Source organism: Petromyzon marinus, unplaced genomic scaffold (assembly GCF_048934315.1).
Source record: "Petromyzon marinus isolate PM22_M1 ecotype Great Lakes invasive population unplaced genomic scaffold, UKy_Petmar_22M1.pri1.0 PM_Scaffold_14, whole genome shotgun sequence".
NCBI classification, from domain to species: domain Eukaryota; kingdom Metazoa; phylum Chordata; class Hyperoartia; order Petromyzontiformes; family Petromyzontidae; genus Petromyzon; species Petromyzon marinus.
The window spans coordinates 55,682-181,627 of record NW_027423102.1 but is presented as its reverse complement, the minus strand read 5'-3'; the positions used below and the strand labels follow the sequence as shown (position 1 = coordinate 181,627).

The 125,946-nt window shown below is 47.5% G+C and overlaps 1 protein-coding gene across 1 annotated transcript; it reads right to left on the bottom strand.

Annotated features, from left to right (window-relative positions):
• Positions 1-22,862: 22,862 nt before the first annotated feature.
• Positions 22,863-123,754, bottom strand: LOC142922697 (dual specificity tyrosine-phosphorylation-regulated kinase 2-like). Its single transcript, XM_076063518.1, has 12 exons — positions 123,438-123,754; positions 122,618-122,657; positions 119,605-119,704; positions 118,152-118,312; positions 117,142-117,278; positions 112,685-112,831; positions 112,072-112,210; positions 30,249-30,330; positions 29,721-29,893; positions 28,352-28,412; positions 27,644-27,761; positions 22,863-23,274 (listed from the first exon to the last, which is right to left on the bottom strand). The coding sequence occupies exons 2-12, from the start codon at positions 122,621-122,623 to the stop codon at positions 23,034-23,036; spliced, it is 1,365 nt and encodes a 454-aa protein (XP_075919633.1). The 5' UTR covers positions 122,624-122,657; positions 123,438-123,754; the 3' UTR covers positions 22,863-23,033.
• Between the last annotated feature and the right edge of the window lie 2,192 nt (positions 123,755-125,946).

Genomic DNA, 125,946 nt, shown 5'->3' with positions numbered 1-125,946 from the left:
CGCCATAAGGCGACTTGTGAGCAGTCGACGCCGAACTACTTTCTTGAGCTGCGCGGTTGAGCGAGACGAGACGGTAACGCGGCGGCGTCCCCTCAAGTTGTTTGTAACCCAATTCTGACTGCGCTTGGACATTCATTACGGGGGAAATAGTTTTCGCTTAGCGCGGCACTTTTCAGGAACGCATCTACTGCGTTAAACGAGGACCCGTCGTACAGGTGCTGTGCACACTGTACTGGGAATCAAAATCTGTTTTGACCCTGGAGAAATCCGAAGCGCTATCAAGCTCTCACTCACAGGTGTCCAGTAAAAGGCGGTGGGGGGGTCACCAAGTGACACGCAGCTTGACCGTGGAGTAGACCGCGAGGACGCCAACGTCGCCTAGGCAACGCCGCCCCCCCGCCCCTCTGGCTCTGCCTGCCTCGCTCTGTGCACGTGAGGTGCCAACCACGTGACGCGGGCCACTGCGCGCGTTGCGTCACCGCTCACCGTGGGGGGCCCCTCCGCTACGTCCACATCGTACAGTCGCACATTCATTACTAGTTACTCTTAATCATGTTTATGGTCATCGTCATTAAAGGTGAGTTTAATAATAATACCACTACTACACAATGTGTGCATTAATATATACGGCATGAATAAAATGCACCTGTAAATATCCTAAGTAAGTTTGACCTGACATTATTGCACAACAATTGCCCAGCCACCGTGGGATGTTTATCCTCCAATGTGTATCTGGCTCTGACCTGACTTATATAAAAGTGCAGCTCTGCAATTGCTTGGTCACACCACCGCTGGTGAAAAGACTTTCATGAGAGCGAACTCTTTACGAGTATTTGGTCTACTTTTCCATATAACAATAGGTTTTACCCTTTCTGGCAATACAACAGGTGTCAAGATGTTAAAACACCAAACAGAATCCTCATTCAAGGAATCCTGTCTGCATTAACCACACGTACTTGTGGTGAACATGCAAACATGCTCTGATAATATATGCATTGTCTTTGAAACTGATTAGTCCACACCAGGAAGGTCCCATATTCTACTTTTCCACGTTGACCAGATGTGTTGGAAGAGCCGGCTGAAAGCCACACTTTGCTGCATCACACGTGACTTGCCGATCAGCTAACTGTGGTGTACCCATTTAGCGACCTATGGTCTGTGAGTTCAGTTTACTAACCATTAACAGCATGGCAGCTTTCTAATTGGCTTGTGTGACAATTAACCCATGTCATTATCTCTTGCACAGCCTGAAATAAGTTTTGGCGTCAGGGATGGAAATTATGACTCACCCACCTGCACCTGCCTTGTGCTCCCAGACACCTAAGGACCTTACTACCGCTGTGAGAAATTGACGGGCGTAGACTGCTGCATGGCGATGATGTATTCACGTCGTTCCTGCTGTTTTCCTCTTTTGCTAGGTGATGCAATTGGTGTGCCAACACCTCCAGATGCAGTTCCTGAAGGACGTGGGCATTCGGGACATGTTCGTTTTGCCTGTGATGAATGAGTTTGTCCAAACACACAGGGAAGTCAGCTTGTTCATCGAGGTGCGTTTCCCATGTTTATTTCACTCGATTGGTCGTCTGTTTGCAAGGTCATGCTCTGCCCAGAGGTCACCCACTGAGATTTTTTTTTACCGTAACATTACCGTCACTTGGGTTTGGTGATCGATTCAACAGGGCAAAAATATTTGTAAGAAGCGTAAACATGGCAACGTGATCATTGTCAGACCACGGAGGACCTTCAGAATGCCGAGTATGATCTTTAAATTGATCCTGGATGTCATTCCTGACTTACAGTACCCCGGGGTTTACAAATTGAGTTGTACCTGTGGTGATTGCTATATCGGGGAGACAAAGCGACATGTCTCTGACCGAATTCGCGAGCACAAATGAGATTTGAAACACGGCAGAACGAATTCTTCTGCTGTGGCTGATCATTGTCACAACGCTATGGGTGATCATGAGATTGTCTTCTCCGATACCAAGGTTCTCTGTAAACCTATAGGTTATCACCAGAGATGTGTTCACCAAGCCATTCAGATATACAAATACAGGCATACCTTCAACCGAGAGGATAGTTTCAAATTAAGCAACCACTGGAAGGACGTTTTAAATCATACCAACCGTCAACTAATTTCTAACAGCAATTTCAAGTAGTGGTATACCAAGCATATTCCTTCCGAACTTTCTATTTCCCTTTTTTCTACTTCCCCCTGACAGCACATTCTTGCCGATCTTTAATTTTTCTATTTTTTTTCCGTTTCTATTGCACATACACAGTGACCCATCCCCCGCACCCTCTACACAACAAAAGACGGATTAACTCAGCCCCGCACCCCACCAAGGTCCCCCTACATGGCTCCTCCCACCCGCCCCCCCTTAACCTGCATTTAAGCTTTTCTATTTCCACGGTTTTCTACTCCGCACCTTACAGCACATTCTTGCCGATCTTTAATTTTTTTCTATTTTTCCGTTTCTATTGCACATACACAGTGACCCTCCCCCCACACCCTCTACACAACAAAAGACGGATTAAGTCAGCCCCTCACCCCACCAAGGTCCCCCTACATGGCTCCTCCCCCCCCCCCTCCCATAACCTGTATTTAAGCCAGAGGTTTCCAGAGCCTCGCCACTTGGTGCAGCGATTTTTTGCTGTGACTGTTTCCACCTGAAGACGGAAGCTTGTGTTGCCTTCGAAACGTCGTGTTTTAATTTATTCTTTTATTTAATTTTAATTTATTTTTTACCTACGTGACTTAACCGAATAAAACCAAAGATTATAAAATAAAACCCCAATTCAGGACCCTACTGTGACTCAGTGTGGATTTCTTGGAGTAAGTCTTTTATTATAAAGAATTACAGGGGCTGTTTGATGACACGACTAGGGAGCTGGCTTGCACTGCGGGGAACTTAATATTCAATTTGGATTCTGCAACCCTCAATGACCTTTTTAAGTTCCATTTGTGCATGTAAAACTCGCACAAACAACCATACCCAGAAACCCATAGACTCCAACGGAGACCCATGCATTCCTACAGACACTCAGACTCACACAGCAACCCCATAGACTCACACAGAGTCCTTTTGACATGCACAGAGACCAATAGACTCACACAGAGATCCATACACTCAAGAGACCGAAAAACTCACACAGAAATCCATAGATTCGCACAGAGGTCAATAGAATTTTAATCTGAATATTTATTTATACTGGATGAATCTGATGAGCTATAACGATCTGTTTTCACAGACGTCCAATCGGGCGGGTCAGAACATAACAAAAATACAATACAAAAACACGACAGGGAAGGTAAACAAATTGTTTAAATATATACAAATTAAACTGAACTGTTTTTATCTTACCATAGACTAAAATAAACCTGTTGGACTCGCACAGAGACCTTAACCACTAAACCTCGAACAAATAAAACCCTCTAAAACCTCTAAACCCCGTAACTATCTAAATCCCTAACCATTTAAACCCATAACCATCTAAACCGCTAACCCTCTCAAACCCTTTACCCTTAAAACCCTAACCCACCAAAAACCCCTCACTCTCCAAACTTCTTAGTCTTTTAACCCTAACCTTCGAAGCCATTAAAAATCAAACCCTCAACCCTCTGAATCCCTAACCCTCTAAACCTTGAAACTCTAGGCTTCTAAAACCCTACATCCCTAATATTCTAAATACCAACCAATCTAAACCAAAACCCTGTAATGAACTAACCCTCTAGACCCCTAACCCTCTGAACTCACAACCTTCTAAATCCTCAACTTCTAAAACCCTAACCCTCAAAACCCTAACGTTCTAAAACCCTAAATCCCTAATCTAATCCCAACACATTTAAACCCCAACCCTCTAAAGAACTAACCCTCTAGATGCCTAACCCTTAAAACACCTATACCCCTAAAATGCTAACCCTCTAAACACATAACCCACTAAACCCCTAACCCTCTAAACCCATAAAAAAAATTTTGGGGTTAGATTGTGTAACTATAAATGTGTCGTTAAACCAGCCACCACCTGACACAGCCAATTAGGAAAATTTGTCACATCAACAAAAAGTGCCATTTAGTGTTGGAGACTAACCCAATATTAGTTGTGAAAGTCTAGGTGTTAAACCCTCAACTCTCAAACCACTAAACCCCTAACACTCTAAATCCCTAACCCTCTAAACACCAAATTCTCTAAAGGACTTTACCCTGAAGACTCCAACCGTCTAAACACCTCACCCTTTAGAACCCTAACCCATAAACCCCAAAAACTCTTAGCTGTCTAAACCCTTAACCTTCTAAACCAGACATGGGAAAAGCACGCCCCCCGGGCCGTATACGGCCCGTTGGGCTTTTTAATCCGGCCCGCCGAACTTGTACAAATATTATTATTACTAAATTAAATTTTACCTTTCTCCTGTAATGCCCCCATTTCCCCATTAGATGGCGGACTTTGACCGGGAGTTACGACATGTTTTTGTATGTTCATGTTCGTACAATTTGTTAAATTGCCTTGCAAATAAATGCTTTGCTACCTGTTAAAGGCCAAATCCTTTCATGTTATTATTTTTACATGCCATTTATATTAGTTCACACAAACACTCCATCCATCTGTTCCTGGCCCGGCCCCTCTGTCAAATTTTAGAACCCATTGTGGCCCGCGAGTCAAAAAATTTGCCCACCCCTGTTCTAAACCCTTAAACCCCAAATTGTCTAAACCCATAAACCTGTAAAACCATAACCCTTTAAACCCCTCACCTTATAAACCTCTAATCCCCGAAACACCGAAACCTCTAAACCCATAACCTTCTCAAACTCGTAACCTTGTAAACCAAAACACCGAGCAATCAAAACCCATAAACCCCCTAAACCTCTAAACACCGACAGTAACTCTAAACCCTTAACCCTCTAAACCCATAACCTAAACTCTACCAAATAAAGACCTCAACCCCTTCACCCTTAAAACCCTCTCCGTCTAAACTCCTCACCGTTTGAAATCCTAACCCAAATACCTTGAAAACCCCAACCCTCTAAACCCCTCACCCTCTAATCCCCTAACCCTCTACACCCTTAACCCACTAAAACCCTAACCCTCAAAACCCCTAATACGCTCAAACCCTAAACATCATAACCCTTAAAACCCCCCAAACCTCTAAACTGCTTACCCCCTAAAAACCCCAAAACCTCTAAACCCCTAAGCCCATAACCTTATAAACTCCTAACCCTCTAAACCACTAACCCTTTAACAATCAAACCCCATAAACCCTCTAAACACCTAATTATCTAAACCGAGAACCCTTTAAAACCATAACCTTCTAAACTGTAACCCTCTAAAACTCAACCCTCAAAACCTCTTTACCCTTAAAACCATAACGGTCTAAACCCATCACGCTCTAAAATCCTAACCCATAAACCCCCAAACCTCTAACCCACTGAACCCCTAACCTAAACCCTTAAACACAAAATCTTTAAACCCAAAACCCTCTAAATTACTAACCCTCTTAACCCCTCTACCCTTAAAACCATATTTTTTTGAACCCCTAAACCCCTAACTCTTTAAAACCCTATACCCCTAATAGCCTAATCCTCTAAACACCTAACCCTTTAAACCCCTTTACCCTTAAAACCCTAACCCTCTAAACCCCTAACTCTAGAATCCCCTAAACCCCTAACACTCTCAACCCCTAAACCCTATAACCCTCGAAATACCTAAACATATAAACCCCTTATCCCCAAAATACCCCAAAACCTCTAAACCCATAACTTTATAAACCCCTAACCCTCTAAACCCCTAGCCCTTTGTGTAGTGTGTGGTGGGTGTCACGGGGTTGGTGGGTGCAGGGTGTGTGTGGTGGGTGGTGGGTATCACAGGGGGGTGTATGTGTGGAGTGTGCATGTGGTGGGTGTGGTGATAGTGGTCGTGGTTCACAACGATCCATGACCACCACCTCTACTGTGTGGTGGACCGGCCACCACACAGCAGCGCGCGTCGGAGGAGTGAACGGATGGTTCTCCCTATGCGGGCCAGGCCCCCTCGCTTCCTCTTCTCCTCCTGCATCACCATCGCCTGATCCTCTTTCCTTGTCATCTCCTTCTCCACCACCATCTCCTGCACCACCATCTCCTCCTCCTGCTCCTTCTTCATCTCCACCTCCTCTGTCTCCCCCTCCATCTCCTCTTCGTCCTGCACCACCAGCTCCTCCACCAAGGTCTCCTCCTCCTGCACCACCAGCTCCTCCACCAGGGTCTCCTCCTCCACCTGCACCACCAGCTCCTCCACCAGGGTCTCCTCCTGCACCACCAGCTCCTCCACCAGAGTCTCCTCCTGCACCACCAGCTCCTCCACCAGGGTCTCCTCCCCCTCCTGCACCACCAGCTCCTCCACCAGGGTCTCCTCCTGCACCACCAGCTCCTCCACCAGGGTGTCCTCCTCCTGCACCACCAGCTCCTCCACAAGGGTCTCCTCCTCCTGCACCACCAGCTCCTCCACCAGGGTCTCCTCCTGCACCACCAGCTCCTCCACCAGTGTCTCCTCCTGCACCACCAGCTCCTCCACCAGGGTCTCCTCTTCCACCACAAACGTCAGCTTCCATTTAGAGGCCAGGGCAAGCGCGGAGGATGGGGCAGGGCCGGCTCCGCTCTATAAAGAGATGCGCACGACACCGTTCCAACTTCCTGCTACAGCAGAGATCACAGCCCCCCCCCCCCCCCACCATCGTCCGCGTACGGACTGTGTGCAGAGATAGATTAACTAGGCTAATAACGATGGTGCAATAATGCAGCATACCTTTGCCCATCGTGGGTCTGGTTACAGAATGGGCATTAGTCTTGCGATATCACAAAGGATGAAGGGCTACATGGTAAAGATATGGCTGCCTCATTATTTGTCCTCACCCAGGAACCAATTATAAAAATACATCCGTATATAACCGAATGTATACGTGGGGTTTGAACTGTACATGTGTTCGTTTGCAGGCAGCAGGGCTGGAACTCAGTCAAAGAGGGACCTGGGTTTGATTCCCATACTTGGGCCACGTTCTCCGTGTGGAATGTGGAGTGTGTTCTACACCCCCCCCCCCCCCGTTTTGTCCTGCATTGGTTTCCAAAATCAGAATACATTATTTAGACTGGATGAAGAGGAATCCGATAAGCTATGAAGCTCTTCTTTCACAGATATGCAGTCGAGGCACAGGGTCAGCAAGTTACAACAAACAAGAGGAGTGCAACGTGTAAAAATGTAAGCAAGTCACAAAAAATTGAGCACATAAGCACAAAGTACATAAAATCCTGCCAGATTTTCAACACTAAATGTAAACTTGGGCAAGGCAGCAAAACATCAACAAAAACAGCCCCAGACCCCTCCAAGACAACACACAGTCCCTCAATAAAATTGTACATTAAAATGTAACTTTCATTCCTTTGGGTTTGGCATTTTCCTCCACGTAACTGAACCCTGACACACGCCACGCAACCAGTGTTGGATGGACATCCTCGCCAGTGTTAGAAATTGAACCTCCAAATCACTCAATTGGGATCACATAGCAGCAGTAGCAAAAGCAAATTTGTTCTGTACTGCAAACAACTTGGCAGGACTCTACTGAAAAAGAGTCTTGAGACTGAGTGAGGCTCATGCTGGCTAAATAAGGGTAGTAGTAATAAATATAAATACATTAACGGGAGCAGAGCCGTCCCCCGGGTACGGTGTACTGAGGAAACCGCCCCAGGCACCGTGCTTTTGGCGGCCCTGTGCTTCGATGTCACGGTGTCAGACATCAAATGTCTTTTTAACACGTAGGCTTTCGCACCAGATTGGCTCACAAATGATGACATCACATTCACATTTATCACTAAGACCGAAACAGGAGTATTTCTCCACAATTCTGGCCGTCACCTTATGAGGCTGGTTGCAATCCCCGGCAAAATGTCGTACTCGAATAGTAAATGTGGTGGGTTTACTTTCCAACACTGGTGTGCTGATCTAGTAACTAATTGGCACATTTTGTTTACATGATACACCTTACTAATTGGCTGTGTTGGGTGGTGGTGAGTTTAACAACACATGTATATCTATGCGATCTAACCGAAAAAACCCCTGTATTGTTGGTAATACTTCCGATTTAATTGTGACTTGCCCCGGGCCCCACACCTCCCTATGGACTGCCTTGAACATTGGACAAGCAACTCATGGCTTACCGTCACTCAGCAGCTCCAAAACACTGTACACTGCCAGGAGCAGCAATGGTGGTGGCGGTGGCGTTGCTGGTGGTGCTGGTGGCCACGGTCCGGAGCCAGCTGTGACCCAGCGCCTGCGCTGGCGTCATACGACAATCCGGATCCCATCTGTTGAGAGACGCACCGGGGTCACACGTGGCTCACATGCTGAGAGAGGCGTGGTGAGAGGATTGACGTTCCTTCCCTTCTCCCACGAGATCCAGGATCGCACGGCATCAGCGGTAGTCTTGGTAGCAGCGGCAATCCTTCAATACGCGGTACTCTAATAATGCCCTGAGCCTCGCACTGCCGAGGAGCATCTTTAACGGACCTCCAAAGAGGGCGATCTTAACACCGGTGGTACTGGTTATCGGCAGGTTAACTCAGCTCCACATCTTCCTGGTGATCGGTGGAGGGCGATCGTTGATCACCTTGGTGGGAGAAATCCTCATGGGGAGGGGGGAGGGGGTGGGGGATGATTCTTACCGCAGGCAGGAGCTGACAAAGTCAACAAACTCCGGGTCGTGGCTTTTGAGTGCCCCGTGAAGTGACAAGCTCCCTGGCACCCTTCTCTTGACTGGGGAGAACATCATGCCCAAACGATCTGCAGGAGACATGCACAGCAGGAGAGACACACAGTCACCAACCACCACTTTGCCCACCTACCCACTTGCCCACGCGCCCATTTACACACCCACTCACCCAAGGAATTGAAAATACAAAGAGGCCCCCCCGCATGGCCACCCCCCCAAAATACTACAACAGCTCCAGGCCACACCCTAACACTGAATCCGTCCAGTTGCTCGCCCCACCCTTCAACTAACCAAAGTAGTGCATTCCGTCAGGAGCTGCATACATAATGCATCTTGGAGGCAACCCAAGGATCTGCACATGGTTGAGATAAAGGCAAAAGTCACCCGTGTAGCCGCAGCAGACTGTAGGGGCAAGTGCTTTTAGTAGTGAGTAGAAACAGCAGCAGCAACAGTAGCGGCACCTGTTGAGGGCCAGGACTGTGGTACACACAGAGAGGGGATAGTTGGCCATATTGAAGCAGGTGCACACGGCACCAGGTACTCATTTGAGGCTGATTTGTACTAGGGGATGCCCAGTACCGGTTCAGATAATCCTCACTGATGTTGGCCGTGAATTGGAATCAAACTCGCATTACCGGGTTTGTAGCTGAGCACGCTAACCGCTACACCACTCCTCCCCCCACACGTTCAAGACACACACGTGTACACGCATAAAACATACGATGGCTGCCATTCGCCAGATCACCAAGTAGCCAATCGCCCCCCCTCTCCTGGCTCCCCCCCCCCATAGCCTACAACTTCAAGAAAGGAGGGGGGAATCACGAGCGGGTGAACGTCCAGTTGGAAATACCTCCATGCAGCACGGGAGGTGGTCATCGCGGCTGTCCGAATGGAATAATTTCCTGCCGGTCGCCAACTCCGCCACTGTGCAGCCCAGTGCCCACATGTCCACTGCACACGTTAATCTGTAGCCCAGCAATACCTCCGGAGAGAGGTATGGCAGGGTCCCACCCACATGCAGAGCTGCACAACAACAACGAATATATAAGTACGTGTGTGTGTATACTCACTGTGTCATGAACAGCATCGTTATCACACACTGTCACATGTACAGACACTAAGAGACTTGCACACACACACACACACTGGAACACAGACACACCCACACGCAGAAACTCACACCCACACGCAGAAACTCACACCCAGGTGAGGTTACTCACGTTGCCTTTTCACAAAAAAGCTGGTGCCAAAGTCCGTGACCCTGATGGTGCCAGTCACGGTATCCTTGAGTAGAACATTTTCCTAAAGGAAGAAAGGCAGAAGTAATTCACACTCGGAGGTTACGCCGATAGCATTCAGCCAGCAGTGGATCAATCACGTACCACGGTGCAAACAAAACAGGGGAACTAGGTGAGGCGTAGCGCCGTCATCAACCTTGAGTCAAGTGCAACATTCGCTGTTTTCTGACAGCTGCCACTGGGGGTGCCCCTTTCAAATGCGTCAAGATGAGCGATGTTAGTCGAGGCTCATCACATTTAAAGCTCTCTGAAGCACCATCTAAGTAAAAGGGTGCGGCTCTATAGACAACTTATCCTAGTTGCTCACAGCTGCCCGATAACGAGTTACGGACCAAAAAACACACTCGAGGGCGCACGGATTTCGTGACGCTTTCCACCGCACGTTTGTCTTGGGAAGTTTTCCATTCACAGCATGGAAGCTGACAACGGGCAGCTGTCAGTTCAAACGCGTGTTTGGCACGTTTTGAAAATCATTCTTTTCGGCTCCGGTTTGTGTTTCCCAAAGTTTGGGGCAACGCTGTCATCTACATTGCTGGTTTTATCTGTGGTGAGTCCCGCAATAGCGACACGACTCTACACAACAGTTTAATTCATACCAGATCATCACCAGAGGTAAGGTGACCCTGCTTCCTTCCAGATAGACGGACAGAGCTAACACATCGACCCTGTGACCAACGTGGTTAGTTTTCTCTATGGACCGAGTCCCCAATAATGACACAACTCCGGAACAAAGTCACGCTGATTGCTGTGTCCACTCACTGGCTTGATGTCTGCATGGATGATGCTCCTGGCCTTGGTGTGGCAAAGGAACTTGAGGATGCCCCTGGTGTAAGTTTTCACCATCCCCATGTGCAATTTCCGGAACCCCGCTTCCGTAATCACATCATAGAGGCTCTCCCTGTGAAAGAGGCAGCAGCAGCAACAACAATGACAACAACGAAGCAGCGTCAGTGTCATACCCTGCAATACTGCGTGGATTCTGATAACGACAATATTAATATGATATTTGCACATTCACGACTAATATGATTCATAGCTCAGTGTGGGTTTAGGTCATCGGTTTGTTGATAAACCAAATCAGTTAGCACATCTGTCCACTTGCTTTCATTGGCTCTGTTTCCGGGTGGTGGAATTATCCATTAGGAGATACAAACTCCACGCAGAAAGGCGTCCGAGTTGAGAATCGAACTCAGGGATTTTCACCGAGGGGCACAAGCATCACCACTGCGCTGATCGAGTGGAGGCGTGGCTATATAAAAGTGGGCGGGGCTGATTGAGAAAAGAGGAGTGGCCTCGTGCACCCGGGACACATGACAGCTCCACAGTATCACAATGCGTGGGTGGCACAGGAATCCCAAAAGTAACATCTAGCCCCGGTGGTGTGACGTTATCACCCTCCCCTGGTGTGGAAGAGATCGGGGCTTTGATCCCGACCGTGACGCATGTATATTTTGAGTTTGCATGTTCTACCCCTGGTCACGTGGCTTTTTCTCCGGGTTCTCTGGTTTTTCCCTCCACATTTAGAAACATATGTTTAGAGTATTTGGCTGCTATACATTTCCACATCAGCCACTTTTTTTAGCTATCATTTGTAGCCAGGCCGCTTGTGAAAAATAACTGATAGGGCAGTGGGCTTTACCTGTTAAATAAAAGTTTTAGTTTAGCTAATGAAGTTAACCACGCTATGGGTGGGAGGGGGGGGCGGTGGGAACACATGGTACGTACTTCAACAGCTCCAGGACAATGCAGTGGTGTCCTCTGAAGTCAAAATGATTCAGGACTTTGACAACGTTGTAGTCCTCATCACTGCCCTCGCCCTGAAGTTCCAGAGCCATCTGGAGCTCCATTCTCTGAAATTTATCATCCTTGGAGCTGTGCAGAGAAAATCCACAAATTAATCATGACTTAGACTTGCTAAAGGAATGACCAGAAACAAATTCTATTCCGAATTAAATAAATAAATATACGTCCCCCAAGTGTAATGGCATTGTGAGTTCCGGTACCGCGCTCATGGAAGGTTCCAGAAAGGATCGGGAAGAGGATCAAATAAGCAAGGGATAGAAGGGGGTTTGGGGTGTTGCCTGAACGTAGTGATTCCCTAATGTGTGAATTGAGCCGACTCCGAGCATGGCCCCAGCCACACTCAGGATTCCCAGAAGCTGAGCCAAGCCACGGCTGAGCCACTCATGTATCTTTAACAGCAGCTGAGCGGCTCAAGCCTGAGCCAAACCACGGCTGAGCGAGAGCTGAGCCTGAGTTTTAGAGACTGAGCCACAGCTGAGTCGTGACTAAATGTGGCTCTCACAGAGCAAGGCATTATAACGTGGGATATCATGGGACCTCCTTTGCCAGTACCAAAATATCAGAATAGATTTTCCCTTTTTTTCTGGCAACAAAACAGGTGTTAAGATGTTAAAACACCAAACTGAAACCTTTTACAAGGAATCATGTCTGCATTAACCATAATACTTGTGGTCAGAATGCAAACAAAAAACATACTCTGATAATATATGCATTGTCTTTGAAACTGATTGGTCCACACCAGAGACAGCTTTCTTTTGAGCCTCGTCTCAAAAACGATGTTAGACCAGAGTACGCCAAAAGGTGTACAGCACAAAGACAAGCGTTATCAGAGTAATGAGAGCTCAGGGTGAACGGCTACATCATGGACCTTCTTTGGGAGTATATTTTGGTACTGGCAAAGGAGGTCCCATGAAGTAGCTGCTATAACGCAGAACGCACCCGTTATAACATGTAACACGCCCGTTATGACATGGGACAACCCCATTACAGCGTGGAACACGCCTTTTATAGCGTGGAACGTGCCCATGATAATGTGGAAGGCTCCCGTTATAACACGGACCGCACCCATTATAATCCGGAATGCTTCTGTTCTAATGCAGGAAGGCGCCCATTATAACGTGGAATGTGCCCGCTATAAAATTGCAAGGCTGAGCGGTATGACACAGTAGGTGGAATGCGGAATGATCACGTGACGTGACAGCATGCCCTCCGTTATTGATCTCTTTACATCACTGTGTGCGTGTATTATATCTTGCAAAACTTTATCGTTACATTATATATGGGGATATTATGTTTGCTTAATGTGCTTTCCCTTAATGCGGCACTTTTCAGGAATGCATCTACCGGGTTAAATGAAGACTTAATGTAATGTAAGAGTGAACTGATCCAGAACAGGGGGAGAACATACAAACTCCACACAGGAGGACACCCGAGTCAGGAGTCGAACCGGGGACCCTCTACGTGAGGCACGAGTTGTCACCACCTCATCACACGGCCGCCCACAGCACTGGACATAACAACAACGTCGTCCTTGTGACGACACCACTCTGAATTCTTACCTCAATGGTGATCTCAAGATCTTCACTGCCACCAGGGTGTTCATCTTTTGGTCAAGGCACCGGATCACCTGGCTTTGAGCTCCATCCCCAATCTTCTTCAGCACCTCATAGCGGTAGTGGAGGTGCTCATGGTGGACCTGCACAAAATTACACAAATTTAGACTGACTATATTTTGAAAATCACAACATGTGAGCATTATTTTACGAAATAATTGCTTTTATTAAGCGTTTGGTTTTCTTAAATCTGTAATTGTGGAATGCTCTGATGTCTGCTGGCCGAGTCACCCTAAAAAAAGCTCTTTAGCTCAATGGGCTTAACTTGGGAAATACACTTCTGATTGTGAAGTGTGTGGGAGAGTGCACGTGTGCTTTCTCTGGTTGGTTGGTGCTTAAATTGCAATGACAAGAAGCCACGAACCCCGCGACTGCTGCGCCCTGTGACCGCCCCCACGGCGGGGGCTTTGTGGCGAGTCTCACCGGAATGTAATGATGTTCGTGGTCGTCGTATCCATCGTTGTTGTGTCCCCGGGATCTGTTGCGGAGCGCAAAGTACCATACTTCCTGTATGGCGACAAGCTCCAACTTCTCCCGGTGGGTCATTTGTGGGCCAAAGAGAGCCAGGATTGCTGCAGGCAAGAGAATAACAACAGCTGTCGGTGATCTTTCATTTAAGCAGCACAGCCTCAAAAAGTCTCAAGATTCCTTTTCAGGAGGTTCCTGCAGATGCTTTACAGAGAATGGGGGCGACGCTGCTGTCATTACGTCTGCTGTGTGATCCCAATTTGAGGAATTTGCAGGGGATTTGGATGTTTTGGCCAATACCAGTTATGTCCGTATGTTAAACCGTGCTTCGGCAGCCCTGCTAATCAGAAGTGAGGGGGAAAGGCAACAAACTAACAAGTTCGCAAAAATTATTGATTTAAAAGTGCATCGCTCCAGTGGTTGCCTAATGTCGGAAGAGCATTCCAGATGACTGCAGAAGCACATCTGAAAGCGTGCCATGCAGTGACCATCTTTGTTCGATGTCCAGCTATATGCAGCTCTGAGGACATCTTAGGTTGCTTGGGTTTGAAAACGGGGTTAACGAATTAGATAAATATAACACAGATATGCCAAGAAGGATTTTATGAAATAAGAATAGCTTTTACCCTTTCTGGCACAAAAACAGGTGTTAATATGTTCAAACACCAAATAGATACCTTTTGCAAGGCATCAAGTCTGCATTTACCACACGTACTTGTGGAAAAATATGCAAACAAACATGCTCCGATAATATATGGGCATTGTCTTTGAAACTGACTGGCCCGCACCAGAGACAGCCTTCTTTATGACCTTGTCTCGTCGGTGTTAGACCAGAGAACGGCAAAATTCGAACGGTACATCACCCATGCAACATGGCCACCATGAAGTCCCCCATGCATCATGGTCACTGTGACGTCCCCCTTGAAACATGACCGTCGTGATGTCCCACCATTCAGCGTGGCCATCTTGACGTCACTCATTTCTATTCTTACCTTGTGGCGATTTGCTGCGGATGGAGCCGGTGCGCGCTGAGGACAGCGCACTCCACGTGGTGCAAGACTCGCCGTTACTCCGAGCCTCTCCAGCTCGGCTGATCTACACACACAAAGACAAACGTCCACCACATGGGCTTGATTAAGATGTTGGAGCAAGTGCAGTGGGCGAGCACTGAGCCAGCATCTCTGACATCCTGGGCTCCACATTCAGGAGGGTCCTGCCGAGATGTTGCCAGTTCTCAGCGTTGGGATATTTGGCCAATATCAGTTGCCATGCTTGGATTTACAATGAAAGACGTGTGGATTTCGAGGTCACACGCAGGTCAATGGCATCGTTCAAACTGTTAAGAGGAGTGAGTGGGACTCGGGCCGGACGAGCCATGGCTAGGAGGGACAACAATGGCTCACGGTCAAGAATAATAACGGAGCGACAACCAAGGAACAGAACACATCAGAGAGGAGAGCCGCTAGAGAGATGGTGCGACGAAATCGGCGCTTGGCAGATTATTCCATCACAGGATGTGAGGGGTAGTAGGGTCTCAGGGAGAGAGGCGTTCATCCATCAGTGGATAGATAACAGCGCTGTAGATGCTCACGCGTAGACGGGCACGTACACCAACAGGATCTCGGAGAGACACTCTGATAGACGCGCACACACTTAGGCGGGCAAGGAGAAGCACACCCAGGTATACAGGTGACAGGTAGGCACACGCAGAGGGGAGAACACACGTCCACCCATACTTCACCACACGAGTCGAGGAGCCACATGTACCTCCATAGTAGCAACTTGCAGACGAGGGTGCTCAGAGCTCACGGTGTCTCTCGCGCGGTCCGGGTCTCTGCGTGGAGAGCGGCAGACAGAGGCAAGGGACACGCAGAGTTGAAGGGGCATGACACACCCACGTCTAAACCCACGTCACGTCACAATGCGGACTCTCATCAACACGGACTCACATCCTCACCAGTCACACAATACGAAAAATACAAAAAACAACAACTGCCATTCGCCACTAAGTAGCGGTGATGTGACCACGGCGCCTGTGCCAGGTGCACTTTGAGACCACGTGAAGTGCCGAAGGCTCACTGACAGGCGGTCACAGGTCAGACCCAGGTGCCATGAGTTGTCTGACTGAGATGACTGTGCCAACTTGCTGCATTTTAGATGCCCGGCTCAAAGGTTGTTGTCGTGAGCGTTGCTCCTCTGTTCGGACACCACTACTAACACTACTCCTAACACCACCAACACCACCACTACAAACACCACCACTACGAACACCACTACTACGAACACCACTACTACGAACACCACTACTAACACCACAATTAACACCACGAACAAAGACAAAGATCCCCCGTATAGCCTTAACAGACTGTTGGGGCAAGTGCTGTCCGCGAGCACCTATGAAGGCCGGCACGGCACACGAGAGGGTGGGTAGCCAACACCACGCCCGGCCGCCTTTGTCTCCCCAGTGGCAATGTTTGCACCTCCCACCAGGTACTCATTTAAGGCTGAGTCGATCTAGGGTGAGGCCCAGGACCAGTTCAGATAATCGTCACCAATGTTGGCTGTGAGCGGGAATCAAACCCAGGTCGCCAGGTTCTTAGAGCAGCGCGCTAACCGCTACACTACCCCACTAACACCATAACTAACACCACTACTAACACCACCACCAATAATACCACCAACACTAACACTACCACTAAGACCACCACGAACACCACTACCAGCACCAATAATACCACCATCACTAACACCACCACGACTAACACCAGCAACAAAAATTCCACCATCACTAACACCAACAACAACAATCGCCATTCGCCACTAAGTGGCGGTGATGTCACCACGACGCTTGTGCCAGGCCATGTGCACCTTGAGGCCAAGTGAAGTGTCGAACGCCCGCCCGCTGGCAGGAGGTCACGGGGCAGACCCAGGTGCCACAGGTCGACTGACTGAGATGACTGGCTGATGCACCACCTGTGCCCCTTACTGTGCCAACTTGCTGTGCTTTAGCCATCCGGCACTCTGCTCGTTGTTGGGAGCGTCGTTCCTGCGCTCTCCGTTGTTGTGGGAGGGCGACTGCCTCCAACTGCCCAGTAGCGTCCTTCACGAGCCTCTTCCACAGAGGCCGATCTTGACACAGCTGGTACCAGTTATCGGCAAGTCCACTCAGCTCCACATCCTGCTGTACCACATCATTCCATCTCTTCTCTAGCCCGTGCTGCGTCCGTTCAGCCCCCTCGATCCGGCCAAATAAAATCTGCTTGGGCATGCGGTGATTGGGCATGCAGGCTGCATGGCCCAGCCAACGCAGCCTTGACTGCCGGAGGAGCTCACTGATGGGGCTTTGTCCAGATCTTTCGAGGATTTGTGAGCTCCTCACACAATCCAGCCTTGTTAAACCCAGGATTGATCGGAGGCAGGCCAGCCTCAACGTTTCTAACCGGCAAAGATGTTCCATTAGGGGGGTCCACGTTTCACAAGCGTAGAGAAGGGAGGGAATGACTGTGGCTGAGAAGACCCGAAGCTTCGTGTGGAGCGACAGACCAGGTAGCTTCCACACAGCGTTACCCAACTGCTGAAAAGATAATGCCGCTCGACTGATTCGGAGTGAGACCTCTGCTGTTAAACCGGAGACGGTCATGAGCACACTGCCCAGGTATGGGAAACTTTCCACTCTCTCCACAACTGCCCCATCACCGATTGGGAGTTGTGGGGGTGGAGTGCTCGATGGTACAAAATACCCAGGCAGGTGCTTCGTTTTGGTGGGGCTGATGGTAAGGCCCCACCTCTTAGTGGCACACTCCAGTTTTAGCAGCAGCGCCTCCAACTCCTCCTCTGAGTGAGCCGCAATTATCACGTCATCGGCATACATAACGTGGTTGACCAATAGGGAGCCATCCCTTGACGGCATCCGGGCATTGATCAGCCTCCCACTGTATCTGTACCAGATGGAAATTCCTCCGGTACAGCTACTGAAGGCCTCACGAACTACGTGGTCGAAATAGATGTTAAATAATGTTGGAGCCAGAGGACATCCCTGTCGCACCCCAAGGTGAACAGGGAATGGCTCCGACTCCCGGCAATGTAGTTTTACCCGGGTCCGCTCACCATAATGAAGGTCCTTAAAGATCGTGAGCAGCGGGTCAGGGACTCCGAAAGCACGAAGAAGCCAGAGAGCAGGCCTACTTATGGTGTCATAGGCCTTTACCAGGTCAATAAAGCAGAGATGTAGGTCTTGTTGGAATTCCCTACACCTCTGCTTTAGCAAACGGACAGAAAATATGGCATCTGTGCAGGACCACCCTTTCCTGAAACCACATTGGGGCTCCGCAAGCCTCTCCTCAGCATGCCTGGTAAGGCAGTGTTGAATAATCCTTGCCAGGACCTTTCCCGGCACACTGAGGAGTGAGATGCCCCTGTAGTTGTTACAGTCTGTGCGGTCTCCCTTCTTAAAGATGGGGACCACCATGGCATCTGATCACCTCACTTACACCACCATCACTAATACCACCAACACCACCATCACTAACACCAGTAACACCACCACTATCACCACTACTAACAACCACAATCACTAACACCACCCGCAGACTCACAACGGACACGCACAGACTCGCAACGGACACCCACAGACTCACAACGGACACCCGCAGACTCACAACAGACACCCGCAGACTCAGAACGGACACCCACAGACTCGCAACGGACACCCACAGACTCACAATGAACACCCACAGACTCACAACGGACACCCGCAGACTCACAATGAACACCCACAGATTCACAACGGACACCCGCAGACTCACAATGGACACCCACAGACTCACAACAGACACCCACAGACTCGCAACGGACACCAACAGACTCACAAGGAACACCCACAGACTTACAACGGACACCCGCAGACTCACAATGGACATCCACAGACTCACAACGGACACCCGCAGACTCACAACGGACACCCACAGACTCACAATGGACACCCACAGACTCACAACAGACACCCGCAGACTCACAACAGACACCCGCAGACTCAGAACGGACACCCACAGACTCACAACAGACACCCGCAGACTCGCAACGGACACCCACAGACTCGCAACAGACACCCACAGACTCACAACAGACACCCGCAGACTCAAAACAGACACCCACAGACACACAACGGACACAAGCAGACTCACAACGGACGCCGGAAGACTCACAACGGACACCCACAGACTCGCAACAGACACCCGCAGACTCAGAACGGACACCCACAGACTCACAACGGACACAAGCAGACTCACAACGGACGCCGGTAGACTCACAACATACGCCCACAGACTCACAAAGAGACCCATTAACGTGGAAAGGGACCAATCTATTTGGAAAGGGACCAAGGGAAGGCGCCCAACCGCCATCTTGCATAGGGAAGGCACCTAACCGCCATCTTACGTGGGGAAGGCGTCCAATCGCCATCCCACCCTACCTGCCCATTATAAATCCACCCCACCTGTCCATTATGAACCCACTCTACGTGCCCATTATAAACCCACTCTACCTGCCCATTATAAACCCACCCTACCTGTCCATTATAAACCCACTCTACCTGCGCATTATTAACCCACTCTACCTGCCCATTATAAACCCACCCTACCTGTCCATTATAAACCCACCCTACCTGTCCATTATAAACCCATCCTACCTGACCATTAAATACCCACCCTACCTGCCCATTATAAACCCACCCTACCTGCCAATTATAAACCCACCCTACCTGCCCATTGTAAACCCACCCTACCTGTTCATTATAAACCCACCCTACCTGCCCATTATAAACCCACCCTACCTATCCATTATGAACCCACCCTACCTGCCCATTATAAACCCACCCTACCTGCCCATTATAAACCCACCCTACCTGTCCATTATAACCCACCCTACCTGTCCATTATAAACCCACCCTACCTGCCCATTATAAACCCCAGTGACACGGCCAAGATGAACCCACCCTACCTGCCCATTATAAACCCACCCTACCTGTCCATTATAAACCCACCCTACCTGCCCATTATAAACCCACCCTACCTGTCCATTATAAACCCCAGTGACACGGCCAAGATGAACCCACCCTACCTGCCCATTATAAACCCCAGTGACACGGCCAAGATGAACCCAGACCCCACACGTCACTGACAATCGACGGCACCAGACCCCACAAAATCAACGTCCGCAAGGTCATCTCACGTCCCGGTGACTTTATGCACAATAACAACCCTCTTAGAAGAACACAACATTCTTACAATAATTATAATATTTACAATAATAACATTCAAAACTACGATATTATGTACAGAGCTATATATGATTAAATTATAACATTTTTTCTTAAACAAACTTCACGTGGCAGGGCCTAGACAGGCTTCTCGCCCAGTGCCTGCACCAGGCCTCCCTTCCCCCTCCCCATGTCCTGGAAACCGTGTGGCGAGGTCACTCCCTCCCTCATCCTCCTCCTTTGAGGACTGCCACCGGATGAAAACCAGCATGGGCTGGAGTCCCGGGGTAAGCAGGCCCTGGGTAGGCTACTGGGCTGAGTGTGTGGTGAGTGAGTGGTGGGCTGAGTGTGTGGTGAGTGCAGTCAGAGTGGCTGTGTCCAGTCCATGTCTGGGTTTCCACTCTTTCGTCTTCTGCCACAGCTGTTTCCCCACGGGAGTGTGTGGGGTGAGTGTGTGTGTGTGGTGAGTGTGTGTGGTGAGTGTGTGTGTGTGTGGTGAGTGTGTGTGTGGGGTGAGTGTGTGTGTGGGGTGAGTGTGTGTGGGGTGAGTGTGTGTGTGTGTGGGGTGAGTGTGTGTGTGTGTGGGGTGAGTGTGTGTGTGTGGGCTGGGTGTGTGTGGCTGGGTGTGTGTGGTGAGTGTGGTGTTACGGGGTGAGTGGGTGGTGCGTGCGGTGGTGGTGCTGCTCGTGGTGGTGGATGGCACCGACTCCACCACCACCACCACGCCGCTACTCTGCCGTGGGCCGTCCACCACACAGCAGCAGGCGGCCGAAGAGCGACCGGAGTGAGCGGAGCGCCCTGCCCAGTTGGGCCAAGCCCCCTCGCTTCCTCTTCTTCTTCTCCTCCTCCTCCTCCTTCTTCTGCTGTTGCCGCATCTCCACCTCCTCCATCTTCTCCATCTTCTCCTTGTTCTCTTCTGTCTCCTCCTCCAACTCCTTCGTCTCGACCTCTTGCACCACGGCCACCACCACCACCTCCTTCTCCTCCTCCTTCTCCTCATCCGTCTCCTCCTCCACCTCCTCCACCTCCTTCTCCTCCATCTTCTCGTCCTTCTCCTCCTTCTCCTCCTCCGTCTTCTCCTCCTCCTCCATCTTGTCCTCGTTCACTTCCATCTTCACCACCTTCGTCTCGACCTCTTGCACCACCACGACCACCACCTTCTCCACCTCCTCCTCTGTCTCCTCATCACCCCCCTCCTCCTCACATTTGTTCTCCTGCTCCTCATTCTCATCCTTTTCCTCATCCCCCGTTTCCTCCTCTATCTCCTCATCCATCTCATCCTCATCCAACTCCTCCTCCTCCATCGCCTCCTCCGCCTCCTCGTCCTCCTCCATCTCCTCCTCATCCTCCGTCTCCTCCTCCTCGTCCTCCTCCTCATCCTCCTCATCCTCATCCTCCTCATCCTCATCTTCCTCATCCTCCTCCTCATCCTCCTCATCCTCCTCCTCATCCTCCTCATCCTCATCCTCCTCATCCTCATCCTCCTCCTCGTCCTCGTCCTCCTCCATCTCCTCCTCATCCTCCTCCTTCTCCTCCTCCTCCTGCTCCTCCTCCTCCCCCTCCTCATCGGAGGAGGAGGATGATGATGATGATGGGAGCCTCTTCTCCGGCTGAGCTCTGTGGAGAGAGAGGCAGCAACACCACAGCACCACCACGTCAGCATCGCGCGACTACGGCCAGAGGTCACAGTCGGTCCCCACCCCCAGGAGTGGACTTGCCCATCACGAGTTTCTACAGACTCATAGACACCCACAGAGATTCACAGAGACCCATACTCATAGAGACCCATACTCATAGAGACCCATGCTCATAGAGACCCATACTCATAAACACCCACAGAGATTCACAGAGACCCATACTCATAGAGACCCACAGAGACTCACAGAGACCCATACTCATAGAGACCCATACTCATAGAGACCCGCAGAGACTCACAGAGACCCATACTCATAGAAACCCACAGAGACTCACAGAGGCCCATACTCATAGAGACCCATACCCATAGAGACCCACAGAGACTCATAGAGACCTATACTCATAGAGATCAGCAGAGACCCATACACACAGAGACCCATACTCATAGAGACCCACAGAGACTCACAGAGACCCATACTCATAGAGACCAGCAGAGACCCATACACACAGAGACCCATACACATAGAGACCCATACTCATAGAGACCCACAGAGACTCACAGAGACCCATACTCATAGAGACCCATACCCATAGAGACCCACAGAGACTCACAGAGACCCATACTCATAGAGACCCACAGAGACTCACAGAGACCCATACTCATAGAGACCCACAGAGACTCACAGAGACCCATACTCATAGAGACCAGCAGAGACCCACAGAGACCCATACTCATAGAGACCCATACTCATAGAGACCCACCGAGACTCACAGAGACCCATACTCATAGAGACCCACCGAGACTCACAGAGACCCATACTCATAGAGACCCACAGAGACTCACAGCGACCCATACTCATAGAGACCAGCAGAGACCCATACTCATAGAGACTCACAGAGACTCACAGAGACTCATACTCATAGAGACCAGCAGAGACCCATACACACAGAGACCCATACTCATAGAGACCCACAGAGACTCACAGAGACCCATACTCATGGAGACCCATACTCATAGAGACCCACAGAGACTCACAGAGACCCATACTCATAGAGACCCACAGAAACTCACAGAGACCCATACTCACAGAGACCCATACTCTTAGAGACCCATACACATACAGAGACACACAGAGACCCATACACACAGAGACCCATACACACAGAGACTCATAGAGACTCATAGAGACCCACAGAGACCCATACACACAGAGAGAGCCTCACCGTGGCTTCACAGCTCTGGGGAGGGCCCGGCTGGTGGTGGGGAGGGCCCGGCTGGTGGTGGGGAGGGCCCGGCTGGTGGTGGGGAGGGCATGGCTGGTGGTGGGGAGGGCCCGGCTGGTGGTGGGGAGGGCCCGGCTGGTGGTGGGGAGGTCGTCGCTGGGGCTGGCGGTGTCGTCGCTCTGGAGCCAGCCGTGAGCCAGCGCCTGCTCCGGTGTCATGCGGAGTTCCGGATCCCAGCTAGGGTGAGGGGGGGCACGGAGGGGGGTGAGGGGGGGCACGGAGGGGGTTAGGGGGGGCACGGAGGGGGGGGGGAAGGACAAGAAGGGGGGTGAGGCGGGGTGAGGATATGACGTTCGCTAGACGTACGTCACGTTCCGATCTGATCGTGTCTGTACGTGTGTGTCTGTACGTGTGTGTGTGTACGTGTGTGTGTGTACGTGTGTGTCTGTACGTGTGTGTGTGTGTACGTGTGTGTGTGTACGTGTGTGTCTGTACGTGTGTGTGTACGTGTGTGTGTGTACGTGTGTGTGTACGTGTGTATCTGTACGTGTGTGTGTACGTGTGTGTAGGTCCGTCCGGCAAAACAACCCCCTACCTCCTCGTGGTGCCGGACGGGCAACTCTGCCGTGGACAGTGCTGTGGGGGGAGGTCCAATTTCGATTGGCTCCTCCCCTCATGGCATCTGTGTCCACCACAGGGTCTAAACGGGAGCTCTGGACGGGTGCGAGGGGCTGGTAACCCCTCCACCTTCAATTAATTACCACTAAACCGCGAATTAAGTATATAGCTAATAAGCTTGTGCCGGAGGCCCCGGGGGGCCAGGCGTCTATGACGTCTCCTGGCCAAACCCCAATTGGCGGAGCCAGGAGATTGAATATCTACCCTCGGGGCTCCTCCAGAAACAACGAAAAACCACTACGGGTGGCAACGTGGAATGTTCGAACGCTCACTGCGGAGGAGAGGCTGCCACTCCTCTGTCGGGAGCTGGACCGGTACCGCCTGGATCTCTGTGGCATTCAGGAGGTCCGGTGGACCGGTTCTGGCTCCTGCCACCATGATGGGTGGACAGTCCTCTACTCGGGGCAGCAGACTGCCAAACAACAGGATGTGGCTCTTCTGTTGAACAAAAGAACGAAGGGGGCGTGGGAGCGTGGCGGTGAGGTGTGGGAAGCTGTAAGCCCCAGGCTACTTTGGGCTCGCCTTCCCATCAACCGGAGGCGAGGAATGGTGGTCGTGGTTACTTATGCCCCCACCGAAGATGAACATCCGTGAAAGGATGCAGGCAAAGCCAATGAGTCAGATGCCTTCTATGACCTCCTGTCACAGGTGCTGGCTAAAGTGGCCCCTCGGGATAGAGTCATCATGTTGGGTGACTTCAATGGCCGAGTTGGTCATGATGCTGGCACCTGGTCTGGAGTGATTGAAGGGCATGGGCCAGATCAGCTCAATAACAACGGTAGGAGGCTGCTAGATTTTTGTGCAGCCCATGGGCTTGTAATTACCAACACGCTGTTCTGGCATCGGCGCATCCACACAACATCATGGATGCATGCCGGGTCCAAGCAAGAACATCTGCTGGACTACATAGTTACGGACCAGCGGATGCGAGCCCATGTCCTTGACACCAGGATCTACCGTGGAGCTGATCTGCCCTCTGACCATTGACTAGTCATATGTAAGATGCGCCTGCCATTCTTCCACTCCGGTGGTGGGTGTACACCCAGGACCCCATGCCAACCTAAAGTGGCCTGGTCTCAGTTATCTGATGAAAGTTGCAAGCGAGAATTTAATCATCGCTTGCGGCTGGGATTGGCATCGTCCCCGACTCCTCCTGATGTCGAGGGGAAATGGGCGAGGTTTAGGACTGTGACTCATGCAGCTGCAATGGCTGCTTTGGGTACGCGGTCCAGACCTCCCCAGAGACCCTGGCTGACAGAGAAGGTGTTCAGGATGGTTGAGAAAAAACGACAGGCCCACTGTCATCGGCTACAGAATCCCACGTCAGAGAATGAGGAGGCTTACCGCAGCCTTCGCTCGGAGGTTCGGAGAGCCGTGAGGCGCTGCAAGGATGGGTGGTGGTCGCGGGTTGCTGAGGAGATGGAGTCTGTCTCCGTGGCCCGTGATCACAAATCTCTATTTAACTCCATCAAAAAAGTAACCTGCAGCGCCACACCTATTACCATCATTAGGGGGAAAAACGGTGATCTAATCTCCAACCCCCAGGAATAGGTTTGCAGATTTGCTGGGCATTTCTGTGAGGTCCTGGGGGAGGGAAAATCCCTCAGCCAGGAAAACATCGTGGCACAAAGTGAGGATGACCCTGCTGAGGCTGCGGTGCCTCAAATATTGGAAGAAGTCACCCCCTGTGAGTGGCTGGCTGAGGTGCCATCTGTTGAGGAAGTACTGAAGGCGATCCGGAGTCTGAGACCAGGAAAGGCAGCGGGCAGAGATGATCTCCCATGCGAAATGCTGAGGGAGGGTGGCGTTTGTGCACAGACTGCCCTATATGACATCATAACAACAGTCTGGACCACTGGACGGGTTCCGCAGGATTGGAAGGATGCCCTGGTAGTCCCCCTTTTTAAGAAGGGGGACCGCACAGACTGTAACAACTACAGGGGCATCTCACTCCTCAGTGTGCCGGGAAAGGTCCTGGCAAGGATTATTCAGCATCGCCTTGCCAGGCACGCTGAGGAGAGGCTTGCGGAGCCCCAATGTGGTTTCAGGAAAGGGCGGTCCTGCACAGATGCCATATTTTCTGTCCGTCTGCTACAGCAGAGGTGTAGGGAATTCCAACAAGACCTACATCTCTGCTTTATTGACCTGGTCAAGGCCTATGATACCATCAGTAGGCCTGGGCTCTGGGTTGTTCTTCGTGCTTTTGGAGTACCTGACGCTCTGCTCACGATCATTAAGGACCTTCATGATGGTGAGCGGGCCCGGGTAAAACTACGTGGCCGGGAGTCAGAGCCATTACCTGTACACCTTGGGGTGCGACAGGGATGTCCTCTGGCTCCCACATTATTTAACATCTATTTTGACCACATAGTTCGTGAAGCCTTCAATAGCTGTACCGGGGGAATCTCTATATGGTACAGATATAATGGGAGGCTGATCGATGCCCGGGTGCGGTCAAGGGATGGCTCCGTATTGCTCAACCACGTTATGTATGCTGATGATTGGGTAATAGCTGCTCATTCAGAGGAGGAGTTGGAGACGCTGCTGCTGAGACTGGAGCGTACCACTAAGAGGTGGGGCCTTACCATCAGCCCCACCCAAACTAAGCACCTGCCTGGGTATTGTACCATCGGACACTCCACCCCCACAACTCCCAATCGGTGATGGGGCAGTTGTGGAGCGAGTGGAGAGTTTCCCATACCTGGGCAGTGTGCTTATGACCGGCTCCAGTTTAACAGCAGAGGTCTCACTCCGAATCAGTCGAGCGGCAATATCTTTTAATTGGTTGCGTAACGCTGTGTGGAAGCTACCTGGTCTCTCGCTCCGCACTAAGCTTCAGGTCTTCTCGGCCACCGTCATTCCCTCCCTTCTCTACGCTTGCGAAACGTGGACCCCCCTAATTGAACATCTTTGCCGGTTAGAAACATTTAGGCTGGCCTGCCTACGATCCATCTTGGGTTTAACCAGACTGGATTGTGTGAGGAGCTCACAAATCCTTGAAAGATCTGGGCAAGGTCCCATCGGTGAGCTCCTCCGGCGGGCAAGGCTGCGATGGCTGGGTCATGTAGCCCGCATGCCCAGCCACCGCATGCTGAAACAGCTTTTGTTCAGCCGGATTGAGGGGGCTAAACGGGCACGGCACGGGCTAGAGAAGAGATGGAGTGACGTGGTACAGGAGGACGTGGAGCTGAGTGGACTTGCTGATGACTGGTACCAGCGGTGTCAAGATCGGCCTCTGTGCAGGAGGCTCGTGAAGGACGCTACTGGGCAGTTGGAGGCAGTCGCCCTCCAACAACAACAGAGGGCGGAGGAGCGACGCTCACAACAACGAGCGGAGCGCCGGGTGGCTAAAGCACAGCAGGTTGGCACAGTAGGGGGCACAGGTGGTGCATCAGCCAGTCATCTCAGTCAGTCGACCTGTGGCACCTGGGTCTGCCCCGTGACCTCCTGCCAGCGGGCGGGTGTTCGACACTTCACGTGGCCTCAAGGTGCACATGGCCTGGCACAAGCGTCGTGGTGACATCACTGCCACTTAGTGGCGTGTGAGTGTGTGTACGTGTGTGTACGTGTTCGATTCCCGCTCACAGCCAACACCAGTGACTGCGATTATCTGAACAACCGGTCCTGGTCCTCCCCTCGGTCGACTCAGCCTCAAAAGAGTACCTGGTGCGGTGTGTAAACATCTCCAACCCTGAGACAAAGGCGGCCGGGCGTGGTGCTGGCCACCCACCCCCTCTGTGTGTGCCACAGCACCGGCCTTCATAGATGCTGCTACTCGCTACTACTAACAGCACTTGCCCCTACAGTCTGCTAGAGGCTACACGGGGGATTTTGTCTGTGTGTAGGTGCTGCTACTCGCTACTACTAACAGCACTTGCCCCTACAGCCTGCTAGAGGCTACATGGGGGATCTTTGTCTTTGTTCTTACTGTAGGCAGTTTCTGATAAAGTTCACGAGCTGAGCTCCACATCCCCACAGCACGAAATGCAGGGGAATGCTTCCCGGGTGACGCTTCGTGGCCGGGCAGAGAGGATGGCCGAATCGGTCTGCAGGAGAGCGAGAGAGACAGAGAGAGACACAGATAGACAGAGATAGAGAGATAGAGAGAGATGGATAGAGAGACAGGGAGAGAGACAGAGAGAGACAGAGAGATAGAGAGAGAGGCAGAGAGAGACAGAGACACAGAGAGAGACACATAAAGAGATAAAGAGAGAGACAGGGAGAGAGAGACAGACACACGCACAGTGTCACTAACCACCACGTCAACAACATATCAACTCACCCACCCACACCGACTCCCACCCACCCACTTACTCACCTAACTACCTATCCACTCAACCCACCTACCACCCGACCTATCCACCAACTCACCCACCCACCTACCCACCCACCAACCTATCGACCCACCTATCCATACTTGGGTTGCTTATCAACCCCAACCCAGGTCGTAATTGAGTGGGCCCAAACCCCAACCACCACCTCCTCCCTACCGCTCCCCCCAGGCCCCCCCCACCACCACACCACCACCATCGCCACCACCACATCAACAACACACCACACCACGACACCACCACCACTGAACCACCACCAACACAGCACCACCACCACACCACCACCACACCACCCTTCTACTCACCAAAGAAGTGCTCTTTGTTGCGAGATCTCTCCACCATTTCTTTTGGAGGCATGCCCAGGATCTGCACAACCATTTCAAGACAGCGACAAAGAGAGACACGCTTGTTACACGCATTTTACACGCATGTTACACGCGTGTTACACGCATGTTACACGCGTGTTACACAGAGAGACCCATAGAGATTCAGAGACATATAGAAACATAGGGACTCCTAGAGACCCATACATAGATGCATAGAGACCGACAGAGATTCAGAGACTCACATAGAACCATAGGGACTCACAGAAACCCATACAGAGACCCATAGAGACCCATAGACTTACATAGAACAATAGGGACTCACAGAGACCCATACATAGACCCATAGAGACCCATATACTTATATAGAACAATAAGGACTCACAGAGACCCATACAGAGACCCATAGAGACCCATATACTTACATAGAACAATAGGGACTCACAGAGACCCATACAGAGACCCATAGAGACCCATAGACTTACAAAGAACAAAAGGAACTCACAGAGACCCATACAGAGCACCTTGGAGATCTAGAGACTCATATAGAAGGACAGTGACCTACACAGGGACCCAAGCTACAGCTAAACTATTTTTCTTTAACCAGGTAAGGCGCCCACAGAGCTACGTAGCTATTTCTCATCGGCCGTATGGCAGAAAAAGATCTCTATGTGACATTGTCACATTGAGCATTATGGGTGCGTAGGTGGGTAGATAGGTGGGTAGGTTGGTAGGTGGGTGGGTGAGTGGGTAGGTGGGTAGATAGGTTGGTAGGTGGGTGGGTGTGTCGGTAGGTAGGTGGGTTGGTAGGTGGGTGGGTGAGTGGGTCGGTCGGTGGGTTTGGCGAGTCGGTGGGTCACTGGCTGGGTGACTGGCTGGGTAACTGCGTATTTGTCTGGGTGTCTGGCTGGGTGATTGGCTGGGTGACTTACTGGGTGACTGACTGGGTGACTGGTCAGGTGGCTGGCCGGGTGGCTGTGTGTCGGGCTGGGTGACTGGCTGGGTGACTGGCTGGGTGACTGGCTGGGTCACTGGCTGCGTGTCTGGCTGGGTGACTGGCTGGGTAACTGGTCAGGTGACTGGCTGGGTAACTGGCCAGGTGACTGGCTGGGTGACTAGCTGGGTGTCTAGCTGGGTGTCTGACTGGGTGACTGGCTGCGTGACTGGCTGGGTGTCTGACTGGGTGACTGGCTGGGTGTCTGACTGGGTGGCTGGCTGGGTGTCTGGCTGTGTGGCTGGCTGGGTGTCTGGCTGGGTGACTGGCTGGGTGGATGTCTGCGGGGCCGGTCTGGGCCAAGTCTCCCGCTTGAGGTGTCCCCCCCCCTTTCCCCCAAGGAGGCTCCCCGGTCACCTCGATGCAGCATGCCAGGTGGTCGTCGCGGCCGAAGGAGAGGAAGAGGTCCCTGCCGGTGGCCATCTTGGCGACGGTGCAGCCCAGGGACCACGTGTCCGCGGCGCAGGTGACCGGGTAGCCCAGCAGCACCTCGGGCGCCACGTAGACGAGGGTGCCTCCCACGTGCGAGGCTGTGCGGACGACGGCAAGCGACAGCGGCGGTGATGGTGAATGTGGACTGGGTACGTGCGCGTGTGTGGGGGGCGGTGGTGGGTGGGTGGGTGGGAGGAGAAACCCGCACACAGACACCCACACACCCACACACACACACCCACTCACACACCCACACACCCATAACCACACACCCACACACCCACACACCCACACCCACACACCCACACACCCACACACACACACACACAGACACCCACTACACACACCCACACACCCACACACACAGACACCCACACACACACCCACACACACACCCACACACCCACACACACCCACACACACAAGTGCAGGTGTATGAGGGTCACCACTCACGTGGACGGTCCACAAAGAAGCTGAAGCCAAAGTCGGTGACTCTGGCAACGCGGCTCGCGATGTTTTTCACCAGAATGTTGCCCTGGATGGGGAGCGAGCGGCAGGGAGAGAGAGGATTCACACTCAGCGGGGTCAAGGCGTCGAACACTCTCTAGGACTGTACGTCTATGTACGGTAACTACCTCTACTTATGAACGTTCAGCTTGCGAACTATCAGAGATACGAACCAAACCCAGTCCGTACGCTCCAGTTGCTGCTGTTCAGAACCGAGAGTTCATAAGTTCGATAGATGGCGGTCGTGGCATCTACATCTGCAGAACGTGAAGAACCAGTGGTAATCTACATCTGCTGAATGTGAAGAACCAGTGGCATCTACATCTGCAGAACGTGAATAACCAGTGGCATCTACATCTGCAGAACGTGAAGAACCAGTGGCATCTACATCTACAGAACGTGAAGAACCAGTGGAATCTGCATCTACAGAACGTGAAGGACCAGTGGCATCTACATCTACAGAACGTGAAGAACCAGTGGCATCTACATCTGCAGAACGTGAAGAACCAGTGGAATCTACATCTGCAGACCGTGAAGAACCAGTGGCATCTACATCTGTAGAACGTGAAGAACCAGTGGCATCTACATCTGTAGAACGTGAAGAACCAGTGGCATCTACATCTGTAGAACGTGAAGAACCAGTGGCATCTACATCTACAGAACGTGAAGAACCAGTGGCATCTGCGTCTACAGAACGTGAAGGACCAGTGGCATCTACATTTACAGAACGTGAAAAACCAATGGCGTCTAAATCTGCAGAACATGAAGAACCAGTGGCATCTATATCTGTAGAACGTGAAGAACCAGTGGCATCTGTGTCTACAGAACGTGAAGAACCAATGGCGTCTACATCTACAGAACGTGAAGAACCAGTGGCATCTTCTTCTACAGAACGTGAAGGACCAGTGGCATCTACATCTGCAGAACGTGAAGAACCAGTGGCATCTACATCTGTAGAACGTGACGAACCAGTGGCATCTACATCTGCAGAACGTGAAGAACCAGTGGCATCTACATCTACATCTACAGAACGTGGAGAACCAGTGGCATCTACATCTACAGAACGTGAAGAACCAGTGACATCTACATCTAAAGAACGTGAAGAACCAGTGGCATCTACGTCTACAGAATGTGAAGGACCAGTGGCATCTACAGAACGCGAAAAACCAGTGACATCTATATCTCCAGAACGTGAAGAACCAGTGGCATCTACATCTGTAGAACTTGACGAACCAGTGACATCAACATCTACAGAACGTGAAGAACCAGTGGCATATTCGTCTAAAGAATGTGAAGGACCAGTGGCATCTACATCTACAGAACGTGAAGAACCAGTGGCATCTACATCTACAGAAAGTGAAGAACCAGTGGCATCTACGTCTACAGAACGTGAAGGACCAGTGGCATCTGCGTCTACAGAATGTGAAGAACCAGTGGCATCTGCGTCTACAGAATGTGACGAACCAGTGGCTTCTACATCTACAGAATGTGAAGAAGCAGTGGCATCTACATCTGTAGAACGTGATGAACCAGTGGCATCTACATCTACAGAACGTGAAGAACCAGTGGCATCTTCATCTACATAACGTGAAGAACCAATGGCATATACATCTGCAGAACGTGAAGAACCAGTGGCATCTACATCTACAGAACGTAAAGAACCAGTGGCATCTTCGTCTACAGAACATGAAGGACCAGTGGCATCTACATCTGCAGAACGTGAAGAACCAGTGGCATCTACATCTTTAGAACGTGACGAACCAGTGGCATCTACATCTAGAGAACGTGAAGAACCAGTGGCATCTACATCTACAGAACGTGAAGAACTAGTGGCATCTACATATGCAGAACGTAAAGAACCAGAGGCATCTACATCTGTATAACGTGACGAACCAGTGGCATCTACATCTGCAAAACGTGAAGAACCAGTGGTATCTACATCTACAGAACGTGAAGGACCAGTGGCATCTACATCTACAGAGCGTGAAGAACCAGTGGCGTCTACATCTACAGAACGTGAAGAACCAGTGACATCTACATTTAAAGAACGTGAAGAACAAGTGGCATCTACGTCTACAGAATGTGAAGGACTAGTAGCATCTACATCTACAGAACGCGAAAAACCAGTGACATCTATATCTCCAGAACGTGAAGAACCAGTGGCATCTACATCTGTAGAACTTGACGAACCAGTGACATCTACATCTGAAGAACGTGAAGAACCAGTGGCATCTACATCTACAGAATGTGAAGGACCAGTGGCATCTACTTCTACAGAACGCAAAAAACCAGTGACATCTATATCTCTAGAAACGTGAAGAACCAGTGGCATCTACATCTGTAGAACTTGACGAACCAGTGACATCTACATCTACAGAACGTGAAGAACCAGTGGCATATTCGTCTACAGAATGTGAAGGATCAGTGGCATCTACGTCTACAGAACGTGAAAAACCAGTTGCATCTGCGTCTACAGAATGTGAAGAACCAGTGGCATCTGCGTCTACAGAATGTGAAGAACCAGTGGAATCTGCGTCTACAGAATGTAACGAACCAGTGGCATCTACATCTACAGAACGTAAAGAACCAGTGGCATCTTCGTCTACAGAACGTGAAGGACCAGTGGCATCTATATCTGCAGAACGTGAAGAACCAGTGGCATCTACATCTTTAGAACGTGACGAACCAGTGGCATCTACATCTGCAAAACGTGAAGAACCAGTGGTATCTACATCTACAGAACATGAAGGACCAGTGGTATCTACATCTACATAACGTCAAGAACCAGTGGCGTCTACATCTACAAAATGTGAAGAACCAGTGACATCTACATTTAAAGAACGTGAAGAACCAGTGGCATCTACGTCTACAGAATGTGAAGGACCAGTGGCATCTACATCTACAGAACGCGAAAAACCAGTGACATCTAAATCTCCAGAACGTGAAGAACCAGTGGCATCTACATCTGTAGAACTTGACGAACGAGTGACATCTACATCTGCAGAACGTGAAGAACCAATGGCATATTCCTCTACAGAATGTGAAGGACCAGTGGCATCTACATCTACAGAACGTGAAGAACCAGTGGCATCTACATCTACAGAAAGTGAAGAACCAGTGGCATCTACATCTACAGAAAGTGAAGAACCAGTGGCATCTACGTCTACAGAACGTGAAGGACCAGTGGCAACTGCGTCTACAGAATGTGAAGAACCAGTGGCATCTGCGTCTACAGAATGAAACGAACCAGTGGCTTCTACCTCTACAGAATGTGAAGAAGCAGTGGCATCTAAATCTACAGAACGTGAAGAACCAGTGGCATCTACATCTGTAGAACGTGAAGAACCAGTGGCATCTACGTCTACAGAATGTGAAGGACCAGTGACATCTACATCTAAAGAACGTGAAGAACCAGTGGCATCTACGTCTACAGAATGTGAAGGACCAGTGGCATCTACAGAACGCGAAAAACCAGTGACATCTATATCTCCAGAACCTGAAGAACCAGTGGCATCTACATCTGTAGAACTTGACGAACCAGTGACATCAACATCTACAGAACGTGAAGAACCAGTGGCATATTCGTCTAAAGAATGTGAAGGACCAGTGGCATCTACATCTACAGAACGTGAAGAACCAGTGGCATCTACATCTACAGAAAGTGAAGAACCAGTGTCATCTACGTCTACAGAACGTGAAGGACCAGTGGCATCTGCGTCTACAGAATGTGAAGAACCAGTGGCATCTGCGTCTACAGAATGTGACGAACCAGTGGCTTCTACATCTACAGAATGTGAAGAAGCAGTGGCATCTACATCTGTAGAACGTGATGAACCAGTGGCATCTACATCTACAGAACGTGAAGAACCAGTGGCATCTTCATCTACATAACGTGAAGAACCAATGGCATATACATCTGCAGAACGTGAAGAACCAGTGGCATCTACATCTACAGAACGTAAAGAACCAGTGGCATCTTCGTCTACAGAACATGAAGGACCAGTGGCATCTACATCTGCAGAACGTGAAGAACCAGTGGCATCTACATCTTTAGAACGTGACGAACCAGTGGCATCTACATCTAGAGAACGTGAAGAACCAGTGGCATCTACATCTACAGAACGTGAAGAACTAGTGGCATCTACATATGCAGAACGTAAAGAACCAGAGGCATCTACATCTGTATAACGTGACGAACCAGTGGCATCTACATCTGCAAAACGTGAAGAACCAGTGGTATCTACATCTACAGAACGTGAAGGACCAGTGGCATCTACATCTACAGAGCGTGAAGAACCAGTGGCGTCTACATCTACAGAACGTGAAGAACCAGTGACATCTACATTTAAAGAACGTGAAGAACAAGTGGCATCTACGTCTACAGAATGTGAAGGACTAGTAGCATCTACATCTACAGAACGCGAAAAACCAGTGACATCTATATCTCCAGAACGTGAAGAACCAGTGGCATCTACATCTGTAGAACTTGACGAACCAGTGACATCTACATCTGAAGAACGTGAAGAACCAGTGGCATCTACATCTACAGAATGTGAAGGACCAGTGGCATCTACTTCTACAGAACGCAAAAAACCAGTGACATCTATATCTCTAGAAACGTGAAGAACCAGTGGCATCTACATCTGTAGAACTTGACGAACCAGTGACATCTACATCTACAGAACGTGAAGAACCAGTGGCATATTCGTCTACAGAATGTGAAGGATCAGTGGCATCTACGTCTACAGAACGTGAAAAACCAGTTGCATCTGCGTCTACAGAATGTGAAGAACCAGTGGCATCTGCGTCTACAGAATGTGAAGAACCAGTGGAATCTGCGTCTACAGAATGTAACGAACCAGTGGCATCTACATCTACAGAACGTAAAGAACCAGTGGCATCTTCGTCTACAGAACGTGAAGGACCAGTGGCATCTATATCTGCAGAACGTGAAGAACCAGTGGCATCTACATCTTTAGAACGTGACGAACCAGTGGCATCTACATCTGCAAAACGTGAAGAACCAGTGGTATCTACATCTACAGAACATGAAGGACCAGTGGTATCTACATCTACATAACGTCAAGAACCAGTGGCGTCTACATCTACAAAATGTGAAGAACCAGTGACATCTACATTTAAAGAACGTGAAGAACCAGTGGCATCTACGTCTACAGAATGTGAAGGACCAGTGGCATCTACATCTACAGAACGCGAAAAACCAGTGACATCTAAATCTCCAGAACGTGAAGAACCAGTGGCATCTACATCTGTAGAACTTGACGAACCAGTGACATCTACATCTGCAGAACGTGAAGAACCAATGGCATATTCCTCTACAGAATGTGAAGGACCAGTGGCATCTACATCTACAGAACGTGAAGAACCAGTGGCATCTACATCTACAGAAAGTGAAGAACCAGTGGCATCTACATCTACAGAAAGTGAAGAACCAGTGGCATCTACGTCTACAGAACGTGAAGGACCAGTGGCATCTGCGTCTACAGAATGTGAAGAACCAGTGGCATCTGCGTCTACAGAATGTAACGAACCAGTGGCTTCTACCTCTACAGAATGTGAAGAAGCAGTGGCATCTAAATCTACAGAACGTGAAGAACCAGTGGCATCTACATCTGTAGAAAGTGATGAACTAGTGGCATCTACATCTACAGAACGTGAAGAACCAGTGGCATCTTCATCTACATAACGTGAAAAACCAGTGGCATATACATCTGCAGAATGTGAAGAACCAGTGTCATCTACATCTACAGTACGTGAAGAACCAGTGGCATCTTCGTCTACAGAACGTGAAGAACCAGTGGCATCTACATCTGTAGAACTTGACGAACCAGTGACATCTACATCTAAAGAACGTGAAGAACCAGTGGCATCTACATCTACAGAATGTGAAGGACCAGTGGCATCTACTTCTACAGAACGCAAAAAACCAGTGACATCTATATCTCTAGAAACGTGAAGAACCAGTGGCATCTACATCTGTAGAACTTGACGAACCAGTGACATCTACATCTACAGAACGTGAAGAACCAGTGGCATATTCGTCTACAGAATGTGAAGGATCAGTGGCATCTACGTCTACAGAACGTGAAAAACCAGTTGCATCTGCGTCTACAGAATGTGAAGAACCAGTGGCATCTGCGTCTACAGAATGTGAAGAACCAGTGGAATCTGCGTCTACAGAATGTAACGAACCAGTGGCATCTACATCTACAGAACGTAAAGAACCAGTGGCATCTTCGTCTACAGAACGTGAAAGACCAGTGGCATCTATATCTGCAGAACGTGAAGAACCAGTGGCATCTACATCTGTAGAACGTGAAGAACCAGTGGCATCTACATCTACAGAACGTGAAGAACCAGTGGCATCTGCGTCTACAGAACGTGAAGGACCAGTGGCATCTACATTTACAGAACGTGAAAAACCAATGGCGTCTAAATCTGCAGAACATGAAGAACCAGTGGCATCTATATCTGTAGAACGTGAAGAACCAGTGGCATCTGTGTCTACAGAACGTGAAGAACCAATGGCGTCTACATCTACAGAACGTGAAGAACCAGTGGCATCTTCTTCTACAGAACGTGAAGGACCAGTGGCATCTACATCTGCAGAACGTGAAGAACCAGTGGCATCTACATCTGTAGAACGTGACGAACCAGTGGCATCTACATCTGCAGAACGTGAAGAACCAGTGGCATCTACATCTACATCTACAGAACGTGGAGAACCAGTGGCATCTACATCTACAGAACGTGAAGAACCAGTGACATCTACATCTAAAGAACGTGAAGAACCAGTGGCATCTACGTCTACAGAATGTGAAGGACCAGTGGCATCTACAGAACGCGAAAAACCAGTGACATCTATATCTCCAGAACGTGAAGAACCAGTGGCATCTACATCTGTAGAACTTGACGAACCAGTGACATCAACATCTACAGAACGTGAAGAACCAGTGGCATATTCGTCTAAAGAATGTGAAGGACCAGTGGCATCTGCGTCTACAGAATGTGAAGAACCAGTGGCATCTGCGTCTACAGAATGTGACGAACCAGTGGCTTCTACATCTACAGAATGTGAAGAAGCAGTGGCATCTACATCTGTAGAACGTGATGAACCAGTGGCATCTACATCTACAGAACGTGAAGAACCAGTGGCATCTTCATCTACATAACGTGAAGAACCAATGGCATACACATCTGCAGAACGTGAAGAACCAGTGGCATCTACATCTACAGAACGTAAAGAACCAGTGGCATCTTCGTCTACAGAACATGAAGGACCAGTGGCATCTACATCTGCAGAACGTGAAGAACCAGTGGCATCTACATCTTTAGAACGTGACGAACCAGTGGCATCTACATCTAGAGAACGTGAAGAACCAGTGGCATCTACATCTACAGAACGTGAAGAACTAGTGGCATCTACATATGCAGAACGTAAAGAACCAGAGGCATCTACATCTGTATAACGTGACGAACCAGTGGCATCTACATCTGCAAAACGTGAAGAACCAGTGGTATCTACATCTACAGAACGTGAAGGACCAGTGGCATCTACATCTACAGAGCGTGAAGAACCAGTGGCGTCTACATCTACAGAACGTGAAGAACCAGTGACATCTACATTTAAAGAACGTGAAGAACAAGTGGCATCTACGTCTACAGAATGTGAAGGACTAGTAGCATCTACATCTACAGAACGCGAAAAACCAGTGACATCTATATCTCCAGAACGTGAAGAACCAGTGGCATCTACATCTGTAGAACTTGACGAACCAGTGACATCTACATCTAAAGAACGTGAAGAACCAGTGGCATCTACATCTACAGAATGTGAAGGACCAGTGGCATCTACTTCTACAGAACGCAAAAAACCAGTGACATCTATATCTCTAGAAACGTTAAGAACCAGTGGCATCTACATCTGTAGAACTTGACGAACCAGTGACATCTACATCTACAGAACGTGAAGAACCAGTGGCATATTCGTCTACAGAATGTGAAGGATCAGTGGCATCTACGTCTACAGAACGTGAAAAACCAGTTGCATCTGCGTCTACAGAATGTGAAGAACCAGTGGCATCTGCGTCTACAGAATGTGAAGAACCAGTGGAATCTGCGTCTACAGAATGTAACGAACCAGTGGCATCTACATCTACAGAACGTAAAGAACCAGTTGCATCTTCGTCTACAGAACGTGAAGGACCAGTGGCATCTATATCTGCAGAACGTGAAGAACCAGTGGCATCTACATCTTTAGAACGTGACGAACCAGTGGCATCTACATCTGCAAAACGTGAAGAACCAGTGGTATCTACATCTACAGAACATGAAGGACCAGTGGTATCTACATCTACATAACGTCAAGAACCAGTGGCGTCTACATCTACAAAATGTGAAGAACCAGTGGCATCTACATTTAAAGAACGTGAAGAACCAGTGGCATCTACGTCTACAGAATGTGAAGGACCAGTGGCATCTACATCTACAGAACGCGAAAAACCAGTGACATCTAAATCTCCAGAACGTGAAGAACCAGTGGCATCTACATCTGTAGAACGTGAAGAACCAATGGCATATTCCTCTACAGAATGTGAAGGACCAGTGGCATCTACATCTACAGAACGTGAAGAACCAGTGGCATCTACATCTACAGAAAGTGAAGAACCAGTGGCATCTACATCTACAGAAAGTGAAGAACCAGTGGCATCTACGTCTAAAGAACGTGAAGGACCAGTGGCATCTGCGTCTACAGAATGTGAAGAACCAGTGGCATCTGCGTCTACAGAATGTAACGAACCAGTGGCTTCTACCTCTACAGAATGTGAAGAAGCAGTGGCATCTAAATCTACAGAACGTGAAGAACCAGTGGCATCTACATCTGTAGAACGTGATGAACTAGTGGCATCTACATCTACAGAACGTGAAGAACCAGTGGCATCTTCATCTACATAACGTGAAAAACCAGTGGCATATACATCTGCAGAATGTGAAGAACCAGTGTCATCTACATCTACAGTACGTGAAGAACCAGTGGCATCTTCGTCTACAGAACGTGAAGGACCAGTGGCATCTACATCTGCAGAACGTGAAGAACCAGTGGCATCTACAGAACGTGAAGAACCAGTGGCATCTACTTCTGCAGAACGTGAAGAACCAGTGACATCTACATCTACAGAACGTGAAGAACCAGTGGAATCTGCATCTACAGAACGTGAAGGACCAGTGGCATCTACATCTACAGAACGTGAAGAACCAGTGGCATCTACATCTGCAGAACGTGAAGAACCAGTGGCATCTACATCTGCAGACCGTGAAGAACCAGTGGCATCTACATCTGTAGAACATAAAGAACCAGTGGCATCTACATCTGTAGAACGTGAAGAACCAGTGGCATCTACATCTACAACACGTGAAGAACTAGTGGCATCTGCGTCTACAGAACGTGAAGGACCAGTTGCATCTATATCTGTAGAACGTGAAGAACCAGTGGCATCTGTGTCTACAGAACGTGAAGGACCAGTGGCATCTACATCTGCAGAACGTGAAGAACCAGTGGCATCTACATCTGTAGAACGTGACGAACCGTTGGCATCTACATCTGCAGAACGTGAAGAACCAGTGGCATCTACATCTACATCTACAGAACGTGGAGAACCAGCGGCATCTACATCTGCAGAACGTGAAGAACCAGTGGCATCTACGTCTACAGAATGTGAAGGACCAGTGGCATCTACTTCTACAGAACGCGAAAAACCAGTGACATCTATATCTCCAGAACGTGAAGAACCAGTGGCATTTACATCTGTAGAACTTGACGAACCAGTAACATCTACATCTACAGAACGTGAAGAAGCAGTGGCATATTCGTCTACAGAATGTGAAGGACCAGTGGCATCTACAGCTACAGAACGTGAAGAACCAGTGGCATCTACATCTACAGAAAGTGAAGAACCAGTGTCATCTACATCTGCAGAACGTGAAGAACCAATGGCATATTCGTCTACAGAATGTGAAGGACCAGTGGCATCTACATCTACAGAACGTGAAGAACCAGTGGCATCTACATCTACAGAAAGTGAAGAACCAGTGGCATCTACATCTACAGAAAGTGAAGAACCAGTGGCATCTACGTCTACAGAACGTGAAGGACCAGTGGCATCTGCGTCTACAGAATGTGAAGAAGCAGTGGCATCTAAATCTACAGAAAGTGAAGAACCAGTGGCATCTACATCTGTAGAACGTGATGAACCAGTGGCATCTACATCTACAGAACGTGAAGAACCAGTGGCATCTTCATCTACATAACGTGAAGAACCAGTGGCATATACATCTGCAGAACATGAAGAACCAGTGGCATCTTCGTCTACAGAACGTGAAGGAACAGTGGCATCTACATCTGCAGAACGTGAATAACCAGTGGCATCTACATCTACAGAACGTGAAGAACCAGTGGCATCTACTTCTGCAGAACGTGAAAAACCAGTGACATCTACATCTACAGAACGTGAAAAACCAGTGGAATCTGCATCGACAGAACGTGAAGGACCAGTGGCATCTACATTTACAGAACGTGAAAAACCAATGGCGTCTACATCTGCAGAACATGAAGAACCAGTGGCATATATATCTGTAGAACGTGAAGAACCAGTGGCATCTGTGTCTACAGAACGTGAAGGACCAGTGGCATCTACATCTGCAGAACGTTAAGAACCAGTGGCATCTACATCTGTAGAACGTGACGAACCGTTGGCATCTACATCTGCAGAACGTGAAGAACCAGTGGCATCTACATCTACAGAACGTTGAGAACCAGTGGCATCTACATCTGCAGAACGTGAAGAACCAGTGGCATATTCGTCTACAGAATGTGAAGGATCAGTGGCATCTACAGCTACAGAACGTGAAGAACCAGTGGCATCTACATCTACAGAAAGTGAAGAACCAGTGGCATCTACATCTGCAGAACGTGAAGAATCAATGGCATATTCGTCTACAGAATGTGAAGGACCAGTGGCATCTACATCTACAGAACGTGAAGAACCAGTGGCATCTACATCTACAGAAAGTGAAGAACCAGTGGCATCTACATCTAAAGAAAGTGTAGAACCAGTGGCATCTACGTCTACAGAACGTGAATGACCAGTGGCATCTGCGTCTACAGAATGTGAAGAACCAGTGGCATCTGCGTCTACAGAATGTAACGAACCAGTGGCTTCTACATCTACAGAATGTGAAGAACCAGTGGCGTCTACATCTACAGAACGTGAAGAACCAGTGATATCTACATCTGCAGACCGTGAAGAACCAGTGGCATCTACATCTGTAGAACGTGAAGAACCAGTGACATCTACATCTACAGAACGTGAAGAACCAGTGATATCTACATCTAAAGAACGTGAAGAACCAGTGGCATCTACGTCTACAGAATGTGAAGGACCAGTGGCATCTACTTCTACAGAAGACGAAAAACCAGTGACATCTATATCTCCAGAACGTGAAGAACCAGTGGCATCAACATCTGTAGAACTTGACGAACCAGTGACATCTACATCTACAGAACGTGAAGAACCAGTGGCATATTCGTCTACAGAATGTGAAGGATCAGTGGCATCTACAGCTACAGAAAGTGAAGAACCAGTGGCATCTACATCTGCAGAACGTGAAGAACCAATGGCATATTCCTCTACAGAATGTGAAGAACCAATGGCATATTCGTCTACAGAATGTGAAGGACCAGTGGCATCTACATCTACAGAACGTGAAGAACCAGTGGCATCTACATCTACAGAAAGTGAAGAACCAGTGGCATCTACATCTAAAGAAAGTGAAGAACCAGTGGCATCTACGTCTACAGAACGTGAAGGACCAGTGGCATCTGCGTCTACAGCATGTGAAGAAGCAGTGGCATCTAAATCTTTAGAACGTGACGAACCAGTGGCATCTACATCTAGAGAACGTGAAGAACCAGTGGCATCTGCGTCTACAGAATGTGAAGAACCAGTGGAATCTGCGTCTACAGAATGTAACGAACCAGTGGCATCTACATCTACAGAACGTAAAGAACCAGTGGCATCTTCGTCTACAGAACGTGAAAGACCAGTGGCATCTATATCTGCAGAACGTGAAGAACCAGTGGCATCTACATCTGTAGAACGTGAAGAACCAGTGGCATCTACATCTACAGAACGTGAAGAACCAGTGGCATCTGCGTCTACAGAACGTGAAGGACCAGTGGCATCTACATTTACAGAACGTGAAAAACCAATGGCGTCTAAATCTGCAGAACATGAAGAACCAGTGGCATCTATATCTGTAGAACGTGAAGAACCAGTGGCATCTGTGTCTACAGAACGTGAAGAACCAATGGCGTCTACATCTACAGAACGTGAAGAACCAGTGGCATCTTCTTCTACAGAACGTGAAGGACCAGTGGCATCTACATCTGCAGAACGTGAAGAACCAGTGGCATCTACATCTGTAGAACGTGACGAACCAGTGGCATCTACATCTGCAGAACGTGAAGAACCAGTGGCATCTACATCTACATCTACAGAACGTGGAGAACCAGTGGCATCTACATCTACAGAACGTGAAGAACCAGTGACATCTACATCTAAAGAACGTGAAGAACCAGTGGCATCTACGTCTACAGAATGTGAAGGACCAGTGGCATCTACAGAACGCGAAAAACCAGTGACATCTATATCTCCAGAACGTGAAGAACCAGTGGCATCTACATCTGTAGAACTTGACGAACCAGTGACATCAACATCTACAGAACGTGAAGAACCAGTGGCATATTCGTCTAAAGAATGTGAAGGACCAGTGGCATCTACATCTACAGAACGTGAAGAACCAGTGGCATCTACATCTACAGAAAGTGAAGAACCAGTGGCATCTACGTCTACAGAACGTGAAGGACCAGTGGCATCTGCGTCTACAGAATGTGAAGAACCAGTGGCATCTGCGTCTACAGAATGTGACGAACCAGTGGCTTCTACATCTACAGAATGTGAAGAAGCAGTGGCATCTACATCTGTAGAACGTGATGAACCAGTGGCATCTACATCTACAGAACGTGAAGAACCAGTGGCATCTTCATCTACATAACGTGAAGAACCAATGGCATACACATCTGCAGAACGTGAAGAACCAGTGGCATCTACATCTACAGAACGTAAAGAACCAGTGGCATCTTCGTCTACAGAACATGAAGGACCAGTGGCATCTACATCTGCAGAACGTGAAGAACCAGTGGCATCTACATCTTTAGAACGTGACGAACCAGTGGCATCTACATCTAGAGAACGTGAAGAACCAGTGGCATCTACATCTACAGAACGTGAAGAACTAGTGGCATCTACATATGCAGAACGTAAAGAACCAGAGGCATCTACATCTGTATAACGTGACGAACCAGTGGCATCTACATCTGCAAAACGTGAAGAACCAGTGGTATCTACATCTACAGAACGTGAAGGACCAGTGGCATCTACATCTACAGAGCGTGAAGAACCAGTGGCGTCTACATCTACAGAACGTGAAGAACCAGTGACATCTACATTTAAAGAACGTGAAGAACAAGTGGCATCTACGTCTACAGAATGTGAAGGACTAGTAGCATCTACATCTACAGAACGCGAAAAACCAGTGACATCTATATCTCCAGAACGTGAAGAACCAGTGGCATCTACATCTGTAGAACTTGACGAACCAGTGACATCTACATCTAAAGAACGTGAAGAACCAGTGGCATCTACATCTACAGAATGTGAAGGACCAGTGGCATCTACTTCTACAGAACGCAAAAAACCAGTGACATCTATATCTCTAGAAACGTTAAGAACCAGTGGCATCTACATCTGTAGAACTTGACGAACCAGTGACATCTACATCTACAGAACGTGAAGAACCAGTGGCATATTCGTCTACAGAATGTGAAGGATCAGTGGCATCTACGTCTACAGAACGTGAAAAACCAGTTGCATCTGCGTCTACAGAATGTGAAGAACCAGTGGCATCTGCGTCTACAGAATGTGAAGAACCAGTGGAATCTGCGTCTACAGAATGTAACGAACCAGTGGCATCTACATCTACAGAACGTAAAGAACCAGTGGCATCTTCGTCTACAGAACGTGAAGGACCAGTGGCATCTATATCTGCAGAACGTGAAGAACCAGTGGCATCTACATCTTTAGAACGTGACGAACCAGTGGCATCTACATCTACAAAACGTGAAGAACCAGTGGTATCTACATCTACAGAACATGAAGGACCAGTGGTATCTACATCTACATAACGTCAAGAACCAGTGGCGTCTACATCTACAAAATGTGAAGAACCAGTGACATCTACATTTAAAGAACGTGAAGAACCAGTGGCATCTACGTCTACAGAATGTGAAGGACCAGTGGCATCTACATCTACAGAACGCGAAAAACCAGTGACATCTAAATCTCCAGAACGTGAAGAACCAGTGGCATCTACATCTGTAGAACTTGACGAACCAGTGACATCTACATCTGCAGAACGTGAAGAACCAATGGCATATTCCTCTACAGAATGTGAAGGACCAGTGGCATCTACATCTACAGAACGTGAAGAACCAGTGGCATCTACATCTACAGAAAGTGAAGAACCAGTGGCATCTACATCTACAGAAAGTGAAGAACCAGTGGCATCTACGTCTAAAGAACGTGAAGGACCAGTGGCATCTGCGTCTACAGAATGTGAAGAACCAGTGGCATCTGCGTCTACAGAATGTAACGAACCAGTGGCTTCTACCTCTACAGAATGTGAAGAAGCAGTGGCATCTAAATCTACAGAACGTGAAGAACCAGTGGCATCTACATCTGTAGAACGTGATGAACTAGTGGCATCTACATCTACAGAACGTGAAGAACCAGTGGCATCTTCATCTACATAACGTGAAAAACCAGTGGCATATACATCTGCAGAATGTGAAGAACCAGTGTCATCTACATCTACAGTACGTGAAGAACCAGTGGCATCTTCGTCTACAGAACGTGAAGGACCAGTGGCATCTATATCTGCAGAACGTGAAGAACCAGTGGCATCTACAGAACGTGAAGAACCAGTGGCATCTACTTCTGCAGAACGTGAAGAACCAGTGACATCTACATCTACAGAACGTGAAGAACCAGTGGAATCTGCATCTACAGAACGTGAAGGACCAGTGGCATCTACATCTACAGAACGTGAAGAACCAGTGGCATCTACATCTGCAGAACGTGAAGAACCAGTGGCATCTACATCTGCAGACCGTGAAGAACCAGTGGCATCTACATCTGTAGAACATAAAGAACCAGTGGCATCTACATCTGTAGAACGTGAAGAACCAGTGGCATGTACATCTACAACACGTGAAGAACTAGTGGCATCTGCGTCTACAGAACGTGAAGGACCAGTGGCATCTATATCTGTAGAACGTGAAGAACCAGTGGCATCTGTGTCTACAGAACGTGAAGGACCAGTGGCATCTACATCTGCAGAACGTGAAGAACCAGTGGCATCTACATCTGCAGAACGTGAAGAACCAGTGGCATCTACATCTACATCTACAGAACGTGGAGAACCAGCGGCATCTACATCTGCAGAACGTGAAGAACCAGTGGCATCTACGTCTACAGAATGTGAAGGACCAGTGGCATCTACTTCTACAGAACGCGAAAAACCAGTGACATCTATATCTCCAGAACGTGAAGAACCAGTGGCATTTACATCTGTAGAACTTGACGAACCAGTAACATCTACATCTACAGAACGTGAAGAAGCAGTGGCATATTCGTCTACAGAATGTGAAGGACCAGTGGCATCTACAGCTACAGAACGTGAAGAACCAGTGGCATCTACATCTACAGAAAGTGAAGAACCAGTGTCATCTACATCTGCAGAACGTGAAGAACCAATGGCATATTCGTCTACAGAATGTGAAGGACCAGTGGCATCTACATCTACAGAACGTGAAGAACCAGTGGCATCTACATCTACAGAAAGTGAAGAACCAGTGGCATCTACATCTACAGAAAGTGAAGAACCAGTGGCATCTACGTCTACAGAACGTGAAGGACCAGTGGCATCTGCGTCTACAGAATGTGAAGAAGCAGTGGCATCTAAATCTACAGAAAGTGAAGAACCAGTGGCATCTACATCTGTAGAACGTGATGAACCAGTGGCATCTACATCTACAGAACGTGAAGAACCAGTGGCATCTTCATCTACATAACGTGAAGAACCAGTGGCATATACATCTGCAGAACATGAAGAACCAGTGGCATCTTCGTCTACAGAACGTGAAGGAACAGTGGCATCTACATCTGCAGAACGTGAATAACCAGTGGCATCTACATCTACAGAACGTGAAGAACCAGTGGCATCTACTTCTGCAGAACGTGAAGAACCAGTGACATCTACATCTACAGAACGTGAAAAACCAGTGGAATCTGCATCGACAGAACGTGAAGGACCAGTGGCATCTACATTTACAGAACGTGAAAAACCAATGGCGTCTACATCTGCAGAACATGAAGAACCAGTGGCATCTACATCTGTAGAACTTGACGAACCAGTGACATCTACATCTACAGAACGTGAAGAACCAGTGGCATATTCGTCTACAGAATGTGAAGGATCAGTGGCATCTACGTCTACAGAACGTGAAAAACCAGTTGCATCTGCGTCTACAGAATGTGAAGAACCAGTGGCATCTGCGTCTACAGAATGTGAAGAACCAGTGGAATCTGCGTCTACAGAATGTAACGAACCAGTGGCATCTACATCTACAGAACGTAAAGAACCAGTGGCATCTTCGTCTACAGAACGTGAAGGACCAGTGGCATCTATATCTGCAGAACGTGAAGAACCAGTGGCATCTACATCTTTAGAACGTGACGAACCAGTGGCATCTACATCTACAAAACGTGAAGAACCAGTGGTATCTACATCTACAGAACATGAAGGACCAGTGGTATCTACATCTACATAACGTCAAGAACCAGTGGCGTCTACATCTACAAAATGTGAAGAACCAGTGACATCTACATTTAAAGAACGTGAAGAACCAGTGGCATCTACGTCTACAGAATGTGAAGGACCAGTGGCATCTACATCTACAGAACGCGAAAAACCAGTGACATCTAAATCTCCAGAACGTGAAGAACCAGTGGCATCTACATCTGTAGAACTTGACGAACCAGTGACATCTACATCTGCAGAACGTGAAGAACCAATGGCATATTCCTCTACAGAATGTGAAGGACCAGTGGCATCTACATCTACAGAACGTGAAGAACCAGTGGCATCTACATCTACAGAAAGTGAAGAACCAGTGGCATCTACATCTACAGAAAGTGAAGAACCAGTGGCATCTACGTCTAAAGAACGTGAAGGACCAGTGGCATCTGCGTCTACAGAATGTGAAGAACCAGTGGCATCTGCGTCTACAGAATGTAACGAACCAGTGGCTTCTACCTCTACAGAATGTGAAGAAGCAGTGGCATCTAAATCTACAGAACGTGAAGAACCAGTGGCATCTACATCTGTAGAACGTGATGAACTAGTGGCATCTACATCTACAGAACGTGAAGAACCAGTGGCATCTTCATCTACATAACGTGAAAAACCAGTGGCATATACATCTGCAGAATGTGAAGAACCAGTGTCATCTACATCTACAGTACGTGAAGAACCAGTGGCATCTTTGTCTACAGAACGTGAAGGACCAGTGGCATCTACATCTGCAGAACGTGAAGAACCAGTGGCATCTACAGAACGTGAAGAACCAGTGGCATCTACTTCTGCAGAACGTGAAGAACCAGTGACATCTACATCTACAGAACGTGAAGAACCAGTGGAATCTGCATCTACAGAACGTGAAGGACCAGTGGCATCTACATCTACAGAACGTGAAGAACCAGTGGCATCTACATCTGCAGAACGTGAAGAACCAGTGGCATCTACATCTGCAGACCGTGAAGAACCAGTGGCATCTACATCTGTAGAACATAAAGAACCAGTGGCATCTACATCTGTAGAACGTGAAGAACCAGTGGCATCTACATCTACAACACGTGAAGAACTAGTGGCATCTGCGTCTACAGAACGTGAAGGACCAGTGGCATCTATATCTGTAGAACGTGAAGAACCAGTGGCATCTGTGTCTACAGAACGAGAAGGACCAGTGGCATCTACATCTGCAGAACGTGAAGAACCAGTGGCATCTACATCTGCAGAACGTGAAGAACCAGTGGCATCTACATCTACATCTACAGAACGTGGAGAACCAGCGGCATCTACATCTGCAGAACGTGAAGAACCAGTGGCATCTACGTCTACAGAATGTGAAGGACCAGTGGCATCTACTTCTACAGAACGCGAAAAACCAGTGACATCTATATCTCCAGAACGTGAAGAACCAGTGGCATTTACATCTGTAGAACTTGACGAACCAGTAACATCTACATCTACAGAACGTGAAGAAGCAGTGGCATATTCGTCTACAGAATGTGAAGGACCAGTGGCATCTACAGCTACAGAACGTGAAGAACCAGTGGCATCTACATCTACAGAAAGTGAAGAACCAGTGTCATCTACATCTGCAGAACGTGAAGAACCAATGGCATATTCGTCTACAGAATGTGAAGGACCAGTGGCATCTACATCTACAGAACGTGAAGAACCAGTGGCATCTACATCTACAGAAAGTGAAGAACCAGTGGCATCTACATCTACAGAAAGTGAAGAACCAGTGGCATCTACGTCTGCAGAACGTGAAGGACCAGTGGCATCTGCGTCTACAGAATGTGAAGAAGCAGTGGCATCTAAATCTACAGAAAGTGAAGAACCAGTGGCATCTACATCTGTAGAACGTGATGAACCAGTGGCATCTACATCTACAGAACGTGAAGAACCAGTGGCATCTTCATCTACATAACGTGAAGAACCAGTGGCATATACATCTGCAGAACATGAAGAACCAGTGGCATCTTCGTCTACAGAACGTGAAGGAACAGTGGCATCTACATCTGCAGAACGTGAATAACCAGTGGCATCTACATCTACAGAACGTGAAGAACCAGTGGCATCTACTTCTGCAGAACGTGAAGAACCAGTGACATCTACATCTACAGAACGTGAAAAACCAGTGGAATCTGCATCGACAGAACGTGAAGGACCAGTGGCATCTACATTTACAGAACGTGAAAAACCAATGGCGTCTACATCTGCAGAACATGAAGAACCAGTGGCATATATATCTGTAGAACGTGAAGAACCAGTGGCATCTGTGTCTACAGAACGTGAAGGACCAGTGGCATCTACATCTGCAGAACGTTAAGAACCAGTGGCATCTACATCTGTAGAACGTGACGAACCGTTGGCATGTACATCTGCAGAACGTGAAGAACCAGTGGCATCTACATCTACAGAACGTTGAGAACCAGTGGCATCTACATCTGCAGAACGTGAAGAACCAGTGGCATATTCGTCTACAGAATGTGAAGGATCAGTGGCATCTACAGCTACAGAACGTGAAGAACCAGTGGCATCTACATCTACAGAAAGTGAAGAACCAGTGGCATCTACATCTGCAGAACGTGAAGAATCAATGGCATATTCGTCTACAGAATGTGAAGGACCAGTGGCATCTACATCTACAGAACGTGAAGAACCAGTGGCATCTACATCTACAGAAAGTGAAGAACCAGTGGCATCTACATCTAAAGAAAGTGTAGAACCAGTGGCATCTACGTCTACAGAACGTGAATGACCAGTGGCATCTGCGTCTACATAATGTGAAGAACCAGTGGCATCTGCGTCTACAGAATGTAACGAACCAGTGGCTTCTACATCTACAGAATGTGAAGAACCAGTGGCGTCTACATCTACAGAACGTGAAGAACCAGTGATATCTACATCTGCAGACCGTGAAGATCCAGTGGCATCTACATCTGTAGAACGTGAAGAACCAGTGGCATCTACATCTACAGAACGTGAAGAACCAGTGATATCTACATCTAAAGAACGTGAAGAACCAGTGGCATCTACGTCTACAGAATGTGAAGGACCAGTGGCATCTACTTCTACAGAAGACGAAAAACCAGTGACATCTATATCTCCAGAACGTGAATAACCAGTGGCATCAACATCTGTAGAACTTGACGAACCAGTGACATCTACATCTACAGAACGTGAAGAACCAGTGGCATATTCGTCTACAGAATGTGAAGGATCAGTGGCATCTACAGCTACAGAAAGTGAAGAACCAGTGGCATCTACATCTGCAGAACGTGAAGAACCAATGGCATATTCGTCTACAGAATGTGAAGAACCAATGGCATATTCGTCTACAGAATGTGAAGGACCAGTGGCATCTACATCTACAGAAAGTGAAGAACCAGTGGCATCTACATCTAAAGAAAGTGAAGAACCAGTGGCATCTACGTCTACAGAACGTGAAGGACCAGTGGCATCTGCGTCTACAGAATGTGAAGAAGCAGTGGCATCTAAATCTACACAAAGTGAAGAACCAGTAGCATCTACATCTGTAGAACGTGATGAACCAGTGGCATCTACATCTACAGAACGTGAAGAACCAGTGGCATCTTCATCTACATAACGTGAAGAACCAGTGGCATATACATCTGCAGAACGTGAAGACCCAGTGGCATTTACATCTACAGAACATGAAGAACCAGTGGCATCTTCGTCTACAGAACGTGAAGGAACAGTGGCATCTACATCTGCACAACGTGAAGAACCAGTGACATCTACATCTACAGAACGTGAAGAGCCAGTGGCATCTACTTCTGCAGAACGTGAAGAACCAGTGACATCTACATCTACAGAACGTGAAAAACCAGTGGAATCTGCATCGACAGAACGTGACGGACCAGTGGCATATATATCTGTAGAACGTGAAGAACCAGTGGCATCTGTGTCTACAGAACGTGAAGGACCAGTGGCATCTACATCTGCAGAACGTTAAGAACCAGTGGCATCTACATCTGTAGAACGTGACGAACTGTTGGCATCTACATCTGCAGAACGTGAAGAACCAGTGGCATCTACATCTACAGAACGTGGAGAACCAGTGGCATCTACATCTGCAGAACGTGAAGAACCAGTGGCATCTACATCTACGGAACGTGAGGGACCAGTGGCATCTACATCTACAGAACGTGAAGAACCAGTGGCATCTACGTCTACAGAATGTGAAGGACCAGTGGCATCTACTTCTACAGAACGCGAAAAACCAGTGACATCTATATCTCCAGAACGTGAAGAACCAGTGGCATCTACATCTGTAGAACTTGACGAACCAGTGACATCTACATCTACAGAACGTGAAGAACCAGTGGCATATTCGTCTACAGAATGTGAAGGACCAGTGGCATCTACATCTACAGAACGTGAAGAACCAGTGGCATCTACAGCTACAGAAAGTGAACAACCAGTGGCATCTACGTCTACAGAACGTGAAGGATTAGTGGCATCTGCGTCTACAGAATGTGACGAACCAGTGGCTTCTACATCTACAGAATGTGAAGAAGCAGTGGCATTTAAATCTACAGAACGTGAAGAACCATTGGCATCTACATCTGCAGAACGTAATGAACCAGTGGCATCTACATCTACAGAACGTGAAGAACCAGTGGCATCTTCATCTACATAACGTGAAGAACCAGTGGCATATACATCTACAGAAAGTGAAGAACCAATGGCATCTACATCTGCAGAACGTGAAGAATCAATGGCATATTCGTCTACAGAATGTGAAGGACCAGTGGCATCTACATCTACAGAACGTGAAGAACCAGTGGCATCTACATCTACAGAAAGTGAAGAACCAGTGGCATCTACATCTAAAGAAAGTGAAGAACCAGTGGCATCTACGTCTACAGAACGTGAATGACCAGTGGCATCTGCGTCTACAGAATGTGAAGAACCAGTGGCATCTGCGTCTACAGAATGTAACGAACCAGTGGCTTCTACATCTACAGAATGTGAAGAACCAGTGGCGTCTACATCTACAGAACGGGAAGAACCAGTGACATCTACATCTGCAGACCGTGAAGAACCAGTGGCATCTACATCTGTAGAACGTGAAGAACCAGTGGCATCTACATCTACAGAACGTGAAGAACCAGTGACATCTACATCTAAAGAACGTGAAGAACCAGTGGCATCTACGTCTACAGAATGTGAAGGACCAGTGCAATCTACTTCTACAGAACGCGAAAAACCAGTGACATCTATATCTCCAGAACGTGAAGAACCAGTGGCATCAACATCTGTAGAACTTGACGAACCAGTGACATCTACATCTACAGAACGTGAAGAACCAGTGGCATATTCGTCTACAGAATGTGAAGGATCAGTGGGATCTACAGCTACAGAACGTGAAGAACCAGTGGCATCTACATCTACAGAAAGTGAAGAACCAGTGGCATCTACATCTACAGAAAGTGAAGAACCAGTGGCATCTACATCTAAAGAAAGTGAAGGACTAGTGGCATCTGCGTCTACAGAAGGTGACGAACCAGTGGCTTCTACATCTACAGAATGTGAAGAAGCAGTGGCATTTAAATCTACAGAACATGAAGAACCAGTGGCATCTACATCTGTAGAACGTGATGAGCCAGTGGCATCTACATCTACAGAACGTGAAGAACCAGTGGCATCTTCATCTACATAACGTGAAGAACCAGTGGCATATACATCTGCAGAACGTGAAAAACCAGTGGCATCTACATCTACAGAACGTAAAGAACCAGTGGCATCTTCGTCTACAGAACGTGAATAACCAGTGGCATCTACATCTACAGAACGTGAAGAACCAGTGACATCTACATCTAAAGAACGTGAAGAACCAGTGGCATCTACATCTGTAAAACGTGACGAACCAGTGGCATCTACATCTGCAAAACGTGAAGAACCAGTGGCATCTACAGAACGTGAAGAACCAGTGGCATCTACATCTGCAGAACGTGAAGAACCAGTGGCATCTACATCTGTAGAACGTGACGAACCAGTGGCATCTACATCTACAGAACGTGAATAACCAGTGGCATCTACATCTACAGAACGTGAAGAACCAGTGGCATCTACATCTGCAAAACGTGAAGAACCAGTAGCATCTACATCTACAGAACGTGAAGAACCAGTGGCATATTCGTCTACAGAATGTGAAGTACCAGTGGCATCTACATCTACAGAACGTGAAGAACCAGTGGCATCTACATCTACAGAAAGTGAAGAACCAGTGGCATCTACATCTAAAGAAAGTGAAGAACCAGTGGCATCTACGTCTACAGAACGTGAAGGACCAGTGGCATCTGCGTCTACAGAATGTGAAGAAGCAGTGGCATCTAAATCTACAGAAAGTGAAGAACCAGTGGCATCTACATCTGTAGAACGTGATGAACCAGTGGCATCTACATCTACAGAACGTGAAGAACCAGTGGCATCTTTATCTACATAACGTGAAGAACCAGTGGCATATACATCTGCAGAACGTGAAGACCCAGTGGCATTTACATCTCAGAACATGAAGAACCAGTGGCATCTTCGTCTACAGAACGTGAAGGAACAGTGGCATCTACATCTGCAGAACGTGAAAAACCAGTGGCATCTACATCTACAGAACGTGAAGAACCAGTGGCATCTACTTCTGCAGAACGTGAAGAACCAGTGACATCTACATCTACAGAACGTGAAAAACCAGTGGAATCTGCATCGACAGAACGTGACGGACCAGTGGCATCTACATTTACAGAACGTGAAAAACCAATGGCGTCTACATCTGCAGAACATGAAGAACCAGTGGCATATATATCTGTAGAACGTGAAAAACCAGTGGCATCTGTGTCTACAGAAGGTGAAGGACCAGTGGCATCTACATCTGCAGAACGTTAAGAACCAGTGGCATCTACATCTGTAGAACGTGACGAACCGTTGGCATCTACATCTGCAGAACGTGAAGAACCAGTGGCATCTACATCTACAGAAAGTGGAGAACCAGTGGCATCTACATCTGCAGAACGTGAAGAACCAGTGGCATCTACATCTACGGAAAGTGAGGGACCAGTGGCATCTACATCTACAGAACGTGAAGATCCAGTGGCGTCTACATCTACAGAACGTGAAGAACCAGTGACATCTATATCTAAAGAACGTGAAGAACCAGTGGCATCTACGTCTACAGAATGTGAAGGACCAGTGGCATCTACTTCTACAGAACGCGAAAAACCAGTGACATCTATATCTCCAGAACGTGAAGAACCAGTGGCATCTACATCTGTAGAACTTGACGAACCAGTGACATCTACATCTACAGAACGTGAAGAACCAGTGGCATATTCGTCTACAGAATGTGAAGGACCAGTGGCATCTACATCTACAGAACGTGAAGAACCAGTGGCATCTACATCTACAGAAAGTGAACAACCAGTGGCATCTACGTCTACAGAACGTGAAGGACTAGTGGCATCTGCGTCTACAGAATGTGACGAACCAGTGGCTTCTACATCTACAGAATGTGAAGAAGCAGTGGCATTTAAATCTACAGAACGTGAAGAACCATTGGCATCTACATCTGTAGAACGTAATGAACCAGTGGCATCTACATCTACAGAACGTGAAGAACCAGTGGCATCTTCATCTACATAACGTGAAGAACCAGTGGCATATACATCTACAGAAAGTGAAGAACCAGTGGCATCTACATCTGCAGAACGTGAAGAATCAATGGCATATTCGTCTACAGAATGTGAAGGACCAGTGGCATCTACATCTACAGAACGTGAAGAACCAGTGGCATCTACATCTACAGAAAGTGAAGAACCAGTGGCATCTACATCTAAAGAAAGTGAAGAACCAGTGGCATCTACGTCTACAGAACGTGAATGACCAGTGGCATATGCGTCTACAGAATGTGAAGAACCAGTGGCATCTGCGTCTACAGAATGTAACGAACCAGTGGCTTCTACATCTACAGAATGTGAAGAACCAGTGGCGTCTACATCTACAGAACGGGAAGAACCAGTGACATCTACATCTGCAGACCGTGAAGAACCAGTGGCATCTACATCTGTAGAACGTGAAGAACCAGTGGCATCTACATCTACAGAACGTGAAGAACCAGTGACATCTACATCTAAAGAACGTGAAGAACCAGTGGCATCTACGTCAACAGAATGTGAAGGACCAGTGCAATCTACTTCTACAGAACGCGAAAAACCAGTGACATCTATATCTCCAGAACGTGAAGAACCAGTGGCATCAACATCTGTAGAACTTGACGAACCAGTGACATCTACATCTACAGAACGTGAAGAACCAGTGGCATATTCGTCTACAGAATGTGAAGGATCAGTGGGATCTACAGCTACAGAACGTGAAGAACCAGTGGCATCTACATCTACAGAAAGTGAAGAACCAGTGGCATCTACATCTGCAGAACGTGAAGAACCAATGGCATATTCGTCTACAGAATGTGAAGGACCAGTGGCATCTACATCTACAGAACGTGAAGAACCAGTGGCATCTACATCTACAGAAAGTGAAGAACCAGTGGCATCTACATCTAAAGAAAGTGAAGGACTAGTGGCATCTGCGTCTACAGAAGGTGACGAACCAGTGGCTTCTACATCTACAGAATGTGAAGAAGCAGTGGCATTTAAATCTACAGAACATGAAGAACCAGTGGCATCTACATCTGTAGAACGTGATGAGCCAGTGGCATCTACATCTACAGAACGTGAAGAACCAGTGGCATCTTCATCTACATAACGTGAAGAACCAGTGGCATATACATCTGCAGAACGTGAAAAACCAGTGGCATCTACATCTACAGAACGTAAAGAACCAGTGGCATCTTCGTCTACAGAACGTGAATAACCAGTGGCATCTACATCTACAGAACGTGAAGAACCAGTGACATCTACATCTAAAGAACGTGAAGAACCAGTGGCATCTACATCTGTAAAACGTGACGAACCAGTGGCATCTACATCTGCAAAACGTGAAGAACCAGTGGCATCTACAGAACGTGAAGAACCAGTGGCATCTACATCTGCAGAACGTGAAGAACCAGTGGCATCTACATCTGTAGAACGTGACGAAGCAGTGGCATTTAAATCTACAGAACGTGAAGAACCATTGGCATCTACATCTGTAGAACGTAATGAACCAGTGGCATCTACATCTACAGAACGTGAAGAACCAGTGGCATCTTCATCTACATAACGTGAAGAACCAGTGGCATATACATCTACAGAAAGTGAAGAACCAGTGGCATCTACATCTGCAGAACGTGAAGAATCAATGGCATATTCGTCTACAGAATGTGAAGGACCAGTGGCATCTACATCTACAGAACGTGAAGAACCAGTGGCATCTACATCTACAGAACGTGAAGAACCAATGGCATATTCGTCTACAGAATGTGAAGGACCAGTGGCATCTACATCTACAGAACGTGAAGAACCAGTGGCATCTACATCTACAGAAAGTGAAGAACCAGTGGCATCTACATCTAAAGAAAGTGAAGGACTAGTGGCATCTGCGTCTACAGAAGGTGACGAACCAGTGGCTTCTACATCTACAGAATGTGAAGAAGCAGTGGCATTTAAATCTACAGAACATGAAGAACCAGTGGCATCTACATCTGTAGAACGTGATGAGCCAGTGGCATCTACATCTACAGAACGTGAAGAACCAGTGGCATCTTCATCTACATAACGTGAAGAACCAGTGGCATATACATCTGCAGAACGTGAAAAACCAGTGGCATCTACATCTACAGAACGTAAAGAACCAGTGGCATCTTCGTCTACAGAACGTGAATAACCAGTGGCATCTACATCTACAGAACGTGAAGAACCAGTGACATCTACATCTAAAGAACGTGAAGAACCAGTGGCATCTACATCTGTAAAACGTGACGAACCAGTGGCATCTACATCTGCAAAACGTGAAGAACCAGTGGCATCTACAGAACGTGAAGAACCAGTGGCATCTACATCTGCAGAACGTGAAGAACCAGTGGCATCTACATCTGTAGAACGTGACGAAGCAGTGGCATTTAAATCTACAGAACGTGAAGAACCATTGGCATCTACATCTGTAGAACGTAATGAACCAGTGGCATCTACATCTACAGAACGTGAAGAACCAGTGGCATCTTCATCTACATAACGTGAAGAACCAGTGGCATATACATCTACAGAAAGTGAAGAACCAGTGGCATCTACATCTGCAGAACGTGAAGAATCAATGGCATATTCGTCTACAGAATGTGAAGGACCAGTGGCATCTACATCTACAGAACGTGAAGAACCAGTGGCATCTACATCTACAGAAAGTGAAGAACCAGTGGCATCTACATCTAAAGAAAGTGAAGAACCAGTGGCATCTACGTCTACAGAACGTGAATGACCAGTGGCATATGCGTCTACAGAATGTGAAGAACCAGTGGCATCTGCGTCTACAGAATGTAACGAACCAGTGGCTTCTACATCTACAGAATGTGAAGAACCAGTGGCGTCTACATCTACAGAACGGGAAGAACCAGTGACATCTACATCTGCAGACCGTGAAGAACCAGTGGCATCTACATCTGTAGAACGTGAAGAACCAGTGGCATCTACATCTACAGAACGTGAAGAACCAGTGACATCTACATCTAAAGAACGTGAAGAACCAGTGGCATCTACGTCTACAGAATGTGAAGGACCAGTGCAATCTACTTCTACAGAACGCGAAAAACCAGTGACATCTATATCTCCAGAACGTGAAGAACCAGTGGCATCAACATCTGTAGAACTTGACGAACCAGTGACATCTACATCTACAGAACGTGAAGAACCAGTGGCATATTCGTCTACAGAATGTGAAGGATCAGTGGGATCTACAGCTACAGAACGTGAAGAACCAGTGGCATCTACATCTACAGAAAGTGAAGAACCAGTGGCATCTACATCTGCAGAACGTGAAGAACCAATGGCATATTCGTCTACAGAATGTGAAGGACCAGTGGCATCTACATCTACAGAACGTGAAGAACCAGTGGCATCTACATCTACAGAAAGTGAAGAACCAGTGGCATCTACATCTAAAGAAAGTGAAGGACTAGTGGCATCTGCGTCTACAGAAGGTGACGAACCAGTGGCTTCTACATCTACAGAATGTGAAGAAGCAGTGGCATTTAAATCTACAGAACATGAAGAACCAGTGGCATCTACATCTGTAGAACGTGATGAGCCAGTGGCATCTACATCTACAGAACGTGAAGAACCAGTGGCATCTTCATCTACATAACGTGAAGAACCAGTGGCATATACATCTGCAGAACGTGAAAAACCAGTGGCATCTACATCTACAGAACGTAAAGAACCAGTGGCATCTTCGTCTACAGAACGTGAATAACCAGTGGCATCTACATCTACAGAACGTGAAGAACCAGTGACATCTACATCTAAAGAACGTGAAGAACCAGTGGCATCTACATCTGTAAAACGTGACGAACCAGTGGCATTTACATCTGCAAAACGTGAAGAACCAGTGGCATCTACAGAACGTGAAGAACCAGTGGCATCTACATCTGCAGAACGTGAAGAACCAGTGGCATCTACATCTGTAGAACGTGACGAACCAGTGGCATCTACATCTACAGAACGTGAATAACCAGTGGCATCTACATCTACAGAACGTGAAGAACCAGTGGCATCTACATCTGCAAAACGTGAAGAACCAGTAGCATCTACATCTGTAAAACGTGACGAACCAGTGGCATCTACATCTGCAAAACGTGAAGAACCAGTGGTATCTACATCTCCAGAACGTGAAGGACCAGTGGAATCTACATCTACAGAACGTGAAGAACCAGTGGCATATTCGTCTACAGAATGTGAAGTACCAGTGGCATCTACATCTACAGAACGTGAAGAACCAGTGGCATCTACATCTACAGAAAGTGAAGAACCAGTGGCATCTACATCTAAAGAAAGTGAAGAACCAGTGGCATCTACGTCTACAGAACGTGAAGGACCAGTGGCATCTGCGTCTACAGAATGTGAAGAAGCAGTGGCATCTAAATCTACAGAAAGTGAAGAACCAGTGGCATCTACATCTGTAGAACGTGATGAACCAGTGGCATCTACATCTACAGAACGTGAAGAACCAGTGGCATCTTTATCTACATAACGTGAAGAACCAGTGGCATATACATCTGCAGAACGTGAAGACCCAGTGGCATTTACATCTCAGAACATGAAGAACCAGTGGCATCTTCGTCTACAGAACGTGAAGGAACAGTGGCATCTACATCTGCAGAACGTGAAAAACCAGTGGCATCTACATCTACAGAACGTGAAGAACCAGTGGCATCTACTTCTGCAGAACGTGAAGAACCAGTGACATCTACATCTACAGAACGTGAAAAACCAGTGGAATCTGCATCGACAGAACGTGATGGACCAGTGGCATCTACATTTACAGAACGTGAAAAACCAATGGCGTCTACATCTGCAGAACATGAAGAACCAGTGGCATATATATCTGTAGAACGTGAAAAACCAGTGGCATCTGTGTCTACAGAAGGTGAAGGACCAGTGGCATCTACATCTGCAGAACGTTAAGAACCAGTGGCATCTACATCTGTAGAACGTGACGAACCGTTGGCATCTACATCTGCAGAACGTGAAGAACCAGTGGCATCTACATCTACAGAACGTGGAGAACCAGTGGCATCTACATCTGCAGAACGTGAAGAACCAGTGGCATCTACATCTACGGAAAGTGAGGGACCAGTGGCATCTACATCTACAGAACGTGAAGAACCAGTGGCGTCTACATCTACAGAACGTGAAGAACCAGTGACATCTATATCTAAAGAACGTGAAGAACCAGTGGCATCTACGTCTACAGAATGTGAAGGACCAGTGGCATCTACTTCTACAGAACGCGAAAAACCAGTGACATCTATATCTCCAGAACGTGAAGAACCAGTGGCATCTACATCTGTAGAACTTGACGAACCAGTGACATCTACATCTACAGAACGTGAAGAACCAGTGGCATATTCGTCTACAGAATGTGAAGGACCAGTGGCATCTACATCTACAGAACGTGAAGAACCAGTGGCATCTACATCTACAGAAAGTGAACAACCAGTGGCATCTACGTCTACAGAACGTGAAGGACTAGTGGCATCTGCGTCTACAGAATGTGACGAACCAGTGGCTTCTACATCTACAGAATGTGAAGAAGCAGTGGCATTTAAATCTACAGAACGTGAAGAACCAGTGGCATCTACATCTGTAGAACGTAATGAACCAGTGGCATCTACATCTACAGAACGTGAAGAACCAGTGGCATCTTCATCTACATAACGTGAAGAACCAGTGGCATATACATCTACAGAAAGTGAAGAACCAGTGGCATCTACATCTGCAGAACGTGAAGAATCAATGGCATATTCGTCTACAGAATGTGAAGGACCAGTGGCATCTACATCTACAGAACGTGAAGAACCAGTGGCATCTACATCTACAGAAAGTGAAGAACCAGTGGCATCTACATCTAAATAAAGTGAAGAACCAGTGGCATCTACGTCTACAGAACGTGAATGACCAGTGGCATCTGCGTCTACAGAATGTGAAGAACCAGTGGCATCTGCGTCTACAGAATGTAACGAACCAGTGGCTTCTACATCTACAGAATGTGAAGAACCAGTGGCGTCTACATCTACAGAACGGGAAGAACCAGTGACATCTACATCTGCAGACCGTGAAGAACCAGTGGCATCTACATCTGTAGAACGTGAAGAACCAGTGGCATCTACATCTACAGAACGTGAAGAACCAGTGACATCTACATCTAAAGAACGTGAAGAACCAGTGGCATCTACGTCTACAGAATGTGAAGGACCAGTGGCATCTACTTCTACAGAACGCGAAAAACCAGTGACATCTATATCTCCAGAACGTGAAGAACCAGTGGCATCAACATCTGTAGAACTTGACGAACCAGTGACATCTACATCTACAGAACGTGAAGAACCAGTGGCATATTCGTCTACAGAATGTGAAGGATCAGTGGGATTTACAGCTACAGAACGTGAAGAACCAGTGGCATCTACATCTACAGAAAGTGAAGAACCAGTGGCATCTACATCTGCAGAACGTGAAGAATCAATGGCTTATTCGTCTACAGAATGTGAAGGACCAGTGGCATCTACATCTACAGAACGTGAAGAACCAGTGGCATCTACATCTACAGAAAGTGAAGAACCAGTGGCATCTACATCTAAAGAAAGTGAAGGACTAGTGGCATCTGCGTCTACAGAATGTGACGAACCAGTGGCTTCTACATCTACAGAATGTGAAGAAGCAGTGGCATTTAAATCTACAGAACGTGAAGAACCAGTGGCATCTACATCTGTAGAACGTGATGAACCAGTGGCATCTACATCTACAGAACGTGAAGAACCAGTGGCATCTTCATCTACATAACGTGAAGAACCAGTGGCATATACATCTGCAGAACGTGAAAAACCAGTGGCATCTACATCTACAGAACGTAAAGAACCAGTGGCATCTTCGTCTACAGATCGTGAATAACCAGTGGCATCTACATCTACAGAACGTGAAGAACCAGTGACATCTACATCTAAAGAACGTGAAGAACCAGTGGCATCTACATCTGTAAAACGTGACGAACCAGTGGCATCTACATCTGCAAAACGTGAAGAACCAGTGGCATCTACATCTACAGAACGTGAAGAACCAGCGGCATCTACATCTGCAGAACGTGAAGAACCAGTGGCATCTACATCTGTAGAACGTGACGAACCAGTGGCATCTACATCTACAGAACGTGAATAACCAGTGGCATCTACATCTACAGAACGTGAAGAACCAGTGGCATCTACATCTGCAGAACGTGAAGAACCAGTAGCATCTACATCTGTAAAACGTGACGAACCAGTGGCATCTACATCTGCAAAACGTGAAGAACCAGTGGTATCTACATCTCCAGAACGTGAAGGACCAGTGGAATCTACATCTACAGAACGTGAAGAACCAGTGGCATATTCGTCTACAGAATGTGAAGTACCAGTGGCATCTACATCTACAGAACGTGAAGAACCAGTGGCATCTACATCTACAGAAAGTGAAGAACCAGTGGCATCTACATCTAAAGAAAGTGAAGAACCAGTGGCATCTACGTCTACAGAACGTGAAGGACCAGTGGCATCTGCGTCTACAGAATGTGAAGAAGCAGTGGCATCTAAATCTACAGAAAGTGAAGAACCAGTGGCATCTACATCTGTAGAACGTGATGAACCAGTGGCATCTACATCTACAGAACGTGAAGAACCAGTGGCATCTTCATCTACATAACGTGAAGAACCAGTGGCATATACATCTGCAGAACGTGAAGACCCAGTGGCGTTTACATCTACAGAACATGAAGAACCAGTGGCATCTTCGTCTACAGAACGTGAAGGAACAGTGGCATCTACATCTGCAGAACGTAAAGAACCAGTGGCATCTACATCTACAGAACGTGAAGAACCAGTGGCATCTACTTCTGCAGAACGTGAAGAACCAGTGACATCTACATCTACAGAACGTGAAAAACCAGTGGAATCTGCATCGACAGAACGTGAAGGACCAGTGGCATCTACATTTACAGAACGTGAAAAACCAATGGCGTCTACATCTGCAGAACATGAAGAACCAGTGGCATATATATCTGTAGAACGTGAAGGACCAGTGGCATCTACATCTGCAGAACGTTAAGAACCAGTGGCATCTACATCTGTAGAACGTGACGAACCGTTGGCATCTACATCTGCAGAACGTGAAGAACCAGTGGCATCTACATCTACAGAACGTGGAGAACCAGTGGCATCTACATCTGCAGAACGTGAAGAACCAGTGGCATCTACATCTACGGAACGTGAGGGACCAGTGGCATCTACATCTACAGAACGTGAAGAACCAGTGGCGTCTACATCTACAGAACGTGAAGAACCAGTGACATCTACATCTAAAGAACGTGAAGAACCAGTGGCATCTACGTCTACAGAATGTGAAGGACCAGTGGCATCTACTTCTACAGAACGCGAAAAACCAGTGACATCTATATCTCCAGAACGTGAAGAACCATTGGCATCAACATCTGTAGAACTTGACGAACCAGTGACATCTACATCTACAGAACGTGAAGAACCAGTGGCATATTCGTCTACAGAATGTGAAGGATCAGTGGGATCTACAGCTACAGAACGTGAAGAACCAGTGGCATCTACATCTACAGAAAGTGAAGAACCAGTGGCATCTACATCTGCAGAACGTGAAGAACCAATGGCATATTCGTCTACAGAATGTGAAGGACCAGTGGCATCTACATCTACAGAACGTGAAGAACCAGTGGCATCTACATCTACAGAAAGTGAAGAACCAGTGGCATCTACATCTAAACAAAGTGAAGGACTAGTGGCATCTGCGTCTACAGAACGTGATGAACCGTTGGCATCTACATCTGCAGAACGTGAAGAACCAGTGGCATCTACATCTACAGAACGTGGAGAACCAGTGGCATCTACATCTGCAGAACGTGAAAAACCAGTGGCATCTACATCTACGGAACGTGAGGGACCAGTGGCATCTACATCTACAGAACGTGAAGAAACAGTGGCGTCTACATCTACAGAACGTGAAGAACCAGTGACATCTACATATAAAGAACGGGAAGAACCAGTGGCATCTACGTCTACAGAATGTGAACGACCAGTGGCATCTACTTCTACAGAACGCGAAAAACCAATGACATCTATATCTCCAGAACGTGAAGAACCAGTGGCATCTACATCTGTAGAACTTGACGAACCAGTGACATCTACATCTACAGAACGTGAAGAACCAGTGGCATATTCGTCTACAGAATGTGAAGGACCAGTGGCATCTACATCTACAGAACGTGAAGAACCAGTGGCATCTACATCTACAGAAAGTGAACAACCAGTGGCATCTACGTCTACAGAACGTGAAGGACTAGTGGCATCTGCGTCTACAGAATGTGACGAACCAGTGGCTTCTACATCTACAGAATGTGAAGAAGCAGTGGCATTTAAATCTACAGAACATGAAGAACCAGTGGCATCTACATCTGTAGAACGTGATGAACCAGTGGCATCTACATCTACAGAACGTGAAGAACCAGTGGCATCTTCATCTACATAACGTGAAGAACCAGTGGCATATACATCTACAGAAAGTGAAGAACCAGTGGCATCTACATCTGCAGAATGTGAAGAATCAATGGCATATTCGTCTACAGAATGTGAAGGACCAGTGGCATCTACATCTAAAGAAAGTGAAGAACCAGTGGCATCTACGTCTACAGAACGTGAATGACCAGTGGCATCTGCGTCTACAGAATGTGAAGAACCAGTGGCATCTGCGTCTACAGAATGTAACGAACCAGTGGCTTCTACATCTACAGAATGTGAAGAACCAGTGGCGTCTACATCTACAGAACGTGAAGAACCAGTGACATCTACATCTGCAGACCGTGAAGAACCAGTGGCATCTACATCTGTAGAACGTGAAGAACCAGTGGCATCTACATCTACAGAACGTGAAGAACCAGTGACATCTACATCTAAAGAACGTGAAGAACCAGTGGCATCTACGTCTACAGAATGTGAAGGACCAGTGGCATCTACTTCTACAGAACGCGAAAAACCAGTGACATCTATATCTCCAGAACGTGAAGAACCAGTGGCATCAACATCTGTAGAACTTGACGAACCAGTGACATCTACATCTACAGAACGTGAAGAACCAGTGGCATCTACATCTACAGAAAGTGAAGAACCAGTGGCATCTACATCTGCAGAACGTGAAGAACCAATGGCATATTCGTCTACAGAATGTGAAGGACCAGTGGCATCTACATCTACAGAACGTGAAGAACCAGTGGCATCTACATCTACAGAAAGTGAAGAACCAGTGGCATCTACATCTAAAGAAAGTGAAGGACTAGTGGCATCTGCGTCTACAGAATGTGACGAACCAGTGGCTTCTACATCTACAGAATGTGAAGAAGCAGTGGCATTTAAATCTACAGAACGTGAAGAACCAGTGGCATCTACATCTGTAGAACGTGATGAACCAGTGGCATCTACATCTACAGAACGTGAAGAACCAGTGTCATCTTCATCTACATAACGTGAAGAACCAGTGGCATATACATCTGCAGAACGTGAAAAACCAGTGGCATCTACATCTACAGAACGTAAAGAACCAGTGGCATCTTCGTCTACAGAACGTGAATAACCAGTGGCATCTACAGAACGTGAAGAACCAGTGACATCTACATCTAAAGAACGTGAAGAACCAGTGGCATCTACATCTGTAAAACGTGACGAACCAGTGGCATCTACATCTGCAAAACGTGAAGAACCAGTGGCATCTACATCTACAGAACGTGAAGAACCAGTGGCATCTACATCTGCAGAACGTGAAGAACCAGTGGCATCTACATCTGTAGAACGTGACGAACCAGTGGCATCTACATCTACAGAACGTGAATAACCAGTGGCATCTACATCTACAGAACGTGAAGAACCAGTGGCATCTACATCTGCAGAACGTGAAGAACCAGTAGCATCTACATCTGTAAAACGTGAAGAACCAGTGGTATCTACATCTCCAGAACGTGAAGGACCAGTGGAATCTACATCTACAGAACGTGAAGAACCAGTGGCATCTACATCTGCAGAACGTTAAGAACCAGTGGCATCTACATCTGTAGAACGTGACGAACCGTTGGCATCTACATCTGCAGAACGTGAATAACCAGTGGCATCTACATCTACATCTACAGAACTTGGAGAACCAGTGGCATCCACATCTGAAGAACGTGAAGAACCAGTGGCATCTACATCTACGGAACGTGAGGGACCAGTGGCATCTACATCTACAGAACGTGAAGAACCAGTGGCGTCTACATCTACAGAACGTGAAGAACCAGTGACATATACATCTAAAGAACGTGAAGAACCAGTGGCATCTACGTCTACAGAATGTGAAGGACCAGTGGCATCTACTTCTACAGAACACGAAAAACCAGTGACATCTATATCTCCAGAACGTGAAGAACCAGTGGCATCTACATCTGTAGAACTTGACGAACCAGTGACATCTAAAGAACGTGAAGAACCAGTGGCATATTCGTCTACAGAATGTGAAGGACCAGTGGCATCTACAACTACAGAATGTGAAGGACCAGTGGCATCTACGTCTACAGAAAGTGAAGAACCAGTGGCATCTACGTCTACAGAACGTGAAGGACTAGTGGCATCTGAATCTACAGAATGTGACGAACCAGTGGCTTCTACATCTACAGAATGTGAAGAAGCAGTGGCATTTAAATCTACAGAACGTGAAGAACCAGTGGCATCTACATCTGTAGAACGTGATGAACCAGTGGCATTTACATCTACAGAACGTGAAGAACCAGTGGCATCTTCATCTACATAACGTGAAGAACCAGTGGCATATACATCTGCAGAACGTGAAAAACCAGTGGCATCTACATCTACAGAACGTAAAGAACCAGTGGCATCTTCGTCTACAGAACGTGAATAACCAGTGGCATCTACGTCTACAGAACGTGAAGAACCAGTGGCATCTACATCTGCAGAACGTGAAGAACCAGTGGCATCTACATCTGTAAAACGTGACGAACCAGTGGCATCTACATCTGCAAAACGTGAAGAACCAGTGACATCTACATCTACAGAACGTGAAGAACCAGTGACATCTACATCTACACAACGTGAAGAACCAGTGGAATCTGCATCTAACGAACGTGCAGTGGCATCTACATCTACAGAACGTGAAGAACCAGTGGCATCTACATCTACAGAACGTGAAGAACCAGTGGCATATTCGTCTACAGAATGTGAAGAACCAGTGGCATCTACATCTACAGAAAGTGAAGAACCAGTGGCGTCTACATCTGCAGAACGTGAAGAATCAATGGCATATTCGTCTACAGAATGTGAAGGACCAGTGGCATCTACATCTACAGAACGTGAAGAACCAGTGGCATCTACATCTACAGAAAGTGAAGAACCAGTGGCATCTACATCTAAAGAAAGTGAAGAACCAGTGGCATCTACGTCTACAGAACGTGAATGACCAGTGGCATCTGCGTCTACAGAATGTGAAGAACCAGTGGCATCTGCGTCTACAGAATGTAATCAACCAGTGGCTTCTACATCTACAGAATGTGAAGAACCAGTGGCGTCTACATCTACAGAACGTAAAGAACCAGTGACATCTACATCTGCAGACCGTGAAGAACCAGTGGCATCTACATCTGCAGAACGTTAAGAACCAGTGGCATCTACATCTGTAGAACGTGACGAACCGTTGGCATCTACATCTGCAGAACGTGAATAACCAGTGGCATCTACATCTACATCTACAGAACTTGGAGAACCAGTGGCATCCACATCTGAAGAACGTGAAGAACCAGTGGCATCTACATCTACGGAACGTGAGGGACCAGTGGCATCTACATCTACAGAACGTGAAGAACCAGTGGCGTCTACATCTACAGAACGTGAAGAACCAGTGACATCTACATCTAAAGAACGTGAAGAACCAGTGGCATCTACGTCTACAGAATGTGAAGGACCAGTGGCATCTACTTCTACAGAACGCGAAAAACCAGTGACATCTATATCTCCAGAACGTGAAGAACCAGTGGCATCAACATCTGTAGAACTTGACGAACCAGTGACATCTACATCTACAGAACGCGAAAAACCAATGACATCTATATCTCCAGAACGTAAAGAACCAGTGGCATCTACATCTGTAGAACTTGACGAACCAGTGACATCTACATCTACAGAACGTGAAGAACCAGTGGCATATTCGTCTACAGAATGTGAAGGACCAGTGGCATCTACATCTACAGAACGTGAAGAACCAGTGGCGTCTACATCTACAGAACGTGAAGAACCAGTGACATCTACATCTAAAGAACGTGAAGAACCAGTGGCATCTACGTCTACAGAATGTGAAGGACCAGTGGCATCTACTTCTACAGAACGCGAAAAACCAGTGACATCTATATCTCCAGAACGTGAAGAACCAGTGGCATCAACATCTGTAGAACTTGACGAACCAGTGACATCTACATCTACAGAACGCGAAAAACCAATGACATCTATATCTCCAGAACGTAAAGAACCAGTGGCATCTACATCTGTAGAACTTGACGAACCAGTGACATCTACATCTACAGAACGTGAAGAACCAGTGGCATATTCGTCTACAGAATGTGAAGGACCAGTGGCATCTACATCTACAGAACGTGAAGAACCAGTGGCATCTACATCTACAGAAAGTGAACAACCAGTGGCATCTACGTCTACAGAACGTGAAGGACTAGTGGCATCTGCGTCTACAGAATGTGACGAACCAGTGGCTTCTACATCTACAGAATGTGAAGAAGCAGTGGCATTTAAATCTACAGAACGTGAAGAACCAGTGGCATCTACATCTGTAGAACGTGATGAACCAGTGGCATCTACATCTACAGAACGTGAAGAACCAGTGGCATCTTCATCTACATAACGTGAAGAACCAGTGGCATATACATCTACAGAAAGTGAAGAACCAGTGGCATCTACATCTGCAGAACGTGAAGAATCAATGGCATATTCGTCTACAGAATGTGAAGGACCAGTGGCATCTACATCTAAAGAAAGTGAAGAACCAGTGGCATCTACGTCTACAGAACGTGAATGACCAGTGGCATCTGCGTCTACAGAATGTGAAGAACCAGTGTCATCTGCGTCTACAGAATGTAACGAACCAGTGGCTTCTACATCTACAGAATGTGAAGAACCAGTGGCGTCTACATCTACAGAACGTGAAGAACCAGTGACATCTACATCTGCAGACCGTGAAGAACCAGTGGCATCTACATCTGTAGAACGTGAAGAACCAGTGGCATCTACATCTACAGAACGTGAAGAACCAGTGACATCTACATCTAAAGAACGTGATAAACCAGTGGCATCTACGTCTACAGAATGTGAAGGACCAGTGGCATCTACTTCTACAGAACGTGAAGAACCAGTGGCATCAACATCTGTAGAACTTGACGAACCAGTGACATCTACATCTACAGAACGTGAAGAACCAGTGGCATATTCGTCTACAGAATGTGAAGGATCAGTGGGATCTACAGCTACAGAACGTGAAGAACCAGTGGCATCTACATCTACAGAAAGTGAAGAACCAGTGGCATCTACATCTGCAGAACGTGAAGAACCAATGGCATATTCGTCTACAGAATGTGAAGGACCAGTGGCATCTACATCTACAGAACGTGAAGAACCAGTGGCATCTACATCTACAGAAAGTGAAGAACCAGTGGCATCTACATCTAAAGAAAGTGAAGGACTAGTGGCATCTGCGTCTACAGAATGTGACGAACCAGTGGCTTCTACATCTACAGAATGTGAAGAAGCAGTGGCATTTAAATCTACAGAACGTGAAGAACCAGTGGCATCTACATCTGTAGAACGTGATGAACCAGTGGCATCTACATCTACAGAACGTGAAGAACCAGTGGCATCTTCATCTACATAACGTGAAGAACCAGTGGCATATACATCTGCAGAACGTGAAAAACCAGTGGCATCTACATCTACAGAACGTAAAGAACCAGTGGCATCTTCGTCTACAGAACGTGAATAACCAGTGGCATCTACAGAACGTGAAGAACCAGTGACATCTACATCTAAAGAACGTGAAGAACCAGTGGCATCTACATCTGTAAAACGTGACGAACCAGTGGCATCTACATCTGCAAAACGTGAAGAACCAGTGGCATCTACATCTACAGAACGTGAAGAACCAGTGGCATCTACATCTGCAGAACGTGAAGAACCAGTGGCATCTACATCTGTAGAACGTGACGAACCAGTGGCATCTACATCTACAGAACGTGAATAACCAGTGGCATCTACATCTACAGAACGTGAAGAACCAGTGGCATCTACATCTGCAGAACGTGAAGAACCAGTAGCATCTACATCTGTAAAACGTGAAGAACCAGTGGTATCTACATCTCCAGAACGTGAAGGACCAGTGGAATCTACATCTACAGAACGTGAAGAACCAGTGGCATCTACATCTGCAGAACGTTAAGAACCAGTGGCATCTACATCTGTAGAACGTGACGAACCGTTGGCATCTACATCTGCAGAACGTGAATAACCAGTGGCATCTACATCTACATCTACAGAACTTGGAGAACCAGTGGCATCCACATCTGAAGAACGTGAAGAACCAGTGGCATCTACATCTACGGAACGTGAGGGACCAGTGGCATCTACATCTGCAGAACGTTAAGAACCAGTGGCATCTACATCTGTAGAACGTGACGAACCGTTGGCATCTACATCTGCAGAACGTGAATAACCAGTGGCATCTACATCTACATCTACAGAACTTGGAGAACCAGTGGCATCCACATCTGAAGAACGTGAAGAACCAGTGGCATCTACATCTACGGAACGTGAGGGACCAGTGGCATCTACATCTACAGAACGTGAAGAACCAGTGGCGTCTACATCTACAGAACGTGAAGAACCAGTGACATCTACATCTAAAGAACGTGAAGAACCAGTGGCATCTACGTCTACAGAACGTGACGAACCAGTGGCATCTACATCTACAGAACGTGAATAACCAGTGGCATCTACATCTACAGAACGTGAAGAACCAGTGGCATCTACATCTGCAGAACGTGAAGAACCAGTAGCATCTACATCTGTAAAACGTGAAGAACCAGTGGTATCTACATCTCCAGAACGTGAAGGACCAGTGGAATCTACATCTACAGAACGTGAAGAACCAGTGGCATCTACATCTGCAGAACGTTAAGAACCAGTGGCATCTACATCTGTAGAACGTGACGAACCGTTGGCATCTACATCTGCAGAACGTGAATAACCAGTGGCATCTACATCTACATCTACAGAACTTGGAGAACCAGTGGCATCCACATCTGAAGAACGTGAAGAACCAGTGGCATCTACATCTACGGAACGTGAGGGACCAGTGGCATCTACATCTGCAGAACGTTAAGAACCAGTGGCATCTACATCTGTAGAACGTGACGAACCGTTGGCATCTACATCTGCAGAACGTGAATAACCAGTGGCATCTACATCTACATCTACAGAACTTGGAGAACCAGTGGCATCCACATCTGAAGAACGTGAAGAACCAGTGGCATCTACATCTACGGAACGTGAGGGACCAGTGGCATCTACATCTACAGAACGTGAAGAACCAGTGGCGTCTACATCTACAGAACGTGAAGAACCAGTGACATCTACATCTAAAGAACGTGAAGAACCAGTGGCATCTACGTCTACAGAATGTGAAGGACCAGTGGCATCTACTTCTACAGAACGCGAAAAACCAGTGACATCTATATCTCCAGAACGTGAAGAACCAGTGGCATCAACATCTGTAGAACTTGACGAACCAGTGACATCTACATCTACAGAACGCGAAAAACCAATGACATCTATATCTCCAGAACGTAAAGAACCAGTGGCATCTACATCTGTAGAACTTGACGAACCAGTGACATCTACATCTACAGAACGTGAAGAACCAGTGGCATATTCGTCTACAGAATGTGAAGGACCAGTGGCATCTACATCTACAGAACGTGAAGAACCAGTGGCGTCTACATCTACAGAACGTGAAGAACCAGTGACATCTACATCTAAAGAACGTGAAGAACCAGTGGCATCTACGTCTACAGAATGTGAAGGACCAGTGGCATCTACTTCTACAGAACGCGAAAAACCAGTGACATCTATATCTCCAGAACGTGAAGAACCAGTGGCATCAACATCTGTAGAACTTGACGAACCAGTGACATCTACAGAACGCGAAAAACCAATGACATCTATATCTCCAGAACGTAAAGAACCAGTGGCATCTACATCTGTAGAACTTGACGAACCAGTGACATCTACATCTACAGAACGTGAAGAACCAGTGGCATATTCGTCTACAGAATGTGAAGGACCAGTGGCATCTACATCTACAGAACGTGAAGAACCAGTGGCATCTACATCTACAGAAAGTGAACAACCAGTGGCATCTACGTCTACAGAACGTGAAGGACTAGTGGCATCTGCGTCTACAGAATGTGACGAACCAGTGGCTTCTACATCTACAGAATGTGAAGAAGCAGTGGCATTTAAATCTACAGAACGTGAAGAACCAGTGGCATCTACATCTGTAGAACGTGATGAACCAGTGGCATCTACATCTACAGAACGTGAAGAACCAGTGGCATCTTCATCTACATAACGTGAAGAACCAGTGGCATATACATCTACAGAAAGTGAAGAACCAGTGGCATCTACATCTGCAGAACGTGAAGAATCAATGGCATATTCGTCTACAGAATGTGAAGGACCAGTGGCATCTACATCTAAAGAAAGTGAAGAACCAGTGGCATCTACGTCTACAGAACGTGAATGACCAGTGGCATCTGCGTCTACAGAATGTGAAGAACCAGTGTCATCTGCGTCTACAGAATGTAACGAACCAGTGGCTTCTACATCTACAGAATGTGAAGAACCAGTGGCGTCTACATCTACAGAACGTGAAGAACCAGTGACATCTACATCTGCAGACCGTGAAGAACCAGTGGCATCTACATCTGTAGAACGTGAAGAACCAGTGGCATCTACATCTACAGAACGTGAAGAACCAGTGACATCTACATCTAAAGAACGTGATAAACCAGTGGCATCTACGTCTACAGAATGTGAAGGACCAGTGGCATCTACTTCTACAGAACGTGAAGAACCAGTGGCATCAACATCTGTAGAACTTGACGAACCAGTGACATCTACATCTACAGAACGTGAAGAACCAGTGGCATATTCGTCTACAGAATGTGAAGGATCAGTGGGATCTACAGCTACAGAACGTGAAGAACCAGTGGCATCTACATCTACAGAAAGTGAAGAACCAGTGGCATCTACATCTGCAGAACGTGAAGAACCAATGGCATATTCGTCTACAGAATGTGAAGGACCAGTGGCATCTACATCTACAGAACGTGAAGAACCAGTGGCATCTACATCTACAGAAAGTGAAGAACCAGTGGCATCTACATCTAAAGAAAGTGAAGGACTAGTGGCATCTGCGTCTACAGAATGTGACGAACCAGTGGCTTCTACATCTACAGAATGTGAAGAAGCAGTGGCATTTAAATCTACAGAACGTGAAGAACCAGTGGCATCTACATCTGTAGAACGTGATGAACCAGTGGCATCTACATCTACAGAACGTGAAGAACCAGTGGCATCTTCATCTACATAACGTGAAGAACCAGTGGCATATACATCTGCAGAACGTGAAAAACCAGTGGCATCTACATCTACAGAACGTAAAGAACCAGTGGCATCTTCGTCTACAGAACGTGAATAACCAGTGGCATCTACAGAACGTGAAGAACCAGTGACATCTACATCTAAAGAACGTGAAGAACCAGTGGCATCTACATCTGTAAAACGTGACGAACCAGTGGCATCTACATCTGCAAAACGTGAAGAACCAGTGGCATCTACATCTACAGAACGTGAAGAACCAGTGGCATCTACATCTGCAGAACGTGAAGAACCAGTGGCATCTACATCTGTAGAACGTGACGAACCAGTGGCATCTACATCTACAGAACGTGAATAACCAGTGGCATCTACATCTACAGAACGTGAAGAACCAGTGGCATCTACATCTGCAGAACGTGAAGAACCAGTAGCATCTACATCTGTAAAACGTGAAGAACCAGTGGTATCTACATCTCCAGAACGTGAAGGACCAGTGGAATCTACATCTACAGAACGTGAAGAACCAGTGGCATCTACATCTGCAGAACGTTAAGAACCAGTGGCATCTACATCTGTAGAACGTGACGAACCGTTGGCATCTACATCTGCAGAACGTGAATAACCAGTGGCATCTACATCTACATCTACAGAACTTGGAGAACCAGTGGCATCCACATCTGAAGAACGTGAAGAACCAGTGGCATCTACATCTACGGAACGTGAGGGACCAGTGGCATCTACATCTACAGAACGTGAAGAACCAGTGGCGTCTACATCTACAGAACGTGAAGAACCAGTGACATATACATCTAAAGAACGTGAAGAACCAGTGGCATCTACGTCTACAGAATGTGAAGGACCAGTGGCATCTACTTCTACAGAACACGAAAAACCAGTGACATCTATATCTCCAGAACGTGAAGAACCAGTGGCATCTACATCTGTAGAACTTGACGAACCAGTGACATCTAAAGAACGTGAAGAACCAGTGGCATATTCGTCTACAGAATGTGAAGGACCAGTGGCATCTACAACTACAGAATGTGAAGGACCAGTGGCATCTACGTCTACAGAAAGTGAAGAACCAGTGGCATCTACGTCTACAGAACGTGAAGGACTAGTGGCATCTGCGTCTACAGAATGTGACGAACCAGTGGCTTCTACATCTACAGAATGTGAAGAAGCAGTGGCATTTAAATCTACAGAACGTGAAGAACCAGTGGCATCTACATCTACAGAACGTAAAGAACCAGTGGCATCTTCGTCTACAGAACGTGAATAACCAGTGGCATCTACAGAACGTGAAGAACCAGTGACATCTACATCTAAAGAACGTGAAGAACCAGTGGCATCTACATCTGTAAAACGTGACGAACCAGTGGCATCTACATCTGCAAAACGTGAAGAACCAGTGGCATCTACATCTACAGAACGTGAAGAACCAGTGGCATCTACATCTGCAGAACGTGAAGAACCAGTGGCATCTACATCTGTAGAACGTGACGAACCAGTGGCATCTACATCTACAGAACGTGAATAACCAGTGGCATCTACATCTACAGAACGTGAAGAACCAGTGGCATCTACATCTGCAGAACGTGAAGAACCAGTAGCATCTACATCTGTAAAACGTGAAGAACCAGTGGTATCTACATCTCCAGAACGTGAAGGACCAGTGGAATCTACATCTACAGAACGTGAAGAACCAGTGGCATCTACATCTGCAGAACGTTAAGAACCAGTGGCATCTACATCTGTAGAACGTGACGAACCGTTGGCATCTACATCTGCAGAACGTGAATAACCAGTGGCATCTACATCTACATCTACAGAACTTGGAGAACCAGTGGCATCCACATCTGAAGAACGTGAAGAACCAGTGGCATCTACATCTACGGAACGTGAGGGACCAGTGGCATCTACATCTACAGAACGTGAAGAACCAGTGGCGTCTACATCTACAGAACGTGAAGAACCAGTGACATATACATCTAAAGAACGTGAAGAACCAGTGGCATCTACGTCTACAGAATGTGAAGGACCAGTGGCATCTACTTCTACAGAACACGAAAAACCAGTGACATCTATATCTCCAGAACGTGAAGAACCAGTGGCATCTACATCTGTAGAACTTGACGAACCAGTGACATCTAAAGAACGTGAAGAACCAGTGGCATATTCGTCTACAGAATGTGAAGGACCAGTGGCATCTACAACTACAGAATGTGAAGGACCAGTGGCATCTACGTCTACAGAAAGTGAAGAACCAGTGGCATCTACGTCTACAGAACGTGAAGGACTAGTGGCATCTGCGTCTACAGAATGTGACGAACCAGTGGCTTCTACATCTACAGAATGTGAAGAAGCAGTGGCATTTAAATCTACAGAACGTGAAGAACCAGTGGCATCTACATCTGTAGAACGTGATGAACCAGTGGCATTTACATCTACAGAACGTGAAGAACCAGTGGCATCTTCATCTACATAACGTGAAGAACCAGTGGCATATACATCTGCAGAACGTGAAAAACCAGTGGCATCTACATCTACAGAACGTAAAGAACCAGTGGCATCTTCGTCTACAGAACGTGAATAACCAGTGGCATCTACATCTACAGAACGTGAAGAACCAGTGGCATCTACATCTGCAGAACGTGAAGAACCAGTGGCATCTACATCTGTAAAACGTGACGAACCAGTGGCATCTACATCTGCAAAACGTGAAGAACCAGTGACATCTACATCTACAGAACGTGAAGAACCAGTGACATCTACATCTACACAACGTGAAGAACCAGTGGAATCTGCATCTAACGAACGTGCAGTGGCATCTACATCTACAGAACGTGAAGAACCAGTGGCATCTACATCTGCAGAACGTGAAGAACCAGTGGCATCTACATCTGCAGACCGTGAAGAACCAGTGGCATCTACATCTGTAGAACGTGAAGAACCAGTGGCATCTACATCTACAGAACGTGAAGAACCAGTGACATCTACATCTAAAGAACGTGAAGAACCAGTGGCATATTCGTCTACAGAATGTGAAGGATCAGTGGCATCTACAGCTACAGAACGTGAAGAACCAGTGGCATCTACATCTACAGAAAGTGAAGAACCAGTGGCATCTACATCTGCAGAACGTGAAGAATCAATGGCATATTCGTCTACAGAATGTGAAGGACCAGTGGCATCTACATCTACAGAACGTGAAGAACCAGTGGCATCTACATCTACAGAAAGTGAAGAACCAGTGGCATCTACATCTAAAGAAAGTGAAGAACCAGTGGCATCTACGTCTACAGAACGTGAATGACCAGTGGCATCTGCGTCTACAGAATGTGAAGAACCAGTGGCATCTGCGTCTACAGAATGTAATGAACCAGTGGCTTCTACATCTACAGAATGTGAAGAACCAGTGGCGTCTACATCTACAGAACGTAAAGAACCAGTGACATCTACATCTGCAGACCATGAAGAACCAGTGGCATCTACATCTGCAGAACGTTAAGAACCAGTGGCATCTACATCTGTAGAACGTGACGAACCGTTGGCATCTACATCTGCAGAACGTGAATAACCAGTGGCATCTACATCTACATCTATAGAACTTGGAGAACCAGTGGCATCCACATCTGAAGAACGTGAAGAACCATTGGCATCTACATCTACGGAACGTGAGGGACCAGTCGCATCTACATCTACAGAACGTGAAGAACCAGTGGCGTCTACATCTACAGAACGTGAAGAACCAGTGACATCTACATCTAAAGAACGTGAAGAACCAGTGGCATCTACGTCTACAGAATGTGAAGGACCAGTGGCATCTACTTCTACAGAACGCGAAAAACCAGTGACATCTATATCTCCAGAACGTGAAGAACCAGTGGCATCAACATCTGTAGAACTTGACGAACCAGTGACATCTACATCTACAGAACGTGAAGAACCAGTGACATATTCGTCTACAGAATGTGAAGGATCAGTGGGATCTACAGCTACAGAACGTGAAGAACCAGTGGCATCTACATCTACAGAAAGTGAAGAACCAGTGGCATGTACATCTGCAGAACGTGAAGAACCAATGGCATATTCGTCTACAGAATGTGAAGGACCAGTGGCATCTACATCTACAGAACGTGAAGAACCAGTGGCATCTACATCTACAGAAAGTGAAGAACCAGTGGCATCTACATCTAAAGAAAGTGAAGGACTAGTGGCATCTGCGTCTACAGAATGCGACGAACCAGTGGCTTCTACATCTTCAGAATGTGAAGAAGCAGTGGCATTTAAATCTACAGAACGTGAAGAACCAGTGGCATCTACATCTGTAGAACGTGATGAACCAGTGGCATCTACATCTACAGAACGTGAAGAACCATTGGCATCTTCATCTACATAACGTGAAGAACCAGTGGCATATACATCTGCAGAACGTGAAAAACCAGTGGCATCTACATCTACAGAACGTAAAGAACCAGTGGCATCTTCGTCTACAGAACGTGAATAACCAGTGGCATCTACATCTACAGAACGTGAAGAACCAGTGACATCTACATCTGCAGAACGTGAAGAACCAGTGGCATCTACATCTGTAAAACGTGACGAACCAGTGGCATCTACATCTGCAAAACGTGAAGAACCAGTGACATCTACATCTACAGAACGTGAAGAACCAGTGACATCTACATCTACACAACGTGAAGAACCAGTGGAATCTGCATCTAACGAACGTGCAGTGGCATCTACATCTACAGAACGTGAAGAACCAGTGGCATCTACATCTGCAGAACGTGAAGAACCAGTGGCATCTACATCTGCAGACCGTGAAGAACCAGTGGCATCTACATCTGTAGAACGTGAAGAACCAGTGGCATCTACATCTACAGAACGTGAAGAACCAGTGACATCTACATCTAAAGAACGTGAAGAACCAGTGGCATATTCGTCTACAGAATGTGAAGGATCAGTGGCATCTACAGCTACAGAACGTGAAGAACCAGTGGCATCTACATCTACAGAAAGTGAAGAACCAGTGGCATCTACATCTGCAGAACGTGAAGAATCAATGGCATATTCGTCTACAGAATGTGAAGGACCAGTGGCATCTACATCTACAGAACGTGAAGAACCAGTGGCATCTACATCTACAGAAAGTGAAGAACCAGTGGCATCTACATCTAAAGAAAGTGAAGAACCAGTGGCATCTACGTCTACAGAACGTGAATGACCAGTGGCATCTGCGTCTACAGAATGTGAAGAACCAGTGGCATCTGCGTCTACAGAATGTAATGAACCAGTGGCTTCTACATCTACAGAATGTGAAGAACCAGTGGCGTCTACATCTACAGAACGTAAAGAACCAGTGACATCTACATCTGCAGACCATGAAGAACCAGTGGCATCTACATCTGCAGAACGTTAAGAACCAGTGGCATCTACATCTGTAGAACGTGACGAACCGTTGGCATCTACATCTGCAGAACGTGAATAACCAGTGGCATCTACATCTACATCTATAGAACTTGGAGAACCAGTGGCATCCACATCTGAAGAACGTGAAGAACCAGTGGCATCTACATCTACGGAACGTGAGGGACCAGTCGCATCTACATCTACAGAACGTGAAGAACCAGTGGCGTCTACATCTACAGAACGTGAAGAACCAGTGACATCTACATCTAAAGAACGTGAAGAACCAGTGGCATCTACGTCTACACAATGTGAAGGACCAGTGGCATCTACTTCTACAGAACGCGAAAAACCAGTGACATCTATATCTCCAGAACGTGAAGAACCAGTGGCATCAACATCTGTAGAACTTGACGAACCAGTGACATCTACATCTACAGAACGTGAAGAACCAGTGACATATTCGTCTACAGAATGTGAAGGATCAGTGGGATCTACAGCTACAGAACGTGAAGAACCAGTGGCATCTACATCTACAGAAAGTGAAGAACCAGTGGCATGTACATCTGCAGAACGTGAAGAACCAATGGCATATTCGTCTACAGAATGTGAAGGACCAGTGGCATCTACATCTACAGAACGTGAAGAACCAGTGGCATCTACATCTACAGAAAGTGAAGAACCAGTGGCATCTACATCTAAAGAAAGTGAAGGACTAGTGGCATCTGCGTCTACAGAATGCGACGAACCAGTGGCTTCTACATCTACAGAATGTGAAGAAGCAGTGGCATTTAAATCTACAGAACGTGAAGAACCAGTGGCATCTACATCTGTAGAACGTGATGAACCAGTGGCATCTACATCTACAGAACGTGAAGAACCATTGGCATCTTCATCTACATAACGTGAAGAACCAGTGGCATATACATCTGCAGAACGTGAAAAACCAGTGGCATCTACATCTACAGAACGTAAAGAACCAGTGGCATCTTCGTCTACAGAACGTGAATAACCAGTGGCATCTACATCTACAGAACGTGAAGAACCAGTGACATCTACATCTAAAGAACGTGAAGAACCAGTGGCATCTACATCTGCAGAACGTGAAGAACCAGTAGCATCTGCATCTGTAAAACGTGACGAACCAGTGGCATCTACATCTGCAAAACGTGAAGAACCAGTGGTATCTACATCTCCAGAACGTGAAGGACCAGTGGAATCTACATCTACAGAACGTGAAGAACCAGTGGCATCTACATCTGCAGAACGTTAAGAACCAGTGGCATCTACATCTGTAGAACGTGACGAACCGTTGGCATCTACATCTGCAGAACGTGAATAACCAGTGGCATCTACATCTACAGAACTTGGAGAACCAGTGGCATCCACATCTGAAGAACGTGAAGAACCAGTGGCATCTACATCTACGGAACGTGAGGGACCAGTGGCATCTACATCTACAGAACGTGAAGAACCAGTGGCGTCTACATCTACAGAACGTGAAGAACCAGTGACATCTACATCTAAAGAACGTGAAGAACCAGTGGCATCTTCATCTACAGAATGTGAAGGACCAGTGGCATCTACTTCTACAGAACACGAAAAACCAGTGACATCTATATCTCCAGAACGTGAAGAACCAGTGGCATCTACATCTGTAGAACTTGACGAACCAGTGACATCTACAGAACGTAAAGAACCAGTGGCATATTCGTCTACAGAATGTGAAGGACCAGTGGCATCTACAACTACAGAATGTGAAGGACCAGTGGCATCTACGTCTACAGAAAGTGAAGAACCAGTGGCATCTACGTCTACAGAACGTGAAGGACTAGTGGCATCTGCGTCTACAGAATGTGACGAACCAGTGGCTTCTACATCTACAGAATGTGAAGAAGCAGTGGCATTTAAATCTACAGAACGTGAAGAACCAGTGGCATCTACATCTGTAGAACGTGATGAACCAAAGGCATTTACATCTACAGAACGTGAAGAACCAGTGGCATCTTCATCTACATAACGTGAAGAACCAGTGGCATATACATCTACAGAACGTAAAGAACCAGTGGCATCTTCGTCTACAGAACGTGAATAACCAGTGGCATATACATCTACAGAACGTGAAGAACCAGTGGCATATACATCTGCAGAAGGTGAAGAACCAGTGGCATCTACATCTGTAAAACGTGACGAACCAGTGGCACCTACATCTGCAAAACGTGAAGAACCAGTGACATCTACATCTACAGAACGTGAAGAACCAGTGACATCTACATCTACACAACGTGAAGAACCAGTGGAATCTGCATCTAACGAACGTGCAGTGGCATCTACATCTACAGAATGTGAAGAACCAGTGGCATCTACATCTGCAGAACGTGAAGAACCAGTGGCATCTACATCTGCAGACCGTGAAGAACCAGTGGCATCTACATCTGTAGAACGTGAAGAACCAGTGGCATCTACATCTACAGAACGTGAAGAACCAGTGACATCTACATCTAAAGAACGTGAAGAACCAGTGGCATATTCGTCTACAGAATGTGAAGGATCAGTGGCATCTACAGCTACAGAACGTGAAGAACCAGTGGCATCTACATCTACAGAAAGTGAAGAACCAGTGGCATCTACATCTACAGAAAGTGAAGAACCAGTGGCATCTACATCTAAAGAAAGTGAAGAACCAGTGGCATCTACGTCTACAGAACGTGAATGACCAGTGGCATCTGCGTCTACAGAATGTGAAGAACCAGTGGCATCTGCGTCTACAGAATGTAACGAACCAGTGGCTTCTACATCTACAGAATGTGAAGAACCAGTGGCGTCTACATCTACAGAACGTGAAGAACCAGTGACATCTACATCTGCAGACCGTGAAGAACCAGTGGCATCTACATCTGTAGAACGTGAAGAACCAGTGGCATCTACATCTACAGAACGTGAAGCACCAGTGACATCTACATCTAAAGAACGTGAAGAACCAGTGGCATCTACGTCTACAGAATGTGAAGGACCAGTGGCATCTACTTCTACAGAACGCGAAAAACCAGTGACATCTATATCTCCAGAACGTGAAGAACCAGTGGCATCAACATCTGTAGAACTTGACGAACCAGTGACATCTACATCTACAGAACGTGAAGAACCAGTGGCATATTCGTCTACAGAATGTGAAGGATCAGTGGGATCTACAGCTACAGAACGTGAAGAACCAATGGCATCTACATCTACAGAAAGTGAAGAATCAGTGGCATCTACATCTGCAGAACGTGAAGAACCAATGGCATATTCGTCTACAGAATGTGAAGGACCAGTGGCATCTACATCTACAGAACGTGAAGAACCAGTGGCATCTACATCTACAGAAAGTGAAGAACCAGTGGCATCTACATCTAAAGAAAGTGAAGAACCAGTGGCATCTATGTCTACAGAACGTGAAGGACCAGTGGCATCTGCGTCTACAGAATGTAAAGAAGCAGTGGCATCTAAATCTACAGAAAGTGAAGAACCAGTGGCATCTACATCTGTAGAACGTGATGAACCAGTGGCATCTACATCTACAGAACGTGAAGAACCAGTGGCATCTTCATCTACATAACGTGAAGAACCAGTGGCATATACATCTGCAGAACGTGAAGACCCAGTGGCATTTACATCTACAGAACATGAAGAACCAGTGGCATCTTCGTCTACAGAACGTGAAGGAACAGTGGCATCTACATCTGCAGAACGTGAAGAACCAGTGGCATCTACATCTACAGAACGTGAAGAACCAGTGGCATCTACATCTGCAGAACGTGAAGAATCAATGGCATATTCGTCTACAGAATGTGAAGGACCAGTGGCATCTACATCTACAGAACGTGAAGAACCAGTGGCATCTACATCTACAGAAAGTGAAGAACCAGTGGCATCTACGTCTACAGAACGTGAATGACCAGTGGCATCTGCGTCTACAGAATGTGAAGGACCAGTGGCATCTACATCTACAGAACGTGAAGAACCAGTGGCATCTACATCTACAGAAAGTGAAGAACCAGTGGCATCTACATCTAAAGAAAGTGAAGAACCAGTGGCATCTACGTCTACAGAACGTGAATGACCAGTGGCATCTGCGTCTACAGAATGTGAAGAACCAGTGGCATCTGCGTCTACAGAATGTAACGAACCAGTGGCTTCTACATCTACAGAATGTGAAGAACCAGTGGCGTCTACATCTACAGAACGTGAAGAACCAGTGACATCTACATCTGCAGACCGTGAAGAACCAGTGGCATCTACATCTGTAGAACGTGAAGAACCAGTGGCATCTACATCTACAGAACGTGAAGCACCAGTGACATCTACATCTAAAGAACGTGAAGAACCAGTGGCATCTACGTCTACAGAATGTGAAGGACCAGTGGCATCTACTTCTACAGAACGCGAAAAACCAGTGACATCTATATCTCCAGAACGTGAAGAACCAGTGGCATCAACATCTGTAGAACTTGACGAACCAGTGACATCTACATCTACAGAACGTGAAGAACCAGTGGCATATTCGTCTACAGAATGTGAAGGATCAGTGGGATCTACAGCTACAGAACGTGAAGAACCAGTGGCATCTACATCTACAGAAAGTGAAGAATCAGTGGCATCTACATCTGCAGAACGTGAAGAACCAATGGCATATTCGTCTACAGAATGTGAAGGACCAGTGGCATCTACATCTACAGAACGTGAAGAACCAGTGGCATCTACATCTACAGAAAGTGAAGAACCAGTGGCATCTACATCTAAAGAAAGTGAAGAACCAGTGGCATCTATGTCTACAGAACGTGAAGGACCAGTGGCATCTGCGTCTACAGAATGTAAAGAAGCAGTGGCATCTAAATCTACAGAAAGTGAAGAACCAGTGGCATCTACATCTGTAGAACGTGATGAACCAGTGGCATCTACATCTACAGAACGTGAAGAACCAGTGGCATCTTCATCTACATAACGTGAAGAACCAGTGGCATATACATCTGCAGAACGTGAAGACCCAGTGGCATTTACATCTACAGAACATGAAGAACCAGTGGCATCTTCGTCTACAGAACGTGAAGGAACAGTGGCATCTACATCTGCAGAACGTGAAGAACCAGTGGCATCTACATCTACAGAACGTGAAGAACCAGTGGCATCTACATCTGCAGAACGTGAAGAATCAATGGCATATTCGTCTACAGAATGTGAAGGACCAGTGGCATCTACATCTACAGAACGTGAAGAACCAGTGGCATCTACATCTACAGAAAGTGAAGAACCAGTGGCATCTACGTCTACAGAACGTGAATGACCAGTGGCATCTGCGTCTACAGAATGTGAAGGACCAGTGGCATCTACATCTACAGAACGTGAAGAACCAGTGGCATCTACATCTACAGAAAGTGAAGAACCAGTGGCATCTACATCTAAAGAAAGTGAAGAACCAGTGGCATCTACGTCTACAGAACGTGAATGACCAGTGGCATCTGCGTCTACAGAATCTGAAGAACCAGTGGCATCTGCGTCTACAGAATGTAACGAACCAGTGGCTTATACATCTACAGAATGTGAAGAACCAGTGGCGTCTACATCTACAGAACGTGAAGAACCAGTGACATCTACATCTGCAGACCGTGAAGAACCAGTGGCATCTACATCTGTAGAACGTGAAAAACCAGTGGCATCTACATCTACAGAACGTGAAGAACCAGTGGCATCTACGTCTACAGAATGTGAAGAATCAGTGGCATCTACATCTGCAGACCGTGAAGAACCAGTGGCATCTACATCTGTAGAACGTGAAGAACCAGTGGCATCTACATCTACAGAACGTGAAGAACCAGTGACATCTACATCTAAAGAACGTGAAGAACCAGTGGCATATTCGTCTACAGAATGTGAAGGATCAGTGGCATCTACAGCTACAGAACGTGAAGAACCAGTGGCATCTACATCTACAGAAAGTGAAGAACCAGTGGCATCTACATCTACAGAAAGTGAAGAACCAGTGGCATCTACGTCTACAGAACGTGAATGACCAGTGGCATCTGCGTCTACAGAATGTGAAGAACCAGTGGCATCTGCGTATACAGAATGTAACGAACCAGTGGCTTCTACATCTACAGAATGTGAAGAACCAGTGGCGTCTACATCTACAGAACGTGAAGAACCAGTGACATCTACATCTGCAGACCGTGAAGAACCAGTGGCATCTACATCTGTAGAACGTGAAGAACCAGTGGCATCTACATCTACAGAACGTGAAGAACCAGTGACATCTACATCTAAAGAACGTGAAGAACCAGTGGCATCTACGTCTACAGAATGTGAAGGACCAGTGGCATCTACTTCTACAGAACGCGAAAAACCAGTGACATCTATATCTCCAGAACGTGAAGAACCAGTGGCATCAACATCTGTAGAACTTGACGAACCAGTGACATCTACATCTACAGAACGTGAAGAACCAGTGGCATATTCGTCTACAGAATGTGAAGGATCAGTGGGATCTACAGCTACAGAACGTGAAGAACCAGTGGCATCTACATCTACAGAAAGTGAAGAACCAGTGGCATCTACATCTGCAGAACGTGAAGAACCAATGGCATATTCGTCTACAGAATGTGAAGGACCAGTGGCATCTACATCTACAGAACGTGAAGAACCAGTGGCATCTACATCTACAGAAAGTGATGAACCAGTGGCATCTACATCTAAAGAAAGTGAAGAACCAGTGGCATCTATGTCTACAGAACGTGAAGGACCAGTGGCATCTGCGTCTACAGAATGTGAAGAAGCAGTGGCATCTAAATCTACAGAAAGTGAAGAACCAGTGGCATCTACATCTGTAGAACGTGATGAACCAGTGGCATCTACATCTACAGAACGTGAAGAACCAGTGGCATCTTCATCTACATAACGTGAAGAACCAGTGGCATATACATCTGCAGAACGTGAAGACCCAGTGGCATTTACATCTACAGAACATGAAGAACCAGTGGCATCTTCGTCTACAGAACGTGAAGGAACAGTGGCATCTACATCTGCAGAACGTGAAGAACCAGTGGCATCTACATCTACAGAACGTGAAGAACCAGTGGCATCTACATCTGCAGAACGTGAAGAATCAATGGCATATTCGTCTACAGAATGTAAAGGACCAGTGGCATCTACATCTACAGAACGTGAAGAACCAGTGGCATCTACATCTACAGAAAGTGAAGAACCAGTGGCATCTACGTCTACAGAACGTGAATGACCAGTGGCATCTGCGTCTACAGAATGTGAAGGACCAGTGGCATCTACATCTACAGAACGTGAAGAACCAGTGGCATCTACATCTACAGAAAGTGAAGAACCAGTGGCATCTACATCTAAAGAAAGTGAAGAACCAGTGGCATCTACGTCTACAGAACGTGAATGACCAGTGGCATCTGCGTCTACAGAATGTGAAGAACCAGTGGCATCTGCGTCTACAGAATGTAACGAACCAGTGGCTTATACATCTACAGAATGTGAAGAACCAGTGGCGTCTACATCTACAGAACGTGAAGAACCAGTGACATCTACATCTGCAGACCGTGAAGAACCAGTGGCATCTACATCTGTAGAACGTGAAGAACCAGTGGCATCTAAATCTACAGAACGTGAAGAACCAGTGGCATCTACGTCTACAGAATGTGAAGAATCAGTGGCATCTACATCTGCAGACCGTGAAGAACCAGTGGCATCTACATCTGTAGAACGTGAAGAACCAGTGGCATCTACATCTACAGAACGTGAAGAACCAGTGACATCTACATCTAAAGAACGTGAAGAACCAGTGGCATATTCGTCTACAGAATGTGAAGGATCAGTGGCATCTACAGCTACAGAACGTGAAGAACCAGTGGCATCTACATCTACAGAAAGTGAAGAACCAGTGGCATCTACATCTACAGAAAGTGAAGAACCAGTGGCATCTACATCTAAAGAAAGTGAAGAACCAGTGGCATCTACGTCTACAGAACGTGAATGACCAGTGGCATCTGCGTCTACAGAATGTGAAGAACCAGTGGCATCTGCGTCTACAGAATGTAACGAACCAGTGGCTTCTACATCTACAGAATGTGAAGAACCAGTGGCGTCTACATCTACAGAACGTGAAGAACCAGTGACATCTACATCTGCAGACCGTGAAGAACCAGTGGCATATTCGTCTACAGAATGTGAAGGATCAGTGGGATCTACAGCTACAGAACGTGAAGAACCAGTGGCATCTACATCTACAGAAAGTGAAGAACCAGTGGCATCTACATCTGCAGAACGTGAAGAACCAATGGCATATTCGTCTACAGAATGTGAAGGACCAGTGGCATCTACATCTACAGAACGTGAAGAACCAGTGGCATCTACATCTACAGAAAGTGAAGAACCAGTGGCATCTACATATAAAGAAAGTGAAGAACCAGTGGCATCTATGTCTACAGAACGTGAAGGACCAGTGGCATCTGCGTCTACAGAATGTGAAGAAGCAGTGGCATCTAAATCTACAGAAAGTGAAGAACCAGTGGCATCTACATCTGTAGAACGTGATGAACCAGTGGCATCTACATCTACAGAACGTCAAGAACCAGTGGCATCTTCATCTACATAACGTGAAGAACCAGTGGCATATACATCTGCAGAACGTGAAGACCCAGTGGCATTTACATCTACAGAACATGAACAACCAGTGGCATCTTCGTCTACAGAACGTGAAGGAACAGTGGCATCTACATCTGCAGAACGTGAAGAACCAGTGGCATCTACATCTACAGAACGTGAAGAACCAGTGGCATCTACATCTGCAGAACGTGAAGAATCAATGGCATATTTGTCTACAGAATGTGAAGGACCAGTGGCATCTACATCTACAGAACGTGAAGAACCAGTGGCATCTACATCTACAGAAAGTGAAGAACCAGTGGCATCTACATCTAAAGAAAGTGAAGAACCAGTGGCATCTACGTCTACAGAACGTGAATGACCAGTGGCATCTGCGTCTACAGAATGTGAAGGACCAGTGGCATCTACATCTACAGAACGTGAAGAACCAGTGGCATCTACATCTACAGAAAGTGAAGAACCAGTGGCATCTACATCTAAAGAAAGTTAAGAACCAGTGGCATCTACGTCTACAGAACGTGAATGACCAGTGGCATCTGTGTCTATAGAATGTGAAGAACCAGTGGCATCTGCGTCTACAGAATGTAACGAACCAGTGGCTTATACATCTACAGAATGTGAAGAACCAGTGGCGTCTACATCTACAGAACGTGAAGAACAAGTGACATCTACATCTGCAGACCGTGAAGAACCAGTGGCATCTACATCTGTAGAACGTGAAGAACCAGTGGCATCTACATCTACAGAACGTGAAGAACCAGTGGCATCTACGTCTACAGAATGTGAAGGACCAGTGGCATCTACTTCTACAGAACGCGAAAAACCAGTGACAACTATATCTCCAGAACGTGAAGAACCAGTGGCATCAACATCTGTAGAACTTGACGAACCAGTGACATCTACATCTAAAGAACGTGAAGAACCAGTGGCATCTACATCTACAGAATGTGAAGAACCAGTGGCATCTTCGTCTACAGAACGTGAAGGAACAGTGGCATCTACATCTGCAGAACATGAAGAACCAGTGGCATCTACATCTACAGAACGTGAAGAACCAGTGGCATCTACTTCTGCAGAACGTGAAGAACCAGTGACATCTACATCTACAGAACGTGAAAAACCAGTGGAATCTGCATCGACAGAACGTGAAGGACCAGTGGCATCTACATTTACAGAACGTGAAAAACCAATGGCGTCTACATCTGCAGAACATGAAGAACCAGTGGCATCTATATCTGTAGAACGTGAAGAACCAGTGGCATCTGTGTCTACAGAACGTGAAGGACCAGTGGCATCTACATCTGCAGAACGTGAAGAACCAGTGGGATCTACATCTGTAGAACGTGACGAACCGTTGGCATCTACATCTGCAGGACGTGAAGAACCAGTGGCATCTACATCTACAGAACGTGGAGAACCAGTGGCATCTACATCTGCAGAACGTGAAGAACCAGTGGCATCTACATCTACGGAACGTGAGGGACCAGTGGCATCTACATCTACAGAACGTGAAGAACCAGTGGCGTCTACATCTACAGAACGTGAAGACCCAGTGACATCTACATCTAAAGAACGTGAAGAACCAGTGGCATCTACGTCTACAGAATGTGAAGGACCAGTGGCATCTACTTCTACAGAACGCGAAAAACCAGTGACATCTATATCTCCAGAACGTGAAGAACCAGTGGCATCTACATCTGTAGAACTTGACGAACCAGTGACATCTACATCTACAGAACGTGAAGAACCAGTGGCATATTCGTCTACAGAATGTGAAGGACCAGTGGCATCTACATCTACAGAACGTGAAGAACCAGTGACATCTACATCTACAGAAAGTGAATAACCAGTGGCATCTACGTCTACCGAACGTGAAGGACTAGTGGCATCTGCGTCTACAGAATGTGACGAACCAGTGGCTTCTACATCTACAGAATGTGAAGAAGCAGTGGCATTTAAATCTACAGAACGTGAAGAACCAGTGGCATCTACATCTGTAGAACGTGATGAACCAGTGGCATCTACATCTACAGAACGTGAAGAACCAGTGGCATCTTCATCTACATAACGTGAAGAACCAGTGGCATATACATCTGCAGAACGTGAAAAACCAGTGGCATCTACATCTACAGAACGTAAAGAACCAGTGGCATCTTCGTCTACAGAACGTGAATAACCAGTGGCATCTACATCTACAGAACGTGAAGAACCAGTGACATCTACATCTAAAGAACGTGAAGAACCAGTGGCATCTACATCTGTAAAACGTGACGAACCAGTGGCATCTACATCTGCAAAACGTGAAGAACCAGTGGCATCTACATCTACAGAACGTGAAGAACCAGTGGCATCTACATCTGGAGAACGTGAAGAACCAGTGGCATCTACATCTGTAGAACGTGACGAACCAGTGGCATCTACATCTACAGAACGTGAATAACCAGTGGCATCTACATCTACAGAACGTGAAGAACCAGTGGCATCTACATCTGCAGAACGTGAAGAACCAGTAGCATCTACATCTGTAAAACGTGACGAACCAGTGGCATCTACATCTGCAAAACGTGAAGAACCAGTGGTATCTACATCTCCAGAACGTGAAGGACCAGTGGAATCTACATCTACAGAACGTGAAGAACCAGTGGCATCTACATCTGCAGAACGTTAAGAACCAGTGGCATCTACATCTGTAGAACGTGACGAACCGTTGGCATCTACATCTGCAGAACGTGAATAACCAGTGGCATCTACATCTACAGAACTTGGAGAACCAGTGGCATCCACATCTGAAGAACGTGAAGAACCAGTGGCATCTACATCTACGGAACGTGAGGGACCAGTGGCATCTACATCTACAGAACGTGAAGAACCAGTGACATCTACATCTACAGAACGTGAAGAACCAGTGACATCTACATCTACACAACGTGAAGAACCAGTGGAATCTGCATCTAACGAACGTGCAGTGGCATCTACATCTACAGAATGTGAAGAACCAGTGGCATCTACATCTGCAGAACGTGAAGAACCAGTGGCATCTACATCTGCAGACCGTGAAGAACCAGTGGCATCTACATCCGTAGAACGTGAAGAACCAGTGGCATCTACATCTACAGAACGTGAAGAACCAGTGACATCTACATCTAAAGAACGTGAAGAACCAGTGGCATATTCGTCTACAGAATGTGAAGGATCAGTGGCATCTACAGCTACAGAACGTGAAGAACCAGTGGCATCTACATCTACAGAAAGTGAAGAACCAGTGGCATCTACATCTACAGAAAGTGAAGAACCAGTGGCATCTACATCTAAAGAAAGTGAAGAACCAGTGGCATCTACGTCTACAGAACGTGAATGACCAGTGGCATCTGCGTCTACAGAATGTGAAGAACCAGTGGCATCTGCGTCTACAGAATGTAACGAACCAGTGGCTTCTACATCTACAGAATGTGAAGAACCAGTGGCGTCTACATCTACAGAACGTGAAGAACCAGTGACATCTACATCTGCAGACCGTGAAGAACCAGTGGCATCTACATCTGTAGAACGTGAAGAACCAGTGGCATCTACATCTACAGAACGTGAAGCACCAGTGACATCTACATCTAAAGAACGTGAAGAACCAGTGGCATCTACGTCTACAGAATGTGAAGGACCAGTGGCATCTACTTCTACAGAACGCGAAAAACCAGTGACATCTATATCTCCAGAACGTGAAGAACCAGTGGCATCAACATCTGTAGAACTTGACGAACCAGTGACATCTACATCTACAGAACGTGAAGAACCAGTGGCATATTCGTCTACAGAATGTGAAGGATCAGTGGGATCTACAGCTACAGAACGTGAAGAACCAGTGGCATCTACATCTACAGAAAGTGAAGAATCAGTGGCATCTACATCTGCAGAACGTGAAGAACCAATGGCATATTCGTCTACAGAATGTGAAGGACCAGTGGCATCTACATCTACAGAACGTGAAGAACCAGTGGCATCTACATCTACAGAAAGTGAAGAACCAGTGGCATCTACATCTAAAGAAAGTGAAGAACCAGTGGCATCTATGTCTACAGAACGTGAAGGACCAGTGGCATCTGCGTCTACAGAATGTAAAGAAGCAGTGGCATCTAAATCTACAGAAAGTGAAGAATCAGTGGCATCTACATCTGTAGAACGTGATGTACCAGTGGCATCTACATCTACAGAACGTGAAGAACCAGTGGCATCTTCATCTACATAACGTGAAGAACCAGTGGCATATACATCTGCAGAACGTGAAGACCCAGTGGCATTTACATCTACAGAACATGAAGAACCAGTGGCATCTTCGTCTACAGAACGTGAAGGAACAGTGGCATCTACATCTGCAGAACGTGAAGAACCAGTGGCATCTACATCTACAGAACGTGAAGAACCAGTGGCATCTACATCTGCAGAACGTGAAGAATCAATGGCATATTCGTCTACAGAATGTGAAGGACCAGTGGCATCTACATCTACAGAACGTGAAGAACCAGTGGCATCTACATCTACAGAAAGTGAAGAACCAGTGGCATCTACGTCTACAGAACGTGAATGACCAGTGGCATCTGCGTCTACAGAATGTGAAGGACCAGTGGCATCTACATCTACAGAACGTGAAGAACCAGTGGCATCTACATCTACAGAAAGTGAAGAACCAGTGGCATCTACATCTAAAGAAAGTGAAGAACCAGTGGCATCTACGTCTACAGAACGTGAATGACCAGTGGCATCTGCGTCTACAGAATGTGAAGAACCAGTGGCATCTGCGTCTACAGAATGTAACGAACCAGTGGCTTATACATCTACAGAATGTGAAGAACCAGTGGCGTCTACATCTACAGAACGTGAAGAACCAGTGACATCTACATCTGCAGACCGTGAAGAACCAGTGGCATCTACATCTGTAGAACGTGAAGAACCAGTGGCATCTACATCTACAGAACGTGAAGAACCAGTGGCATCTACGTCTACAGAATGTGAAGAATCAGTGGCATCTACATCTGCAGACCGTGAAGAACCAGTGGCATCTACATCTGTAGAACGTGAAGAACCAGTGGCATCTACATCTACAGAACGTGAAGAACCAGTGACATCTACATCTAAAGAACGTGAAGAACCAGTGGCATATTCGTCTACAGAATGTGAAGGATCAGTGGCATCTACAGCTACAGAACGTGAAGAACCAGTGGCATCTACATCTACAGAAAGTGAAGAACCAGTGGCATCTACATCTACAGAAAGTGAAGAACCAGTGGCATCTACATCTAAAGAAAGTGAAGAACCAGTGGCATCTACGTCTACAGAACGTGAATGACCAGTGGCATCTGCGTCTACAGAATGTGAAGAACCAGTGGCATCTGCGTATACAGAATGTAACGAACCAGTGGCTTCTACATCTACAGAATGTGAAGAACCAGTGGCGTCTACATCTACAGAACGTGAAGAACCAGTGACATCTACATCTGCAGACCGTGAAGAACCAGTGGCATCTACATCTGTAGAACGTGAAGAACCAGTGGCATCTACATCTACAGAACGTGAAGAACCAGTGACATCTACATCTAAAGAACGTGAAGAACCAGTGGCATCTACGTCTACAGAATGTGAAGGACCAGTGGCATCTACTTCTACAGAACGCGAAAAACCAGTGACATCTATATCTCCAGAACGTGAAGAACCAGTGGCATCAACATCTGTAGAACTTGACGAACCAGTGACATCTACATCTACAGAACGTGAAGAACCAGTGGCATATTCGTCTACAGAATGTGAAGGATCAGTGGGATCTATAGCTACAGAACGTGAAGAACCAGTGGCATCTACATCTACAGAAAGTGAAGAACCAGTGGCATCTACATCTGCAGAACGTGAAGAACCAATGGCATATTCGTCTACAGAATGTGAAGGACCAGTGGCATCTACATCTACAGAACGTGAAGAACCAGTGGCATCTACATCTACAGAAAGTGATGAACCAGTGGCATCTACATCTAAAGAAAGTGAAGAACCAGTGGCATCTATGTCTACAGAACGTGAAGGACCAGTGGCATCTGCGTCTACAGAATGTGAAGAAGCAGTGGCATCTAAATCTACAGAAAGTGAAGAACCAGTGGCATCTACATCTGTAGAACGTGATGAACCAGTGGCATCTACATCTACAGAACGTGAAGAACCAGTGGCATCTTCATCTACATAACGTGAAGAACCAGTGGCATATACATCTGCAGAACGTGAAGACCCAGTGGCATTTACATCTACAGAACATGAAGAACCAGTGGCATCTACGTCTACAGAATGTGAAGAATCAGTGGCATCTACATCTGCAGACCGTGAAGAACCAGTGGCATCTACATCTGTAGAACGTGAAGAACCAGTGGCATCTACATCTACAGAACGTGAAGAACCAGTGACATCTACATCTAAAGAACGTGAAGAACCAGTGGCATATTCGTCTACAGAATGTGAAGGATCAGTGGCATCTACAGCTACAGAACGTGAAGAACCAGTGGCATCTACATCTACAGAAAGTGAAGAACCAGTGGCATCTACATCTACAGAAAGTGAAGAACCAGTGGCATCTACATCTAAAGAAAGTGAAGAACCAGTGGCATCTACGTCTACAGAACGTGAATGACCAGTGGCATCTGCGTCTACAGAATGTGAAGAACCAGTGGCATCTGCGTCTACAGAATGTAACGAACCAGTGGCTTCTACATCTACAGAATGTGAAGAACCAGTGGCGTCTACATCTACAGAACGTGAAGAACCAGTGACATCTACATCTGCAGACCGTGAAGAACCAGTGGCATATTCGTCTACAGAATGTGAAGGATCAGTGGGATCTACAGCTACAGAACGTGAAGAACCAGTGGCATCTACATCTACAGAAAGTGAAGAACCAGTGGCATCTACATCTGCAGAACGTGAAGAACCAATGGCATATTCGTCTACAGAATGTGAAGGACCAGTGGCATCTACATCTACAGAACGTGAAGAACCAGTGGCATCTACATCTACAGAAAGTGAAGAACCAGTGGCATCTACATATAAAGAAAGTGAAGAACCAGTGGCATCTATGTCTACAGAACGTGAAGGACCAGTGGCATCTGCGTCTACAGAATGTGAAGAAGCAGTGGCATCTAAATCTACAGAAAGTGAAGAACCAGTGGCATCTACATCTGTAGAACGTGATGAACCAGTGGCATCTACATCTACAGAACGTCAAGAACCAGTGGCATCTTCATCTACATAACGTGAAGAACCAGTGGCATATACATCTGCAGAACGTGAAGACCCAGTGGCATTTACATCTACAGAACATGAACAACCAGTGGCATCTTCGTCTACAGAACGTGAAGGAACAGTGGCATCTACATCTGCAGAACGTGAAGAACCAGTGGCATCTACATCTACAGAACGTGAAGAACCAGTGGCATCTACATCTGCAGAACGTGAAGAATCAATGGCATATTTGTCTACAGAATGTGAAGGACCAGTGGCATCTACATCTACAGAACGTGAAGAACCAGTGGCATCTACATCTACAGAAAGTGAAGAACCAGTGGCATCTACATCTAAAGAAAGTGAAGAACCAGTGGCATCTACGTCTACAGAACGTGAATGACCAGTGGCATCTGCGTCTACAGAATGTGAAGGACCAGTGGCATCTACATCTACAGAACGTGAAGAACCAGTGGCATCTACATCTACAGAAAGTGAAGAACCAGTGGCATCTACATCTAAAGAAAGTTAAGAACCAGTGGCATCTACGTCTACAGAACGTGAATGACCAGTGGCATCTGTGTCTATAGAATGTGAAGAACCAGTGGCATCTGCGTCTACAGAATGTAACGAACCAGTGGCTTATACATCTACAGAATGTGAAGAACCAGTGGCGTCTACATCTACAGAACGTGAAGAACAAGTGACATCTACATCTGCAGACCGTGAAGAACCAGTGGCATCTACATCTGTAGAACGTGAAGAACCAGTGGCATCTACATCTACAGAACGTGAAGAACCAGTGGCATCTACGTCTACAGAATGTGAAGGACCAGTGGCATCTACTTCTACAGAACGCGAAAAACCAGTGACAACTATATCTCCAGAACGTGAAGAACCAGTGGCATCAACATCTGTAGAACTTGACGAACCAGTGACATCTACATCTAAAGAACGTGAAGAACCAGTGGCATCTACATCTACAGAATGTGAAGAACCAGTGGCATCTTCGTCTACAGAACGTGAAGGAACAGTGGCATCTACATCTGCAGAACATGAAGAACCAGTGGCATCTACATCTACAGAACGTGAAGAACCAGTGGCATCTACTTCTGCAGAACGTGAAGAACCAGTGACATCTACATCTACAGAACGTGAAAAACCAGTGGAATCTGCATCGACAGAACGTGAAGGACCAGTGGCATCTACATTTACAGAACGTGAAAAACCAATGGCGTCTACATCTGCAGAACATGAAGAACCAGTGGCATCTATATCTGTAGAACGTGAAGAACCAGTGGCATCTGTGTCTACAGAACGTGAAGGACCAGTGGCATCTACATCTGCAGAACGTGAAGAACCAGTGGGATCTACATCTGTAGAACGTGACGAACCGTTGGCATCTACATCTGCAGGACGTGAAGAACCAGTGGCATCTACATCTACAGAACGTGGAGAACCAGTGGCATCTACATCTGCAGAACGTGAAGAACCAGTGGCATCTACATCTACGGAACGTGAGGGACCAGTGGCATCTACATCTACAGAACGTGAAGAACCAGTGGCGTCTACATCTACAGAACGTGAAGACCCAGTGACATCTACATCTAAAGAACGTGAAGAACCAGTGGCATCTACGTCTACAGAATGTGAAGGACCAGTGGCATCTACTTCTACAGAACGCGAAAAACCAGTGACATCTATATCTCCAGAACGTGAAGAACCAGTGGCATCTACATCTGTAGAACTTGACGAACCAGTGACATCTACATCTACAGAACGTGAAGAACCAGTGGCATATTCGTCTACAGAATGTGAAGGACCAGTGGCATCTACATCTACAGAACGTGAAGAACCAGTGACATCTACATCTACAGAAAGTGAATAACCAGTGGCATCTACGTCTACCGAACGTGAAGGACTAGTGGCATCTGCGTCTACAGAATGTGACGAACCAGTGGCTTCTACATCTACAGAATGTGAAGAAGCAGTGGCATTTAAATCTACAGAACGTGAAGAACCAGTGGCATCTACATCTGTAGAACGTGATGAACCAGTGGCATCTACATCTACAGAACGTGAAGAACCAGTGGCATCTTCATCTACATAACGTGAAGAACCAGTGGCATATACATCTGCAGAACGTGAAAAACCAGTGGCATCTACATCTACAGAACGTAAAGAACCAGTGGCATCTTCGTCTACAGAACGTGAATAACCAGTGGCATCTACATCTACAGAACGTGAAGAACCAGTGACATCTACATCTAAAGAACGTGAAGAACCAGTGGCATCTACATCTGTAAAACGTGACGAACCAGTGGCATCTACATCTGCAAAACGTGAAGAACCAGTGGCATCTACATCTACAGAACGTGAAGAACCAGTGGCATCTACATCTGGAGAACGTGAAGAACCAGTGGCATCTACATCTGTAGAACGTGACGAACCAGTGGCATCTACATCTACAGAACGTGAATAACCAGTGGCATCTACATCTACAGAACGTGAAGAACCAGTGGCATCTACATCTGCAGAACGTGAAGAACCAGTAGCATCTACATCTGTAAAACGTGACGAACCAGTGGCATCTACATCTGCAAAACGTGAAGAACCAGTGGTATCTACATCTCCAGAACGTGAAGGACCAGTGGAATCTACATCTACAGAACGTGAAGAACCAGTGGCATCTACATCTGCAGAACGTTAAGAACCAGTGGCATCTACATCTGTAGAACGTGACGAACCGTTGGCATCTACATCTGCAGAACGTGAATAACCAGTGGCATCTACATCTACAGAACTTGGAGAACCAGTGGCATCCACATCTGAAGAACGTGAAGAACCAGTGGCATCTACATCTACGGAACGTGAGGGACCAGTGGCATCTACATCTACAGAACGTGAAGAACCAGTGACATCTACATCTACAGAACGTGAAGAACCAGTGACATCTACATCTACACAACGTGAAGAACCAGTGGAATCTGCATCTAACGAACGTGCAGTGGCATCTACATCTACAGAATGTGAAGAACCAGTGGCATCTACATCTGCAGAACGTGAAGAACCAGTGGCATCTACATCTGCAGACCGTGAAGAACCAGTGGCATCTACATCCGTAGAACGTGAAGAACCAGTGGCATCTACATCTACAGAACGTGAAGAACCAGTGACATCTACATCTAAAGAACGTGAAGAACCAGTGGCATATTCGTCTACAGAATGTGAAGGATCAGTGGCATCTACAGCTACAGAACGTGAAGAACCAGTGGCATCTACATCTACAGAAAGTGAAGAACCAGTGGCATCTACATCTACAGAAAGTGAAGAACCAGTGGCATCTACATCTAAAGAAAGTGAAGAACCAGTGGCATCTACGTCTACAGAACGTGAATGACCAGTGGCATCTGCGTCTACAGAATGTGAAGAACCAGTGGCATCTGCGTCTACAGAATGTAACGAACCAGTGGCTTCTACATCTACAGAATGTGAAGAACCAGTGGCGTCTACATCTACAGAACGTGAAGAACCAGTGACATCTACATCTGCAGACCGTGAAGAACCAGTGGCATCTACATCTGTAGAACGTGAAGAACCAGTGGCATCTACATCTACAGAACGTGAAGCACCAGTGACATCTACATCTAAAGAACGTGAAGAACCAGTGGCATCTACGTCTACAGAATGTGAAGGACCAGTGGCATCTACTTCTACAGAACGCGAAAAACCAGTGACATCTATATCTCCAGAACGTGAAGAACCAGTGGCATCAACATCTGTAGAACTTGACGAACCAGTGACATCTACATCTACAGAACGTGAAGAACCAGTGGCATATTCGTCTACAGAATGTGAAGGATCAGTGGGATCTACAGCTACAGAACGTGAAGAACCAGTGGCATCTACATCTACAGAAAGTGAAGAATCAGTGGCATCTACATCTGCAGAACGTGAAGAACCAATGGCATATTCGTCTACAGAATGTGAAGGACCAGTGGCATCTACATCTACAGAACGTGAAGAACCAGTGGCATCTACATCTACAGAAAGTGAAGAACCAGTGGCATCTACATCTAAAGAAAGTGAAGAACCAGTGGCATCTATGTCTACAGAACGTGAAGGACCAGTGGCATCTGCGTCTACAGAATGTAAAGAAGCAGTGGCATCTAAATCTACAGAAAGTGAAGAATCAGTGGCATCTACATCTGTAGAACGTGATGAACCAGTGGCATCTACATCTACAGAACGTGAAGAACCAGTGGCATCTTCATCTACATAACGTGAAGAACCAGTGGCATATACATCTGCAGAACGTGAAGACCCAGTGGCATTTACATCTACAGAACATGAAGAACCAGTGGCATCTTCGTCTACAGAACGTGAAGGAACAGTGGCATCTACATCTGCAGAACGTGAAGAACCAGTGGCATCTACATCTACAGAACGTGAAGAACCAGTGGCATCTACATCTGCAGAACGTGAAGAATCAATGGCATATTCGTCTACAGAATGTGAAGGACCAGTGGCATCTACATCTACAGAACGTGAAGAACCAGTGGCATCTACATCTACAGAAAGTGAAGAACCAGTGGCATCTACGTCTACAGAACGTGAATGACCAGTGGCATCTGCGTCTACAGAATGTGAAGGACCAGTGGCATCTACATCTACAGAACGTGAAGAACCAGTGGCATCTACATCTACAGAAAGTGAAGAACCAGTGGCATCTACATCTAAAGAAAGTGAAGAACCAGTGGCATCTACGTCTACAGAACGTGAATGACCAGTGGCATCTGCGTCTACAGAATGTGAAGAACCAGTGGCATCTGCGTCTACAGAATGTAACGAACCAGTGGCTTATACATCTACAGAATGTGAAGAACCAGTGGCGTCTACATCTACAGAACGTGAAGAACCAGTGACATCTACATCTGCAGACCGTGAAGAACCAGTGGCATCTACATCTGTAGAACGTGAAGAACCAGTGGCATCTACATCTACAGAACGTGAAGAACCAGTGGCATCTACGTCTACAGAATGTGAAGAATCAGTGGCATCTACATCTGCAGACCGTGAAGAACCAGTGGCATCTACATCTGTAGAACGTGAAGAACCAGTGGCATCTACATCTACAGAACGTGAAGAACCAGTGACATCTACATCTAAAGAACGTGAAGAACCAGTGGCATATTCGTCTACAGAATGTGAAGGATCAGTGGCATCTACAGCTACAGAACGTGAAGAACCAGTGGCATCTACATCTACAGAAAGTGAAGAACCAGTGGCATCTACATCTACAGAAAGTGAAGAACCAGTGGCATCTACATCTAAAGAAAGTGAAGAACCAGTGGCATCTACGTCTACAGAACGTGAATGACCAGTGGCATCTGCGTCTACAGAATGTGAAGAACCAGTGGCATCTGCGTATACAGAATGTAACGAACCAGTGGCTTCTACATCTACAGAATGTGAAGAACCAGTGGCGTCTACATCTACAGAACGTGAAGAACCAGTGACATCTACATCTGCAGACCGTGAAGAACCAGTGGCATCTACATCTGTAGAACGTGAAGAACCAGTGGCATCTACATCTACAGAACGTGAAGAACCAGTGACATCTACATCTAAAGAACGTGAAGAACCAGTGGCATCTACGTCTACAGAATGTGAAGGACCAGTGGCATCTACTTCTACAGAACGCGAAAAACCAGTGACATCTATATCTCCAGAACGTGAAGAACCAGTGGCATCAACATCTGTAGAACTTGACGAACCAGTGACATCTACATCTACAGAACGTGAAGAACCAGTGGCATATTCGTCTACAGAATGTGAAGGATCAGTGGGATCTATAGCTACAGAACGTGAAGAACCAGTGGCATCTACATCTACAGAAAGTGAAGAACCAGTGGCATCTACATCTGCAGAACGTGAAGAACCAATGGCATATTCGTCTACAGAATGTGAAGGACCAGTGGCATCTACATCTACAGAACGTGAAGAACCAGTGGCATCTACATCTACAGAAAGTGATGAACCAGTGGCATCTACATCTAAAGAAAGTGAAGAACCAGTGGCATCTATGTCTACAGAACGTGAAGGACCAGTGGCATCTGCGTCTACAGAATGTGAAGAAGCAGTGGCATCTAAATCTACAGAAAGTGAAGAACCAGTGGCATCTACATCTGTAGAACGTGATGAACCAGTGGCATCTACATCTACAGAACGTGAAGAACCAGTGGCATCTTCATCTACATAACGTGAAGAACCAGTGGCATATACATCTGCAGAACGTGAAGACCCAGTGGCATTTACATCTACAGAACATGAAGAACCAGTGGCATCTTCGTCTACAGAACGTGAAGGAACAGTGGCATCTACATCTGCAGAACGTGAAGAACCAGTGGCATCTACATCTACAGAACGTGAAGAACCAGTGGCATCTACATCTGCAGAACGTGAAGAATCAATGGCATATTCGTCTACAGAATGTGAAGGACCAGTGGCATCTACATCTACAGAACGTGAAGAACCAGTGGCATCTACATCTACAGAAAGTGAAGAACCAGTGGCATCTACGTCTACAGAACGTGAATGACCAGTGGCATCTGCGTCTACAGAATGTGAAGGACCAGTGGCATCTACATCTACAGAACGTGAAGAACCAGTGGCATCTACATCTACAGAAAGTGAAGAACCAGTGGCATCTACATCTAAAGAAAGTGAAGAACCAGTGGCATCTACGTCTACAGAACGTGAATGACCAGTGGCATCTGCGTCTACAGAATGTGAAGAACCAGTGGCATCTGCGTCTACAGAATGTAACGAACCAGTGGCTTATACATCTACAGAATGTGAAGAACCAGTGGCGTCTACATCTACAGAACGTGAAGAACCAGTGACATCTACATCTGCAGACCGTGAAGAACCAGTGGCATCTACATCTGTAGAACGTGAAGAACCAGTGGCATCTAAATCTACAGAACGTGAAGAACCAGTGGCATCTACGTCTACAGAATGTGAAGAATCAGTGGCATCTACATCTGCAGACCGTGAAGAACCAGTGGCATCTACATCTGTAGAACGTGAAGAACCAGTGGCATCTACATCTACAGAACGTGAAGAACCAGTGACATCTACATCTAAAGAACGTGAAGAACCAGTGGCATATTCGTCTACAGAATGTGAAGGATCAGTGGCATCTACAGCTACAGAACGTGAAGAACCAGTGGCATCTACATCTACAGAAAGTGAAGAACCAGTGGCATCTACATCTACAGAAAGTGAAGAACCAGTGGCATCTACATCTAAAGAAAGTGAAGAACCAGTGGCATCTACGTCTACAGAACGTGAATGACCAGTGGCATCTGCGTCTACAGAATGTGAAGAACCAGTGGCATCTGCGTCTACAGAATGTAACGAACCAGTGGCTTCTACATCTACAGAATGTGAAGAACCAGTGGCGTCTACATCTACAGAACGTGAAGAACCAGTGACATCTACATCTGCAGACCGTGAAGAACCAGTGGCATCTACATCTGTAGAACGTGAAGAACCAGTGGCATCTACATCTACAAAACGTGAAGAACCAGTGACATCTACATCTAAAGAACGTGAACAACCAGTGGCATCTACGTCTACAGAATGTGAAGGACCAGTGGCATCTACTTCTACAGAACGCGAAAAACCAGTGACATCTATATCTCCAGAACGTGAAGAACCAGTGGCATCAACATCTGTAGAACTTGACGAACCAGTGACATCTACATCTACAGAACGTGAAGAACCAGTGGCATATTCGTCTACAGAATGTGAAGGATCAGTGGGATCTACAGCTACAGAACGTGAAGAACCAGTGGCATCTACATCTACAGAAAGTGAAGAACCAGTGGCATCTACATCTGCAGAACGTGAAGAACCAATGGCATATTCGTCTACAGAATGTGAAGGACCAGTGGCATCTACATCTACAGAACGTGAAGAACCAGTGGCATCTACATCTACAGAAAGTGAAGAACCAGTGGCATCTACATATAAAGAAAGTGAAGAACCAGTGGCATCTATGTCTACAGAACGTGAAGGACCAGTGGCATCTGCGTCTACAGAATGTGAAGAAGCAGTGGCATCTAAATCTACAGAAAGTGAAGAACCAGTGGCATCTACATCTGTAGAACGTGATGAACCAGTGGCATCTACATCTACAGAACGTGAAGAACCAGTGGCATCTTCATCTACATAACGTGAAGAACCAGTCGCATATACATCTGCAGAACGTGAAGACCCAGTGGCATTTACATCTACAGAACATGAACAACCAGTGGCATCTTCGTCTACAGAACGTGAAGGAACAGTGGCATCTACATCTGCAGAACGTGAAGAACCAGTGGCATCTACATCTACAGAACGTGAAGAACCAGTGGCATCTACATCTGCAGAACGTGAAGAATCAATGGCATATTTGTCTACAGAATGTGAAGGACCAGTGGCATCTACATCTACAGAACGTGAAGAACCAGTGGCATCTACATCTACAGAAAGTGAAGAACCAGTGGCATCTACATCTAAAGAAAGTGAAGAACCAGTGGCATCTACGTCTACAGAACGTGAATGACCAGTGGCATCTGCGTCTACAGAATGTGAAGGACCAGTGGCATCTACATCTACAGAACGTGAAGAACCAGTGGCATCTACATCTACAGAAAGTGAAGAACCAGTGGCATCTACATCTAAAGAAAGTTAAGAACCAGTGGCATCTACGTCTACAGAACGTGAATGACCAGTGGCATCTGCGTCTATAGAATGTGAAGAACCAGTGGCATCTGCGTCTACAGAATGTAACGAACCAGTGGCTTATACATCTACAGAATGTGAAGAACCAGTGGCGTCTACATCTACAGAACGTGAAGAACCAGTGACATCTACATCTGCAGACCGTGAAGAACCAGTGGCATCTACATCTGTAGAACGTGAAGAACCAGTGGCATCTACATCTACAGAACGTGAAGAACCAGTGGCATCTACGTCTACAGAATGTGAAGGACCAGTGGCATCTACTTCTACAGAACGCGAAAAACCAGTGACAACTATATCTCCAGAACGTGAAGAACCAGTGGCATCAACATCTGTAGAACTTGACGAACCAGTGACATCTACATCTAAAGAACGTGAAGAACCAGTGGCATCTACATCTACAGAATGTGAAGAACCAGTGGCATCTTCGTCTACAGAACGTGAAGGAACAGTGGCATCTACATCTGCAGAACATGAAGAACCAGTGGCATCTACATCTACAGAACGTGAAGAACCAGTGGCATCTACTTCTGCAGAACGTGAAGAACCAGTGACATCTACATCTACAGAACGTGAAAAACCAGTGGAATCTGCATCGACAGAACGTGAAGGACCAGTGGCATCTACATTTACAGAACGTGAAAAACCAATGGCGTCTACATCTGCAGAACATGAAGAACCAGTGGCATCTATATCTGTAGAACGTGAAGAACCAGTGGCATCTGTGTCTACAGAACGTGAAGGACCAGTGGCATCTACATCTGCAGAACGTGAAGAACCAGTGGGATCTACATCTGTAGAACGTGACGAACCGTTGGCATCTACATCTGCAGGACGTGAAGAACCAGTGGCATCTACATCTACAGAACGTGGAGAACCAGTGGCATCTACATCTGCAGAACGTGAAGAACCAGTGGCATCTACATCTACGGAACGTGAGGGACCAGTGGCATCTACATCTACAGAACGTGAAGAACCAGTGGCGTCTACATCTACAGAACGTGAAGACCCAGTGACATCTACATCTAAAGAACGTGAAGAACCAGTGGCATCTACGTCTACAGAATGTGAAGGACCAGTGGCATCTACTTCTACAGAACGCGAAAAACCAGTGACATCTATATCTCCAGAACGTGAAGAACCAGTGGCATCTACATCTGTAGAACTTGACGAACCAGTGACATCTACATCTACAGAACGTGAAGAACCAGTGGCATATTCGTCTACAGAATGTGAAGGACCAGTGGCATCTACATCTACAGAACGTGAAGAACCAGTGACATCTACATCTACAGAAAGTGAATAACCAGTGGCATCTACGTCTACCGAACGTGAAGGACTAGTGGCATCTGCGTCTACAGAATGTGACGAACCAGTGGCTTCTACATCTACAGAATGTGAAGAAGCAGTGGCATTTAAATCTACAGAACGTAAAGAACCAGTGGCATCTACATCTGTAGAACGTGATGAACCAGTGGCATCTACATCTACAGAACGTGAAGAACCAGTGGCATCTTCATCTACATAACGTGAAGAACCAGTGGCATATACATCTGCAGAACGTGAAAAACCAGTGGCATCTACATCTACAGAACGTAAAGAACCAGTGGCATCTTCGTCTACAGAACGTGAATAACCAGTGGCATCTACATCTACAGAACGTGAAGAACCAGTGACATCTACATCTAAAGAACGTGAAGAACCAGTGGCATCTACATCTGTAAAACGTGACGAACCAGTGGCATCTACATCTGCAAAACGTGAAGAACCAGTGGCATCTACATCTACAGAACGTGAAGAACCAGTGGCATCTACATCTGGAGAACGTGAAGAACCAGTGGCATCTACATCTGTAGAACGTGACGAACCAGTGGCATCTACATCTACAGAACGTGAATAACCAGTGGCATCTACATCTACAGAACGTGAAGAACCAGTGGCATCTACATCTGCAGAACGTGAAGAACCAGTAGCATCTACATCTGTAAAACGTGACGAACCAGTGGCATCTACATCTGCAAAACGTGAAGAACCAGTGGTATCTACATCTCCAGAACGTGAAGGACCAGTGGAATCTACATCTACAGAACGTGAAGAACCAGTGGCATCTACATCTGCAGAACGTTAAGAACCAGTGGCATCTACATCTGTAGAACGTGACGAACCGTTGGCATCTACATCTGCAGAACGTGAATAACCAGTGGCATCTACATCTACAGAACTTGGAGAACCAGTGGCATCCACATCTGAAGAACGTGAAGAACCAGTGGCATCTACATCTACGGAACGTGAGGGACCAGTGGCATCTACATCTACAGAACGTGAAGAACCAGTGGCGTCTACATCTACAGAACGTGAAGAACCAGTGACATCTACATCTAAAGAACGTGAAGAACCAGTGGCATCTACGTCTACAGAATGTGAAGGACCAGTGGCATCTACTTCTACAGAACACGAAAAACCAGTGACATCTATATCTCCAGAACGTGAAGAACCAGTGGCATCTACATCTGTAGAACTTGACGAACCAGTGACATCTACAGAACGTGAAGAACCAGTGGCATATTCGTCTACAGAATGTGAAGGACCAGTGGCATCTACAACTACAGAATGTGAAGGACCAGTGGCATCTACGTCTACAGAAAGTGAAGAACCAGTGGCATCTACGTCTACAGAACGTGAAGGACTAGTGGCATCTGCGTCTACAGAATGTGACGAACCAGTGGCTTCTACATCTACAGAATGTGAAGAAGCAGTGGCATTTAAATCTACAGAACGTGAATAACCAGTGGCATCTACATCTGTAAAACGTGATGAACCAGTGGCATTTACATCTACAGAACGTGAATAACCAGTGGCATCTTCATCTACATAACGTGAAGAACCAGTGGCATATACATCTGCAGAACGTGAAAAACCAGTGGCATCTACATCTACAGAACGTAAAGAACCAGTGGCATCTTCGTCTACAGAACGTGAATAACCAGTGGCATCTACATCTACAGAACTTGAAGAACCAGTGGCATCTACATCTGCAGAACGTGAAGAACCAGTGGCATCTACATCTGTAAAACGTGACGAACCAGTGGCATCTACATCTGCAAAACGTGAAGAACCAGTGACATCTACATCTACAGAACGTGAAGAACCAGTGGCATCTACATCTGCAGAACGTGAAGAACCAGTGGCATCTACATCTGTATAACGTGACGAACCAGTGGCATCTACATCTACAGAACGTGAATAACCAGTGGCATCTATATCTACAGAACGGGAAGAACCAGTGGCATCTACATCTGCATAACGTGAAGAACCAGTAGCATCTACATCTGTAAAACGTGACGAACCAGTGGCATCTACATCTGCAAAACGTGAAGAACCAGTGGTATCTACATCTCCAGAACGTGAAGAACCAGTGGCGTCTACATCTACAGAACGTGAAGAACCAGTGACATCTACATTTAAAGAACGTGAAGAACCAGTGGCATCGACTTCTACAGAATGTGAAGGACCAGTGGCATCTACATCTACAGAACGTGAAAAACCAGTGACATCTATATCTCCAGAACGTGAAGAACCAGTGGCATCTACATCTGTAGAACTTGATGAACCTGTGACATCTACATCTGCAGAACGTGAAGAATCAATGGCATATTCGTCTACAGAATGTGAAGGACCAGTGGCATCTACAACTACAGAATGTGAAGGACCAGTGGCATCTACGTCTACAGAAAGTGAAGAACCAGTGGCATCTACGTCTACAGAACGTGAAGGACTAGTGGCATCTGCGTCTACAGAATGTGACGAACCAGTGGCTTCTACATCTACAGAATGTTAAGAAGCAGTGGCATTTAAATCTACAGAACGTGAATAACCAGTGGCATCTACATCTGTAAAACGTGATGAACCAGTGGCATTTACATCTACAGAACGTGAATAACCAGTGGCATCTTCATCTACATAACGTGAAGATCCAGTGGCATATACATCTGCAGAACGTGAAAAACCAGTGGCATCTACATCTACAGAACGTAAAGAACCAGTGGCATCTTCGTCTACAGAACGTGAATAACCAGTGGCATCTACATCTACAGAACTTGAAGAACCAGTGGCATCTACATCTGCAGAACGTGAAGAACCAGTGGCATCTACATCTGTAAAACGTGACGAACCAGTGGCATCTACATCTGCAAAACGTGAAGAACCAGTGACATCTACATCTACAGAACGTGAAGAACCAGTGGCATCTACATCTGCAGAACGTGAAGAACCAGTGGCATCTACATCTGTATAACGTGACGAACCAGTGGCATCTACATCTACAGAACGTGAATAACCAGTGGCATCTACATCTACAGAACGGGAAGAACCAGTGGCATCTACATCTGCATAACGTGAAGAACCAGTAGCATCTACATCTGTAAAACGTGACGAACCAGTGGCATCTACATCTGCAAAACGTGAAGAACCAGTGGTATCTACATCTCCAGAACGTGAAGAACCAGTGGCGTCTACATCTACAGAACGTGAAGAACCAGTGACATCTACATTTAAAGAACGTGAAGAACCAGTGGCATCGACTTCTACAGAATGTGAAGGACCAGTGGCATCTACATCTACAGAACGCGAAAAACCAGTGACATCTATATCTCCAGAACGTGAAGAACCAGTGGCATCTACATCTGTAGAACTTGACGAACCAGTGACATCTACAGAACGTGAAGAACCAGTGGCATATTCGTCTACAGAATGTGAAGGACCAGTGGCATCTACAACTACAGAATGTGAAGGACCAGTGGCATCTACGTCTACAGAAAGTGAAGAACCAGTGGCATCTACGTCTACAGAACGTGAAGGACTAGTGGCATCTGCGTCTACAGAATGTGACGAACCAGTGGCTTCTACATCTACAGAATGTGAAGAAGCAGTGGCATTTAAATCTACAGAACGTGAATAACCAGTGGCATCTACATCTGTAAAACGTGATGAACCAGTGGCATTTACATCTACAGAACGTGAATAACCAGTGGCATCTTCATCTACATAACGTGAAGAACCAGTGGCATATACATCTGCAGAACGTGAAAAACCAGTGGCATCTACATCTACAGAACGTAAAGAACCAGTGGCATCTTCGTCTACAGAACGTGAATAACCAGTGGCATCTACATCTACAGAACTTGAAGAACCAGTGGCATCTACATCTGCAGAACGTGAAGAACCAGTGGCATCTACATCTGTAAAACGTGACGAACCAGTGGCATCTACATCTGCAAAACGTGAAGAACCAGTGACATCTACATCTACAGAACGTGAAGAACCAGTGGCATCTACATCTGCAGAACGTGAAGAACCAGTGGCATCTACATCTGTATAACGTGACGAACCAGTGGCATCTACATCTACAGAACGTGAATAACCAGTGGCATCTACATCTACAGAACGGGAAGAACCAGTGGCATCTACATCTGCATAACGTGAAGAACCAGTAGCATCTACATCTGTAAAACGTGACGAACCAGTGGCATCTACATCTGCAAAACGTGAAGAACCAGTGGTATCTACATCTCCAGAACGTGAAGAACCAGTGGCGTCTACATCTACAGAACGTGAAGAACCAGTGACATCTACATTTAAAGAACGTGAAGAACCAGTGGCATCGACTTCTACAGAATGTGAAGGACCAGTGGCATCTACATCTACAGAACGCGAAAAACCAGTGACATCTATATCTCCAGAACGTGAAGAACCAGTGGCATCTACATCTGTAGAACTTGATGAACCTGTGACATCTACATCTGCAGAACGTGAAGAATCAATGGCATATTCGTCTACAGAATGTGAAGGACCAGTGGCATCTACATCTAAAGAACGTGAAGAACCAGTGGCATCTACATCTACAGAAAGTGAAGAACCAGTGGCATCTACATCTACAGAAAGTGAAGAACCAGTGGCATCTACGTCTACAGAACGTGAAGGACCAGTGGCATCTGCGTCTACAGAATGTGAAGAACCAGTGGCATCTGCGTCTACAGAAAGTGACGAACCAGTGGCTTCTACATCTACAGAATGTGAAGAAGCAGTGGCATCTAAATCTACAGAACATGAAGAACCAGTGGCATCTACATCTGTAGAACGTGATGAACCAGTGGCGTCTACATCTACAGAACGTGAAGAACCAGTGGCATCTTCATCTACATAACGTGAAGAACCAGTGGCATATACATCTGCAGAACGTGAAAAACCAGTGGCATCTAAATCTACAGAACGTGAAGAACCAGTGGCATCTTCGTCTACAGAACGTGAAGGACCAGTGGCATCTACATCTGCAGAATGTGAAGAACCAGTGGCATCTATATCTCCAGAATGTGAAGAACCAGTGGCATCTACATCTGTAACCAGTGACATCTACATCTGCAGAACGTGAAGAAGCAATGGCATATTCGTCTCCAGAATGTGAAGGACCAGTGGCATCTACATCTACAGAACGTGAAGAACCAGTGGCATCTACATCTACAGAAAGTGAAGAACCAGTGGCATCTACATCTACAGAAAGTGAAGAACCAGTGGCATCTACGTCTACAGAACGTGAAGGACCAGTGGCATCTACATCTACAGAACGTGAAGAACCAGTGGCATCTACATCTACAGAAAGTGAAGAACCAGTGGCATCTACATCAACAGAAAGTGAAGAACCAGTGGCATCTACATCTACAGAACGTGAAGAACCAGTGACATCTACAACTACAGAATGTGAAGAACCAGTGACATCTACATTTAAAGAACGTGAAGAACCAGTGGCATCGACGTCTACAGAATGTGAAGGACCAGTGGCATCTACATCTACAGAACGCGAAAAACCAGTGACATCTATATCTCCAGAACGTGAAGAACCAGTGGCATCTACATCTGTAGAACTTGATGAACCTGTGACATCTACATCTGCAGAACGTGAAGAATCAATGGCATATTCGTCTACAGAATGTGAAGGACCAGTGGCATCTACATCTAAAGAACGTGAAGAACCAGTGGCATCTACATCTACAGAAAGTGAAGAACCAGTGGCATCTACATCTACAGAAAGTGAAGAACCAGTGGCATCTACATCTACAGAACGTGAAGGACCAGTGGCATCTGCGTCTACAGAATGTGAAGAACCAGTGGCATCTGCGTCTACAGAAAGTGACGAACCAGTGGCTTCTACATCTACAGAATGTGAAGAAGCAGTGGCATCTAAATCTACAGAACATGAAGAACCAGTGGCATCTACATCTGTAGAACGTGATGAACCAGTGGCGTCTACATCTACAGAACGTGAAGAACCAGTGGCATCTTCATCTACATAACGTGAAGAACTAGTGGCATATACATCTGCAGAACGTGAAAAACCAGTGGCATCTAAATCTACAGAACGTGAAGAACCAGTGGCATCTTCGTCTACAGAACGTGAAGGACCAGTGGCATCTACATCTGCAGAATGTGAAGAACCAGTGGCATCTACATCTACAGAACGCGAAAAACCAGTGACATCTATATCTCCAGAACGTGAAGAACCAGTGGCATCTACATCTGTAACCAGTGACATCTACATCTGCAGAACGTGAAGAAGCAATGGCATATTCGTCTCCAGAATGTGAAGGACCAGTGGCATCTACATCTACAGAACGTGAAGAACCAGTGGCATCTACATCTACAGAAAGTGAAGAACCAGTGGCATCTACATCAACAGAAAGTGAAGAACCAGTGGCATCTACATCTACAGAACGTGAAGAACCAGTGACATCTACAACTACAGAATGTGAAGAACAGTGGCATCTGCGTCTACAGAACGTGAAGAACCAGTGGCATCTACATCTACAGAACGTGAAGGACCAGTGGCATCTACATCTACAGAACGTGAAGGACCAAGTGGCATCTACATCTACAGAACGTGAAGGACCAGTGGCATCTACATCTACAGAGCGTGAAGAACCAGTGGCATCTACATCTGGAGAACGTGAAGGACCAGTGGCATCTACATCTACAGAACGTGAAGGACCAGTGGCATCTACATCTACAGAACGTGGAGGACCAGTTTCATCTACATCTGTCAGAGTGCCGAGCGTCGAAGCGAGCGTCCGCGCCCCCAGCCTGCCCTCCGCTCACCAGCTTTATGTCCCCGTGGACGATGCCCCGGGACTTGGCGTAGGCGAGGAAGCGGAGGATGCCCCTGGTGTAGGCCCTCGCGATGTCCTCGTCGATGTGCCCCTGCCCCATGTCTCTGAGCAGCCAATGGAGGTTCGTGCTGTGACGGGGAGACAGAGGCGTCAGCGATGCCCCTCTCTGTGGGTCTCTGTGGGTGGTGGTGTGGTGGTGGTGAGTGGGTGGTGATGGTGGTAGTGGTGATGGTGAGTGGTGGTGATGGTGGGTGAGTGAGTGGTGGTGGTAGTGGTGAGTGAGTGAGTGAGTGGTGGTGAGTGAGTAGGTGGTGGTGGTGGTGGTGGTGATGGTGGTGATGGTGGTAGTAGTGATGGTGAGTGAGTGGTGGTGCTGGTGGTAGTGGTGATGGTGAATGAGTGAGTGAGTGGTGGTGGTGTTGGTGGTAGTGGTGATGGTGAGTGAGTGAGTGGTGGTGCTGGTGGTAGTGGTGATGGTGAGTGAGTGAGTCGTGGTGGTAGCGGTGATGATGGTGGTAGTCGTGATGGTAAGTGAGTGGTGGTGATGGCGGTAGTGGTGATGGTGAGTGAGTGAGTGGTGCTGGTGCTGGTGCTGTTCGTACCTCAACAGCTCCATGACAAGGCATTTATGTCCTCGGAAGGAGAAAGTCTCCAGGACTCTGGCAACGTTGAAGTCCACGTCGCTACGGTGGCTCTGCAGCTCCATGGACATCTGCATCTCGCTCAGCTGGTTCTCCTCTTGCATGGAGCTGCGCGCGAGTGAGCGAGTGCACAGAGAGAGACACAGAGACAGAGAGACAGAGAGTTTAGACATAACGTAGAGGAGGGATGGTGGTGATGGTGGGGAAGGGTGGTGGTGGTGTGGGGGTGGTGGTGGTAGTAGTCGTGATGGTGGTGGTAGTGTGGGGGTGGTGGTGGTGTTAGTGTGATGGTGATGGTGGTGGTAGTGTGATGGTGATGATGGTGGTGGTGGTGGTAGTGTGATGGTGGTCCGGCAAAACAACCCCCTACCTCCATGCGGTGCCGGACGGGCAACTCTGTCGTGGAGAGTGCTGTGGGGAGAGGTCCAATTTTGATTGGCTCCTCCCCTCATGGCATATGTGTCCACCACAGGGGCTAAACGGGGGCTCTGGACGGGTGCGAGGGGCTGGTAACCCCTCCACCTTCAATTAATTACCACTAAACCACGAGTTAAACTGAAATATGTAACTAATAAGCTTGTGCCGGAGGCCCCGGGGGGCCAGGCATCTATGACGTCTCCTGGCCAAACCCCAATTGGCGGAGCCAGGAGATTGAATATCTACCCTCGGGGCTCCTCCAGAAATAACGAAAAGTCACTACGGGTGGCCACGTGGAATGTTCGAACGCTCACTGCGGAGGAGAGGCTGCCACTCCTCTGTCGGGAGCTGGACCGGTACCGCCTGGATCTCTGTGGCATTCAGGAGGTCCGGTGGACCGGCTCTGGCTCCTGCCACCATGAGGGGTGGACAGTCCTCTACTCGGGGCAGCAGACTGCCAAACAACAGGGTGTGGCTCTTCTTTTGAACAAAAGAATGAAGGGGGCGTGGGAGCGTGGCGGTGAGGTGTGGGAAGCTGTAAGTCCCAGGCTACTTTGGGCTCGCCTTCCCATCAACCGGAGGCGAGGAATGGTGGTCGTCGTTACTTATGCCCCCATTGAAGATGAACATCCGTGGAGGGATGCAGGCAAAGCCGATGAGTCAGATGCCTTCTATGACCTCCTGTCGCAGGTGCTGGCTAAAGTGGCCCCTCGGGATAGAGTCATCATGCTGGGTGAATTCAATGCCCGAGTTGGTCATGATACTGGCACCTGGTCTGGAGTGATTGGAGGGCAGGGGCCAGATCAGCTCAATAACAACGGTAGGAGGCTGCTAGATTGTTGTGCAGCCCATGGGCTTGTAATTACCAACACGCTGTTCCGGCATCGGCGCATCCACACAACATCATGGATGCATGCCGGGTCCAAGCAAGAACATCTGCTGGACTACATAGTGACGGACAAGCGGATGCGAGCCCATGTCCTTGACACCAGGACCTACCGTGGAGCTGATCTGCCCCCTGACCATCGACTAGTCATCTGTAAGATGCGCCTGCCATTCTTCCACTCCGATGGTGGGTATTCACCCAGGACCCCATTCCAACCTAAAGTGGCCTGGTCTCAGTTATCTGATGAAAGTTGCAAGCGAGAATTTCATCATCGCTTGCGGCTGGGATTGGCATCGTCCCTGACTCCTCCTGATGTCGAGGATAAATGGGCGAGGTTTAGGACTGTGACTCATGCAGCTGCAATGGCTGCTTTGGGTACGCGGTCCAGACCTCCCCAGAGACCCTGGCTGACAGAGGAGGTGTTCAGGATGGTTGAGAAAAAGCGACAGGCCCACTGTCATCGGCTACAGAATCCCACGTCAGAGAATGAGGAGGCTTACCGCAGCCTTCACTCGGAGGTTCGGAGAGCCGTGAGGCGCTGCAAGGATGGGTGGTGGTCGCGGGTTGCTGAGGAGATGGAGTCTGCCTCAGTGGCCCGTGATCACAAATCTCTATTTAACTCCATCAAAAAAGTAATCTGCAGCGCCACACCTATTACCATCATTAGGGGAAAAAACGGTGACCCAATCTCCAACCCCCAGGAACAGGTTTGCAGATTTGCTGAGCATTTCTGTGAGGTCCTGGGGGAGGGAAAATCCCTCAGCCAGGAAAACATTGTGGCACAAAGTGAGGATGACCCTGCTGAGACTGCGGTGCCTCAAATATTGGAAGAAGTCACCCCCTGTGAGTGGCTGGCTGAGGTGCCATCTGTTGAGGAAGTACTGAAGGCAATCCGAAGTCTGAGACGAGGAAAGGCAGCGGGCAGAGATGATCTCCCAAGCAAAATGCTGAGGGAGGGCGGCGTTTGTGCACAGACTGCCCTATATGACATCATAACAACAGTCTGGACCACTGGACGGGTTCCGCAGGATTGGAAGGATGCCCTGGTGGTCCCCCTTTTTAAGAAGGGGGACCGCACAGACTGTAACAACTACAGGGGCATCTCACTCCTCAGTGTGCCGGGAAAGGTCCTGGCAAGGATTATTCAACATCGCCTTGCCAGGCACGCTGAGGAGAGGCTTGCGGAGTCCCAATGTGGTTTCAGGAAAGGGCGGTCCTGCACAGATGCCATATTTTCTGTCCGTCTGCTACAGCAGAGGTGTAGGGAATTCCAACAAGACCTACATCTCTGCTTTATTGACCTGGTCAAGGCCTATGATACCATCAGTAGGCCTGGGCTCTGGGTTGTTCTTCGTGCTTTTGGAGTACCTGACGCTCTGCTCACGATCATTAAGGACCTTCATGATGGTGAGCGGGCCCGGGTAAAACTACGTGGCCAGGAGTCAGAGCCATTCCCTGTTAACCTTGGGGTGCGACAGGGATGTCCTCTGGCTCCCCCATTATTTAACATCTATTTTGACCACGTAGTTCGTGAAGCCTGCAATAGCTGTACCGGGGGAATCTCCATATAGTACAGATATAATGGGAGGCTGATCGACGCCCGGGTGCGGTCAAGGGATGGCTCCCTATAGCTCAACCACGTTATGTATGCTGATGATTTGGTAATAGCTGCTCATTCAGAGGAGGAGTTGGAGACGCTGCTGCTGAGACAGGAGCGTGCCACTAAGAGGTGGGGCCTTACCATCAGCCCCACCAAAACTAGCACCTGCCTGGGTATTTTGTGCCATCGGACACTCCACCCCCACAACTCTCAATCGGTGATGGGGCAGTTGTGGAGAGAGTGGAGAGTTTCCCATACCTGGGCAGTGTGCTTATGACTGGCTCCAGTTTAACAGCAGAGGTCTCTCTCCGAATCAGTCGAGCGGCAATATATTTTCATCGGTTGCGTAACGCTGTGAGGAAGCTACCTGGTCTGTCGCTCCGCACTAAGCTTCAGGTCTTCTCAGCCACGGTCATTCCCTCCCTTCTCTATGCTTGCGAAACGTGGAACCCCTAATGGAACATCTTCGCCGGTTAGAAACATTTAGGCTGACCTGCCTACGATCCATCCTGGGTTTAACCAGACTGGATTGTGTGAGGAGCTCACAAATCCTTGAAAGATCTGGGCAAGGTCCCATCGGTGAGCTCCTCCGGCGGGGAAGGCTGCGATGGCTGGGTCATGCCGAAACAGCTTTTGTTCGGCCGGATTGAGGGGGCTAGGCGGGCGCGGCACGGGCTAGAGAAGAGATGGAGTGATGTGGTACAGGAGGACGTGGAGCTGAGTGGACTTGCCAATGACTGGTACCAGCGGTGTCAAGATCGGCCTCTGTGGAGGAGGCTCGTGAAGGACGCTACTGGGCAGTTGGAGGTAGTCGCCCTCCAACAACAACGGAGGGCGGAGGAGCGACACTCAGAATAACGAGCGGAGTGCCGGGTGGCTAAAGCACAGCAGGTTGGCACAGTAGGGGGCAAAGGTGGTGCATCAGCCAGTCATCTCAGTCAGTCCACCCGTGGCACCTGGGTCTGCCCCGTGACCTCCTGCCAGCGGGCGTTCGACACTTCACGTGGCCTCAGGGTGCACATAGCCTGGCACAAGCGTCGTGGTGACGTCACCGCCACTTAGTGGCGAATGGCGGTTGTTGTTGTTGTGATGGTGGTGGTGGTAGTGTGATGGTGGTAGTGTGGTGGTGGTAGTGAGAGAGGGGTGGTGGCAGTGGTCGTGATGGTGGTGGTAGTGTGATGGTGGTGGTGGTAGTGTGATGGTGGTGGTGATGGTGGTGGCAGTGGTCGTGATGGTGGTGGTAGCGAGAGAGGGGTGGTGGTAGTGTGATGGTGGTGATGGTGGTGGCAGTGGTGGTGGTGATGGGGGTGGCAGTGGTCGTGATGGTGGTGGGTGCTCGAGCGAGTCAAGTAAAGGATGTTTCAGCCATAGTTTGTTATTGTTGTCACTGTGAGTGTTAGCTCACAGTGACAACAGCAGTCCCATAGTTGGCCCATTGTTGTTGTTGACATCGTTGTTGTTGTTGGTGCTGCTGCTGCTGCTGTTGACTGCACCGCTGCACCAGGGCCCACTCACTTGGAGGGCGAGGCGAGGATCTTGAGCGCCACCATTGTCCGAGTCTTGTGGTCCAGACACTGCACCACCACGCCCTGTCCGCCATGCCCAATCGTCTCGTTCAGCTCGAAGCGGTAGTAGAAGTGCTCGTTCTGGACCTTGCAGGGGTCACGAGGGAGGTCACGCGGAGTGGTCAGGGTGAAGGTCAAAGTGGGGTCACGGGGAGGTCACGGAAAGCATCAGGGTGAAGGTCAAATTGGGGGTCTGTGTGTGTCTGTGTGTGTGGGGAGTGGTGGTGCAGCGGTTAGCGTTACGCTGCGTTATCAACCTGGCGACCCGGGGTTCGATTCCCACTCACGGCCAACACCAACAGTGACGATTATCTGAACCGGTCCCGGGCCTCCCCTAGGTCGACTCAGCCTCAAATGAGTAGCTGGTGCGGTGTGTAAACATCGCCACTGGGGAGACAAAGGCGGTCGGGCGTGGTGCTGGCCACCCACCCCCTCGTGTAACGTTCTGGCCTTCATAGGTGCTCGCTAACAGCACTTGCCCCTACAGTCTGTGAAGGCTATATAGGGGATCTTTGTCTTTGTCTTGTGTGTGAGTCTCACAGGGATGTAGTTGTGTGTGTGTCTGTGTGTGTCGGTGTGTGTCTGTGTCTGTGTGTGTCTGTGTGTGTCTGTGTGTGTGTCTGTGTGTGTGTCTGTGTGTGTGTGTCTGTGTGTGTGTGTCTGTGTCTGTGTGTGTCTGTGTGTGTCTGTGTCTGTGTGTATGTGTCTGTGTGTGTCTGTGTGTGTCTGTGTTTGTGTGTGTGGCTGTGTGAGTGTCTGTATGTGTCTGTGTGTGTCTGTATGTATGTGTGTGTCTGTGTGTGTCTGTGTGTGTGTGTGTCTGTGTGTGTCTGTGTGTGCGTGTGTGTCTGTGTGTCTGTGTGTGTGAGTCTCACAAGGATGTAGTTGTGTGTGTCTGTGTGTGTGTGTCTGTGTATGTGTGTGTCTGTGTGTGTGTGTGACTGTGTGTGTGAGTCTCACAAGGATGTAGTTGTTATCGTCGTCGTCATATCCTCCATTGGCCACGCCCCCTCGGCTTTCCTCCTCCCCCTCGTCCAAAGTAAAAAACCAAACCGCGTCCATGGCGGCGAGCTCCAGCTTCTGGCGCTTCGTCAGGGAAGTCTTGAAGATACGCTGGATCGCTGCACACGTGACAACAACAACAACATCAGCCACAACAACTGAAGCTATCAACTTGTTTTGTATACACAAACCGCGCTATGCCCCCCCCCCCCCAAAGTGGCTGGTGTCATCATCATCGTCGTCATCATCACCGTCGTCATCATCGTCATCATCATCATCGTTATCATCACGTGGCAGACAAATGCTCTAAACGCATTTTTCTACAGACTCAAAGAGACCCACAGAGACTCATTGAGACCCACAGAGACCCACAGAGACTCATAGAGACCCACAGAGAGCCACAGAGACCCACTGACACCCACAGAGACTCACAGAGACTCACCAGAGACCTTTACTAATGCAGAGGAGTCAAATGGAAACGTGTCGTCAGGTGTGCCGTCCGGCGCGATGGCGTCACGAAACGTGACGTCATGCGCGCCGGGCGGCTCCATGACGTCACGTCTCCCCTTGGTATAAAAAGGGGAACCCCGTGACGTAGGCGGGGTCGTTGCTGGAGCCAGGGCTCGGAGTAGGGTGGAACGGGGGGAGCCAGGGGCAAGAGGGTAGGAGTAGGGGATAGCACAGCGTACAGGGCTGGAGGTGACCGCGCTCCTCGGTCGGCCGGGTTGGCTGAACCCACGGTCGGACGCAGAGGAGGCAGCACGGGGCAGCCGGCTGTGACGGGGGGGCTAGTGGGACGTAGCCCGGGACCCCTGGGGAAGTTGTTACACCCTCGTGTACTGTAATAAGCTTCGAGTAAACTTACGGCGAAAGCCCCTAAACCTCCGAGTCGTCGGGAACCCTTCAACGCTAATGTAGACCCACGTGGCGGTACAGGTTGCATCTACGAAAGTTAAACTTCTTTTTGGGTCTGGGTGTCTCTGTGGGTCTCTGTGTGTCTACGGGTGTATCTGTGTGTCTCTGTGTGTCTATGAGTGTCTATGGGTGTATGTGGGTGTCTATGAGTGTCTCTGTGTGTCTATGGGTGTCTCTGTCTATGGTTGTCAGTGTATGTCTATGGGTGTCTCTGTGTATCTATGGGTGTCTCTGTGAGTATCTCCCCGCTCAACATTTAGAGGAATCAACATCACCACGCTTGTATCCAAGTGTTATTTGGCTGCTGCTATGCATTTCCACGCGACAGCGACAATGATGATGACGACGATGATGATGATGACGACGATGATGACGGCGATGATGATGACGACGATGATGATGACGATGATATCAGCCCACTTGGTTGAGCTGCTTTGATCTGAGCTGCCATCATTCTTAGACTTTGATGATTCTCCTGCTCCTCTCTCGTTCTTACCTTTGGGTGATTTGGGGCGGATTAACGTGGAGCTGGCGGTCAGCGCACTCCACCTGGTGATAGGCGGAGGCTGCCTCCCGCTCGGTCCAGCTTGCCTCGTCTACACGCACACAAATTCATACATACATACACAACAACAACCGCCATTCGCCACTAAGTGGCGGTGACGTCACCACGACGCTTGTGCCAGGCTATGTGCACCGTGAGGCCACGTGAAGTGTCGAACGCCCGCTGGCAGGAGGTCACGGGGCAGACCCAGGTGCCACGGGTCGACTGACTGAGATGACTGGCTGATGCACCACCTGTGCCCCCTACTGTGTTAACCTGCTGTGCTTTAGCCACCCGGCGCTCCGCTCGTTGGTCTGAGCGTCGCTCCTCCGTCCTCCGTTGTTGTTGGAGGGCGACTGCCTCCAACTGCCCAGTAGCATCCTTCACGAGCCTCCTCCACAGAGACCGATCTTGACACCGCTGGTACCAGTCATCGGCAAGTCCACTCAGCTCCACGTCCTCCTGTACCACATCACTCCATCTCTTCTCTAGCCCGTGCCGCGCCCGCTTAGCCCCCTCAATCCGGCCAAACAAAGGCTGTTTCGGCATGCGGTGGCTGGGCATGCGGGCTACATGACCCAGCCATCGCAGCCTTGCCTGCCGAAGGAGCTCACTGATGGGACCCTGCCCAGATCTTTCAAGGATTTGTGAGCTCCTCCCACAATCCAGTCTGGTTAAACCCAGGATGGATCGTAGGCAGGCCAGTCTAAATGTTTCTAACCAGCGAAGATGTTCCATTAGGGGGGTCCACGTTTCGCAAGCGTAGAGAAGGGAGAGAATGACCGTGGCCGAGAAGACCTGAAGCTTAGTGCGGAGCGACAGACCAGGTAGCTTCCACACAGCGTTACGCAACCGATGAAAAGATATTGCCGCTCGACTGATTCGGAGTGAGACCTCTGCTGTTAAACTGGAGCCAGTCATAAGCACACTGCCCAGGTATGCGAAACTCTCCACTTTCTCCACAACTGCCCCATCACCGATTGGGAGTTGTGGGGGTGGAGTGTCCGATAGTACAAAATACCCAGGCAGGTGCTTAGTTTTGGTGGGGCTGATGGTAAGGCCCCACCTCTTAGTGGCACGCTCCAGTCTCAGCAGCAGCGTCTCCAACTCCTCCTCTGACTGAGCAGCTATTACCAAATCATCAGCATACATAACGTGGTTGAGTAATAGGGAGCCATCCCTTGACCGCACCCGGGCATCGATTAGCCTCCCATTATATCTGTACCATATGGAGATTCCCCCGGTACAGCTATTGAAGGCTTCACGAACTACGTGGTCAAAATAGATGTTAAATAATGTGGGAGCCAGAGGACATTCCTGTCGCACCCCAAGGTGTACAGGGAATGGCTCTGACTCCCGGCCACGTAGTTTTACCCGGGCCCGCTCACCATCATGAAGGTCCTTAATGATCGTGAGCAGATGGTCAGGTACTCCAAAAGCACGAAGAACAACCCAGAGCCCAGGCCTACTGATGGTATCATAGGCCTTGACCAGGTCAATAAAGCAGAGATGTAGGTCTTGTTGGAATTCCCTACACCTCTGCTGTAGCAGACGGACAGAAAATATGGCATCTGTGCAGGACCGCCCTTTCCTGAAACCGCATTGGGGCTCCGCAAGCCTCTCCTCAGCGTGCCTGGCAAGGCGATGTTGAATAATCCTTGCCAGGACCTTTCCCGGCACACTGAGGAGTGAGATGCCCCTGTAGTTGTTACAGTCTGTGCGGTCCCCCTTCTTGAAAAGGGGGACCACCAGGGCATACACACACACATACACACACAGATACACATATACACACATATATACACATACACGCATACACACACATTCATACATACTTACACACACATACACACATACACATTCATACACACACACATATACACAGACATACACACATACATACACACATACATACACATTCCTACACACATACACATTCATAGATACATATATACACACACATACACACATACACACACATACATACACATTCATACACACACACACATACACATTCATACATACATATATACACACACATACATATATATGTATATATGTATACATATATGGGTGGTGTTTGTAAGTGTGAGTGGTGTTCACAGGTGTGGGTGGTGTTTGTAAGTGTGGGTGGTGTTTGTAAGTGTGGGTGGTGTTTGTAAGTGAGGGTGGTGTTTGTAATAGTGGATGGTGTTTGTAAGTGTGAGTGGTGTTTGTAAGTGAGGGTGGTGTTCGTAAGTGAGGGTGGTGTTTGTAAGTGAGGGTGGTGTTCGTAAGTGAGGGTGGTGTTTGTAAGTGAGGGTGGTGTTTGTAATAGTGGATGGTGTTTGTAAGTGAGGGTGGTGTTCGTAAGTGAGGGTGGTGTTCGTAAGTGAGGGTGGTGTTTGTAAGTGTGGATGGTGTTTGTAAGTGAGGGTGGTGTTTGTAAGTGAGGGTGGTGTTCGTAAGTGAGGGTGGTGTTTGTAAGTGAGGGTGGTGTTTGTAAGTGAGGGTGGTGTTGTAAGTGTGGGTGGTGTTCGTAAGTGTGGGTGGTGTTTGTAAGTGAGGGTGGTGTTTGTAAGTGTGGGTGGTGTTTGTAAATGTGGGTGGTGTTTGTAAGTGTGGGTGGTGTTTGTAAGTGAGGGTGGTGTTTGTAAGTGAGGGTGGTATTTGTAAGTGTGGGTGGTGTTTGTAAGTGAGGGTGGTCTATGTAAGTGAGGGTGGTGTTTGTAAGTGTGGGTGGTGTTTGTAAGTCTGAGTGGTGTTTGTAAGTGTGGGTGGTGTTTGTAAGTGAGGGTGGTGTTTGTAAGTGTGAGTGGTGTTTGTAAGTGTGGATGGTGTTTGTAAGTGTGGGTGGTGTTTGTAAGTGAGGGTGGTGTTCGTAAGTGAGGGTGGTGTTTGTAAGTGAGGGTGGTGTTTGTAAGTGTAGGTGGTGTTTGTAAGTTAGGGTGGTGTTCATATGTTGAGTGGAGGGGGCCACGCCTACCTGCATGGCGTTGCTGTGCTCCGTAAATCTCTCGGCGTCTCTGCGTGGAGAGTGGAGAGTGGGGAGAGTCAGGCAGAGTTCAGTAGAGGGCGATTGCACCGCTACCACGTGGACTCACATTGTTAGCACGGACTCACGCACCACAAACCCACATCCTCACCACGAACCCACCAACCCTCACCAAGAACCCACATCCTCACCACGAACCCTCACAACTCACCACAAACCCACATCTACACCACGAACCCTCACAACTCACCACAAACCCACATCCTCACCACGAACCCTCACAACTCACCACAAACCCACACCTACACCACGAACCCTCACAACTCGCCACAAACCCACATCCTCACCACGAACCCACACAACTCACCACAAACCCACATCCTCACCACGAACCCACACAACTCACCACAAACCCACATCCTCACCACTAACCCACACATCAAACCAAGAACCCACATCCTCACCACGAACCCACACAACTCACCACGAACCCACATCCTCACCACGAACCCACACAACTCACCACGAACCCACACAACTCACCACAAACCCACATCATCACCACAAATCCACACAACTCACCACGAACCCACATCCTCACCACGGACTCTCACAACTCACCATGAATCCTCACCACGGACACCCACACTCACCAATAAGCCACAATAAGGACCCACACAACTCACCACGAACCAACACTCTCACCAAGAACCCACACAACTCACCACGGATCCACAACACGGACCCACACAACTCACCACAGACCCAGACAACTCACCACAGACCCACAACACTGATCCACACAACTCACCACGTCAATGGCTTCAGCAGAAGGTGCTCAGCGATTAGGATGATGAAGAATCTGAAGATGTCGACGCTAAAGACGAAAAAGCAGCCGCCTCCTTCACGTCCGTCTCGAACTGTGACGAGCCACGTGGCCGCGTGACGTCACCGATGACGTTCAGTACGAGGGAAGTGACCACGCCCACGCCAAGCCACGCCCACGCGGAGCCACGCCCCTGCCGAATGACGTGGATAACGCGGCCACGCCCCCGGCAGCCGGGCGCCCCCAAATCTACAGCTTCTACTTCCGCTTCCGGGTCGGGACGAGTGGAGGAGGTGGCGGGAAAATCTGAACCCTGTCTGGGCCTCCTCAAGGTCGACTCAGCCTGAAGGTGCCCACACGGGGCTCTGTGTGGTGAGTCTGTGGGTCTCTGTGTGGTGAGTCTGTGAGTCTCTGTGTGGTGAGTCTGTGGATCTCTGTGTGGTGAGTCTGTGGGTCTCTGTGTGGTGAGTCTGTGGGTCTCTGTGTGGTGAGTCTGTGGGTCTCTGTGTGATGAGTCTGTGGGTCTCTGTGTGGTGAGTCTGTGGGTCTCTGTGTGGTGAGTCTGTGGGTCTCTGTGTGGTGAGTCTGTGGGTCTCTGTGTGGTGAGTCTGTGGGTCTCTGTGGTGAGTCTGTGGGTCTCTGTGTGGTGAGTCTGTGGGTGTCTGTGTGGTGAGTCTTTGGGTCTCTGTGTGGTGAGTCTGTGGGTCTCTGTGTGGTGAGTCTGTGGGTCTCTGTGTGGTGAGTCTGTGGGTCTCTGTGTGGTGAGTCTGTGGGTCTCTGTGTGGTGAGTCTGTGGGTCTCTGTGTGGTGAATCTGTGGGTCTCTGTGTGGTGAGTCTGTGGGTCTCTGTGTGGTGAGTCTATGGGTCTCTGCGTGGTGAGTCTGTGGGTCTCTGCGTGGTGAGTCTGTGTATCACTGTGTGATGAGTCTGTGGGTATCTGTGTGGTGAGTCTGTGGGTCTCTGTGTGGTGAGTCTATGGGTCTTTGTGTGATGAGTCTGTGGGTCTCTATGCGGTGAGTCTGTGGGTGTCTGTGTGGTGAGTCTGTGGGTCTCTGTGCGGTGAGTCTGTGGGTCTCTGTGTGGTGAGTCTGTGGGTCTCTGTGTGGTGAGTCTATGTGTCTCTGTGTGATGAGTCTGTGGGTCTCTGTGTGGTGAGTCTATGGGTCTCTTTGTGATGAGTCTATGTGTCTCTGTGTGATGAGTCTGTGGGTCTCTGTGTGGTGAGACTGTGGGTCTCTGTGTGGTGAGTCTGTGGGTCTCTGTGTGGTGAGTCTGTGTGTCTCTGTGTGATGAGTCTGTGGGTCTCTGTGTGATGAGTCTGTGGGTCTCTGTGTGGTGAGACAGTGGGTCTCCGTGTGGTAAGTCTGTGGGTCTCTGTGTGGTGAGTCTATGGGTCTCTTTGTAATGAGTCTATGTGTTTCTGTGTGATGAGTCTGTGGGTCTCTGTGTGGTGAGTCTATGGGTCTCTGTGTGATGAGTCTGTGTCTCTGTGTGATGAGTCTGTGGGTCTCTGTGTGGTAAGTCTGTGGGTCTCTGTGTGGTGAGTCTGTGGGTTTCTGTGGTGAGTCAGTGGGTCTCCGTGTGGTGAGTCTGTGGGTCTCTGTGTGGTGATTCTATGGATCTCTGTGTGGTGAGTCTGTGGGTGTCTGTGTGGTGAGTCTGTCGGTCTCTGTGTGGTGAGTCTGTTGGTGTCTGTGTGTGGTGAGTCTGTGGGTCTCTGTGCGGTGAGTCTCTGGGTGTTTGTGGTGAGTCTATGGGTCTCTGTGTGGTGAGTCTGTGTGTCTCTGTGTGATGAGTCTGTGGGTCTCTGTGTGATGAGTCTGTGGGTCTCTGGTGAGTCAGTGGGTCTCTGTGTGGTGAGTCTATGGGTCTCTTTGTGATGAGTCTATGTGTCTCTGTGTGATGAGTCTGTGGGTCTCTGTGTGGTGAGTCTGTGGGTCTCTGTGTGGTGAGTCTGTGGGTCTCTGTGTGGTGAGTCTGTGGGTCTCTGTGTGGTGAGTCTGTGGGTCTCTGTGTGGTGAGTCTGTGGGTCTCTGTGTGGTGAGTCTGTGGGTCTCTGTGTGGTGAGACTGTGGGTCTCTGTGTGGTGAGTCTGTGGGTCTCTGTGTGGTGAGTCTGTGGGTCTCTGTGGTGAGTCAGTGGGTCTCTGTGTGGTGAGTCTGTGGGTCTCTGTGTGGTGAGTCTGTGTGTCTCTGTGTGATGAGTCTGTGTGTCTCTGTGTGATGAGTCTGTGGGTCTCTGTGTGATGAGTCTGTGGGTCTCTGTGTGGTGAGACAGTGGGTCTCCGTGTGGTAAGTCTGTGGGTCTCTGTGTGGTGAGTCTATGGGTCTCTTTGTAATGAGTCTATGTGTTTCTGTGTGATGAGTCTGTGGGTCTCTGTGTGGTGAGTCTATGGGTCTCTGTGTGATGAGTCTGTGTCTCTGTGTGATGAGTCTGTGGGTCTCTGTGTGGTAAGTCTGTGGGTCTCTGTGTGGTGAGTCTGTGGGTTTCTGT

Excerpts from the sequence above, each read along its gene's own strand:
- LOC142922697 (XM_076063518.1), bottom strand. Across the intron at positions 28,413-29,720 it reads ACCTGGCATGCTGCATCGAG|ATCCTGGGCATGCCTCCAAA; the intron begins GTGACCGGGGAG and ends ATGGTTGTGCAG. Across the intron at positions 27,762-28,351 it reads CAACAAAGAGCACTTCTTTG|ACCGATTCGGCCATCCTCTC; the intron begins GTGAGTAGAAGG and ends GCTCTCCTGCAG.